The following is a 132449-nucleotide window of genomic DNA, read 5'->3' on the forward strand; positions in this document are numbered from 1 at the left end:
ACATGTGGTGACATTTCCAACACTTTCAAAGCATCGCTTTGTTAAAATGTGATTCTCCCTCCAAACTGCAGCGCATTACTCCGTGTTGATTTGACTCGTTTAACCAGGAGCACACAAAAACGCAGCCAAGAAACACTGTAACTGGGTCACTAGAATTCCCTTTGAAGGTGCCTCAACTCTAAAGCAGCTCAACCTGACTCTGAATACTTGAGAGCAAAAAAACACAGGAACTGTGTGAGTAATGCATCACATATTGCATGTGTTTTATTCTATGGCACGAGGCTGTTTGGGTTAGTTTGATTCTTTTTTTCCTCATCTTAAGGTCAAACTCATTAAAAACAACAACAACAACAAGGACAAGCAGCTATTTCCAGCTCTTCTCTTTCTTCTTGCTCACCGTCCAGCACCCTCCTGGATCTCCCCATAGTCCTGACCTGAGCTCTCTTTCACCCCCATCCCTCTGTCTGAGCGACCCCCTTGGTGAGTCATGACGATGACGTCGTTTCCTTTGTGTATTTGTGCAGCTGGGCCGGTCTGGGTTGGGCTCCGCTGGACTGTAGACCTCAGTGCTCTTTAGCGAAAAACAGTGTTTTAAAGACACCTTGTTCCAACTATCACCTAGAAAGGATGAATGAATGAGTGCCTTCAGGAATAAGTAGCAGACATGTGACCAATCCCGTGAGAGGGGATTCCAGTTTTGCATGATCAGCAGCTTAAAATGGAAGAATTCTTGTAAATGCCGCATCGCTTCCCAAATAAAATGATCTTATTAGGATCCGCTTTCACGAGCTGAAGCGAAATAAATCAAACCGAAAAGTCAACGAGACAATTTCCCCCCATCTACGACAATACTCGACAAACCGAGCTGCATGAAGCGTTGCTGTTCCTCCTCTTCTGCGTAGATTGGCGGGAACATTCACGTGCATCTTCTCAGAACTTCAGCTTCACAAGTACCACGACTACTTCCTCAACTAATCACTACTACAACCAGAACTACTCCTTCCACAGAGGACTCCAGGTGTGATGAGGCTCCCCGATGAAAACAAGACCACGTTGTGTAATCCTTTGCCTCATTGTCTTTGAGCTCATTTCCTGCTCTCTTTCTGGAGCTCCCTCTCTCCGTGTGCCGCAGTCAATTTGGCTCAAAGCTTTTACAAAAGTGTATTTCTCAGCGCTTTCGCTGCCCTATCTCCCTAAATCTTAATGGCTTTTGTCACACTGTGGGACCGCTCGCTGTAAGCTCCACAGAGGAATCATGGCCGACCTTGGCTGCACACAGCATGTTACAACAGGTAGCGTCAAACAAAACAATACGCTACACTGGTGATTCCTGTAAAATACCTAATTAACCAACAGTCTGCCGTCCATCTCATTAAACACAGACAGGCCGCAGACATTTCTCTCACTCACAGTTTCATTAAAGTGAAGGGACGTAATCTGAGCCGACTGATATCCATCCTGATCATTGGAGGACAAATGTGAGACAGTGCAGAAGGAAAACAAAAGGGGATTATAACATGGAAAATGATTAGAAATATAACTATTAGACCAGCTACTGCTGGCAAAACATGCCCCGACAATACTCTTATAAAACAAACCTGATTCTCAGACTAACATGAGACTGAATAACTCGTCCAGACTCCCCATCTTTTACAGCGTGGGCCTGCCTGGGTTTATAAATAGCGGTTGAAGCACCTTGTGCCACTCTGCAGCCCTGATGTTAAAGACGACCTGGCAGAAAGCCGCCGGCTAAACCAATCAGACACGGCCAGCTGTGCCACAGGCAGGAGCCATGGTTACCTGGCTGCCACGAAAAACTGGGATCAACGATGGATGAGGTGTGATTAAAAAAACAGGGAACAAAAACACACACATACATAAACATGCATGCAGACCCGGGTCTACAGGGGTGAGTATCGCCACAACAGGAGGGCAAAGCATCTGGGATTCAACTGTTTTTTCAGAGAAAGAGGGAAAAGGGCCTCATCAGCTTAAATGGCGAGTAATCATTAAAGACGGGGAACACGTCCACAGTGGAAATGACCCTCAGAGTTTTACAGGCTGGGAGTAAAGATGTTCGTAAAGCTCACAAATAGGCATGTAATCAGAAAGCCAGTTCACTAATGAATGCCATCAGTTTCTTAACCATCCATGAAAGATGTTGTGGTCCATGCGGGACAAAGAGATCTGTAACTTTTTACCACAAATGTTAGAAGTCACTAACAGCGTTTTCATATTCTGCACGCTCTGAAAACTTTTTCTGAACAAATCCGCTGATAAATAAATAAATACGAGCATGAAGAAGAAAGATAAAACGATGCAATCTGTATTGAGGATCTTTAATAATTCAACCAGAGCCCATATGGAGTTCAAACACCAGAGTCGGGACCGTTTATCGCCGTAAATCAAGAAAACCACGCGACAACAAAAACACCATCATGCTGGAATCTTCATAGATGTTCAGCCAAGATGATTTTTTTTCATCAACCCAGCTGCTAAAATCAGTCAATCAGGAACACTTTGAGTCACTTTAGAGTGCGTGGATCTTTCATGGAAGCTGTGTTTTTGAAAAAACAGTCAAAATCCACAAGCCCTGTCCTCTGTGTCGTGTTAGGACGAGACTCCCAGGAGAGGCCCGGGAGAGAAAATGGAAAGGAGAAGGGAGAGGGATGGAGATGGAGAGAAAAGAGGGCGTAAAGGGATAGAGTGAGTGGTCTAAGAGCAAAGGATGGAGGAAGAGGAGAGTAGGTGTTTCTGTGAGTGTGTATGTGTGTGTGTGTGTGTTTGTCCTGGCTTATAGACAGCAGGCCCAGTAAATCAAGGCCCTATGCTCTTCTCCCCCAGTTGCACTTAGCTAATGAAAAGCATCACTACGCTACCTCGACCGCGACCCCACTTAGAGCCAAGAAGTGGGAGCAGGAGGGAAGTGAAAGGGAGGGAGGGAGGGAGGGAGGGAGGGCACTCTCTCAAAGGCACTGCTCTTTCATTCTGCACAGGGACGACACATGGACACAAATTAGTCCTGGCACATGTAACCAATCACAAAACATGGAGTCAGTCCCGCACGTACACCTAAAGACGTAAACATGAACTCCAGTTCTTTGTTTCGACAGTCAAGTGTAGAAACCACTGAATGTGTCATCTATGAGCATCGGAGAGCGAGGAGATTAGGATGGCCGACGTTTACGTGAATTTCCACTTCAAAATATGCTGAATAAATTGGCTAGCTGGTGAACAGAGTGGAGCATTTAGCAGCTAAAATAGCAGATATTTCTACAGCGGGTTGGTGGAGACCAAAACGTTCTGCAGGATGCGAAGGGAATTGTTTGCTCGCTTGCTCTGTGTCGGGTGATGTTATGTCAATGTTGTGTTTACAGCTTGTTTCTGCTGCCTCCAAGTGGCCAAAAAGATCAGTTAAAGATCAGTTAAATACAAGACTTTGTCGCAGTTGTTCTTGGATATTACCGTTGTTTTCTGTGGACACAAATCTGCTTTGATCACCACAGCCGAGCATATTATACTAAAACTCTTAATATAACGGTATATGTTTGAAGTCTGGACTTCCTGCTTCTGCCAGGTGCATTTTGAGCTGCTACATCTGGTCCCAGACACTCAAAACTACATTCACGCTCTCTAACACACACACACACACACACACACCAACACAAACTTCACCACGTCCAGCTTCATTCCCACATGTTCGGCCAACAAGCCTCCTCTAATGTAAAGCTGCACATGTGGTTCTATTCATAGCTCAGTTTGAGTCTTTCTGCATGAATTGGAAGAATGGTTTGAAAACACAAAGATGTACAGTATCATTTTGCATAATGATGTAATTTCACGCAAGCCCTGTAGTCCAATAATCGCTCACTCAGAGTGTCCCCCGATGTGCAATAACCATCTGCAAGGTACAATAATGAAATAAATACAGCCCTTTAGAGATTAAAACCAGAAGTTGAAGACATTTTTGACTTTAACTTTGTTGTTGTTCTGTATGTTTAGCGGAAGGATCACATGTCCTTCTCTGTGGCACAAAACATACTTCTTTAAAAGAAAACACGGGAAATGAATCAAGTAAAGATGTGAGCTCTTTATTCCTCTCTTTATTGGCTGCAGGCTGCAGTAAATATTCTCACTGTCCTGTTAAGGCCGTCCGACGTAAGATAGATGCCGCGTGAGAGAGAAAGTGAGTGAGTGAGGTGAGTTGTTGAGCGACTACCTGGCTGACGGACGAGGTGAATGAACAGAACGTCAAAGAGCGCCAAAACGTTGGATGACATGACTCAATGAAGTCAAGCATGAAGTACAGGCCCCATAGAAACTAACAGGCCAGGCCGCCCCCCCCCCCCCCCGAGATGAAACAGCAGAGCCACACCTGCTTTCAATTTCCACCAAATTGAAATCCTGGCAGGCACAATGGGCGCCTTTGTGAGAACGGGAAACAAGACGGACAATGAGGACCGTGGATGATATTTGTAATATTTGTTTCCTATTCTGCTGTAGAGAGCAGTGAACACACGAACAATAAGGTGGACATCTAACTGCTTTAAGGGGGAAGAAACTCGGTACGATGTACGACTCTCAAGAGGCAGCTTTACTTTTCCCTCAATGCAAATCTTTTCACTCTCATCTTTTAAACTCCACAGCCCCAGTTTGTAACGCAGCCTCATCCACAGGTTGAGCTGAGAAAGTTATTTTCTCACACCGGTCCACAGCTTTCATCACCACCTGAGCAGTAATCCGAGAGAGAAGTAATCTCATCTGTATGTGTAAAACCGTTGAAAAGTGTGTCAGACTCCGCGTCACCTCGCTGTAAACTCTGCTCTCATTGGCAGCCTGCGCTCTTGAACTCGCTCTGAATCAGTGATCTCAGGCACACAGATGGCAAATCAAAACGGCTCAAATTAGCATCGCGGCTAAGATCGGCCTGCAAGACGCTTTAGACGAAGAACGCACTGCCAAGTCTTGTTTTCTATCGACGACTTTGCTCAGCACAAAAATCAGCGGTTCCTAAAAAATGTCAAGGACCCTTAAATTAAAAAATGTAAAGCCGTGCAGGTTGATTGAGGTGTTGTCCTCGCCATCTTTAGAGGAGATGGGAAAATAACAGAGCGGAGAGTGAAATCTCTTATTTTATAAGCCCCGAGAGGCCTTTCTCACGATTATGAGTACATCAGTGATTAAGTGCCCATAATCATAGGAAAGCATGTCGAGCCGGCTGTTACTGGATAATCCATAGGCACGGGTTTGTAAAGCTTTCTCTGAAATAGTGAAAAGTATAAGAATACGGTCTTTTAGATGAAATAGACACTAGCTCAACTCAAAAGAAGCTAGAAATATGTCTCACATCATTGACATCTTTTTCAATTTGAAGGCACTGATAACACACAGTTCTTCCCTTGTGTGCGTCCATACTTCATTGGAGTATGGATCCGCGTTCAACAACACAGATATGAGCTCAGGATGTTTTATTTATGGAGCTGAATACAGCTGATCCCAGTGGACGGACATGTAGGCCGGTAGCCAGATTGTAGTAGAAACCGTGTGTGTGTGTGTGTGTGTGTGTGTATCTATGACTACCTCCCTGCTTATGTGTGGGTGTGACATTATACGAATGCAACAAATAAACCCACATACATTGGAGTGTGTACGTGAGGGCGCAGCCGTGATACTGTTTGCGCGAGCGTGCGATATGATCAATACCAGGTGCAGACAGAGAGACACGAAGATCAATGAGCTGTGATCATGAAGTCCGAGCTGCTTATGATCATTAGCCGGCTGCTAATGAACTTAGAACGCCGTGTTTGCTAATGAGCTCTCCTCTCCTTGAGTCCATCTCTGGGAAAAAAAGAAAAGAAAGAGAACACGCACAGAACGGAACGGAGATGAAGCTTTGAAAGGTTGGTGGATGCAGTTATTTTTAACTGCATCCAATGTCAACCTATGACTAAAAGCATACATTTCTTTTATGTTTGAGTCGTCGACAGATAGATCTGCTGAAGGTGGGCAGAGATCCAGACTCGGGGATGAGGATGTGGGGGCCGAGTAGTGCACGGTGCCCAGGGGGAAGTCTGTCAAAGCTGGGTCGCGGGCCGGCTGGTGGCGGCCCGAGGCCTGGAGGGAGCCGCCCGGTCCCATCGCATATAAATCACCTGGTCACGGATATACGCAGAGCATTGTTTAGCCAGAGTGGCGGCTTACACTCTCTGAGGACGGTCTGAGTCTCAAGGATACAGTACCGCACGCCGTGCATGTATATAGACACGTGCACAAATGCAGCGGTTAGAAAACGAGCGCATGGAGGGTTGGAGGGCTCTCTGGCTGCGGACAGTCAGCCTGTGTGGCAGCCGAACAGCTCATGAGGTCCCATCGGAGGTCTGAGTGCAGTTTCATGTCATTTGGAGGTGGACTTCATGATCAAAACCACAAATATCATTCATATTATTATTACATGCTGTACAAGCTTTTTTTTTATCTCCTATTTTTCTCCAAACCAACTGGATAACATTAGAAAAAAAGCTAGAATAGAGTGTGGGCAGCGCTAACCGCTGAAGGTGCCTGATGAAGCCTCGTGAGAGTACTTGACCCTTTATACTGGCCAGTGCTTCAAAAATAGCTAATTAATTGGGATTTATAATCAAGTGAAACGATGTTCTCTAATGTTTTTTTTTTACATCTATCACTATTACTGGAATAGATGTTCTCCTCACTCAACGATAGCCAATCAGCAGGCCGGGCTAGCTCTTATTAGCGGAAGGAGATTCCTAATACGCGCCAGGCCACATTCATACTGAGGTGACACACAGAGAGGCGTGGCAGGCAGCAGCGGCCCAATCAAAGCCCGATTGATTTTCGGAGCTCTCTGGGGATTCTGTTCAGTCAATAAGGGACTCTGTTAGACGACTGAAGACATGATGGACCTATACATCGTGACTTACAGTCTTTCAGCTGCCTTGTACTGCAGATGTATCGTCTCTGAGCAGCCTGGAAGCCTTTGCAGACTCATGACGGTGTACATATTGTTGTTATATATATATATATATGCTCTAAAAATGACGGTTTGGGCCTTTAACTATCAAAGTGACCTTTACAAAAACTGTAATGTAACTTACTTGCACTACACACGCTTGCCTTAGTATTTTACAGTGAAGAGAGGCAGCGAATGTGAAATAGAGAGTAGTTGGCGTCAGTGAACATCTGTAGTCAAACTTGTGACACTGCAGAACCCCCAGAACCCCCCCGACGTTATCCCGGAGCGCCCCGACTGCACTCGGGTAAACACCGGCAGGAATCATATCGCCTGCGCTGTGTCAAACAGCGCTTGTTGTTATTCATAGCGGCGCTGCTTAGCATATTGTAGAGCGGTAATGAGCTCACAGAAGTATTCGGCCAGCGCTGGAGGAACTAGCCTGCATTTGTGGCTGTTTCTGTCAGCATGTCAAATCTAATATTCCCTCTCTGTGTGTGAGGGGGGGGGGGATACATTATTAATAGCATGTATTTGAGGAGCTTTCTTAGAACCCGCTTCTCGCACGTCACTCAGCCTCTCCTCCTCTTCCTCTCTCCGCTGATGTCACGCCCCACAACACTCATGTCTTTCCCCCCTCGTTCCCTCTTCAGCGTTCGTCTCCTTTTGTTGTCGATCTGAAGGGTGATCATGTTGGATTGGAGGCCTTGCATCTGGACAACTCAATGTCTCACTTTGCATATGAACTGCGTGGGCGCTTTTCCTCCGCCCTGCCTCTTTCCCCTTGTATCTGAATGGCCCTCTCCCCCACTGCAAGCTACAGAAAAGTAGGGCAGATGCCTCATTTCACACTTGGGTGCGATCATTACACACTGTGTATACATTATACAACAAAAAAAAAGCAATAAATCCACCTACTTTCCCAATGAAGACGGTGTTGCACTGCAGCTAGGAGCATTAAAAAGGTAGGTAATGTAAGCGGAAATGTGTTAACATACAAAAACCCACATATTTCTTACTCTAATATGTGATTCTGTGGCTGGATTTGGCATTTCACATGTATAAGAAGAAGTGTTCCTCAAGCACAAAAAGACATCGCAGGCTGAAACGCTAAATGTGTGTTCCTCTGCAAGAAAAAGATCTTATGTCCATAGTCCACACGCATCCTCACGCATGTCCAGAGGTGTGGTGGCGTGCTTGACTTTTTCTGTCTTTTTTTTTGTTTAGCCAAGATGCTGCGTGGAAAGCCCCCAGTTCCTGACACACTCAGTCAGTCCCAGATAGCAGGAGAAGCGAGCGGCAGCAGATTAAATTATACAGGAGAAACCAGAAATAGCTCCATCGCCGAGGCCGCGTGGACCCAACGCAAGAACGCGCCGATGCGAGTAGCCACAGAGCAGTCAACTAGATTAGTCCTGCAAGGATCACGGAACGGAGTCAGCTACTGTAGATGCACCGGCCATGCTCTCACGTACAGCAAACGTGAACCTGACCTCTAGTGACCAAAGGATGAAGGATGTCAGTGGAGAAATCTAATCTCCAGCTTTGGCTCGGACGACGTTAGACCGGAGTAAACTTTGCACATTTTGAACCCGACAAAAACAAGTAATTTTCCAAACTTTCGAACACCTACAGAAGCAACAGTGGTGCTGCTGTGTAGTTGCTTCAAAAAGGAACCACTGGCCATGAACTGCTCACCTCTCTACACTTCCACACATAAACATAACCGCCCACTTGACAACACATGGAAGGTCATTTAGAGCATTTGATCAAATGTGGGCAGGAGAAAATCCACTGGGTTATCCATAAATGTGACTAATGCAGCTTTGGTTACACCTCTCTCACGCCTATTGAGAAACACAACCTGCTTCTTTGGACTGCATCCAAAATACAGCACCTTTTGTCGCCTCTCTGAAAATCGACACCTCATTCCATGATGACCTTTAGCTGATCGCCGCGACCCGCCCACTGTACGTCCCAAGTATGTGATTCCTTACCCAAAACATGCAGGAGAGGCAAACCCAGGTCCTGGCCCTCCCTGCCAGGGCGGAGGGCAGAGACAGAGAGACGGAGGGCATCCTGAAAAAGTGGCTCTCCGGGATCAGGACAGAAATCCACGGTATTCCCAGAAATTCCCGGCGGTTCCACGCAGGCTCCGGCGACACAGATCCATGCCAGACGTGCACACGGTGCACAGAGGGTGGGGAAGGGAACGCTCTCGTTTTCTCTCTCGGATGGACTCAGTCAGTCTCCCGCATCCGAGCTCCCTCCGTCTCTAGCTTGCTCTCTCTCTCTCTCTCTCTCCCTCTCTCGTGCTCCTTCACTTCAGCCCTCCTCCCTGTCCCTCTTGAAGTGTGGTAACTTTATTCCTTGGAGGAAAGGGGGGAGGTGAGTCTTTATTTTTCTCCCTCCCAAAAACTCCCCTCTCCTCAAATGATCCTTGTTACCCCCTCCTTACCCTTCTCTCTATTTTACACACACACACACACACACACACACATACACTATTCATTGACCACCGTCCACCCCCTTGCCTTCCTCGCACTGCATACCTCACCTCTCTTCCCCTCTGTGAGCATGCTCGCTCATGTCTGCGCTAATGTCACTTCAATTTTTCATCGGCAAACCCCTTCTTGCTTCCAGGTCTCTCCGCTCTTCCTCCAGCAATATTTGCAGGACTCGACAGCTGCCGTGACGCAGCCGAGCGGCCGGACAAACAATGAGAATGTAACAGGTTCTCTCAGCAGAAGCCGCGGGGAAACTATTAGAGAATATATCTGAGCTCATCACTGTGGTATACATATGTTGCATATACAGATGCACAGGCAGTCTCATTAAAAGAAAGGCCATATACACAATTATGACCATATGGTAAGGCATGCATTACTCTTCTTGCAGTAACTTCTTCTTCTTCATTTGAAAACCCATAAGAAACACTTAACGATTGCAGTCAAGCCCGAGATGACACACCCCTGATGACATCATCAGAGTTACTTTCTCAGACTTTATAAAGCTCTCTACAGTGTCACAGAAGATTATAAAAAGGTAAATAAATTGATGAAAACACTTTTTTAAACCTTGCACGTATCTGTATGTGTTTTGCATCGTCCCAGGTCCGTTGTGTGTGCAAGTGCAAAATACTTCACATGCCATGTATGCATGCAAACGTGCTCGAGCACATGTGCATGTATACATCTATATCCAGCACAGCTCTGAATCAACATTATATCAGCGGTGCGGGCACATTACATCACTCCACAGTCAGATCCATAAAGGGCTAAGAGCCAATTCATTTTGAGAAAACACCCTCTATTGATCCCTGCTGCACTCCATCACTTCCACTGGAACAGTTACCTCAATCCATAGGCTAACCTGACACATAATCTGTGTGTGTGTGTGTGTCTGTCTCCCTCCATGTGTACTCATATCAACATAATGTCAGCAAAGAGCACTGTGTGGACGCATTGGGGAACTGGTTGTGTTGCAGCATTCCTGAACTGGTTTTCAAATGGACTTGGTGGCTGTGTTCGACGCATGGCAGCCACTTTCTCCCTGCAGCCAACTGGTCTAAACTGGGTTGCTAGCAGCCTCTAGTGGCCTCCAACCAACCCTCAGACAGTGTCTGCAGATGGGTAAAAGCAAGCTTTTATAAATATACAACTCGTGCATGCATCTCGTGTTTTCTTCTGTCTGGATGCAGCCAGAATACTCGTTTACTACCTGCAAAAAGCATTGATTTTGGGTCTGCTATTGGGAGTGGTGTATTTTCTGAGTACAACATTTTTGCACAGTGAGGTCAGGTTCTTATTCCCTTATTCCCAATGCAACATGCCAGAACTCACTGAAAACACACAGCCAGGGAGGCACAAGCACACACTTACACTTTGTTTCCCACAGAATTGTACTCACGGAAAAGGGACTTTCGACCATCACGGGACAGTAAAACTCCCCATTAAAGGCCTGACTAATGATCTTAGCAGCCCTCTATGTATTTCAAGGTTGGGGGAACTTTGCTATACATGTACATACGCTGACAGTGTGATACTTGATCACCAGCTCCACCAACACAAAAACGCCCAAGGTGTTGAAATATCATGGTTGTGCTAGATATACTGCTCAAACAAAAACTGTGATGGAAGAGAAGAAAAAAAATAATTCCACATTGACTCTGCAGTCTCCTCCTCTGTCGCCGGAGAATCCATCACATTAAAGCTTTAATGCTAAAATAACAAAGCATCCATCATGCTGAACGCCGGCCCAGAATACAGCGAGCCATTCGGGGAAGAAGTGTGCAATTCTCTGGGTGCGGTACCTGCACACAGCTCGCCACAGCCGGACGGCATTACTCAAGGTAAGTTGGGAGCGTGTGATAAATACCACGAGCAATGAATGAGGTTTTCATGCATATGCTGGAGAGGCAATCTAGAGGGAGAGAATAAGGAGCTATTCAGCGGACAGGTTTCCCGTCACAGTCTTCTCTTTTGGCTGTCTGCAGTACTGCCTGATGTGAATTTACTGCCCTGGGGGACATTAGTTAAATGAATAGGGAGGCAAGTAAACATAAAATACTGGAGGAGAGCAGAGGAGAGGAGAGGAAACAACGGGTGAAACACCAACAGGCACCAGATGAAATAGAAGGAAAGGAACATAGAGAGGAGGTGAATTCAAATAAAAGAAAAGAAACTGAGGGAAAAGAGAGGATGGAGACAAGGAGAGGAGAGGAGAGGAGAAAACAAAGGAAAGAGAGGAGGACAGGGGATGAAAGGACACGAGAGGAAATTAAATGGAAGAAAAGGAACAGAACACAAAAGAAGACAAGAGACGAGACGGGAGGAAAGAGGACAGAGGCAAGAAAGGAAAAGAAATTGGAGAGAGGAGACGACAGGATATGAGGATAGTACCACAGTAGTGTCACCATAGTAACACACTTGGAGAAAACCTCCACCTCCCTCATCTCTTCCATACAAAACCGCCACACACACACACACACACACACACACACACACACACACACACACACACACACACACACACACCGACAGTATTCCGAGCCCGTCTCCCGTTGAAACCCGGCCCCATCATGTGTGCGTGTGTGTGTGTGTGTGTGTGTGTGTGTGTGTGTGTGTGTGTGTGTGTGTGTGTGTGTGTGTGTGTGTGTGTGTGTGTGTGTGTTGGGGGGGGGGGGGGGGGGGGAGACTGTGTGAGCCGCGTTGCCATGGAAACTGAACACCTCACAGCGGCCCTCGGGGGGGAAGACACAGAGCCTTACCTCTCCACTTTCACCTCCCCGTCGGTCACGTGATCAGCTGGAGCGCTGCCGCCGGAGCGACAGACCGAACGGTCGTCTTGTAAACGGCAAGAAGTGTCCTAAAATCCCTCGTTCCAGATGCAAGAGATGTACAAGATGTGTTGACGATGATCTTATGTGTACTGACAACTACATAGCGCTGGGAAACGTACATACTGTGCATCTTGTTCCAAGTACACACTGTATCATTGTTAGAAAGATTCATATCTGTGCCAGATTATCGATGCAAAGACTCTCTGAAGTAATATCTGAGCGCATGTTAAGTCGTAATAAACATGTTTTCTTTGTAATATCAAGCCTTTTTGCCCGTAGAAACCAATTTCTTTCAGGAATTGTTGTATGAAAGAAGAAAAGCCTGTTGCTACACTGGAATCAAGACAATAGAGTTTTGGAAAATACCTTAAATGTATTCAGTTTGACTGAAATATTCTTAGAAAATAACAATCTCAGGACTCAAATACAGACAACAACTTGATCTTTGCAGCTTTTTTTAGTATAGGGAGCTACATGAATGTTCCAAGTTCAAAGGAACAAATGTATACCATATATATACCTTAACAAGGGTACATCCCTGGTGACAAGTCCCATTTTACGGTGTAGGCACAAGAGTAGAAGATGTGCCTGAGCTTCCTCTCTAACATCTCTCCCTCTCGCTTCCTTTACAGCCTCGGTTCATTAATAGTTTTTATATGAGTGTTTCCAAGAGGGAGGAAAAATCAAACAAAAGGAAATCCTCTTTCTAGATTGAAGGGAGAAAAAAAAGCCAACGCTGAGAGGACGGGCTGAGCAAGAGCTGTGACTGAACGAACATAATGGGTTGGGGATTCATTGCATAGGGTCGAGGAGATATATAATGAGTGTGTGTGTGTGTGCGCGTGTGTCTGCAAAGGCACTAACAAGCTCCACACACATTTACAACACGCATACGAGAGAGTGCGACAAGGGGAGTGTGGTGGGATTGAGCGCGGGTGTAGAGATAAGGAGCTGCGGCAATGGGGCGGGGGGGGGGTGGTGGTGGGGGGTGGGTTTGCTGCTGGTGTTGGTGCTGCCGGGGAGGGTGTTGGGGCTTGGAGAGAGACGGGCGGCTGCAGCAGCACTGCACGCCACGGCGTCACCGCAAGCAGAAAAAAATCCATTCATTACCAGACTAGCCCAAAACGCTTCGCACATACGCAGCGAGCACGCAGTCGAGGGAGAGTTGCAGCAATGCAACACTCAAGTTTCAAACCTTTTTTGACCGAAAACCTACGTTCAGGAGCGGTGAGGATGAAAGGCAATGAGGGCACGTGAAAGTCCCGAAAGGTGTCTTTACTGAGGGCGCAGCGCATTAAGCTGATTTGGTCAGTGTTTCCTGCCGTAGGACAATTGTTCTAGAGATGCTCATGGTGTTTAGAAACATGAAAAATCATCCCACCCATCCCCATTCATCAGAGGATGACCTCGGGTATTGTTTCTGGTGTCCCTTCATGTGTGTAAGTGCCTGCGTGAGAGGATATGGTGCCATTTCGTTTGTTACACATGATTGACTATCTGCTAGAGAAGAGCACCAAAAAAAAGCAACGATTGCGCTCCATGTTTTGCTAATAACATTGGCTCCCGGGGAAGCAGACAAAGAAGCCGAGCGTGCGTTCGGCTGATACCATTCAAGGAACTCCGTTTGGCCTTTCTTGCTCATACACATGTGCCATGCGACCATCGGAATATGGCGCAGGGGATGAAAGACTCGCAGCCCTCATCAAAAACAAACAAATACAGCATGACGTGCGGCGGCGGGAGATGGATGGGGAGAATCGAGAGCTCTTTCAGGGGATTACGCAAACCCCCCAATAATGGTGCATTACAATTCTGCAGCTCCGAAGGCAAGGTGACCCTATGTATCAGGAGCAACATTTGTTCCAGGTTTGGTTGCTGCGAGTGCCCGGCTCTAGTGGCACGTCCAAAATGTGATCTTCATGGTTCCCCACCGTCTTCTATCTGGAGCGGCTGCCTGGAGACCACTTGGAGATGTAACACTGACCTTGAATCAGCACTTAGAGGGACACCAACCAGTCTGCCAGAGCTCATGGTCCATGACCAGCTGCCAAGCTCCTTTTCACAGCTACGTCACTTGGTGGTTTAGGCAAAAACCGACTGGATGCATGTAATGGATGAGTGGTGTGACTCCGAGCAAGGCCCAGCCCGACGTGTATTTCATGCAGGATGAGAATTCCAGACATACGTTTTGGCATTTATTGTGGGAGAAAGTCATCTGCGTGCGTTGACGTGAGACATGAGAGACGACATGTGCAGAACTCGTCATCTTAAGTCCACTGAATCCCCGGCTCAGTGTCCCATTCCCCCCCCCCCCCCCCCCCCCCCTCCCCACTCCGTGAAGTCTTACCTTGTCTCGCTTGGCCCCCCGCAGAGGAAAGAAGCAGGCGAAGAGGAACTTGCCCCAGCTGATGACAGCGGCCAGGCACCAGTTGAGGCGAGCCATGCCTGCGTCCGTCCCGTCTCGTCTGCCAGCCTCTTATCTCCCCCCCCTCGGTGCCCGGGATAGGATCCTGCAACCTCCCCCCCCCTCCACCCCCCAGTAAAAAGAACGATGTCAAGCGAAAAAAAAAAGACCCCGCAGCGTCAGGAGACCCTCTTGTCCTACTCCTGGGAGCAGAAATGAATTGAAAACCTTCCTGCAAGTCGGACGACGACAGGGGATGTATTTTCCTTTCAGGTTATTTTTTTGGCAATTTTGGCTACCTGTCTGGCTATGTGTCTGCAATTCCAATTTGAGGGGGAACAAGGGGGGGCCGGTGTGAAGCTGCTGGCGTCCCACAAATGGACTAGACCTTTGGACGGTCTAGGGGGGACCCAATAGCATCAAGAGCCCTAAAACTGCCCTCCTGTCTTTGCATCCATCGGTCTTCCTCTCTCTGTGGTCTCTTCTGTCTCCACAGCCCGGGTCTGAGATGAGTCAGTCCTCAAAGTGTGATGAGCACCGTCGGCTGCATAATGCGAAGAGCCAGTCGCTGATCGACGACACTGTTACACATACGCACGCTGGCATGCCCACACTCCCTGTCTCTCACTCACACACACACACACATTCACGCACATGTACGCTCGCCTGCAAAAAAAAGAAAGGGAAAAGAAAGCCCCGCTGTCCTGGCACATACATCCACAGGCAGAAGAGCCCCCCTCTCTGGTCACACGGCTCTCCCCTCCAGGCTCAGGATCCCCGGTGCTTCGCGCTCACACACTCCGCTTACACACACTCGTCTCTCTCGCTCTCTTGTCTCTCCTGCTCTGTGCTGCTCTCTCACACATACACACATGCACTGATGCTGCAGCACTTACTCAGCCAGCGCGGGAGGAGGGGAGCAAAGGAGTGAGGTGGGGGTGGGGGGGGGGGAGAAAAGGAGAAATGACTGGGAACAGAACGGTTGGAGAGAAGAAGAAAAAGATGGAAAACAGAAAGGGTTTCTGCTGAGAACGACAGATTGAGTGTATGCACCCAGTGTTTTTGTATTTCAGAGTTGAAGCCGGTGGAGACGGGCGATGTGCGTGTGAACGAAAAGTGCGCATCAAGTAGTGATCGCTGGTCGAGGTGGAGGAGGTGGAGGAGCAACGGAACGGGCTGAAAGAGTGAATGGAGGAGTCAAGATGGACGGATGAGAGACATCAGGAGAGGAGAATGACAACAAAAAAAGGGGGGGGGGGGGGAAGCAGCGAGTCGCAGAAGGAGGGGGAGACTGTGTTTGAGAATATTGAGCAGAGAATACTGGTGAACACACACACACACACACTCACACTCATACACCAGCATGCGCAACATACGCACACAAGCGGACACGCAGCAGCCGTCACGGTGCAAGGCGGATACAAGGCAGGCACGGGGGTGAGATGATTGTAGTGTGCGTGGAGAATTGGGTCGAAAGGGAGAGACGGAGGGAGGAGAGAAAGAAAGGATAGAGGGTGACAGGAGAGGAGAGGAGCGGGGTGTTGAATCATTGTGTCTTGGGTGATTATTTCCCTCACACACACACACACACACACGCACACACACACGCACACACTACTGCAGGTGGTGCACAGGCTCGTTCACTGTGCTGCAGTCTCTCTACGCTTCAGTGGGAGCACATTTTCACTGCAGAACGCTTTTCTCTGCTATAACCCCCCCCCCCCCTCTCCCCTCCCTACACCCACCTCCTCCTCAATCCCCCAACCCCAACCCCTCCCACCATGCACACCACCGCCACACCAACGCAATCACAACACATCAAAGCAATGAGCGAGGGAGATAAAGTGTAGAGAGGATGCTGTTCTGTCAACCACAGCTAGCTTAGCCTGAGGGGGGGGGGGGGGGGGGGGGGGGGGGGGGGGGGACATAACACAAATTGTTTGGTCGAATGGAAATACGTTGGCAATAATAATAAAACACAAAACAAATCTTTTTAACAGAGAGCTGCTCCCATCAGAGCTGCTTGCTCTTCGTACAATCATGTGGAGTGAAATCTGCATTCAGTGCACATGTCGGTGTATGAACACAGTGCGCCATCTATCCAACGTGTTCCCGCATGAGACCGACTCAATGGCTCCATTGGTGAAAAAGCATTTCAAGCATTTGCAGGTATTCAGAACAAAATGCATTTAATACAATTCATCTACTGAATGCATGAATAAATTAAATATCATACGCATGAGTTGCTTGAGCAAGGCAGCTTCCCCTGAGTAGCTAAGGACTGAGTTAAAGGAATTAAAAAAGAATAGACAGGTGTTTAATAAAGCATTACTGTCAGTATGTGATGAGCCTCCAATCTATATAATGTTGGACGTTTCCGACAAGACCGACATCAGCTGTTCGCAAACAACACGACTGGTCACAACGTGGGCCAGGAGTCAGCGAGCGAGCGGAGAAAGGACCGAGGAAGACACCCGACACCAGAGAGGACCACGGGGACAGAAATGTACGACCACCTGTTGTCGCGACATCGGGAGGGATCCCATTCATGCAACAGATGTGGAGTATAGATCAACATAAAGTCACAGCACGGACGATCAGGATGACAAGGTACGCACGCCGTGCTTTTAGAATAGCGTTATAGCGATTCCTACAGACACCAGAAGGCCTTAATTGTCAGCAATCCTTAAGGCTGCATTGCATTCTGGTCTACTGAGGCCACTGTTGGGAGGAAAAACGGAAATATCTGTCTTTACCAAAATGGTCGACGTACGTCAGTGTGATGTTGATGCAAAATGGCAGCTCTATAGAAAGAATCCCCCGCTGTCTGATGGACCGACACCAAACCCTGACATATATCCTGGAAGAAAGAAAAAGCGACGTCACATCACACGTCTATAAATGGCTACTTTTCTGCAAGAAAAATTGGCCACCAAAAGGCAAATGGCCGCAGAAACAGGTGACATTTATATAAAAGTTTGTCGTAAAATTAAATTAAACTGGGAAGGTATTTTGTTGACAGTATAGTCGGGTCCATTTTCATCAGTGATATTGACGGAAGGAATGCGTTTTTGTGCTGCACAGTTTTCTACAGCAGTGTGTTCTGTACATCTCAGTGTGAGACTGGGCTTGTGTCCCACTCTCTTGGCAACGCGCTGACCTTTCTCATTAGGCATAAGCAACTTGCATAATCACTGCTGACTTCTATTGACTGGCCTGTCACGCTGCCTATCCGTTTGACTGGAAACCCCGTGAAAAAGTGGCGGCTGCCAAAAAAAAAACTAAAAACGTCTCCCTCGATGACTTTCCCCCCTGTCATGTGCAGCAGGATCCGAATCTATCATCTTTCACCGAGTGCACAAAAACAGACACAACGTTGGCTTTTTCTTTATCCTCTATTGCACCACAGGCTTTCCAGCAACACTGTCAATATTTATCGAACGTTGGCTGTTTTTGCCTTCTGTCCAAATATATGCACAGTTTGAAATGAGATCCTGTCCCTTAATATTGTTTAATGCTGAACTTAATGAGGACCCTTCCTCCCGGTCTACAGCCGCACCTGCACACACACACACACACACACACACACACATCTTCGGCGGTTTCATTTGCTCAGAGCAAGGTTATGTGAATTTTTCATCGCGTGCAAACACAATCTGAGGAAAGCTAATTTGAGTTAATGCTTTTCAAGATTGTAATGAATGTTTCATTAAACCTCTTGTTGATTCAAAAGGAGGCATCAACACATTACTTCCCACTTTGATGAGAATACACACACACACACACACACACATGTGAAGACTCTGTTTCACCTGACCATCTGATACAATATGTTTGTATGCGTGTCTATTTGTGGTGTTTGCTGTGGATCCTGTTAACTCTATGCTAAGCTAAGCTATGCTGCCGACGGCTACATACTACATACAGACGGTAAGTGTGCCCCTTCCAGGTCTGTCCCACACATAATCAAAATAATTATTAAAAGCAGCTCACCGCCACAGTGCGCAGGCTCGCAGCGATGCCGTACGACGCTCAGACGGAGGCCGTCTGGTCGCGGCTGTGATTGACAGCTGGACAGCCTGCTGTACGGCCCTGCAAGAGACACAGAAGGAGGTGCAGAGTTAAGTTTTCTGCGCCAGCATCCCATTCACATTCAGAGCACAGGGTGTGCACTGTACTGAGCAGACAGCAGATTAGGTCCCATCACACACCTCATCATTCACTAACACGCAGGCTCATCTGCCTTCCACTCCTCTCCCACTCGCCCCTTATATTCCCTTCTTTTTCACTTTCTCTTCGACATCCCTTTTTGCCCTTTTCTCATTTTATTAGTATTAGCCTCGCTCTTTACAGCAGAGAGACACCGCTTTGTCTCTGTGCCCTCTTCTCCCCTGCACCGTCGACCCAGAACAGATCCAAACTCAACTTATTTGAGACAACATACCAATCCAGAAACCTCAAGATCGTTGAGCATCAATCATTTTTAAGACTAAATTAAAGTACATGCATGGGACATCAGCACACAAGCATCCCATGCACTTGCACTGCAGGCGTGCCAGCCCCTACTCAAGGGTGCAGGGTGCCATACATAATACATAATGATACATAATAATGACGACACCTCGTTGTTTCAGAAATGTCCCTCTTCATCACATCTAACCCGAGAGAAAGCACTGCAGAGACAGAGGTGACCCTGATGGCCTGTGATCAATGAGTCAGTCTATTAAGTGAAGGTGCTTTGATCAGTGATTCTCAATGACACTGGATTCAGTGATCTCCAAATGGTTCAGTATTTTAACCGTCTGAAGCGAAATGTTATAATCCTAATCCTTATTATTTATTCAAATAATTAGCGCTCAAGAATGAAAGAGAAAGGTTTTGGTAAAGATGTTTTTTCACGGCTCTCATAAGGAGTCCATCTCTGCGCGGGGAAACACCTCCGGGGTGACAGGTTCATCTTTAGCGGGAGCACATGATGTGCAGGGACAGGGAAGCTCCTGGATGCGCTTAAGAGTGTAGTTCTATGAGCGGTGACACTTCCGGGGCCTGCTGCCAAGGGAAACTCAGTTATCCAGTGATGTCTGCTCCCCTCAACACACACACACACACACACACGGCGGCTTCCAACCTTTCCTCCGACCCCAAGGGAGAAGAAAAGACAGGAGGGAAGAGGTGATGACGGTGCTATTGACAGAGGAGTGGATCTACACTCTCTCTGGACATTAGCGACAGCATGATCAATTTGCGCTCACTTTTATTTACAACATTTCAAGGTGTAGTTTAAAGGACAACTCCGGATTAGGGTGACGTTTTAGTCGTTTGGAGAGAGTAATTGAGGTTTGGGAACATTGGAAACAAATTCCCAGATTAGTTTGTTTATTTTTTGGCTAACCTGGGTGTCTGTTTCAAATCTGCCTGCTCGTCTTATGGCTCATGTTTCTTGTCTCCTTCAAGGATGTCGCTGTGGTCTGAGATCTCTGATTCACGTTACAGGACTCGCACGGATGAGTAGCACGCCTGCGCAAGGGCTGTTTTAGATAGTACGCTTTTTCTGTTATTAAACGCAGACCCTTCACTTCAATACATCAAGACTTTTCCCCCCCTTTTTGGATTCACCGTGGAGGCATGAGGGAAAAACCACGTTTCCTTCCCAACCCAGGGTGTGAAATTGACGTCCAAATAGTCATTCTGGGGGTGAAGTATACCTTTAATTATGCAAATGTCAGTTTAATTTGCAAAATGTGTCACTGGTCAAGAGCCACAGGTAGGAACAGCAGTTTTATTTTAAAAACTATTCTCATTGACACATTTTTTTTTTTAAAATCGCGATCATTCTTGTGCTTTGACATATAGTCATTACCAAGAGCTCCATGTGTTGTCTGTCTCACAGTCTGGATGAGGACAGCCGATCTGGGTTCAGCCGCAGCAGGCAGAAGGTAATCAGTGATGTAAATGCCCCTGATAAGCTGCAATCAGGTATCAGCCAGACGACAGCGGCGTAATGCAACTCAACGGCACCGTTATCAGCAATCAGCTGCAGTCCGAGGCCAAATTAGAATCGACCCCTGACTCTCCACTCTGTTCCTTTAAATCATTCGCAGCGTGCAGCTTTCACCGTCTCCAGTCACGAGCAAGAGGGAACGGTTGATTCTTCTTTTGTTGGCCGAACAAGAACTGAAATACAGACGGCACAGTGAGATACTTTAAACTCAACAGTGCTGTTAAAAATCACAAATGGGACACATATTTGTTTAGCTTCTTCACAGTTAGATTCATACTGCTTTGAAACCGACTCCGCTGCTTCAAATCACGCTGCGTATGAAGGAAGTTACCGCTCTTATCGACAAAGCTGCCCTTCGGCCACCTCACAACGCAAGAACAGAGCACTGAAATGAGCATAATAAAGCAAAAATAACGCAAACATTTTTATGAAATCTAATTCATTGTCCTCTTTTTGGTCGTCACAGGATGCATGCTTGGAACACTGCAGCAGGATTGTTCATTTGGGACAAGCTCAGAAAGAGCCTGAGGGAAGCCCCCCCCCCCCTCCCCCCCCCCTCCCCCTTATGTCCGAACATCCAGCTATAGCTCAAGTCCTGCTGCTGCCTTGGCTGTTTTCCAGTAAGGTTTGTGGCATGCTTTTAGCCCCGCTAATGTAGCTACCTATGTAGGTTAAAGACCCCCTCGTGGTCGACAAAACACACCAGAGCCGGGGGGAGACATCTCAAGGTGAACATAGTGTTCAGATCATACACTCTCGCTTCAGGAGGTGGCGGCAGCAATAAATAGGACAGGGACAACAACGGCAGAGAGACGTATTTCAGCTGTGATTGATTTACTCTGAGTGGCACGGCACAAATAAAAAAAAAAATGAGCAGTGACAAATAGTCCAAGAAAGAAAGCATATTGGGTGTTCTCCAAAGAGATCATTTATTTATATAAAGCAAAAAAAGGCTTAAATTAGATCACTTATTGCGACTGGTCTGGCACCCTGTGTGCATCTCACTCACAAGAATGTCTACAAATATCTGTGAGCACATGCAGGAAAGTGCATCCTGACAGATGGGACCTTTTCCGGTTAAACTCCCGGTCCCGTCTGCCGTGCTTAGGAATTTGTAGACCCCTTAATTCCTTAAATGAGCCAAGAAATCGATAGGACGACTACGGACCCTTACTTAGTCTAATTATACACATTCATCACCGATCACAGCCTTGGATTTGAACGCTGACTGCTGAGACTTTGTTGAACTGTAAGACAAAGTGACAGTCCGACTACAATCCAGTTCATCCGTAAACTAAGACTCGGCGATGTGATGTCAGGATAGAAACAATTTGCAAGATGAGAGAAAACAACCATGAAACGAAAGGGAGAGGATGAAGCCGAGTAGAAGACGGGTGTCTTCTGGATAATCACACAACATTTCAGATCGTGTGAGACCAGGCAGAGCAGAACAACACATTCCTTCACACACTTAAAGCCGTTCACGAGAAAGTGCTTTAATCCCAGCAATTACTGTGCAGCGGAAAGATGCGAAGATCTGTCTGCACCAATCTGGAGCCGATTTATTGGGCTTTAGAGGCGAAAATCGACAATGTGATCCGTGACAGTAGAACTCTTGCTAATACCTCGTCTCTGTGGTTGTGTTGTGTCTCTTTGAGGTCATTTTGTGTCTCTTTGAGGTCATTTTGTGTCTCTTAGTCGTTACTTTGAGTCTCTTCCTCTTTGGTTTGTGTCTCTTCGAGTCACATTTTGTAGGCGAAGGACAGTTGGGCCCCTGGGCCTGTGCACAGGAGGCCCATTCAGTAATCCATCCACGGTACTGACACAAAAAAAAGCATTCAAGCTTGTGCACGACACAATAACGATTTGAAAGCCAAGGTGCTGCCTCACGTTTTTCCTCAAATGTGTCCTTTGTCTGGACACACAGACCCTGAATTTGTTTCGACAGCAAGTTCACTGTGGCCTTGAATGTGAAAGAGCAATACGCTGTAAACATGAGCGGAAGAGGACGCACTGGATATGGCCGGTGCTAAACTGTCACAATGAGTAACATTAAATTCACATAGTGACACTGAAGTCGGCCTGCTTCCTACGCAAATAAGAACATTCGGGAAATGGACAGAGAAGAGACGAGCAAAGGCAAAACACTTCCCACTTGTCAGGCATCGGAGCAGTTCCCTTCCTCCTAAATCTCCTTATCTCTGCTGAAAGGCAGAGAGAAGGGGGAGAGGGACAAACGGGAGAGGACAGACCGAGCAGAGCAGACAGAGAAACAGAGACAGCAACACAGAGAGAGGAGGGAGCGGGACAAATTAACAGCAGAGACCGGAGGTGGATGAAGTGAGACGACTACGAGGAAAGAGGGACGCCGAAATGGTCACGGTGAAGGAGAAAATGTCCATGTTGTTACCTTGTTATTGTCCCTGGGTGCTGCTCCACTAAGTGCCAAAACTGCTGTACGGCACAGAAGAGGTCTCCGCCGCGTTAGGCTCCAAATAAATAGTCTATTTCTCTTTCAAGGCATCGTTTCAATCTGCAAAGATTTGTGAAAGAGAACACAGGCGTTTGTTGTAGAGGCCGCAATCAACTTATATCGTCGTCACCTGCTGGTCAGCAAAGAGCAGGGGAACACGAAACACCACAAGATGGCAATCACAGGACTCCAAAAACAAAGAAACACCATTTAAACATCGTGATGAACGTTCATTTTGGCTGAAATAACATGGGAATGCAAATCCAGGCTGGTAAAAATATCACTATTGACACATAATGCATCCACCTATTGAGTTCCTTTTCATACATTTTAGGATCAAACAAAGTTACCAGCTTTTCTTAGTTGAACCATAATGTTGGTTTTGAGTTCTACCGACTGTTAGACTGTAACACAGGGTGTACATTTAGCACAGAACTATGTAGGTCAGGTAAGAAGGGAAAAGGCCAGATTCTCCTCCGTCCCTCTTCTGGCAAACCTGCCGCCTTTCGTGGACGGAAAACGTCGACCACATATTGTCAGAGGCATTTCCAGGAACACAGCGAGAGACGCAGAGACCTTTACTCTCCTCCAGAGCCACGGCCACGAGAGGCAGTGAGCAATGTGTCCCTCCTGAGGGAATTATGGGAAATGAACCGTTCTAAAGGCCGAGTATATCCAACGGGACACGACTTCAGGCATCGCTGCCAAAGTGTCACAACACGGGCAGGCCACAAAACACTGACACGCACAAACAAAGATGCTGCAAAAACACACACACAAGGAGCGTTCAAGCTGCAGTCGTACAGGCTGCAAAACAAGGCTTCGTTGCTCAAGAGCTGACGAGGAAACACACGGAAACACACGGCTGTAAACATCGTGCATCAAAGCCAGCTGACACTCAGCTGACCAGACCGCTGATGTTTCCCGGTGACGGCTCCTCTCCCCTGCCTTTGCCTGGTGCCGGTGCACTGTTGCCATGGGAGATGTTTATGTAAGCCATGCCTAATCCTGTTAACTGTTACTGCGGCTGCCGAGCAGTTTCGGCAATGCTGCACTGCAAAAAAAATAAATAAAGAATGTCTATCTTAAGTCCCTCCATTGAGTGCTGAGTTTTATTTTTGCCGTGAAACAAGTGGAACTGGGGAAAGGGATCATTTTTGGGCTTTGATTGGGGAGAAGAGAGCGAGGTAGGAGACAGAGCGACTGCATTCACATTCACATGTTGGAGTGCTGAAGCTATATTCAATAAATATACTGTACGTTGTGGCCAAGGTTAATGGAAAAATCTCTTTTTTCTGTTCAAACTGTTCACTAACTGAGATCACCGTGTAAAAAAAGACATTTCTAAAACTATTGACCTACGGTTCTGATGATTCACGGCCATCTTTATGTGGAGACAATGAGAAGAGTCAAGGAAAGCGATGCAGCATCCTCATCTCATTTCCTACAGTAGAGCTGTAACTAAAAATCAGGACGACCTAAAGCATCATGGACTATAAACCCCCACCGCCCCGTCTTATCTTCAACCTTCACCGCTGTCGTAAAAACATAACCTTTCAATGTTTTTATATGATTGCCCTTCAACAATAGGAGCGTTATTTAGGTGTTCCACCATCTTCTGCAGGAAAGGAACGGCAAAAGGGAGAAGTCTAAGCCTAATTATCCCGATTAAAAAGCAGGGAGCACGAACGAGTCGTACAAAAGAGGATTATGCAGACATGAAAGAGGAGAGAGCGGGAGAGGAAGCGGAGCGACAGAGAAATGGGAGAGCTCATGTAGAAGCCGACGTGGCTGATGAGAAGTCACATATATGCAGTCTGCATGCCTCACAAAGGAGATTGAACAGGGAACCTATGCATCGCTGGGCTCCTCCCCCCCTCCCCCCGTTCTCTCCACTCTCTTTTGCTCCATTAGCTTTATTAGTATCAGTCTCTTGGCTGAGGAATCAGGCTATTGTACAGTTACTTGATCATGAAGGTCAACAAACGATCCATTGGGGGTTTGATTCTGTCCTGCAGTGAGTATTAAGGTTTCCCCAAAGCCACTGGTGGCCCCTACCGAGGGGCCGCAGCTCTCAGCTACACCCAGTGCTATAAATATATCTTGTAAAATACAAATAAAATAAATTAACGGCAAAAATGATCTATAGTGATGCATTCAGGCTGAGGTGGATTGTTAGGCATCGGTCGTATTCGATGGATTGTCATGAAGGACTTTCATCTTACACCACCAGCACCAAACTAATGACGTTTCATTTAGCTTCGGCTGCATATACAGTAGTGTTATTATCTAAAATGTTTGCACGCTAACACGCTAAACTAACATTATACCCGCTAAACGCTCGCAGAATACAGAATGGAAAATACTTTATCGTCCACTTTTTGCGCGCAAAATTTGCTATTAAAAAGAAAAGACGTCATGTATGTCACGCGCCAAAAACAGCAGCTCCTACACTTCCCATAATGCAACATGATAGTCTTTTGCTCGAGCCTCCCTACCTGATAAATGCAGAACCTACAATCCAACCATTTCACATGCATGGACCTCTCCGTGAGGATTAAACTGATCTTGATAAGCTAACTCTGAGGACTGCCCCTTTAACCTCTCTCTCTCACACACACACGCTCACACACACATCGCTCCCCTCGCTCCCCCCCCCCCCCCACCTCCCGTTTCTGCTGTGTGGCAGCACTGCACAGCAACCGGGCTTGTAGCCCATTAAACACAGTTTTGTTCTACTCAGCGCGTCATCATCACTCTGATGCATCTGCTGATCGCGCCGCACAGAGGAACATTAAAACACAAGCTCCGCCGGTCACCAGGGGACCACGGGGGCCCCGGCCTCATCACGAGCCTCGCGAACCTCCTCCCTTAACCCTTACACTAACCCCCAAAAACACAACACCATCAGTGCACGGTGTACTGCAACTACACATGCCACGGGCCGGAGAACACTGCGTGGCTGCATATTGAACGCTCTGCACCATAAAAAGCAAAACTCAGGACAAAATCTCATCTGAATGCCTTCAGCTTGCGGGACACAAAAAAAAAAACGTTTCTTTTTTTGCTGTGCAAATGAAAACGTGTACGTGGATTAACAGTTTTGTGTTTTTGATGAGAGCTATTACAAAAAGGACCGTTGACTCCTAACAGCCAGCGCAGCAGCTCAGTCATGTGTGACGTTTTTCAATCGCAGAGGTCCATGTAGCATCAGGACTACACGCGCTATGCATCACCCCGTGTCCTGCACCTACAAGTGTGATGGCGAAGCCTGCAGCAGTGAGGAGAAACCTACTCCCATTTAAAGGCCAAAGTGCATTTGACCCTCTTTGAATCAAGTTGGCTAATCTGCCAAATGTCTGGTTTAACACTGACAGACTGGCTGTCCTGGTATTTCTCCCTGATGCCAGGAGCCAGGGGTGCACAACAAGGTTTAAATCGTACACCGCGCTCATTAGAGGAGCGACGAACCAGCAGCAGTCGACCACTATTTTTGTGCCAGCTCAGCAGTAGCAACAGTGGGGCGGCGAAGTTGAGATGGAAGCCGTGCCATGAAACGGTAGGAGCTTATATCAGAGGCCCATGGACATGCAGCAAAGTTAATAGCTACACATCTTTATTTTGACTTCTTTAAATTAGCGATCAAGATGATTAGATGACGTGCACCAGCGTCATTTTGTGTGCTACACCTTTTCAGCACATTAGCTGTAAATTCGACCAATATCGTGCAAAAACAAAGTTAGAAGAGCATCTGAAGCATTGAGCTCTTAGGCCCAGCTTAGAAAAAACAAACCAAACGCGAAAGGGCCTTGAAATTGATAGAGTCGCTAAAACATGTGGCAGAGATGGGCAAAAATACATCAAAATGTATTTTGATACAAAATACAAAATACCCCCAAATAAATGATTACAACAAAATACAAAATACTGGTGCCAGAAAATGTAACAAAATACATGTATTTTGTATTTAAAATATAGGAAATACTTTTTTCTGGATTTTCCGTTCTCTCACAATGTGGTATAGCAGAGCATTCAGGTTTATATAATGTACATAAAGCTCTGGTGAACCCCACAAACAGGAAGAACAGTCACAGAATGTCAGTGTAACTTAGCAAAGCTATTGAAAGACAACTTGATTATGTATATATATATATTTGTATTAATGGGACTTAACAGCCCATAAACTTTGGCTTTGTATCAACAAGAACATATTCATCACATATGACATACAAGCTCCCAATCTCCCTCTTCCTATAGCTAGCTACTCAACTGATAAGCTAACTTGCTAAACACTGGCTATGCACTAGCCTAGACCACATGCTAGCGTCATTAGCATGTTAGCATCGATGGCTAGCTTGATATTATAACCATCACCATGTTTATACAATAGGCTATGTAGCCAGACCCAGACATGAATTATACATCAAGCTAGTTGACATCTGTCACACTCAGATACAATATTTACCTTGGCAGACAATCCGTTGAACTTGAAGATCTGAAGACTGAACTCAGTGAACTGTTTTTTGATTCGTGGAGAAAGTATTTTGAGTATTTTAAATACAAAATTACTCCACTCTGAAGTATTTTCTTACAAATTACGTTCGACTTTTAATCGGCCCTATCAAATACAAATTACAAAATACTCAAAAGTATTTGAAATACGTATTTCAAATACAAGTAATAGAAATACTGCCCATCTCTGACATGTGGACCATGTTCCTCGAAACTGGTGAATTATAAGACGAGCCAAAAACAACTTATGAGGAAAGTGCAGTCTTGATATCGGTGAATACGGGATTTGTGGTTCCACTGTAATATGAACGTGACAAAGCACCTGCAAATCAATTTTCAGCGCCACCTTGCCCGACTCTTCTCTCTCTGGGTGATACATGACAGTTTGAAGATAAATTTCCATCTGAAACTAAAAGCATTTAACACTCAAAACACAAGCAGCTTTGATGTAAATGGCATTAAACAAAGCTGTCATTGTACGCAGTGACACACCAAGTGAGAATCGTGGTGGAGCCTTTTTTCAGAGCAGCACGGAAGCCAAACGTGTTACATCCTCCCAGACTCATTTCATTATAAGTGCCGTTTATTTTCCCATTCATCTCCCACAAAGGGAACTTTTCTGTTGGGAGATGCGTTCGTGGTGAATCCACTCGGGACAATTCTGCGGTGCAGAGTGCAACGCTTTAAAAGGGAAAGAAAACAGGTGATTTGATTAGATTGGATCGTGATTTTAGGACTACAGCAGCTACTGATGTGTTCACATGAATCCCACTTTGTCAGCCGTCATATTCGAAGCTGCTATAAATATTTCCTTTCATTATTTTTGATCAGCGTGACATTGAAAGACATCCCGTTTTTATTAAAAGGCAAATATTGCCCTGATATTATTTGATCTAACTCTAATCACTCTGACTCTAGAGTAGCTGAGTGTGAATCGTATCCCTATGTGAGAGTCTTGCGATATGTATAGCGGTATGTTTTGTAATCTAATCAGTATATGTGCTTTCCTATGCATTATTGAGGTGAAATAAATATTTATGATACAGTCGTGGTGGCACAGTTTTGCCTTTTGCTACTTGAAGAAATCATGCACATTCAGTATGACCCACATACTGCAGGAAAGGTCTCACTGTCTAATATGCACCTCTCACCTTCTATCGCTCTTCATGCGTGGACAAAAAACGCAGATATGCACGCGCAAAATACGCACACATTCTGCGGCGTCGGTTTCTGTGCGTTTCAGGCCTATATACCGGAGGGTTTGACGTTGTACAGTTGAAGAGTGTGTGATATGAGGAGTGACCTGAGTGTGCGGAGGGTAAACGGAGTGACTCCCCGGGGGGGCAGCTTGTTCTCTCCAGCCCTCTTTTAGAGTTCAGACAAGTCCCACGATGCTGGGAGATTAATGAAGCTGCACTGACACTGTGATCCCTCCAGGATACACACACACACACACACACACACACACACACAGTCACAGGCGTACATGCACACACACTATCCATTTCACCGCATGACAGTTTTCATGTACCTGGATTGAGCTTTACACGATTCAGGTACACACTGAAGGTGGTACACACGCTCGACAAATATTCTCACAAACAGACCTGCACTCAAGTACGTCAAGTAAGTACGTTTTTTTTTATGGCACCTTGCTTGTCATTTCAGCGTTATGTTGTGAATAATGCTCAGGGATTCATCATCTTCAGGATTTGAGTCTTCATCAGATGAAACAGGCCTGCGGTGTGTCCATCTCCATCCTCCACTCGGGCAGTGATACACAGCAAGCTGCACCAGAGCTCGGGGAGAGTGGAGAGGATGTCGCATTAACACACGGACTAATCTCACACCTGCAGTCCGGCCGGTCGTCTTACATACTGCAGCACCGCCTCCCTGTGGTCACTGATGGGTACTGCGATGCTGCGGCTGATGATTTTGGGCCAACACTTCTACTATGAGTGCATTTGACATATCAGCACATGCAGGTGTGGCTGACGACAGGTGGGATTGCAGTGACACTTTTGTGAATTTAGTGTAACATCTTCTGTGTTTTTTTCAACAAAAGAAAAAGACTTTCGAGGTGCCACGGTGTTAAAGATATATTTTGCAGTTACAGTCAGCAAATAAAAGTGTATCCCTCACATAAAAGTGAAATCTCACGGTCAGAAAGATGAGAAATACATTTGCTGTAGATGCAAAAAGGACACAGCCAAGAAACACAAGAAGAAATGCCAGGAAAGTCCCAGGAAAGACAGCTGGACATTCCATCCACATGTTGGTCCCAGTCGTCTGTAGTTGTCATGTTGGATGAATTAGACAGAGAGCTGTTTGAGGGATTCGAATGCACAGTTTTCCCACTCATCCTTGAGCACAGAATACTTGTCTTTGTCTGATTGAGTAAGGGTCTTGAACAGGATATATATATATATATATGCACAAATGATAGATATGCCACAAATGCATCAGAGGTTACCGGGAGACTGGAGAGATGAAAAGGTTGTACTCACTCAAGGCCGTGTTCTGCTGCTCACACTAAAGACGACGGTCCCGTACAAAAACTAAAAAATATATACTTTTATATATGTTGTTTGTATCACATCTTCTACAGATTTCATCCATTCGTTAAAATAGAAGAAGTATGCGATCCATAAAAATAAAAAAGCAGTTTCTATATTCCTGTTGGCAAATTACCTGGCAACTACACGGTGGACAGTCAAGTCAATCTGTTCTAGTAAGCACTTAACAGTGGAATTGAATAAAGGGTAAAAATGTAAATGCACAACTGCCAGGCACTCTGAAAAGGTAACCTTTGAAACGTCTGTATACATATTTATAAGCAGTCAGTATAGGTACATACAGGCTACCCTTCTCCCATCAACCTTCACCAATTGGCCTCAACACTTTCGACGTCTACGCCACCTTCCTGTCGCTTGGACCCCGTCTCGACCAGGCTGCTCGAAGACATTTTAATGACTGCCCTTCTTCACCTACGTAACGTTTAAAAAAATCAGACACATGCTGTCTCAAAGCGATGCAGGAAAACGTGTTGATGCATTTGTTACATTCCTGCACTTCCTTATTATCAGGCTGCTCTAATAAGTCTCTTAAATCTCCCCCGATTGATCCGGAACGCTGCTGCACGTGTACGAACAAAAAGCTAAGAAAAGAGATCACATAACTCCCGTATTAGCTTCTCTGCACTGGCTCCTTGTAAAAATCACAAATTGAATCTAAAATCCTTCTCCTCACCGACAAAAGCCCTAATTAGACATGCGCCGTCATATCTTAAGGAGCTTCCTAGGATACGCTGAGCTGCTCGCTCCTCTTCTGCTACTCTAATTATATGAATCATTTATGTCATACGCATTACACATGCACTTCTGTCCATCCTGGGAGCGGGATCCCTCCTCTGTTGCTCTCCCACAGGTCTCTTCCTCTTATTTATTTTTCTCCCCATTAAAGGTTTTTTTTGTTTCCTGGTCTGATGTGAGGGTCCTGGGACAGAGGATGCTGTACAGATTGTAAAGTCATTTATATTTGTATGTGTTCGTACCTGAATCCACCCGATATGAAATTTCTAAAACATGACTAAGCAAAGAATAGATATCTAGCAGCACGGCCCTGTGAAGGTGAACGAAACACAAACCACCACGACATGTCTCCCACCCGAGCAGCTCCGACTTTAAACAGCGACTGAAATTTATTTGAATTAAATAAAGTCTTGTACATTTCACAGCTATAGGGGCCTACATAGTAAGCAAAACAAAGTCTACTCTTTGTCCATGTGCAGAACTACACCACAGGGTAGTTGAAGACAGTCCGTCGTTGTGTGAATAAAAGGTGGGGGGGGGGGGGGGGCGGCTGGTGGAGCGACGAGGGGGCCGGAGCCGGGGGAAGAGACTCCTCGAGAGAAAAGAAAAATCCGTCCCGCGTGACTTCAGGCGGCATTTTCATGCTGATTCCTTCCAAAGTTACACATCCAATGATTAATAGAAAGTTACAGTCTGCAAAATATTTCACCATATCATCATGCGTTAACGGCAGATAGCTGAGGTTCTTTGTAATCAACACACAGAGACTGGATTCATTATACTTTAGCGATATTGTAGGTAAACTTCTTTTGTCCCCCCCCCTTCCCCCCGTTATTTAACATTTGGTAATGGAACTTTTTAAGTGACTGATATTATCGTGATCTACTTTGGAAATGTCTCTTGTCGAATGCTGTTCTGACTTCCTCGATGTGGCGTTCCCCGTCCTGGAGCGTCGCTCTCAGCACCGCCGCGGACTTACGACAGCACGGCGTGGGAGTTCTTGATGCCGGCCATGTTGTCGACACTGACAGACCTCTTCATGGTGGACTTGCACAGGTCCTTGTACTTGTCCTCGCACAGCCGGGAGATGGCCTGCAGACAAAACCCAGAACCAGGAAAACTGTTACTACCTCACCAACACAAACAAGGAGAGATGTTTTTTCACATCTGGTGTTGAATGCAGCGTACTCGCCTCCAGTTTCTGGGCCCGCTTGTTGCTCAGCGGCTCCAGAGGGAAACTGAGGTTGTTGTCGTCCGCCAGCGAGCGCAGGTCAAAGTAATACTTGGCGTAGACGCTTCCTGGGACGTTGATGTTGAACTGGAGCAGCTCCAGGAAGTGACGCTCCATCTCGTTCCTGCAAGGGGGGGGGAACAAATCCGGTTCAACATATTGGGCTGCGACACGTTTACTCGGTTGGTTTTAGCTCAATGAACAGTACGGTACGACACTCACATGTCCTCCACTGTCATTTCTTTGAGGATCTGGCAGTAGTCCACGTTCCACACAGCCTGGTCATCCCACACCTTGGAGGCCAGCAGGATAGCACCGAGGACAATCCGCTTCCAGTTACAAGGACAGATGTCCATCTCGGCGTACGTCAACAGCCTTTCCAGGTATACCTGACAACCCAAACGTCGGTTTTAGGACACACACACACACACACACACACACACACACACACACACACAAGAGGGTCTCAACCCGTTGTTGTGAACTTACCAGCGTGACGATGGCGCACTCGGCCGTGAGCTGCGCCGAGCTGAAGAGCGTCCGTATGAAGCGGTAGATGAGTTTGTGTTCTGGGTCGACCACGGAGTAGTCATCTGGAACCTTATCTCTCTGTCGGGCAGAAAGGGGGGGGGGGGGGTCGTCACCGTTAAGGAATCGGCACTGAGCGGACAGTAAACGCGGTTCCTTCGTGCAGCGAGACGCCTAAAACTCACCGACAGAGGGTGCTTCTGCTCATCGAAGATGTCCACCGAGCGGTTTGAATCTCTGCAGGAGCAGAACATTAAGGAGCCGGCGTTAAACTCACCACTTAAAGATTTACATTTACTGACAGAATGGGACATTATGTGTGTTGGCTCAGGGGCCTCCTTAAGCAGTGCCAATGACCAAATTAATCCTGGCTATTATGCCAATAAAGGTTTAAAACTGACCCTAATTATTAGTTTCTTTCCTACGTAAATCCCCAAAGTACTAAACACAAGAACAACAGTTTAACAACAACCTGTCTGAGGTCAAATCAACAACATTGCAACCTGTTTCCTACCTGTTTTTGATGTGATAGTATATGGCCAATGTGACGCTGGAACAAAGAGAAACCGACACAGAAGATGTGATTTTGCACCAAGCAAGAGCTCCTATGTTGCGTTATCGTGACCATGGCCTGCTAAAGAAGAAGCCACTCACCATTTGATGGTGCTCTTGAGGTTGGGTTGGCTGACCGTGCTGTCGTCGAGGAATATCGTTGAGCAGGAGCTGTACTTTTTGGTCAGGAGCCCCGGAGACATCTGCTACAAAGAGACGATAATGCACATTGTGTTAAATAGAACATTTATGGATCCAGTTTGTTTGTGTGCGAGGGTGCATCTTTGCCACTTACATGATTCAAGTAGTTGCTTTTCCTTTTCTCACGCACTGAAATGGGGCGAGAGAGGGAAAGAGTTTTAGGAGATTCAGAGAGAAATAAAAAAGCATCTTTATCAGAGAAACACTGACCGTCTGTCTGCGACTTGTTGAGGAAGAGGGTGCTGGCCCTGGGGTGGTCTGATGGGTTGGACTCTTGGGCCAGTTCTGTAATATGCAAAAAGGGGGGCGGAGGATTTTTAGAGGAGTGCATTATTATTATCCATATTATTATGGAGACTCTTGGGTCATATATATGGGTGCACAGAATGTGTTTGACCCTAGAGTCTCCATAATGTTTCCTCACGCACCGTCTGGGAGCTCCCTGTCGCTGATGTGCTGCAGGTAGGTCCCGGTGTCCTCGCTCACGTCCTCCGCGGTGGTGATGGGACACTCGTCCAGCTCCACCTCCCTCCTCCTGTGGATCTTGGGACTCTCGCCGGGAGAGATGCAGCAAGACACCGAACCTCCCATTGTTGTTGACCTACAACAGTCCTGCTGCAGCCATAAAACTAATGACAACACCGGGGACAACTTAATAGCACCAAAGTAAATGCGGATCCGCCTGCTTCTGCTTTCAGATGCTCTTGAGAGTAGAGTGTGATCTATGCAATGACAGCCAACTGGGTGTCTGCGGTATGTGCAGGACAGCTGACATATTCAGGGCGTGTGCGCAGCATAGCACTCGTGCACGAAAAATGCGAATAACACGCGTCGGGCTGAATACGTCTGCACGGTGAATATCTGATATCAACTCCTTTCACGGAACAAGAGGCTAACAATACGATGTCACGAGCTCCTCTAGCTCCCTCCACGCTAGCTTCCGCACCTCAATCCATTCTTGGCTTTTCGGCAGCATGGCTCAGTCCATTTCCACTGCGGTTGAAGTCTTTTGTCACAATTAAAAAGGCTCTCGTGCAAATTCCCGAACCGGAAACAACTCTGCGTGCAACTAAGGACGCGCAAAGGTAGCGAGTATTGGATTTATACTCAGATAGCCGACGCTAGCTCTCATATCGTCGCATTTACGGTAGACACGTCTTGGATGTCAAATCCACCGAAGAAGTTAAGTTCAGAGGTAATTTCCGGTTGTTGCTTTTCAAAATAAAGGTCATCATTGTGGATTTCTATGGCGTTGTAACGAACACAGTAGAATGTCTAGTGCAATTATGTATTATTACAATAATGTAAATAGATAAACACATATCTACATTACGACCAATAGAAAACATGATTAGTAATACAAATCTGAAAATTAAATTAAACTGCAACTTTTCACCTTGAATTTATGCAAATTAAAATAAAAAAAAGATGATCACAGATGACACATATGGTATTTAATACTAAACAATTACGGAAAATTGTGGGAATAAAATCACAATTCTGAGAAACAAAATCAAAGTAGCAACAAAGAAATCTGTATTTTCTGACTTTATTAGTTTTTTCTGTAATTGTTTTATAGTTTAAACTTTATTTCATCCTCATGCAAGGGGGTGAGATACTTTTAACAGAGATACATTATTTATTTGATACATAATAGTTCATTTCTCTGCTTTTATTTTGAGTACAGGAACGCAAATTAACCGGAAGCTCTGCTGCTGCTATGTGTTGTGGATTACAGATCTGGTGGGCTTCATCTGCAGGTACCGCCCCCTCAATTATAAAGAAAACATAGACGTTGAGGACAACCTTCTTAGGCCACGCCCATTATGGAACCACACGTTCCTATTGGTCACCTTTGAGCTAAGCTGTTACATAATTGGATGAAACTGCTCAGTGATGTGTCAAGAGTGTACAAACAGTTACATGTTACTCTTCGTGAATAACATATCAGATATTAACAAAGTTGGTTTGACTCTTCGAAATGGCATTACTGACGATACCTATAACGTCATTCTGCCTAATTAAAACTTGGTGTGGGGAGTCCTTTATAGTCCTTTTGTGGGTTCGATCCCCGGCTCGACGCGTCCTTGCTGTCATAAAACATGAATGACAAAAGAAATGTAATGTTACTTGTTAATCTGCAACCTATATAGCTACCGGTATCAGGTACAGGTCAATTATACATACAGGTATCTTGAAACAGAGATTTTGTGAAGGCTAAATGACGTTGCAGATATCAGTAATAAAGAATATATTATATCGTTGACGCCATTGGGCATGCGTAGTCACGGTGGCCGAGAGGTTAAGGCGTTGGACTCGAAATCCAATGGGGTTTCCCCGCACAGGTTCGAATCCTGTTCGTGACGTGTTTTTGTTTCGCTTTACGTGGTAAGTATTTATTCTTCTGACGACGTGGCACCAATGTATGTTTTGTATTATGTGTTTTAAGATTCGTATATGGATCACAGACCGTTTTATAATTACTCTAAGCACCCCAAATCCCAGATAAGACCACCACGTATAATATAGGCTTCCCAATTTACTTTAACTTCTAGATATTCAAATATATTTATTTATCAAATAACTGCATTTATTTCACAATACTTTGCAATGTGCATGTTCATGTGTGAATACAGAAAAAATTAATGACTGGACACTTTTGTTTGTTGTTTTTATTTTAATTAACTTGCACTGTAACCATATCTAACAACCCGAGGAGTCAATGTTTAGGCCTCATACTTTGTTAGTGAGAATAAGATTGTCATAGATTGACAGTAACATACAATGTACATATGGCCCAGATAACACACATACTGCTTTAATGCACACCAACATTCGCTTTCCAAATATTGACTCTACAAAATAAATACACAATGAATAAATATGTCAACGCTCCATGTCAGACACGTTGAATGACAAGGATGCGTTCAGTAACACTCCATCCCTAAATCTAACTGAGCAGTGGTGCAACACTTCCCTGTGCTTTGCATCTTCCTTTTATAGTAGCAGTGATTATCAAAGCCAAGCGCACAACGACTGCATTGGTGTGTTTGCAGAGAAGTTTCCTTGAACACGACAAACCTCTCTGATCAGCATGCTGATCTCGTGTCCTCCTGTTCTCTACCTCCGGCCTGCGAGTACACGTTTCCACCACGTAGAGGTAGGGTGTTGCAGTAAATATCGTCCTCCGGTCATTTTGTGACCCGTGCTTTAGCTCCCTGGTAACTTGCTTCTTCATGCTCAGGAGGTCTCTCTCCTCACAGCGGGAGGTGAAAGGTGTCGCGTTCTCCCTTTTCGTGCTTCAGTAGCGCCCCCTGTGGTTCGTCCGGGACATGGTGAGCGGCAGAGACACGGAGGAGAGGGAGGAGACCTCCCAGTAGAGGGAGCGGGAGAGGAAGAGCTGGTAGAGGACCACCACGGAGATGGACTGGCAGAGGATCACACCGACAGTCACCACCTAGGGAGGAGGAGAGAGAGAGAGAGAGATAAACCAGAAAGTAAAAACTGAAATATTGAAGAATAAAGATAACTTTTCGCGGTCGAACCTTCTCTCTCTGGTGGTCGTTGAAGACGGTCGACAGGAGGAAGAGGACGGGATGACAGAGGAACCACAGGAAGCATCCCTGCAGAGGACACAAGGAAACAAGGAAGACCGCGTGACCACCCGGAGAACAGTGAGGCTGAGGATCAGCGTGATCTGTTGATCGGTACCTTGGCGAAGCAGAGGTAGAAGTCTCTCTTCAGGGTGCTCCTCTCGGTGGAGATGATCTGGTAGAGGACGGATGCCAGCAGCAGGGCCAGGCCCACCTTCAGAGCGATGAGGAGGAGGCCCGCAACACTCTGCTGGCCGTGGTAGCTGTGGTGTTGGCTCTCTGATTCAGAGTACTGCTCCCACAGCAGCAACGCTCCCTAAAACAAGGACAGCTTCACTCTCAAAAGCTCTGCCGATGACGTATTTATGTCAAAACCACATGTAGGTAAAATCAACCCTACCTGTACGACGCCTCCACCAACAGCGACGGCGGTTGAAGCCGGAGTCTGCTCCCACTGCAGAGGTCTGGACTGAGGCTTCCTGCCGCGGCTCAGAGTCCAGCCCACACACAGGCTCAGCAGCATGTACAGCATGGACACCTGGGACACCATATCCCAGACTGCACGGGGAAACAGGAAATGGAAAAGAACGGGGACAATTATAAGACAACTGCGTTAACAAAATACGAGCTTAAAAAGCATTTATAAATAGACATGAGACGTATTTAAGAGAGAGGAACATACACTCTGCCAGTCTGCCCATCAGAGGAATACCAGTCCCATCTCTGGAATACCTGTAAAACACATTAGTACATTAGTTAAATTATAAACTCTTTGGTTGAACTGAATATAGACTGTGTGGACTCCACCTGGCCAAGTGGATGTAGCTGCAGAGAGCGGAGCAGCCCTGTAAGGCCAGCGCCGTGGTCAGCACTTTGAGGACCGTGTGCATGGGACCCCCTTTCCTCAGAGCGTGGTACACAGGCTTGCAGTAGATACAGCAGGCTATGAAGTAGACCAGCAGCAGCAGGAAGTAGAAGCTGTGGAGACCTGGGAGCGAGACAACACAGCGAGTCGCATTTTGTCCCACATGAATGATGCAGATCACTCAGGACCAATCCCGACATCTTCCAAACAAAAGGTAGAACCATTACGCACTTTCAACCACTTCAATATTTAACAACTTTGTATTAGCACCACACACACATGAAGCAGTGGATGTGGACGACTGTGTGTAGAACTCTCAATTCAAGCGGATTTGGGATACTTTGTTGCATTAATAATGAAATATGAGATCTCTGACCTGCCTCCTCTGCGCTGAAGTGCTCCAGAGGATTTCCAGCCGAGTCGGGGTTGAGCATCAAGAGAGTAAAACTGAGATCAGCGTGGCGAGGAATCACTGCACCTCCCTGGACACACGCACAGGAAACAGAAGAAGAAGAAAATGAAAGTGCCTCAGGTTTAGTGTCCATGTATGTGAAGGCGGGGATAAAGATGGTGTTACCTGACATGTGTATCTGTCAGCGTACAGGGCCAGCCAGGTCGTAGGAGAGGACCGACGAGGGATCGACTGGTTGTGCTCGTCTTCGTGGAGAGAAACTGAGGACAGGAGGATAAACACGGTGAGAGTGTGGAGGAATCACAACACGTCCCTCGGTGTTTCGTGAACGCTGGTTCTTACTGGTGAGTTGGGCTTTGGCGAGCCTCTCGGGGCAGCTGAGGTTGTCCAGGTCCGAGTCCATGTCCTGATACAGCAGCAATCTGGACTCCTTCTCCGTAGCCAGAGCGGAGTTGTCCAGCCTGCACACCAACAGACCGGCATCACCTACAGAGGGACAGAAACGGGACGTGGGTCAGCATTTCAACACTTTAAAAAAACATCCTGCAGTAGGTATCCAGAGCCAGACACACCAGGCCAATGAGGCCTGTAGCTGACCTCTGACCTCACTCTTGACACATAAAAAAACAAAGTGTCCTGCAGCAAGAAAGTCCCACAAAATAAGAGCATGCTTAAAAACACAATAACAACTCGGATACTGCAGGAACAAGTTAAGTGGAACAAAGAAAGATGATTAAAAGTTAACCATCAGTCCGTGCAGATGTTTTATGTGCATCGTTACATCTGCATCTTGAACGTTACCTTGGTACATGAATTTAGTGATGAACTGGCCATTCTGCTGTCTCGCGGCTTCGCTCTTAAAAAGTCCCGTCACACTTTTCCCAAAAGCCTCCGAACTGAGCAGCACTACGACCACGAGTGTGGCTAATGCACGCGACATTTTAACGTTAACGACAAAATAAACGTCAGCTATTGAATTCAATGAAGCCACGAAGCCAGAAGTGAAACAGCTGCATGAAGCTACCCAGGATGAGACCGGAAATTGGTTTCTGCACAAAGAATAAAAGCTCTATTCGTCTCACTTTGTGGAATATTAGAAAAATAAAAACAATATATGATGTGGAGTGATATAAAAGAAAACATGGACCAATTTGTGGGAATTTAATATAAATTAGGGGTAAGATTAAGGATAAAATGGGGTGTAATAATTGCAAAATAATAGCAGTGTATTTCCTGATCGTACGCTTTGTAGTTTAGTATATGTCCGGTTTTAACCAGTAATACGTTAATTGTAATCAAAACTACGTTACCCTTCGAAAAACACCTTATTTTAATTTTGACCAAAACGTTAATTAAAGTACTTTTATTTTGAAAATATTTTCCAACCGTTGCATATCCATTGTAACTCACTTAACACTGTTTGATTGATTTGCAATTCACCCAATCAAACAGCGCATATTTCTCTTCGTCAGATAGGACAACCAATCACAGTGTAGAAACTAGTCCGGACCCGTAAAATATCCCGCCCCCTTTTCAACGTGTCAACACTGCCGTAAAACGACCAGTGACTGTCGCAAATCACACAACGCATCTAGTGTACTAAGGCAAATAGTGAAACTTCTCCGCTTCCTGTTAGCTAGCAGGCGCGATAACGAATTGTGAAAACGATTAATATGTCGTTATTATGTCTGTAGGAGACCGTAATATGAATATGAAAGATGGACTTCAACAGGACTGTTCTGGTGACTGGAGGCTCTGGATTCATGTGAGTTTATTTATGCATATTATACCATTACATTCATATTACTGGAGCATTAACATATGCAGCAGTTTCATGTAGAACAAATGATGGTTATATTATACAAGACATTGTATTTAAAATTACGTATAATAGGTACGTTCCTATTATCAGCAGTGTGTAGCACTTGCAATGTGTGTGTTATTAAGTATATTTCTTCTGTAGCTGTCAAATAAAAGGACAGCTTTTGCCAATTAGGAGGTAATTAAAACACTCAATCACAGTATAAGTACACCTCTTAAGTACAGTATTTGATTTCTCTCTCCAGTGGCTCCCATCTTGTGTGTTCGCTGGTCTGCAGACACCCTGACTGGAGGATTATAAACCTGGATAACGTGAGTCTTCACACTGTCCTTGAGTGGACACATAGCTGCACATATTTCAGTGTGTGTGTGTGTGTGTGTGTGTGTGTGTATACACTGTAGCATTTCTCTGTCTGATCTCCTCCAGCTGGATTACTGCTGCAGCCCCAGGAGTCTGGAGAGTGTTGAAGACAGAGCAAACTACACTTTCATCAGGGTGAGCCGTCCGTGTGATCACACTAGAGATGCTCGTGTGTACAGTGACATAAACGCAAATCTCCTTTCTTCAACAGGGAGATGTGTGTAACTCGCAGCTGGTGAATCACATTTTCAACACAGAACACATCGACGTGATCTTTCACCTTGCGGCCAAAACGCACGTCGGTGAGCAGCAGCCGATCAAACTGAGGCTCCACTCGTCTAAACATTGTACAGTCGCGTTAATAAGCTTTTTTACTTCTGCTTCCCTCGCTCAGAGTCGTCGTTTGAAACCCCGTCTGTTTTCCAGCGGGTCAACGTTGACGGGACCAGAGCTTTACTGGGAGCCGCCCATCAGGCCCGACACCGGCCTCAGCGCTTCATCTACGTCAGCACTGACGAGGTGTACGGAGCCAGTCTGGACCAGGTCAGTGGGCCGATTGATGTGTGGACCTGATGGTTTTTGAGTCATTTTAGGGACCAGAACACTTATATGTCTGCAGGTGTTTGATGAGAGCAGTCCACTGAGGCCCTCCAACCCGTATTCTGCCACGAAAGCAGCTGCAGAGTACCTGGTCCGATCCTACTGGGACAAATATAAGGTACGCTCACGCTTTCGGGCTTTGTGGTGGCCAACAAGCAGACACATTAATCCAGTTCCTGTATGTGAAATACTGCTCTGTGTATTTATTACTCAGTTTCCCATCATCATCACGAGGAGCAACAACATCTACGGGCCCAGACAGTTCACAGAGAAGGTACGGCACCTTCAGCGGTAATGATCTTCTCTGCCTCTCACTGACATTTTAAAACCAGCAGGTCCTCTCGGTCTTCCAGGTCATTCCGAGGTTTCTCACCCTCTTGCAAACGAACAGGAAATGGTAGGTTTGTTTGAACTTTATTTTGAAAAGGTTTCACTGAGAAAACCAGAAAAGCTAAAAACCCAGTTGATCTCGTTTCATATCTGCCAAAGCACCGTCCAGGGAACCCTCCCTCAATCGCGCCATTTCCTGTTTGTCGATGACGCCGTTAGCGCCTTCCTGCTGGTTCTGGAGAAAGGCATCGTGGGAGAAATCTACAACGTGGGAACAAGCTGTGAGATTCCCATCGTGGAACTGGCCAGGGAACTCGTTAAGATGGTGGGAACTGTTCTGCTCATTCAAACATATAGCAGGAGGTAGCAAAATGTTCAGGAAACTCATGAGCGTCTCGTTTCTTTAGGTCAAGAACGTGCCGGACTCCGAGGTGAACGATTGGCTGGAGTTTGTGCCCGACAGGCGAGTAAACGAGTGCTGTTCGACGGGTCGAACATTGGTTCCGTGAGTCGATCGGGACGGTGATCTAATTGACGTCTGCTCCCGTAGGCCGCGCGTTGACCTGCGCTACCCAATCACATGTGAGAAGCTGCAGCAGCTGGGCTGGAGAGAGGAGGTGTCCTGGGCTGAAGGCATCAGACGGACCGGTACAGACACACACACACACACACACATATGGCCAGTACATTGAAGCCCTAATCCACATAAGGTGCACCACGTGCATGTTTTAGCCTGAACGGTTTTAGTAAACAGAAGCAGATTAAGTTCACATGATGGTTCCCTCTCAACAAGACAAACTCAATAACTTCTGTGTTCTGCGTCTTTTAGTCAAATGGTACCAAGACCACCCAGACTTCTGGTCCAACGCGAGATAGGACCGAGACCAGATCAGCAGCCGGCTGGAACAAGACGCCAGCGCTGTGTCTCACTGGTGACAGGCCTTCAACCAAAGCGAAGATTTAACTGGAAACGATGCACTTTATAATATCACTGATTCAGCTGATGTGGCATTTCTTTCCTTCCCAGTTCAACTTGAGCATGTCGCTCTTAAATCCAATGACCAAATATTATATTAGCGAGGTTACTCGTGGCAGAGGAGGGAACTGTCAAATCATCTCAATCATTTGTTTTATACACGTTTTTCTTAGAATTCTGTATTCAACTGCAATAAACTTGATTATTTAATAACTTACGGTGCTTTTCATTTAAAATCCGACACTTTTAAAAAGACAAACACACGGTTTACATTTGCAAATCCAAACCTTTATTTGTGGTAAAATCAGAATAGATGCACAGTTTCTTTTTTTTTTTTTTTCTTCGTGCAGTGCTCCTCTTCGTGCACATCTGCTAAACTAATACATAAAGCAAATACTAACTAGCAGGCTGGAGGTGCTGCGTGTTCACACCGAGGGGGGTCTGGCCAGTCAGCAGTGGAGACAACACTTTATCTCACTTCAATTCAGTCACTGAACACAACTACATAAGAACCCTCTAAAGTTTAGTGAATCGAAAGTAAAAGAAAGCTGCGTTTGTTTGGTGTCCCCACTTTGTTTCCCAGAATGCCTTTGGTCAAAAACATTGCATTCTGGTCCGTTACAGGACATCGGATGTGTCCCTGTATATCATGTTCTGTGGATCAGCTACAGGTGGCGATAAAAACATGTAAAAGATCACCTGGATGGACGTCATCAGGTGATCTTTCTCCCCCCCCCCCCCCCCCACATTTCTGATTGGCCAGAAGCTCCCACACATGAGCATCAAACACACGGGCGCCTGAAAATATGCAAATCACAACAACATAGCAATAGAACCACAGTTAATTCTGTGTTATGAAGACTTTAAAGATCACCACTTGCCAGACATTCACAACAAGGGTATTAACGGGAAGGAAAAGTGTAAAGACTCAAAATGAACAAAACAAAACAAACACATCTGACTTGGAGAGAATCTGGACACTTGTTTTTTGTACTGCATGTTGTTTTCTTTACAAAATGGTCTTTGATCATAACGTTTTGTTAATTTTATTTTTAATCCAAACCTTGGCATATATGGTGGTATTGTCTCAAATTTTGTCTGCCAATTAAAAATGGCTGTTTATGGTTTTTCTTTATTTGCAATGGAAACCTGTCGCACCAACAGGTTTATGGATCCGATACTGAGTCCAATGTGACTTTAAAGGTAACCCGTGTAGGACCTTTCTCCTTATATGTCAGACGCGTCACCTGTAACAAGCTGTCAGGGCTTCATAAAGGATCCTCTTATATGGTACCTTTTTAAAACTAAATGTTTCTACTGATGAGGACGAGAGCTTTCAGAGGAATTCGGGGTCCATGATTGCTTGGACTTTGAGTTTAAACTGTCGGGTCAAGAAGATGTTTACGCGGCACGCGTTGCTTTGTCTTGGGCTTAAACGGAGACTTGGTATTTGGGGGATTTCTGACAGACATGATTTGAAGGTTTCGGCACCGGTGACAGACTTTTGGGATGTTTTGCGGCGACACATTTTAGGAGAAATCCCTACACGTTGCGTCTTTAACATTAAAAAGCTCACACTACCCCAGAAAAATAGAAATTTTCACTCATACCAATGACATTCAACATTCAAGTGCCAGTGTTTTTGTTTACTGTCTTTTGGTCAAGTCACTTTGTAAAATATCAACTTTTGTATTAGGCTTATAAAAATAAATATTTCTCAAAAATGCTTGATAAATTACACAAACTAGCAGCGAAAGTAGACTCGAGAACTCTGTGTGCAAACAGCTGATTCCTACGTTTGCTGTGTACTACAACTCCACCTGGTCCCAAAAAAAAAAAAGAAAACGGTTTCATATCTGGAAGAACCTTTCTATACAACACACACACACACACTCTCTCTCTCGCACTCTCTCTCTCACACACACACGCACACACACACACACCAACTGTGGAGAAACCTCTCTTTTTGACCTGGCTGCGCTACACTTCAAACACTCACTCCTTCACACCTCTGAGGTTTTTGAAGTACTCGTACTACAGAAGACTTTAGTTGAACAACCGAAGTACTCTATCTGTGAAACTGGATGGGATTCCTACGACAGAGGGGCCCTGCAGGCCGCAGCAATGGGAGCATAGCACCAGTAATTGTTCACCGACAATCAGAGCACTCCTGCTGGAAAGCCAGTCACCGCCACGGTCACGCTGTGAGCGGTGGAACCAACGACCACCTCCGATCAGGGCTGGGTATCACCCTTCAACTTAAGGCATCAAAAAAGGGTTTAAAAATATTAAAAAGCCAAAAAAAAAGTGCTGAATTTCTAAATGAGTAAATAAACTGAGCCTTGGTCCAAACAAATGTTGCATTTAAGCTCATTTGCTGCAGAAGGCGACGATAAACTTAAAGACACAGGCTGTACACGGCACAGCTAAATGCTAACTTCTGCACGATGCTCCACACAGAAATGGTTCATGCGTTAGAATACCCAGCCCTGACCAACACCCTCCACTCTCAAGCCAACCAGCGATTCAGCCACTTCAAGGCATCGTGCACACGTCACACTTTCTGCTCTAATCCCAACGGCCCGAAAACCAAAAAACGCACGCAGAGAATCTCGTTGACAGCAAAGTAATTGATCTATTGCACGTACTGCAGGAGCGGTGGGATGGGTGGGGGGTGGGGGTGGGTGGGGGCACAGTGGTAGTTACGTGTTGCTCAAAACACAGTTCAATGGTAATTACAGCCGACAGATATGATCCGCCTGCCTTAGAAAAAGACCTAAATACATTGCATATATATACGTGCGTACTCTGAACACTACTTGACGGAGAGGTGAACTGAAGCGTCACCTTCCACGTCGCCCTTCTGTGTAACTCACAAACTCCCATCAGCAACTAACAACCAGCCATTCATCACACCTCCGTCACTGGTCCTTCATTTGTCCTCCGTTACTCTACCTGGAGTGGCTGCTAGAAGGCAACGTCTACAACCAGATTCATTCAAGCGGCTTCGACTCTCACTGTCCTTCCTAAAAAATAACGTACGCCTTCGAATTTAGGCAGCGAGAACAGCATACTTAGCGTCATCACTAAAACACAAAGACTGCACTAGCTGCTTGATAAGCTTCTGGTCGGCAACAGCCGTGGATTCAAGTAACAAATGCTGACAACGTCTCCTCTCACGCGACGGTTTCGGTCAGGCATTAAAACTGTGTTATTCAGTCAATATCTAAAGGTGGACTCCGAGTTTTGTAACAAAATCAGAGCTTCAGCTTGGCATTCGTCTGCCTGTGGAGATCCGTCTCCTCCGTCTCGGAGGTTTAAAACTGGACAGTTAAGAAACAGCTGCCATCAACACGGCCGATTAAGAAAACGCCTACATGTTAAGGTTTTTTAAAAAAAAGTAACTTTAGGAGTTGATGTGTTGAGTTGTAAACTAAGCAAATCCTTCATATTTGATTGTCATATGCAATGTTATCTTCAACTTATTGTCCCGTCGCTGGTTTCTAGCTTCCTGCTGGTTGCTCCTCCTCACTGACCAGCTACAGCTCCCTTCAACCACTAAGTTTCGGGGAGCAGTCGGACACGGTGGAGTTTTCAGTCTTGCTTCTAACATTGCATCCTATGACAACTGGACGTGAAAGTGGCCCCTCCTATGAAGGTGAACCAGGTTTAGTGAGAGATAGTAAAGCACGGTCTGCTTGAGTCCTCCAGCATCACTCAGCCTGAGACTCTTCAAAAACATTACGTAAATGCCAAATAGTTTCTCGACCTGAACACCGCCTCTTATTAAAAAAAAAAGAAATCATAGATGACGGGAAAAATCAGAGTTGTAACATAACTAAAGCCTGCTGTAGAATTGTATCTATTTGCTTGGCATTTTTTAACTCCTTGACCAAAAAACAACAACACTTGCATATGTTTTATAGTCTTGGTCCGGCCTTGTCATTTTGTCAAAGCCAGTGGGCAATTTGAGGGAATCTGCCTCGGTAACAACAGGTGAATCATTTCCCATTATCGGTTTCGTGTAAATAATATCTCTGAAAGAATAATTCAGTTCAAATTGCCCACTGAGCTGAGGTCACCAGACACCGCCTGGTCCAACGTGATTTTCTACACAACAAGCGCCGTTTCACTTGTAATTCACATTCTTTCTCACTGGAGATTCTTCTCTTTTTCCTGTTTTAAGAAGAGTTTAACTATTTACATTTAATCTATATTTTCACTTCAAAGTTATTTCATGTAAAAAAACAAAAGAAAAAAAACAACTAATTAAGACCCTGATGGAAATTAACAATCTTCCCCACCAGGTAGCAGCAGAGCACTTTTTGGTTTATTCTGCTGCTCGTTAACACAGTGTGGGGGGGGGGGGGGGGGGGGGATATACAGTGGCGTTCCTTTTTAAAACGTTCAATCAGGGATGGAACATGGACGTCTTGTTTCGACAGCAGAGTGGAGCTAAACCAGCGTGTTCACCGGTCCCGTAGCCGACCGTGCTCGGTGTCTTTTACTCGCATCAGCCGGGGACAGGACGCGGAGGAGGCTCTGCTGTGAAACGGGGTCGGGCTGGATTACTTTGATCCCCGACCTCAACAGATCTTAAGGACCTAACAAATAAACTGGAATGACTTATTTTAGAGAAGACTCTTCATGTAACTCTCCAGGATAGAGTGAGCGAGAAATTTTTGAACTCTTTTTCAGCCTTTTTTTTTTTTTTTTTAGTCGTGTATCCCCTTTTTTATTTTTTTTTGGCAAACAAGGGTTTTCAATGTTTCGTGGTGGAAGCGGAGCCCGTTTCCCAAAAGCATGGTGGCGCTAAAGAGCCAGCTGAGCAGCCACACGGTTCCATTTCATAACGGTTGTTTTCAGCAGCAGCTGTGTGGTATTTCATAGCATAGATAACGTCTATTGTAACGGTAAAAATGACTTCTTTCTGACGTACGTTACGAGGAGCGAATCTCTATTTCACAACCTCACGTCTGAAGGGTGAGAGAAGTAACATGACTGCTGCTGCACAACGAGGCCAACTTCTCTCTCTCTGCAGCTGACGCAACGTGACCCAACGATTAGCGACAAGATGCCTTTGAGAAACCTCAAACTCAAGCTCAAACCAGAGCTGCAGATGTGACATATAGGTCAATAAGTAGGACTCGGTTTCCCAAAAGCAGAAAACCACTGTCGTTTTTCTCTGCTCGCCGGATCGTAACGCAAAGAAGTCACAAGACAACGGTCGTGTTAGTCACTCTGGATGAGGGTTTATCAGAAGAATCTAGAAACATGGTTACAGTGGTGCTTTGCTTTTGGGAATCAGCTCATCAGAGACCTGACGAATTTGAACTCCAATAGACAGACAAGGAATTGTTTTGAGTTTCCTCATCCCGGTTTGTTTAGTTTTTTTTTGCCAAGGTTTGATTTAGTTCAAGCCTAGTTTGTTTCCTTCCAAATATAAATAAAGAAAAACATGTTTAAACCCATACATGACATTAAATACATATTGTTTTTGTCACAGTTGGCTAATACCTGTAGCCACTCACCTATTATGGCAATTAAAACAACGGAAATAAGAGACAAAGTTCTAATTCTTAAAGGCACAGTACAGAAACAAATGATCCTCCATTATGTTTTGTTTCAAACAAAGAAAATGCTGTTTGCTAGCATCGTTGCTAATGGGCGACAGCGTCTGCTGGCGTCCCACCGGCTGGGTGTCTCAGTTTGTCCAGCCCCTTGTCCCTCCTTCCCTCGTCTCGGTGAGACATCTTTCTCAGATCTCGGGAAATCAAGACTTCATCATGTTTTAAAAAAAGGTGAAAAATAACTAAAACATTTTCTGTTTCTGTGGCTGCTTTTAAGTATCTATCATGTGGATGTAGGAGCCTTCAGCCAGCTCCCGTTTTGGAATTTGTATGCAGACATATCTCGCTCAGATTTGACATCTTGCCTATCTCTGCGCTCTATTTTAGAAAAGTTTTTGGCCGGCGATTTACAACATGGCCATGCATTACATACAAAGATGACATGTGAAGGTACACAGGACGCCTGGCTGGCTTTGGGTGAATGCAGACAAAAACACAATGAAGCCAAAACTCATATCTAAAGTGGAAAAAAAAAACGGGTTTCCCCCTGCTCTTCTACAGCTGGACTAACTCACTGTAAATATTAAACGTCCATAATCTTAGGGGGTTAAAGTAACACCTAGTTCTTTAAGTCAATTGGTTATTTTTCTTCAAGCACTTGCCACAAAGGATAGTTCAACATGTCCTCACTGACACTAAAAGATGATGCTAGTGTTGAAAAGTAACCAACTAAAACTGAAGTATCCCTTTATAATGTGGCCTATTGGAAGAGGTGACATCTACCAGAAATTAAGAGGGAAAAGATGGGGGACGTAAAGACGAAGGTGGAGATGGAGAGAACGAGAAAAGGAATAGAATTAAAAGATCTGAGTGCATAGGGATGGAAAGAGGGCTATATAAATGAGTATAAATAGTTAATAACATGCACGTGGGTTCTCGGGGGTTAATGAAGGGGAGAAGGTGGATGGGGTGCAGACAACAGTGTGGAGAAAGGAAGGAGGATGAGTGAGAAGAGAGAGGGATGAGTAAAGGGAGGAGGGAGGAACCTAGTTGCCCCACCAGTCGACTTGAGAGTGCGAGTAGTTTCCTCCGTAGCCGTCGCTGGTGTAGAAGTTACCGAAACTACCTGCGAGGGAGGAAACGGGAGAAAATGAACCAAAAGAAACAAGAAACTTCATGTTGAGCTGCAGCTGTTTATCCCGGACGCTCACCTCCTCCGAACCCGCGGGTTCCTCCGTGTGCTGCCTGGTTGCGACCTCCGCGTCCTCCGAACCCTCCGGCAGTTCCTCCGGCGGCCGTCTGGCGATAATCACGTGCTCCAAAACCACCAGAGAACCTGGTGGCAAAATCAAATACACCGTGAGCTTCACTGCGTTTGGACGAAAGGTAATCAATGAAGAGGAGACGGTGTTGTACCTCTTAGAGCGTCCTCTGTTGGTGGTCTTATGCTGGTGTTCATAGGCCAGGCTCTCGAGCCATGAGGGAACTTCCTGTTTGGCCTCTACCAGGATGTCCAGCAGGTCTTTAGTGATGTTCCCGTTTTTATCGTTGAAGAACGATGTGGCCAGTCCTACAGGTACAAAGTAATAGACGCGGTAAATCACAATGTTTGGTGGAGCGAGGGTCAAAAACGCCTCATAACACTGACTAACTTTAGCTGTCGTCTTACCCAGGTTGCCGACTCGGCCTGTACGTCCAATACGGTGGACATACTCCTCGATGTCACTGGGCAGGTCAAAGTTAATCACATGTTTCACATTGGAGATGTCCAGACCGCGAGCTGCTACCTGAATTGTACAAAGAAAAGAAGAAAAGTCACTCAAACACAGTGATGCTATTATCTTGAATGCTAAGGACAGCATCTTTCTAATATTTGCTGCCACGTACGTGTGATAGCAAGTTTAACAATATCCATGAAGAACTGTTATCAGTGTGTTTCATTGTTACTGACCGCCGTGGCCACCAGAATGGGGCATTTTCCTGATCTGAACTGGCTCAGGGCCTCCTCTCGGTCTCTCTGGGAGCGGTCGCCGTGGATGCTGGTGCAGGCGTAGCCCTCCCGGTACAGGAAGTCCTCCAAGGCGTCGGCGCCTTTCTTGGTCTCCACGAATACCAGGGTCAACGAGTCCTTCCCTGATAAGCCGAGAGAAAAGACGCGCGAGGTTAATCGTGAAAAAGGTTTGTGGATAATCGCCGGATTTATAACACAGGCGCTGATTTAAACTAAGCAGCTGCAGAGTTTTTCTCTTTTAAAACCTTTTGAATACTGAAAAGAAGAAAAGTCAGGGGGTAAACTTCACACTGGTCGTTTGTTGACGAGGTATCTTTCTCTCAACCTAAGAGATAAAGACGCCACATCACATTCATTTCATGGTGTGGATCTGACTGGTAGCTAATAGATTGTGGTACCATGGGAGAGCCACCACTTAAGTCTTATACTCAAAACATGGATGTCAGCTTTCAAGAAGCTTTGTGACATCTTGATTTGATGCGACACAATCCTGTATATCAAGAGATTTGTATCCACAAGTCAGAATAAATAACATCTGTTTTCCTGCAGCTGGCAAACTAAACTAAATAGCTTCGTCAAAGTGTAACATTTGAGAGGAAATTCACCATTTTACTGTGATTCATTCATTTGCAATGAAGAACAAAAAGAGCTGCAGGTACAGAATATTATGTTGCATCACACTGACGATGAATAAATGCATAAATCAGCTACTCCTTCAGCCCTGCTGTGATACAGACATCTTGACAACATGCACTCAAATTAGCTTAAAATGTTCACGTCACATGTTTCGATGGAGAGAACAGTGCAACAGGCAGCAGGGAGTGCAGTGTGGAGAAAAATTATAATTACAAGAAACAATAGCTGACAGGATCAGCAGCACTGTGTTGTGACTTTGAGCCGTTGATGGAAAGAGTTTGGTCATCGCTCCGGTGAACTTTACTTTCTGATTATGAAGTGAACGGGCTTTGGCCCACACTTGTATCCCCTCGTTAGCGGTGGAGACTACAACATAACCAGACTCTCTCCATCAAGGCTTTGGGTCCGACATGAAGACACCACAGCGACATAACTGCACGTAAAGATGCCACGGAAAAAAACAAAAACTCGACAACTAAGGAAAAAAAGAATAAAGTACAACAAGCATGTTTGATTTAAGGCTGAGCAAACTCGACCCATGAAATGGTACACAGAACCAAAAAATAACGGAATAAACAAAAGGAGTCTCCATCCACAGAGAAGAACATCAAAGGGCAAGCAAAAGTATTTTAAATGTGAAATGACAATTACAAGTTTTCTCATTGAGGATCTTACCAGGTTTCTCTATGTTGTCTCCAGTATTGTCCTGTACCTCGCTGGGGATGACTTAGGATAAAACCACACCAAACCACCAACATGTCAACTGCACTCAAATCAGCAGCAGAAAACCAACTCTGTATGTTTGATGTTCCTGATGTACCCGAAGGTATGCGTCACAGGAATGTATCGGCTGAGATGGGAGGACGACAATATGATAATGGCAAAAGGATCGGGGAAATAAAACCGCATTGTGTGTGTGTGTGTGTGTGTGTGTTAGCAGTAGCTCTAACCCGGTGTTTATGGTTTGTGTGTCGTCGTTCTGCGGTGTTGGGACACATCTGAAGGCAATGAGCCGTTACCGTTATGCGACGGTCTCACCTGTAGCACTGAGCAGGTCCAGGAGGAAGGACCTCTTGTCGCTCTCCTCCACCCACACAACTTTCTGAGTGATGTTCTCTGAGGTGGAACCCACTCGGCCCACCGCCAGGAAGATGTACTCCTCCAGGAAATCCCTGGCCAGGATCTGGAAGTGGAGCAGAAAATGTGCTTATGAATACATTTTCAGCACTTCGGGTGCCTCTGACATTGATGCTTTACTACAGCACACGTACCTGGATCTCTTTTGGAAAGGTTGCGCTGAACATCATGGTTTGTCGGATGCCTTTGTGCGGCATGGTGTCCTGTTCAACGATGCGTCTTATCTGGGGTTCGAATCCCATGTCCAACATACGATCGGCCTCATCCAGGACCAGGTAGCTGAAGATACGAGGGCACAGAGGAAGAGGAGGAGGTCGTAATCTTTAAAATAAACCTAAAACTGGAACGTGATCATATAAAATGTATCTCATTCCAGAAGACGAGTGATGGAAAATGAACCAGTCCATGTCTTACTTGCAGTAGTCCAGTCCAATCTTGCCCCGCTCCATCATGTCCACCAGTCTTCCAGGTGTGGCCACCAGCAGGTGGCATCCTCTCTCCAGATCCCGTATCTGCTGGCCAATGTCGGCTCCTCCGTACACCACGCAGGGACGCACTCTGGAGCGGTAGGAAAACTACAGACAAAGACGAGAAGAAAAAGGTTGAAGAAACGCATCGAGAGACGTTGGTCCAGATGTTATGCTGCTGTGATTGCATACCTTCCTGGCTTCATCGTATATCTGCAGCGCCAGCTCTCTGGTTGGAGCCAACACCAGTGAGATGGGGTAGTGCTTACGACGCCCATACTTCCCATTGTCCTGAAATGACAACACAACATCTCAATTAATAAAGTCAAGGCGTACTAGGCCAGTAGACCCCTACCCGAGAGGAGGTCATTTGTCCCTACCTGTCCAGATGCTTTAGCTGCGTTGAGAGCTTCTCCCGGTCCATCGCTGTAAATCTGGCTGAGAATCGGCAGCAGGAACGCCGCAGTCTTCCCAGAACCTACGGACACAAAGCCCACCTCATCCATCTCCCCGTGCATTCAGGATCATTTCAAGAATCTAACTGAAAAAGGATGTACAGTGTGTGTGTGTGTGTGTCCTACCTGTCTGTGCGCAGGCCATGAGGTCTCGCTTTGACTTGACAATAGGAATGGCATATTTCTGGACTGGGGTCGGTCTGGTGTAGCGACTCAGAGCAATGTTACCCATGACAATCTCCCCCATGTCCACATCTTGGAACTACAGAGCACGAAATAAATACACATTCACAAAAAAGCAGCGGGTATATAGTGTAATATTGTTGGATCTCTAGTTAACAGCAGCTTACGCTCTCGATGTGGTGAGGGCAGTTCTGTCCTGTGGCCTCAACAGGAATGTCATCGTACTTCTCAAAGTTAATCCCAGTGTTGCTGCCGGCGAACAATTCACTAGAGAGGATCACAAAAAAGTAATTATTATCACCATCAACGAATCAGACCAACAGGACAAAACCCTGAAAAATACAACACAGACTCACTTTTCAAGGCGTTCGTTACGTGGTACTGGTTTGGACCAGTCTCCCTCCTCCCTGGACTCCTCCACCCAGCGGCTGTTTCCTCCTCCTCCTCCACCACCACCACCGAATCCACCGTGCTCAAACCTGAGCACAACACACAGACGATGTATCACTAGAGGTTCACGTGTCGCTTTCGTGTTGAACACGGTCGCCTCAACCGGAAGTTGTTTCAGGTGCAGTGACAGAAGTTATTCGGCCTCATCTCCTCACCTCCCTCTGTTAGCATTGCCTCTGTCATTGAAGAACGCAGACTTCCCACGGTTGTTGCCAAAACTGTTATAGGCGTCTTTGGCAGTGTTCCAGCCGCCAGCATCTGGACAATGAATACATATAGTATTGTTAGAACAGTATTAAACAGGGTGTGGGGGAAAACTACAGCTCGTCTTTGGACCGATTCGTGCAGTAAAAATCAAACCCCCACCTTTATTTTCGTAGCCACCAAAAGCCATGGGCTGCTGTGCTGGGTTGATGGGGTTGAAGGCTCCGCCCCTGTTCCCGCGGTACCCGCCTCCGACGCCGCCCCGGCCCCGATCCATGCGAGGCGGCGGGCCGCGGTTGAACGAGTTGCCGGCGGGCATGCGGTTATCGTGGTAGCCGTTGACAAAGTTGTTGCGCCCCCCGTCCCAACCGTCTGCAGAGGGAGAAAGGGACAATTTAAAAATATGTATTTAAATTATCTTACAATCCAAGAACATCGGATTATTACTCATCAATGCAGATTAGATATAGAGAGAGAGAGAGAGAGAGAGACATCTACAGCAGCAATTATGGTACAGGTAAAAACAATAGAGTAAAAATCTTAAATATCAAATGCACAATAAGAACAACAGATTACTTAATAACTCTTCACTTCACCGAGGAGATAAACCAGAAAACGTACTGATAAGCGGTGCTTAAGGAGGAACAACATGTACAGTAATGAAAACACAACAAAATGCAAATGTGCGATTAGTTGAAGTTCAGAGAGGAACTCACAGTTGGCTGCGGGTGCTATGGTGTAGCCACCCTGTCGACCAGCAGCGAAGGCATTTCCTGATGGACAGGAGCACAGTGTTTCAGTTGTGATTTATATCTGGAAACAAATGCAGTTAATAAGAAGGTACCCCGTGGAGTTTTTGACCCCCACGTAGGAAAGTGGCTGCTAGCTAGCTAGCATGGACGTAAACAATGCAAGATATTCAGATTAAATCGGTTTGCAATTGTTTTAGGGGGAAGGAAATGGACTTGAAAAGATTCACACAATGTATTTTGGTGACCAAAACTAAATGTAAACATAACTTTTTAGTTTGTTTACTAGAAAACCTCCAACATTCAAGATAGGAACCATGGAAATCTAATATATATTTCCTAGATTTTCTTGTGTCAGTGACACATTTAAACTAAATTGGAGGTTTATAATTGTTGAAAAGGGAAAATATTCCTGTGGCTGCTGTCCTGTCCTTCCCGGTGTATTCTCTGTGGAGTACTTCCTTGTTTGCGGCCTTATTGCTGTAGTTTATTACGTGTGCAGGTAAAATGATCAGGTGTGCGAGTGTCTAGAGAAAATGTGAAGTTCTGGCTGCTGCTTACGGTTCGGGCCTCCACCTTGTCCGTCTGCCGCACTCAAGTCTAGGACAGCGAGCTGGAGAAACACACACAAATAGTCAGAAAAACAACATTATCTAGCCTTGTTATACATGTTAGGAGTCAAGAGAAGGATTATTTTTGCAGCAGGTGACACGAAAACCTGCTTCCTACTTCAAAACGAAAGCAAACAATGTTTTTTTTAGACCATCCATCAGAATAAGCAATGTGACAGAGAGACACCCTGAGAGTCAGTCTTGGGGGTAGGATGCTTTTCTGCAGCAACATTCAACTCAGCTAATAAGAGGGATTGATTTCTCCATAAAAACCTTTATTTACACTGCAGCATTTGCTGCATCCTAGCTGAAGAAAACTAAATGTTTTTGTTTAAATGTTTGTTCAACATTGTGATGATTAGATCTTCCCAAAATATCTCTTGCGAACATGCAGTACATCCTACTGTCTGACCAGTCAGACACGGCTAACGTTAGACTACGTTGCTAGTGACGCAGACGAAATGAGCCTTTTTTGAAGCGGGACGCAGTCGAGACGAACTATGCAATGATGTGCAAGACAGTGGGCTAAAACGGTCAAAACACCGTATTGTTTGTGTGTCGCTAAACCTCCATTTTATTATTGTACCAAGCTGCAAGAACAAACGCAGTGACGATAACTAGTCGATGGGTGCGTTTCATATGGTTACACGGGACAGCCAACGGAACCACTCGGGCGTAATTGGTCGTTTATCTCCACCAGTTACAGCTTTCATATATTATTTTTGCTAACTCTTGATGTAGCAAACGTAGCTACAAACCAACATATCAAAAAGGCGGAAGAACCAAAATGCTTTCCAGGTCGTACGGTTCGTTCCCACTCGTGGTCATATACGGGTGTGAAAATGAAGCGCACCCAGCGTTAGCTTAGCACGTTAGCATCTCGTTAGCGGTTAGCTTTTAGGCTACAGCCGGTAAGCTAACATATAAACCGGCGGTTATAACACATTTCACCAACTGACGCTGCAACACACGTTAAACTAACAACTCACGCGACTTACCTGCTGCTCGAGACCGTGGACATTCTCGACGGCCACGTGACTCATAACTATAGAATATGGAGGAAAAATGTTGTCGTTGAAAAAAGGACCTCTTTGTTAGCCGGGTTTGATGTGTTATGTCTCCTTTCCCTCTGTCTTGTTTCTGTATTTACGACAGCTGACAGTTATCTCATTGGTTTAACAGCTTCGTTAAATGCTAATCTTGAATTTTACGTTATGATAAATTCCTGTATTTTAGCTACAAGGATGGTACTTAATGCAAACTCAGCTGATGTCGGTTTGCTCTTTAGCTGAAGCTGAGACGAAGCCGTCATGCACTAGTTAAGCCAGCTCGAATACAAAGGAAAGTATATCCGGTAGGGCGCCAAAATAAAAGTCAACAAACACGAGTCAATGTAAAATGTTATGTATGTGACAAATATAACTCCAACTGCATAATAAAATTAGTATTTTGCTAAACCAGTCAGAAAAAAAAATGTACGTTATGTTATGTTTACTAGTTGCTAGTTTTGTTGTTTGTATGCGTTTAAAACTCGTAAAGGCGAGGGAATTTTAAGGGATATCTATAAATAACTAGTACATATAGTCATATCTTAACAGTCTTAATCATATCTTGCACATTTCACATAGGGTCATTGTTTTCTATTACCAGGTAACACGTCCTTCAAATAACATTTAAAAATAAAATGAAACTTCCTTACTTCCGGCTCGCCGCTTGCTAACACTCTCTAACTTGACCGACGCATCGGAAATGTTGTTAATCCAGATATCGCGTGACTTTAATCATAGTTTGTCGCGATATCGCCACTACAGCAACGTAGTCTTTCTATTTTCACTTGCCTCTACATTTGTTTTCAAGACTTTTTTTTTTTTTTTTTTTACATATTGATGATAAATAAATAATTGATATGGGAATTCCTATATTGTGTATTGTATTACAAGCTCCATTCAAATTACTTTATATTTAACATACATACATTGTCGATGTATAAATATATATACCATTAAAGCTTTTAATATGACTTTGAACGGCCTTTCTGGCTGTGATATCCACATTTTAGGACGTTGCCACTGATGCTTTGCCTTTAATTTAGCTTTGCCAGCATAATTATTTTGTTGTCTAGCTTTTGATTTGTACTTTAAGTTGCTGTTATTTGTTGCCTTCTTTTCCATTGGTTTCGGTTGATGTCGGTCATGTGTAATAACTGCAGTTGCTGCCTGGTTAGGTGTGCTTTCCCCTTACTAACTCACGGTGGTGGTATTTCAGTGCAACATCACTTTTTATTCTTTGCTTGCCCTGTTGTGTTTTGGTGTCTGAGCATACGGGTGTTTTGCTGCCCTGGTTCTTCATTCTTTGGCCTACGTCCGCTTGTGATTTTAATTTGTTCACTTGCTCTCTCGTCATAGGATTCATAACAGATGAACTGAACGTGTGGGGTATTTATGAATGGAAACTCCCTGTTCATGTCAGGATCTCAGCCCTGTCAGTGGTTGTCGTTGGGTTTGGAAAAAGGCTTCCCACTTGTGGTGGAAACGAATAACAGTTTCCACTCTGTTGCTTTGCCCTCAGTTTTATGTTTTATATTTCAATTCATTTACTAAACAAATTCTCAGAACCAGTTCAAAGATCTCACGTGTTCGGCATAGGGCCATTGCACATTGAACAGTTTCTTCTTCATGAATATTCAGAAGATAAATACAGATGAACGCTGCAATCATGTTTGAGTGTCTGTCCACTCTCATTGAACTTTTTTATATTTTAAGAGTTTTCTCATCTCGATTATTTCTCACCGGGAGGTTAAAAAGATTATTTTCCACCACAATTATAAATGAACATTTCCTGAACACAGCTCCGCTCTGCAGCAGCCCGATCTGTTCGATTAGGAACTTGCAGACGCCAAAGAAAAAAAAAGATATGTGCGGTATGTGTCTACCCGGTGATTTTCCACTTCAAGTCTGTAACTTTCCACTGCGGCAGAGGTCGTTAATATCATCTTAACTGACAAGAGTTGAGTGTTGGCATGTTGTGCTGCCGTTTACTGCTTCACGATGACTGATGTGTCATCGTGAGTCCTTGCCGAAGTTGTTTTCTTCTAAAACTTCTTGTGCTGCATTTTATTGTAGCTCGTATAGAGATTTCCAGTGAACAACTAACAGCAATACATGCAGCTGCATGGGTGCAACTTCCAAAATATGTCTTAGAAATCGCATGAATCAGCACTAAATATAGGAGGTATTGCATTATTCATAGTAATCTCACAGATAAGTGTTTATAACATGGCCACTGATAGTCATATAATAACATCAATGCACTCTGAGCTACTATATGGGAATAATAATGCACATTTTCTGCAGTTATGAGCAGTCTCTCATAAAGATTGCAAAAGTTTAAAGACTACGTTACTGCGTTCAGATGTGTTGTTAAACACCAACGCCTTTTTGTTGATTACTAAAGCCCTGCGCATGCTTCTCTGGGAAAGAGAAATAGAAAAGACAGCATTGATAGGAAGTTAACATTTGTATTTTGGAAAAGTTTAATCAAAGAAAACCAGCTTCACAAACTGGGGGCATAACGGTCACAATGACAATGCTCACATGCTGATGTTTAGCTAAGCCGGTATAAAATGAATCACTTTCACCGCTTTAGTTCAGCGTGTTAGCCTGCTAAAGGATTCATCCTCTGGAGAACAATGAATGTTTGTCCCAAACGTTGTTCCAATCCGTCTTGTAGATGTCTGTTGCGTTTGTACGGATGATGGCAAGAATTGTCAGTGGACCAGAATGACCGGTTTGGTATTTTTTCCGTTGAGAGAACTGCGGGATTAATGATGTGAAGTTCAGCAGGGATTTCTTTGGTGTTATGCGGGAAGGGGACGAAATATTACACCATACAAGCATCAGTTAACAGTTAACATTACAGCCAATGAGGAAAGAACTTATTCAAAGCCCTGAAATCCAATGGTGAATGTTAATAACTACCACCACCATAGCGAGCCGTACCGCCACCAAACATTTGCAACAATCTCCTAAAAGGCAGAGATGTGTGGACCTCTGTACTGTTGACCTGGTTCCCGATAGTCCCCTGTAAAAAGAGGAATACTTTATTTAATTCAGTGGAACTTAAAACGCAATATTATCTGCAGTATAAAGACTATGTGTCTCCTAAAAGGGTGTTCGTACGCCTAAAACAAAGCACTGTGCTGCATCGATTTCTGTAACTTTCAAACTCACCGTCTAACTGAAGGATAGCTTACCTGCAGACCATTCCAGCTTGTAGTTTATGCACAAACGTGTCCCACTGCTTGGAATTAAAAAGGAGCCTATATGGAGAAATAGATGAAGAGAAAGATGCCGACAGAGCAGATCACCACCAGAGCTGTGTTCAGGAGGATTTTGGTTCGAGGAGGTTCATGGAGAAGCTCATCCACAATCTTTTCCTGTTCCTGGACTGTGATGACCTGAGCTTCGGTCGGCTTCTCCTTGAAGCCACAGAGACACACCAAAGCCTTCATACACCTCCCACCCTCCGCTCGTCCATCTCCTCCTCCAAGGCATCCTCCTTCTTCCTCCTTCCCAACCCTCAGTCCTCTCCCTTCTCCCTCGTCTACCGTTTTAAGGTCAGAAATCGGTGAGTGAATTGTGAGGCGCATTTCTACGCCACTGGCTTCGATAGCATGATTGTTGCTTGGTTGGGCATTTTTATGATCGTCATGTTTTAATCCCTTCCTCTTGTTTAACCCCCACAGTGTGGTGCTTCTGACTTGTTCTTTACTGGGCGGAGGGGTGCAGAGACTCACAACTACGGTCACCAAAGCAGACGTCCAAAACAAGATGGCTGCCACATACATGAAATGAACATCTTTGATGAAAGATGGCCGCTCATCGGGCTGGTCGCAGCGAGGCTCGCGGTAAACCAACGCCAAAATCAGACGCGCCACTCCGAGGACAAACCCCACCAACCCGCCCCAAAAGGCCCCCGTCTCATTGCAGCGATGCCACAGCACGGCAAGCAGGAAGATCGCAGCTACGGGTGGAGTCAGGTAGTCGGTTACTTCTTGGATGTAGTAGAACATCTGGCCTCCCTGCATCTCGATGATGACCGGCACCCAGGCGATGCTGGCGATCACCATAAAAACCACAAACAACCTGCCGACCATCACCAGCTCCCTGGATGACACCTGCTTTCGCAGCATCTTGTAAATGTCCAACGTGAATATGGTGCTCGCGGAGTTGAAGATGGAGTCCAGGTCGCTCATCAGGGCTGCGATTATGACAGCCATCATCAGGCCGCGGAGGCCGACGGGCATCACGGACATGACGAGCCGCGGGTAAGCCACGTTGCTGCAGCCGGTCTCGGAGCCGCACACCTCCAGGCAGTGCTCTGGGCTGATGCACGCCAACTCATCAGCAAAGAAGATCCTGGAAATCATCCCTGTAATCGTCATGATGCATGAATCAGTTATCCAATCAGCACCAATCCTTAAAATGTGAGTCGCTTCAAAAGCAATGAATGGCTCTACCTGGGATGACGATGATGAACATGGGGAGGATTTTCAGAAAGCCAGCCATGATGGTAGAACCTTTGGCATGGGCAATGTTCTTCGCTGCCAAAACCCGCTGAACTATCACTTGATCTGTGCACCAGTACCTGCAACAAAAAGGGAGGACGTTAACGCTTAGTCATTTCGAAAACATTACAGCAAGGCCCTGAAGCAGTTAGGAAGACAGTTAGACGATTACCAAATAGAGGCAGGAGTCTGGCCCAGTAGGAAACCGGGCCAAGGCAGGTCTGGATCTGTCGGGCCTCGAAGCAACTTCAGAGCATTTGGCTTCGGGTGGAGGTGGAGGTGGCAGGATTCAGAATACGTCAGGTTGGGTGAAGACAGCAAGATGGCGGTGATGTTTGGAGAAGCCTGCATGTACTTGGTCCACACCCCTTAAAAATGACAGTTTAGCAAAAGGTATAGCATGCAGATGAAATTGCAGTTTGATGTATTATGGGTTTAACTTCATTGCATAAAGGAAATCAATAGAGACCTTCGAGTCCTCCCACTTTGTAGAGGCTGATGACGGTGAGGCAGAGTGCTCCGGCGATCATGAGGAAAGCCTGCACCGTGTCCGTGTAGATGACAGCAACCAGGCCTCCAGTGACTGTCAGCAAAGCCGTCATGGTGATGAGGATGATGATGGACAGATAGAGGTTCCACCCCAAGGATTCCTGAATGAACAAGGCCCCGGCATAGAGGTCTACGGACAGCTTGGTGAAGATGTACAGGATGAGAGACAACGCCGCAAAATACACTTTCAGCCGGTTCCCGCCGAACCGCTTGGACAGGTACTCCGGCATGGTGTAGACTCCACACTGAATATACACGGGGATAAATAACCAGCCCAACAGCTGGAGCAGCAATAGAGCGTTTAATTCCCACGCAGCCACGCTGAACCCGCTAGCAGCACCCGATCCTGCAAGTCCAATGAAATGCTCGCTCCCTATGTTGCTGACGAACAGAGACGCTCCCACAGCCGCCCAATTCATGGAGCGGCCGGCGAGGAAGTAGCCGCTCACTGTGCCCTGATTGGCTTTCCGCATGGCAAAGAAACCGATCACCAGCACCAGGATGAAGTAGATTACTACGACGATGATGTCCAGCACTTCCATGGTGGCGGCGGCAGCCATGTTCGAGCACTTGTGTAGCTCTTTAACAGCACAGAACTAACTAACTGCTGCGTTTTCTTTTTGAAGACTAGCACTGTTTTGTCCAGGTGCAATATCTTAATATCTAGTTATGACCTTAAATATAAAATGTCAGTGCAAAAGCACTCACATTTCCACTAATTCACAGGCTCATGACATACAGTCATCTGCACCTTGTCATATATACTGTATAAAGCAGGCAGCAAGCAGAAGTCTGAGATAAATGCTCCTTGTTCCTCTGTAGTGACCCTCAGATGTGGGAATCAGTGCTGGCTGCCTGCAAACATGTCGGTGCATTATCGCTGGGTCTCATGCTCATCTGGATCCTGCAACAAACACAAATGTACAAACTAAATTCTTCTTAAAAAAGTTAGTTGCCTTAGTAGACACAAACTGGTGAAATGGAAACAATTGAGAATAAGAGTGTTGTGATAACTGTAGAAGTGGGGCATCCCATCCCAGCTGCTCTCTGGTAACTTGGTTGTCTCATGGTAGTATGAGGGTCCTGCATCGGGGCCGGTGTTTGTGTTTGTTGCTGAGCACAGCGTGCCGGTCTTTATAGGACAGCTGGGGTCGACCGCATGAATGCTACAAGTCTTTGGAAAATCTCACACAGCGTCATTCGCTTTATTTTGGCCCAGTGCAGGCAGCAGGAAAATATTTCAACGGGATTCTCTATGCTCTCTCAACCTTAGGGTTTCAATGCAAAACGTGGAATTTGAATGCATTTTAATTTTTCTACCTGTTTTGTCTAAATGTAATAAATGTCCTTTTGCCATAAGCATATTCTTAGAACATATTTATAGTTCAATTGTGTGTTTTTTATTTTTTAATTGGGATTCATCTAGTATTCTTATACTTCAAATGAACTTTTTGTGGCACTGAAAGTATCATATAAAGTTTGTGTAGTTTTTGTGTGTTTTATGCAAAATATGACAAAATACATGGCTGCTGTGCTTTATGCAAGTTATTTAACGGCAACTGAGAATATAATCAACCGTTTCCAATACTATTTCTATTCTTACTTATATAAAAAGTATGTGTTTGTATTTACAATGTTATCACTAATTCTGAATCATAAATCAAATAGTCGGCTCTATGTTGCGTTTTCAAATGTATTTTTTCAGCTTCTTAGGATATTTATTTGTCATTTCCTATATTACTCAAATATTCAACAGCAGTGACAAGAGTTGCACACACACATGAGACACAGCTGTTAGTCATTAAATACTGCGTGTCACAAAAACTGGCCCGTTTCAATGTCTATCTTTAACATGAGACTCACCTGCCGAGCGGCTGATCTCCTCCGTGTCGTCTCGTTAGTCTCTGCAGAGTTGTGGGTGATTTGAGTCCCGGACTGATTGGAGACCGGCAGGGTCCTCAGGCTATTAAGAGGGGCGGGATCCTCCGCCCACCGCAGGGTTAACACCGCCCGGGTGGAGGCGGAAAAACACGCAGAGGAGGAGGATGATGATCAGGTGAACGTACCTGCTGTTTACGGAATCTAATTTACTGAATCAAATTCAATTATTTGTGCACAAAAACATAATAATATGAACAATAGGGTGATGGCAGCACATGGATTTATTTTTGTGTCTAGGATTTACTATGAAAACACAACATCAACTAAAAACAATAAATACCTTAAAACGTTTCACAGCATGATTGTTAAATGTGGATTAAACGGAGAGCATGGCTCCTCCAAGTTCCAACGGTATAACAACATCTTTTGTTTTACTATCTCTTTATTTTATTCAGTATCATGTCTTCAGTTCATTCAGTGCAACAGTTAGACGTATCGCTTCAAAGTAAACACTTATAACACATATTTATACTCAACAAATATAGCTAAAAGGAGTCTTCATCACTTCTTCTGTTACTCTTCCACGTGTTTTCGTTATAGTTTGAACACATGGATTGCTGATTAAACCAAAAGATCAGGCATTTTCCCAATCAGGTAATGCATGGCTTGTTGGACCTCGCGCACACTGTTACTTGTTAACTCAACTGCCATGAGAACGTGGTCGCTGCATGACTATGTATGTGTTCCTGCATGTGTTTGACTGCAAAGTCATACTTTCTGCACACACTCACCATGATTTTGCACTTCTCATCACCTTGTGTGAACCTGAGTTGGAGGACTTCTGACGGGTCACAACCTGGAGGTGAAGTCACAACCGACTGATTTACATCTGTTTTGACCATGTTTTGACCATGTTTTGACCATTACATCTGTTCACCATCACATATTTACCACGTCACTTTGTGCCTTTTCTCTATTTCTAGAGACATGTCAGCATGAATGTCTTAAAGCTGCCTTTGTTAGTCTCAGGTGCTATGAATGTATTAAATGTCCATGCTTTGTGTTTTTCAGCATATACTTAAAAGGTGCAAGATCTGACATTGGGAGCATTTCGATTGCCTCTCAACGGCTCTCAACATGTCGACGGCGAGCTGTCGACTCATAGCTAACGGGGCTACTAGCGCAAACTACTATATCTTTACATAAACAATCATTTTTTTTGCTGCTATATTAATGCTCTAAATGTCAAATACAGCAAAACGTTTAGAGAATATTGCTGCTGTTGCTCTATTCAACCACGAGGCGGTGCTAACGGGCTGCAATCAAAGCAGCAGCATGGAGGCAAAAAGCATTTGAAGCACTCGCCATGTATTGGAAGGCCACTGTCCTTCATGGTGGCAAAGTGACAGCATCATACTGTTTTTTTTTTCAGAGTCTGGATGTTTCTAAGTGGCATGAAGTCACAACAGTAACATGTTCAAAATGATCCACTACTCATTGCAATCCAGAGGGGCACCTCAGAAAACAAAGCAGAAAGAAAAGACGTCTTCTAACAGTGAAGGAGCTCATCTGAAGGCATTTCTGATCAGACGATGGGGGAACTGACTTTATGTTCAAACTGTATAATATCACAGCACCAGCTCCCTTTCTATCAAGAGACAATGTGGTGCAGATAGCTGTTGTAACAGTGTGAAGTAATGCTGAAGGCACATTGCTTCTACTCAGACGGAGAGTCTTCTGATCTGGAGGAGTTGAGGCGCGTCGATGTCTTCAAAGCATTCTCCAATCTCACTGCAAGTCAAACATGTTTTGCATTCAGTGTTTTAAAAAGCAGTGTTTCGAATATTTCAATGTATTCTTTTTCTATATGATGATATGTATCATGTGCTTCTGATTACAGCGATTTCTACCATTATCTAATGACAAATGTCTTGATTTAAATGTTTTTATTGCATATATCTATTTGATTTTCTCTTTTTATTCAGTTTCTTTACAGTTTGTATTTGAACTGTCTTATCGGTCACCCCAAAAACACTTTGAATGACCGTCTGCAGTGGATCTTGAATCCATGTCAGGAAGGAGGATTGAAGCAGTTTTGATTCTTACAAAGACACTTTAAGCTGTGCAGAACAAGTCAGACCTCAGCTTCTTATTACTGCGGAACAAAATGCTGTTTAAAGTCTTAAACTGTGGATGGCGCCACTCTTCCACTGGACAAACAGCACCTCCATCTGTCTCCTCTGGTCTCCTGTTTTATTCATTTAAAGAGCTGAAACGTCTCTTCTATCAATCAACTTCTATGTGCTAAACTGACAGCCTCACATTACGCGTGTTGCAACAGAGCAGTCCTGTTGTACTGTAGATTATTTACTTTTTTGAATGTATGGACATTATGACCAGATTTAATGTAGCTTCTTTTCCTCTCTGGTCCTCTTGGCTCTAAAAGGTTTTTCTGCTCTCCCACGTCCCTTCAAACTTAAGAATCTCTCTTCACAAAGACTACGAAAGAGAAGCGCGGCTCTTTTCTTCACCCATCAAATATTAATAGACCATTTTTGTGGTGAAATACCGACTGCAAATTTCAAGAACCCACACTGTCAATCAAACATACACAAACGGGTATCCCTACTGAGGGAAACCAAAACATCAGATTAAAGGCGTTCTTTTTACAGACTATATTTAATCTCATCCCTCAGCGTGCCCGTGAGTCTACCACAGCTGATTGACAGGCGGAGACCAAGTGAACACGGCTTTAAAACACCATTTAGCAGAGTTTATGTTGCAGAGTGAAGCGTTCCTCTTCGCCACCCAACACTGGATTTTCAATTGGTTTGTCCATCACTTGCTTTGTTGTTGCACTTCGTTCCGATTACATGATGCACTTTACGATATAAATGTTTAATCAAACATATGTATACAACGCACAGAGCGCATGAGGGGAAGCCCTGGTGCCACTTTGCCAGATTTGGATGAAGGTATTTCCCTGCAGCGTAGAGACGAAGGAGGTAGGAGGAGGAGGAGGAGGAGCAGAGGGAAGAGGAGAAGGAGGCTGCTATTCTTCTAACCCAAACAGTGCTGAATCTCCCAGAGTTGCTGCCGATGGCAGATGGTGGAAGGAAGCAAAGGCAGATGGAAAAATCACTTCCAACATGTTTATCATCGTCAAGAAGTGTGTACCGTGTGTGTGTGTGTGTGTGTGTGTGAGAGGAGGGATGATTCCCCCGGGGTTAATGAGAAATGTGACTGAGTTTTGAGGAACACTAAAAGTCCCGCTGGTGTGAGAGAGAGGCTATACATCGTGATGATTATGGATTCAATTGTTTGCATGTATTTTTTGTACACAGAGTGATTTATACAAAAGCTATGCTACGTATTTGTTGTTGTGTGTTTCATGCACCTGAATAACGTTTATGTACAATATTTCATGAGCAAATTGTAGGAGAGATAAACTATATTAAATCATAACATCAGCTAAATATTTATCACACTCAATATTTCTGCAAAATGCTCACTGAATGTAACGGTAGACGGTAGAAATTGTAGTCTGACAAAAGGGAAATCTTGCAAAATAAACCGCAAATATCAATATAATTCTCCATAAAATCAAGTTGGGAGCAACTTTAACATATCGTCCTGAACTGCTGAAATTGTAATCCACATGTACAGTCTGACGTTGCCACAGGCAATACATCACAGCTGTAGCTATGGTGAAATGTGTGTGTGACGGCCGAGGGGCGGCTGAGAAACTTGAGAACCACACATGACTTTGTGACCTCTGCAAACACACCGCTGACAGGATGAAGCACATGGTCTGCTCACTGAGTGTGTGTGTGTGTGTGTGTGTGTGTGTGTGTGTGTGTGTGTGTGTGTGTGTGTGTGTGTGGCAGGGAGAGTGAAATCAAGAGTGGAGGCTTCGATTGTTATAGTTATTTTCGTCACAATTCATACTTCTTCTCAGAATCAGAATCAGCTTTATTGGCCCTAAGGCCCCTAGTATTAGTAGTTATAGCATTTGTAGTAGTAGTAGTTACAGTAATAGTAGTAGCAGTTGTAGTAGTAGTATTAGAAGTGGTAGTTGTACTATAAATATTATTAGTTGTAAAAGTACTAGTAGTAGTAGTAGAAGTGGTATTTGTAGTAGTAGTTAGTAGTTGTAGTAGTAGAAGTGGTAGTTGTAGTAGTAGTAGTAGTAGAAGTGGCAGTTGTAGTAGTAGTAGTAGTAGAAGTGGTATTTGTAGTAGTAGTAGTTAGTAGTTGTAGTAGTTGTAGCAGTAGAAGTGGTAGTTGTAGTAGTAGTTGTAGTAGAAGTGGTAGTTGTAGTAGAAGTATTATTATTATTAGTAGTTGTAGTAGAAGTAGCATCAGTAGTCGTAGTAATAGCTGTAGTAGTGGAAGTTGTAGTTGTAGTAGTGGAAGTATTATTAGTAGTTGTAGTAGAAGTAGTAGCATCAGTAGTCGTAGTGATAGCTGTAGTAGTGGTCGTAGTAGTTGAAATAACAGTAGTATTAGTAAGAAGTCATAACGAAGTCAAATCTGCACACGTTGACATGGAACACATGTTTTTTAGAGTCAGTGTGACTTACTCTGAAGATTTCACAGCCGCAAGTAAACCTCCACAAATCCACTTACAAATAATAGAACAAAGTTCAGAGTCCCCGGCTCTTTAAGAACATACCTGAAAAGCTCCAAATAAGGATTGCTCTGGAACCAGCGGTTAGACTTCAGGTCTCATCAACAAAGCGGAAAGAACAGTCTTCAAATTGTTTATGGTCATAACAACCCTGATTCAGAGTAAATATTTAGCCGAGCGCAGCTGAAGCTCATCTCAGCGCAGTGAATAAAGATGATAGGGAGGCTCTTTAAAGATTGTGTCCAAGGACAGCTCCAGTTTGTTCATCATTTGCATCAATTATAACGTTGTGCAGAGATCTGGGAGCACAAAAAGCGTCAAGAACAAGATCATCTGAAAGCACTTTATTTGGACGAACTGTCAGTTAGCAAGATTGTTAGCTTAGCTTTCCCTCTTTAATTAAACTCTTGGTTGAATGAAATGATCCTGAGAATAAACATGTGGCTGGGCTTTAGGACTGGAGGGAGGTGAATCCTGACAAAAACTTATGAGTTTGTTGACATTTGGGAGATACTTTTATAAACATTTTTAAAAATAGTGACATTGAAGAGACACCGGAAGCGCGAGGCTACGGTGAAGGACATCATCTGTGCTATACGGTCCTTATTGTTTGTGTATTTTAATTTCACGTTTGCTCCTTTTTATGTTTAAATACCTTTTTTAGTTATGTGTATTTTATTATTTTAATTTGTATTGACATAAATGCCATATGTCCTGATTTGGGGAGAGAGCGAGAAGCTTCAATCGGACCTCTCTCTCTCTTCTGCCTCAACTTCTTCCATTTCTTGGTTGTTTCTCCCTCCTTTTAAACAAGGACATCTTATTGTCTAGGGTGGACATCTGATCCTCCCTCACACACACACACACACACACACACACACACACACACACTCCTAAACATGCTGACACCAAACGCTAGCTCAGCTTTTTTATCAGAGAGAGAGCAATTGACGGCTGAATGAGGAGGAATAAACCCCATCATCCTCTCTCTTTCTTTGTTTTTCTATCCTTGAAGTAACAACCGATGCAGTCACAGCTCTTATGTAACTTGTGTGTGTGTGTGTGTGTGTGTGTGTGTGTGTGTGTGTGTGCGCTTACATGTATTTAACTTGGAAACAGTTCTTGAGGGGCATTGTGAGTCATTGAAAGCAGATTATAAAACCATTCGAATGAGAGCGTAAAGCTTCCGGCGTTGGTCACACGCCTATTTGAAGATGAGATGTTGTACTCTCGAGTTGAAAACAAATTTCCACTCCGAGCTGTAAATTTATGGAACACAAAGATTTCCAAAGTCAAAATGTTCCCATCGGGCCAGAGTCAAGAAGACGTCTCATTCATTTAGCCGATGTTTTACGTCAACAAGTGCATTATAGCTCCACAAGAAACAGGAAGTGGAAGGGCATCCCTCGTGTTAAATGCAACAAATACAAACGTTTTTCTGTTACAAATGGAATTTAGTTGAAAATATAGTTAATAAGAAATGTGCTGGAGGCTGTGGCTCACATCCAGTCAGTAACCGACAGGCAACAAGGATTTCACCATCTTTTCCTAAACGAACACTTCAACACACAATGTGGCGATTTAACCATAAAAAAAAGCTTTGTGAGCAAATGAAATAAAAAAAAAAAAAACTCATTCAGTTTCTAAATCAATAACATTTCTACACTGCAGGGCTCCATCCTCTACTGGAAACACATTCTGTTGTAGTAAGAGGTTTTTTTTTTTTAATGAGTCAATAGCTCAAATATATGGATGATAATTTCACCCAGGAGGAAAATTAATAGAGAGAACGGAACATTAACATAAAACAGTTAATGAGTATTTTTCGCTCTTCTACCAGAGATATTAAGGGCATAATTGAATGTTTCACAGAAATCAGAAAAGGGAATTTTTGATTATTGAAATTAAACATTAATATCAGAAGATGGCAATTTGGCAACATCACAAGGAAATAAAAAAGTTTAAACATTTTCATGTTCATGTTACAGTCTGCAGATCGGTTTCTTTCTCTTCGGCAACACCTGTGGGAATAATCAGCAACTGCAGCGGTGTTTTTGGGGCTCACTTTAACAAAGAATCAGGTGACTATGTGTGATGTGAAGGTATTTTTACAATCAGTGAAGGCAGACAGACACAGAACCATGCACGGTGGTTTGGAGGGTTAATCCAGTAAGTCCCGGTTCAGACAGTCAGACCATCTGAGTGATGAAGGGCAGTCAGCTGCTGAATGCAGAGCGCCCGACCTCAGTCACCCTGAATGTGTGTGGACTCATATAACCTCACGGCTGCATGTTATAACCATAGAGTAACGGCCTATTGCTGTGTCTCTATCCCCGTACATACACTTGATACCCTAAATCTTGGAAACTTAGATGTATGCAAAACAAAACAAATGCTAAAAGTTAAATAAAAACACCCAACATGATGAACTCTGGCTCCTGCTGCAAACATGCGTTATTATTCATGAACCGGATCGATTCTTCCACAGCTTCAACGGCAGCTTCCTCTCCGTGACACACATATCGTCTCCACTATAAAACACAAAGGAGCTAATGTGGAACACTTTCACATCAGTGCATCGTTCATCCGTATCAGAGACATTAGTGGAAACACAGAACGTGAACTGCAGTAACTTTAAACAAATGAAACCATCATTGAGAATCATTGACTCCAGCTCCGCCAGACTTCAGGAATAAGACACTATATTTACTTTATCATCACAGAATTAGCGTAACTGCTAAATATAAACTGATATAAGAGCCCTGAGGTGGCTCCAGTGTTTAGCGTGTAAATATTTTAAGATTACATGGTACCTATTCGTAAACAAATGTGAGTTTAATGACGTTATAATAAACTACCATATACAGCAAACCTGGAACGGGATAGCATTCGAGTGTGACTCACATTTTTAATAGGAATACTTACGAGAGACATAAAACTAGCATTCGGCGTCTGAATGATTCATATCCAGTGAAATGCTGCGGATAAGCGTCCAGGTCTCCGAGCATCCCTGAAGTCTCGGTCATGTTTAGAGCGTGTCCTCTGGGCATTCAGGCACTTGGTGAAAATGTAGTGGACTTCCATCTGCTAACAGTATAAGCCTACAGCAGTTACTGCCCCGGGCCTTTGCTGTAAATACAGCTGTTACAAAGAGTGATCTAAGAGCGTTTAGTATAATAAACCACAGAAAGCAGCTGGAGGAAGAGTCTTATTCCAAAGGAGACATTTCACGCTCGCCTATGTGCTCTTTGCACCTCCAGACCTGCAGGAAGTGACCACGGTGGGAATAAGCACCATCGCAGTCATCGTGAGGATCAGACACGACAGGAGAACCACATTACAAGTCGTTTGAAATCAATCCACGTCGGTTTGGGTTAAGATTGTTCGGATTGAGCACACAATAAAAATTGTGGATGCATAAATCTGCTCCTTCGTTTGAGCTGTAGCCATGGGCGGTGCTGGTGCTGTGTCGGAGGAGGAGACGACCCAGGATGACAGGAGAGAGCACAGTGAGGGAAGGAGGCCTTCTAAACCTGAGGCACAGTTTGACTTCTATTCTGAAGCGGAGGACCCAAAAGAAAGAAATTCTCCAAGATGCTGCCCTTGATCACTTGCAGCCAGCAGATCACCGCACAGTGTTTCTATCAAGTTTATTTTTAAAAAACGAGATAGTTTCAAGCTTTGCGTTTTTACACTCAGCTTCTAGTTTTGTGTATTGTTAACCGCGCTATCATGCCAAATATTGGATGTCTTGCCTTTACATTTTTTAGGAGTTCCAGATGATTAATCCTAAAACTCGTGTCCTCCCCTGACCGGTCTTGACACTGGGTCAGGTAGCGTCTATTTTGCACTTTTCTGCATGCAAAATGACAGAAAAGCTGCACTGCTTAAAACGGCCAAATGTATCACAGAGCTTTGAAAGGATCAGAAAACACAAGCGAGGGGCTGCAAACTCATGATGCTGGTCTGCAGGTTCTGAGTTGCTTGCCAATATCTGGTTTGTCAGAGGAGAAAGTCAACTTTTTATGAAGCCGTCTTTGGCTCTTCACATATGGGCGAAAATGATGCGTGTTCACATGATGCAGGTCGGATGTCACAGATGAAAAGATCAACAACTTGCAAACATTAATTGGACAACTGAAGACTGTAATCGATCCCATATTTTTGCAAATTTACAAATTTACAAACACGAAATGTTGCAGCTTGTAAGTATCCATCGATTGATCTCTTTCTATTTGAGGATCAGATTCAGCCACGACTGAGCGGAGCATGAAAGAAGTTGTTGAGAGAATCAAACTCTCCGCGGGGAAGAGGTTAATGTAAGTTGGCCCCAGGCTGGATAGGAGCGTCCACAGAGCATCATTACAGCCTGAATAATGAAGGGTCAGCATGATAATGATGGGATCTGACACTCTGTGTGTATAATACATGAACACAGAGCTCTGTGAGGTGCAAACTGGAGCGGATGAAGGAAGTGGCCGAGCAGCATTCAGCGGAGGATAAAATTGTATTAAAAGGGTTGCTTTTTTTCCCTCCTTTTGTTCTTTGCAGGAAAATAAATAAATATATACATTTAATAAAGTGAATTTGTTTAATTGTAGGTAATAGTTTAGTTTATTATCTTGAACATTTAAAATGTATTCAAACTAAAAATAAGTGCATTTGGTTAGATATCATTTTGATGTACTTTCAGCATTCACTTTGATATATATTTTGATATTTGACATCTTATTTTTTTCAGTTGCAGAAGTTAAAACATTGCATCATTTAAGACAAAATCCTCAAAGACAACTGTAAGCTTCTAGATAAAAACATCTCTGTTCAAGCCCTATTTTGACAAAAAAAACAACAACACTTGAATGATTTCAGCTGAATGCACTTGCATGTATAAATCATATTTACAGTTGTGCCCTCATGAGCCGGGGGTGCGAGTAGTGAGTGTAATGACGTGCAGGATTTAATGGTTGGTGATTGTGTTTCTGCTCACCCTCCTCGCCACTCCCTCACTCGGGGTTAACGTGACCGTGAAGTGCAGCTCGCGTTGCACCTTCAAAAGATGACTCGACCCACGTCTTGTCCCCGCTGTCCGGAGCAGCAGACCTGTGTCACACAAGGCCTACGCATCACATTTGACCCGTTTTGTTTTCGAGTCCTTCAGCGGACGCCATTGTGCCACAGCTCGCAGCCGCCGCGCCCCTCGACTCATCACTGCTGCAGCCGCAGCCATGGTAACATGCCGTAACACATGGGGCATCTCCACACACATTTTTTGCACAAATAAATTAGCGAGCCCTGCAGCGCTCTCAGATGCTCACACTCCTGTCACGTGCAACCACAGTGTTCGCAGCGATTGATAGCAGTGTGTGAGCCGCTGGGCCAGAGATAGTGTTGCTTTTATCACTTTTATCACAGCATTAGTCTCTTAACTCACACGTTGCAGGTTGTGCTCGCTCAGCAGCGAGACAAAGTAAAAGTTACTGTTCATTTTGTTATGCATTTAGTGAAGTTTTGGCTTTTCTTGTGAGCAATGCACAATTGTATTTGAGTCGGTGTTTCAGGAGGTTATATGTCGGTTAACTGGCCGCTCTGTGGAGGCACAGCGCACGAGTGCAGCAGATTCATAGAGGTCAACCTCTATGAATCGCTGCAGAGGATCCAATAAAGACCGGAATCTCCTGTGAAACGATCTCGGTTGAGTCCGACTTGTGAGCCCTTGAAAGTGATCGAGGGTTACAAGGTCGAGTCGAGTTTCACGAGGACGTTTACAAGTCAGCAAACTGACACGGCCGCTTCATCTTCAGATCCCTTGATCTGAAAAAACCGGAGCGACGGGCTCATATCGTGAAATAACTCCGGGAACTCAAGATGACTAAAAACACGAACTCAACAGTGTTGAAAGCGTGAAAAAGGCAGATCGGGGGGGGGGGGGGGGGGGGGGGGGCGACGTCATCGTCTGCAGCTAACGACACTCGCAGCGTCTTCACGGCTTCAAACGACTTCAAACACGGACATGTCGCAGCCATTCTGACTTCCCTTATCCCTTTTTTTGCTTTAATGCTCCCTCGTGGCGCATTAACTCAGATCCCTGCAGCCTCAGAATTACAGCTATGATGTCAATACACATTGTTAGTGATTAGTGTGTGTGTGTGGAGTCCTCATCGTCACCATTTCTGCATATTTTAAGGGCTGTGAAAACACAATTTTCGACAACTGAGTCCGCAGGGCCTAAATCAAACATGGCGCCTTCTAGTATTAGTGTAAGTCTACCAATGAGAGTTATATGTCAGGGATAAATGCTTACACTTCAACACATCAGTGCTAATAATACACCAACATCACGCATTCATTACACAGTTGCAAAAGACAATAACGTGGAGTCATACCTACAGTGCCAGTCATCCGTGTATACTTGGAGGCGTTTACATTGCGTGGATGTGTGCCCGCTGCAGAGCTGGAGCGCTGCCATGTTTAAGACACGGCGCCGTACAAGGACAAGTCGTGCAGCAGGACCAGGCCGTCTGCAGGGTGGCACCGCTGCAGGTGGAGTAACGAAGGCCCAACGATGTTACCGTGCTATGCTAAATGTTGGTTGTGCAACCTCCGCCCCTTCCACAGGTAGTTTATATTTACCTACAGAGCAAGGTTTTATCAAATGTTGCCGTTTCCATACAGCTTTTCTAACGCAATATTTAAAATTGTGCATGTGGAAACAAGCGGCCGCATGGATCCGGGATCTATTATTTTAGTCTGATCTGAATGAACTATTTACACACTAAAAGGTTTCTTCTTGTGAGGAGTCTGAAGGTTTCTCATTAGGAGCTAATACGACCGAGGGCTCGTATGCATCATTTCAGAACAGTGACTGGGCCTCATCTGATTTGTAATAAAAGCACATTCCTGGTCCTGCAGGTCGGTCTAACCGTTCGTCCTTCCCCGCGCGTTCCCCTCTTAATGTGTCCGTGTTTGAATGTTTTATAAATCAACCGAGCGAAAGTCTACAGGACATGAAAGGGGCTCTGAAACTGATCTGAAGTATCTGTGAGAGCGAGAGAGAATGAAAGCACACGAGAGACTTATGGAGAAGTGAGGTCAAATATCTTCTTCCTAATAATAAATCACACACACTGCGCCCCCCCCCCCCCCCCCCCCCCCCCCTCTCCTCCCATTTCATATACAATCTCTCTCTCTCTCTCTCTCTCTCCATCCCCCACCCATGTGTTGACATAGTTTCCATGGTGAGGGGAAGGTGTTGACGCGTCGTCGCTGCATTCCTGCGAACACACACACACACACACACACACACGCACACACTCTGAGGGGGGTTAGTCCTGAGCTATAGTAATGCCAGTGTAGAAATACTCTGTCACTAACGTTAATAACACATTAATGTGTGCATCAATATGCTGCTGGGTAGATTGTGATTTTCAACCTCCAATAATAATACATCAGAATGTATAAGTTGATTATATTTGTTATTATTAATCTAAACAAAGGAGTAAAAAGTACAATATTTGCCTCTGAATTGTTGAGTGGAATCAGAACAAAATAGAAACGCTCAATACCTCAAAGTTGTACTTACAGTACTTTAATAAAGTAAAGGGAGTAGTTTCCTGGCTCTAAATATTTAGGGACCCGGTGTTGGATTACTGTTTGTTTTGGGCCCTTTTTTTTTTTACAGCAAGAACTGATGAAGTGTTGATGCAATGAACTCAGGCCTGCAAAACAGAAACATGATATACGTCTACCGGTGCTGAACTCTCATCGTTTATACGTTTAGTTACACCGGAAATAGCTCGATAAGAGCCAGACCAGACACACACACCTTATGAAAGCGTGGCTCCTTGTGCCTCGGAGCCACAGTGAAGCATTGTGGGTAAACCGAGGCTACCGGTCAGAGCCAGAGCGGATGGTGCGGAAACACCTGTGGGGGGGGTTCAGGAAGAAATGAGCGTCGGTGTGAGAAAGAACAGCGACAGATTCACCGCGGCAGAGTTGGAAGTTAATTGAAGTGGACCTCCTGCTGCCGGTGACGAGTGACTCGGCCACATGGACCCCGTCAGTGAGATCTCACCTCGGGCCGATGGCGCTGCTCTGTCAAGCCCGATTTTAAAGCAACCTGCTCCGTTTTCCCCAAAGGAAATACTGGAATCAATTCAAATGAATATGTATTATTCAAAGTAGCATATCGTGATGGAGAGAAGACATTTGTCAGAAGGTTTTTGGGAGTTGAATCCTGCAGGAAACTCATTTTAATCCTCACCTGTGGGAAGCCAGTGAGGGATCATGCAATCGTAGGTGCAGTAATGACCCCGTTCTCTCCTAATCCTGCCAGCTTTATGAAAATTGGATTGGTTTTTTGGATGAAAATCGAATCATTTGCATTTTCTTTTCCTTTTTTTGGAGCGTTGGCACATCAGGAGACAAATGGGTTTAATAAACTGCTTGTAGCCAATCCAAGTATTTATTTTGGGCGAGAAAAACACACCAAACTACGGCGTTTAAACGTGCGAGAAGCAGACGGCAGACTGGTGCGATGGAGCCGAGGATGTTGGCTGTTTGGAGCTGCTGTAAACATCGGCGTTGATTACAATGAATATGAGAAAACGTGTCGCCTCTGGTACACTCTGGGGACAAACAGGCTGCTTGCCTCTTCTCCTTGCGCTGCTAAATTTTTCCGTCTGAAATTCCTTTGTTATGTGGAGCAACCCTCAAGCTGAGACAAGTCGGAGCCGACGGCCAACGCCACGAAATGTGTCATCTTCGACGCAGCAGGGGTGAAGGGTGGCAAACAGGAAATATCCCGCGCTGTTGTTTTTTTTAATCACACGCACAACCACCGAGTCAATTAAGGAAGACAATGGTGTGACGAGGCCACGAACGCACACACGCACAGAGACGAGGAAACTGGGTCAAATGGACCCTGAGAGAGAGAGAACGAGTTAGAGAAGCCACAGACCCGAGCCAGTCGACACCGGATCTTTCTCTTCTCTCATCTTGTGGAGATGAGAGAAGAGAGAGTGATGGAGGGATGTTTAAGAGGTGTAAAAGAATCAAAACCCAAGAGAGCGACCGAGGTTTCGACTCATCTGCATTTCTAATGAAGAGTGAAAGAGAGAAGAGTGTGGCGACGGGGAGCGAAAGAGAATCATAGAAGAAGAGATGGAGAGAGAGAGAGAGTGGTGACAAACAGAGAGAAAGACTATAAACAGACAGAAAATAAATCCCTTAAGACGAACAAGGGGATGGGTGACAGTATTAAAGACATGGAGGGGAAGAGGAAGAGATATAGCTGCGGTCCAATGTCGAATTAGAAAACATTTATTCTGATAGAAGTTTTTGAAGTTGTTTGCAAGCATAGGAAAACCTGATTGATGGCTTGCCCAGAGACGGAGAAGAAAAACCAAATTGGCCCACATTTGTCACAAGTCGCACTGCAAGAACTCTGATCACGACCACATCAGATCAGAAAAAAATATGAATTCAGCAGCAACATTTTCAACAGAAAGAGGGCAAATGTGGGCGAGCCAGGGCCACGACGAAATATCTACCGGAGTTATTCAGACGATGACTTCAGCAGCAGAAACGCGTGAAACCAAACACGCAAATGTTGCTTTGGCTGAAGCCACTATAGGCTAATCACTGAGTGATAATAATCAGAGCGGTTGCTGCTCTGTGGGTTGAACTTCATTCAACTGAAAACATTGAAGAGATCACATTGCAGGAAGAATTCAAACAGTATATCCTTGGAATGGTTTTGTGTACATATTTGGTTTAAAATGTAAAAGTGTTCTGCAGCGATAGCACCCGCTGCATTTAATTACTTTACTAAAGCTCCTTTCCCACTGGACAAAAAACCCACTAACACCTGGCTTGTGTCTTCAGTGGTAAAGGTTAAAATCTGCATTCATTCCTCTGCTGTAGTGGTATTTATTTATTAACTCCAGCTCTGATCGGCAGTCTCTAAATCTCTGCTGCAAGTAATTCTTAAGATTTCCGCTTATTGGTACAATATCAACATCTCATCGCCAGAAAAACACAATTAAAATCAGAACCAGTGAATTCATACATCTTACAAATCTATTTATTAAAAAAAACAAACATCATGATTCATCATACTGGTTGGGACAAAATGCCAAAAACAAAAAAAAGGACACTGGAGGAAGCTTTGCAGTGGCATGTTCAGTGGTCTCGATGCTACGTGTGCGTCGTTTCCTGTTAAGAGCATTTGGTTCGGAGCCCTGTCGTTCACCTGTGTGCTCCGGCACGGTGAACGTGTGTTCATGGTAGTGCCGAAACCCACCTGGAATACCGTGGAGTGGGTTTTATGGAGACGTATTGGACGTTCAATCGAGGCAAAACACACAACGATATTTCTACAGAGTGGCTTTTGCTTTAATCATAGCAGGACGGCCACGTGTGTTAGCCGAGAGTCAGAGATCTTCATGGACTCGGGCCTTGTGTTCTGATTGGATAATAAGTTAAAAGGTTCTAAGAGGCGACATCGTTCGTTTGTAACATCCGATCAGAAAACACCCGTTTTACGTCCCGAGTGCAGCTTTACGCGCGCTGTGACCTGACTACAGCCTGATATTGCTCATGAAGTTCGGATCGCTGCTTAAAATGCCTACAAACTATTAAAAAAACAAACAAAAAAGGCCTCTTCATGCCCAGTCAGGGGAGGAGGAAACGCAGCCTGGCACATCGTCTCCCAAACAGGTCTGTTTGGATCCCGCTGGGTTTGCACAGAAACGTGTTGTTGCTGGAACTGTGAGAGTGCGTTCACACAGCAGCCAACGTGACACAACGATTCATCCATTTGCTGCAGAAACCACAGAAACTCCCAAAAAAAGATGTCAGCTGGTGATGTTTTTGTTTTAAGGAACACAATCTGACATTTCTTGGGAACCGCTTTATTCCCGGCTAGAGCTTCGCGAAACCAAAAAGTGACAACAAAAGGATTTACCAAAAAAAACACTCATTGAAGTCATGAAGAACGGTTCAACGTTTTGGAAAATAAGCTCATTTGCTTCTTGTTTTAGAGTTCGATAAGAAGATCGAGCTCATGTCTGTGCGTCTAGTCAGAACATGGTTAGCTTAGCTTAGCATAAAGACTGGAAGAGGAGTGTTTTCATTCACTTTTGACAGAGCTAGGCTAGCTGTTTCCCCCCCACTTCCAGTCGTTATGCTAAGCTAGGCTAACCACATCCTGAGTGTAGCTTCATACTTAATGCAGACAGTTGTTAGCCTTGTTAAACCTATTTGCCAAAAACGTTTAAAAACTGAGAAACATGATTTTCCTGTTAAAAAACGTGGAAGTCATGTCGCTCACGGGTTTTAAAAAACGAGACGTTAATGTCATAAAAACGTGACCCGGGGAAAAAGGCTCGTGTTGCTCATGAAAGACGTCAGTCTGTCGTCATAAAACAGTACATGCAACTCTTTGTCTCACATACTGCAGCACAGCACTCACACCGACACACACACACACACACACACACACGAGACTCTGGTAAAATAACAGCAGGATACATTTCTGAATATCTAGAAAAGAAGAGTGCTTGCTGTCACCACTTTGAGTGGCTGTTCAAGTGTTGATCCGGCGATAGCAACCAAGCACACCTCGGTTAGTTCAAACATTGGCACCACGTAGAGTATATCTCACACACACAAACACACTGACTGCATATCTCCTTTGTAAAGCTTAAAAATGTCATTTTAAAATCTCTTAATTTGCAAAAAACTAGAGCTGAGAATAAATCTTGTCCCGTAGGTAAGGAAGGAATACTCTGGGGTGGTAATGCGATACCACTTTTCGTTTTCTGGGACTTCAGCGGCCCGTACGAACTCAGGCGTTCACTCCACGACAGAGATAAGGCTCAGGCTGCTGGTTTAACGGGGATGCGTTGGCGGTGCAGATGCTTCGCCTCTCCAACCCCGAACCAAACCCCCCCCTTTGAATTCTCCGTGCTTCCTGATAAAAACGAAAACGCGGCGGGGTTACGCTGGCGTGCCCTTCGTCTGGTTGTTCTTTGCACGGAGCGCTTGGCATCGGAAGAAAACAAAAAGTAGTCCATCCATGTGTTATCCCTAGTGGTTACAGAGGCAGCAGATCTGTTGAGTGGTCCTTTATTCCCAAGCGGCAGTGATGTCTCAGAAGCCTCCTGTTGCTCAAAAATTAAACTCCTCGGAGCTTAACGTAGTGCTATGGTTTTAGTTATTATTTCAACGGATCTTCATAGAAATTGAAGTCCCATTGGTGCTTGTAAAAAAAAAATCCCCTGCTCCTCCACTGCAGAGCTGAGGAAACCCTGCGACTGACGAGTCAGGCTGCAGTTTTTTTTTTATTCCCAACGTCCGTCGCACGGAAACAACTGGGTGTCCCAGAAATCGTCTATGGGCGTGTGTCTGCCGTGTGCCTGGTGTTTCCTGTGAGCGCTGCAGTGGGTGGGAGCGGGGGAAAGTGTTTGTCAGTCCATCTCCAGGTCCATCAGATTGTTGCGCGAGCGCGGAGTGTGGGTGGTGTTGCGGCAGCAGCACTGGGCGCAAACCAGACCCAGGACCAGAGAGAAGAGGCCCACACCTGGGGGGGGGGGGGGGGCACGGGACAAGGTTAACAACGGAGGGGACACCATATTACCTACACCACTAGTTCCTCTACTGATGCTACTTTACACGTTCTTATTTTGTTTGTTAAATCCGAAACCGTGACGTAAAAAAAACGTCAATTTGTGGTTTCAGGAGAATCGATATTAGAGGCCATTACAGCGCCGGGACGACTCCGACACCAACTACAGCGGCCTCTAAAACCGTCCTTAAGAATAGCAACTAGGGACGTCCCCAGCGCTTGTACAGTGCCAGTTCAGGCATCTTTTATTGATCGTTATTGGCTATTTGAAGACTAAACAAATTCAGGTTCTTGTCTTTATTTAATTCCTCTGTGCACCGACAGTGCCAGCTGTCAGACATGCGTCCTAAATAAGCGCGAGCGCAGCACCGTCAGCTCGTCTATCGGCGTCAGTGAGCCAAAAAAAACCCATCTTCTGTGACATTTGGCTGTTGGCTGGAAGCTGCATTTAAACTTTTCGGTCGTCTAACTCGACATTTCGTAAAATATACATGAAACGCAGGATGGTTACCTATTGAGGCTGCGACTCCGTATAAGAGAGGCAGCTTCAGGGACTCCCACACTGCAGAGGGACAGAGAAAGACAGATTGTTTAAGAGGAGCAGATCACGCAACAACTGATATTAGTTCCGTTGTAAAAACGAGTCCGTTATCTCACCGGCGAACCGGACTGTAAGGAAGATTCGAGATGACGTCAGCTCTCCGGCTTGAGTCCAGGCTCCCGTGGAGGCCGACAGGTACCAGGGCGTGGCGACGCAGTGATACTCCCCACTGTCACTGGAGAACCACAGACACACACACACACACACACAGTAAGCGGCGTGTTCGCTGAACGACCCCGCCGTCCCCGTTTACCCACGGCGCACACGCTCACCTGTCCTGAGTGCCGTGGATGTTCAGCGTGTAGGTGTGCGTGTCTTTGCGCTCCGCCGAAACGTCGCTGGACGAGTTGCGAGCGTCTTTCCTCACGACGCCGAAGCGGTCGACGCTGGCCAGCTGGGTCGTCGTCTCTCCGCCGCGCAGCCTGGTGAAAAACCAACGCACCTCGTACGCCAGGTCGTCTGAGAGAGAGAGAGAGGGAGAGAGAGAGAGGGAGAGAGGGATTGTTGCTTTCAACCAATTTCCAAAGCTTAAAAGTGTCAGTAGTTTGCTTGAACGTATCGTTATGAAATAAATACTGATTGCACAATGTGACAGCTATGGGACACCATCAGCGTTTAGATTGGCCATTGCACACACATTTGCATAAAGCTTAGTAGTTGTGTCGGTGGCAGCGAGGGAGCGACGCCGAGCTGTCGGCTGGAGAGAATGAGCCACTAAATTTGACGCGAGCAGTGAGATCTGAGGAAAAGGGAAAGCGATACCGTCGTGTTTGCAACAACAACACCACTTATAAAACTACTCTAGCGCAAAGCTAGGAGTGGATTAAGACGTCACAAATCGGCTCGGCATCAGCACCACCACGAAAGGAGAACCGCCTCGGTTAAAAAAGCGAACATTAAAAGACACATTTCCCCTTTTAATGTTGCATGACATCACTTCCTTAATGCAATGCAGGGTAAACCACCGGGCGGTTAGTCATGGAGAGGAGCGCAGCTTCATTTGACGGAGCAGTTAGAGAGCGAGAGGCACGACTGATGAAAGGGTTGTGATAACAACTCGGTTGGACTTTTCAGTTGCTCCCACATGTGCGGGATGACATCACCGCTGAAGAGGCGAAAAGTCTTTAAGTCACGATTTACACATTTCCTTTTGCCTGCAGTTAGTGTCGTTTCACAGGGAATGGTTTGTGCTGCATTGTGACGTTTTGTAACGCGACTCTACCTCCAGTATTTACAGAGACGCGTAGAGAGCGTTATCTTTGGATGTTCAGTACAATGCAGCCTCAAGTCCTCTACGATGGCTGTGACGATAACACACCGCTGCTGCTGTTCCTCCTCCAATCGAAGAAGATGGACATGTGACAGATGAAGGAGGATAGTGATGACAAAAGAAAGAAAACAGGGACAAGGGGGAAATTGTGATAATAGATGTAATCTTTGGAAAGGGGGAGAGCGAGCTAATTATTTCCAAGAGCAAGACGGAGAGGGAGAGGGAGAGGGAGAGAGAGAGAGAGAGAGAGAGAGCGAGAGAGAGAGCGAGAGAGAGGGAGCGGGAGAGACAGACAGAAGCACAAACTAGTCATTAGTCTGTCAGGGAGAGAGGGACTATTAGCACTGTACCTCCTACACACACACACACACACACACACACACACACACACACACACACACACACACACACACACACACACACACACACACACACACACACACACACACACACACACACACACACACACACACACACACACACACACACACACACACACACACACACACACACTAAAAACCCCATGCAGCCTGAGTCATCCTCTGACATTTACGAGACAAATAGAGGATACAGATGAAAATAATAAAGAGAACGACAACGCGGAGAAAAAAAGAAAAAAAAGAAAAGACAAACGATGAGGAAAAACAATTATGGCAAAAAAAATATATAATAAATAAAAAGGAAAGAATGAGAGATGGAGACATGAGGAAGAAGAGAGTATAATGAAGAGGGGAGAGGAGTGAACTCACCCACAGCAGAGTAATGAATCACATCTCAATTTCTCTCTTCCCTAATGGTTTTAATATTCAAGTGCTACATCATTAAAAACCAGTAGTAGCACGAGCAGCAGCGGCAGCAATAACGCCGGCCTTGGTTTCACTTCAGTGTCCCGAGGTCTCTTTATATTGATCTTTATCGGAAAACTTTGTCCGGACTCGAGAGACAGAGATCCTCCTGCCTGCTGGCCCCACGACCGGTAGGCTGTCACTCAAAATGTTCTTTTTTTTTTAGCACATTATTTCCTTATTATGTGCACTGTAACATGTCCATTTAGTAAATAAAATGTACTTTTAATGATAGTATTGTCTGCTGCATGGTTTATTATGAATGTTGAGTTTAAAGCTTCAAAGCAAGATTTCACATGCGACAACGAGGGAGGCAGTTGGTCTCGTACTAAAGTCTAGAGCTGCAACGATCAATCGATTTAGTTCTAGATTCATATTCCGTCGACCAAACGGTGTCGTAAACATCATAAAAAGGAACCGACTTCCTGCTTCTACCGTGTGCAAAGTGTTCCTGTGCATTGAGGGATTATGAGCCACATTTGAGGTGCTCTCTCCGTCAGTTTCACCTCTAAATAAAGCCGATTATCTTCAACTGTTGGCTTGTTTACCACCTGCTCTCGTCGCAGTGCCACGCTCACAGTTATCAGAACTGAAAGAGCATAAATTACACGTTTTTCCATTGTTAGTAACTTTTGTATTTTGATTTTATTTGTTTAAAAGCAGGTAAAAAATAACTCATTGTGAGCGCGACACATTTAAATATATTTGCTTCTGATGACAGGCTGTATGACAACTATTCTAATGCCTTATATAATCACCGGCTATATTCTTATATAATCACATCATTTAAAATCTGCCGAGCTGACAGTCAAGAGAGATGCGCTTCTCCGACGTTCCCGATAACACGCAGGTTAGTGTCTGACATCGCCGTTAATGATCAAAGGCGCGTTTTGCATAATTCTGCAGGACTGACGCGTGAACTCCGGCTGCTTGTTTTCGGAGACGACACCCATACTTCGAGGAACGGAGCTATAATTAGACACTCTCTGCTTTCTCACAGTTAGCTTTCCACCCGTTACTTTCTTTGTTCTTGACGGCGGAGAGAGGACGGAGACGGAAGGGGATTTGAAAATACTTAGTGACTTGAGGAGGATTATTTTGTTTATCGCGGAGCCAGAAATCAACAGCGAGGGGCCCTCAGCAGTGCCAGCACATCTTTGGAGAGCTCGTAGTATCGCCCCCCCCCTCCTCATGGGAGGTGCTGCTGGAGGAGTATCTGATCCCCCACCAGCCGGCTGACAAACAGCCTCTTGCCCACAGCTGTTCCTCTGCTCAACGCGGACCATACGGACCTCTCACCCCCCCCTCCTCTATATGAACTCTCTGACTCCTTCATAAGCTGACTATTTCCACAATTCATGTGCATGCAAACAGAATATTTAAAAAATGGCCCCTTCGCCGGTCCCCGGTGGAGGCGGAGCCTGCTGGTCCTGGCCTTAGAGCGAGGGGGCACGGGCCGCGTCAGGATGTGAGGATAAACAAAGCTGCAGGAGGATGAAGATGCATGTAATATCACCAGACTTCTAGACCACGTTTGGTGGAACGGCACAGCTCCGGTGACGTTCCACGAGCAGGAAAACAGTCAAAGTTCTCGGTGGGTGTAATGAGCCGAGCAGTCGCACCTTCACAACTTTGTTAGCTTCATTACTAGTCGCACTGTTTGAGCTTCAATAAGCAGGGAGGGAGGAAGACCCTGGTGGTCGGGACGGCTGAGGAGGAGCTACAGTACATCTCTAATAGAATATCTGGCTCCTGTCTGGGCTAATAAAACTAAAATGGCTGTCTGTGGAAATGAAGACAGTCTGATTGGATTTCTCTGGATTAATCCCTTGAGGAGAGTCCAGGACGTACAACTGCCTGAAACACACACACACACGCGCACACACACACGACTGACAATTACCAGCAGAGCTTCTAATGAAACTGTGTGTGTTCTCTGCTCCATAAAGCAGGACAGCCCTGGTAGAGTGGAATACTAAACACTATAAAAACACTATTTAGCCTCACAGAAACAAAGTCGCTGGGAAGCAAAGTCCCCGTCTGACTCGCTGAATGCTTAATAAGACCTCCAGCAAATGAGTGCAAATTTCATTTGATATTCGCCGTGTTTAACACGCAGACGCATTCGGAATACACAACGCGTTGCACCGACGCGGGTCGCATTAGTTCAAATGTCGTTTCCAGTGTGGAATTAAAGGATCTCTCTCTAATATCTATGGATTAAAAACTACAGCAACACCATCTTTAACTTGTAAGCCTTTAATGCTCAGCAATTCATTGCCTCTTCTTAATGTATCGATTACTCCCGAAGCGTTCGACTAGAAAACAAGTCGCATACACGTCTACACGTCTAACGCACAAGGTTTCAAACGGCTGAACATCAAACTGCCGTTTATATTTTGAAATATTTGGCGCCTAAATCAATCGACGCCTGTCCTTGGACCTTGTGACACACGTGTGGTTTCTCCTGTTCAACGTCCCCATTGACGTCGACTGTAAACCTAAAACAGAAGAAAACTTCTGGTAAAAAAAAAAAAAGAAAAACTGCAGAAATCGGCCATTTTGGAGGATTCCTTTAGAGCTGCATGTTCGCTCCCATTCCCGTTTAACTGGAAGACCTAATGGAGTGAAAATGATGGCACCGCTCTGCTGTTTCGCGCAACATTTTCAATTTGTGTTTTACCGTCCTTTCCTCTCTTCCAGCTCCCTCTTTTATGTTTGGATCGCCACCATTTGCTCCAGTTCTTTTTACCATAAACGTCCAGAGTGAGACGCCGTCTGATGTTTTCAGCCGAGACTCTTGTTTCGCTTCTGCTGAGCAGCAGAAATGAAGTGTTAGTCATCTCAGAGGCCACTGAACACTAGAAAGACTCGTTTTTGACATCAGATGAATAAATAGTGAGAGAACAGAACCGAAACGTAAATAGCATGAAAGCTAAAGGGAAGTTTGTGCCTCATCTGCATTTCTAACCGTTCACAACTCAACTCCCGTTGTTATTAAAGCTGCTTTATAGACTGGGGACACTGGTGGCTCCAACTGGAACCATTTTAAAGTAAGTTCACCAGAAAACAACGGTTAATGGAGTGAGAATCATTTCGTCTTTCTGCTCTCATCCCCTCACCAGTGTCCATCCTCTCCGTTCAACAGCTCTTCCCCATTCTTCCTCTCCTCTCTTCAGGAAACTTTGCATGCTGTTTCCGAGCCACTCTTCCTCCATTTGCTGCCTCTTCTATTCACTCTCTTCCACTCTCGCTCACTTTAACAATCTGTTTAGCTCCCTCCACTTCTCCCCTATTCACTCCCACCTTCTCTCTCTCTCTCTCCCTCTCGACGCCTTTTCTTCCTCTACCTCGTTCTGTCTCCCCAGCCGGCTAACGGAGCGTGAGATTGGCTAATTAACGGCTGCCTGTCGGCCCTGCAAAGACAGCTGGGTAATTTGGTGCGAGTAGAGAGGGAGTGAGGGAGGAGAGGAGGACATGAGGAGCCAAAAGAGGAGAGAAGGATGTGTCATTAAACTTACCACAGAGCTATTTTTAAATATGGTTCAGGTTGCCAGGTGTTAAAAAATCCCTTCACTAAAACTGGTTCTGCACTCATTAAAATGCATGGATGCTAATTGCAGCCATTACTGAAAGACGTACTTACAGGTGAGAAAGCATGTCTGAAAAAAAAAAAAAAAGGATTGAACAAGGTCCATACAAGAAAAATGTCAGCTGACAGACGACGTTCAGCTTCAAGCCAATCGGGTAAAGCAGCGATATCGTCCCTTTGGAGTCGCGTTTAGGTGCTAAATGCTCCTGAAAGCAAACTGAATATCTCAGGTTTCTAACGTGTTCACCCACCTTTCATTTAGAGTTCCAAGTACATATATAACAAACATTACATCATTACATAAGAGCACACTGATACTGAATAGTTTTAAACATATTCTCAGGATTACAGATTGTCATTTGTGAACACAAAGGTTTGGTTTACTTGATTAGTCCCTTTAAAAACAACTTAAATCTAGATTCAATCATGGCGATAGACTGTGTGCCTTATTTTCCTGGCATAAAGGGAGTGTCTGTGTGTGAACCAGTGAAGTACAAAGCTTTATTTTCTCCGAGGAGGATCAGAGGAGCGTGCAGTTATTCTAACAAAAGAATTCTCAGCAGAAAGAGAAAAAAAAAAACGGAAATATGCAGAAAAAAAACCCAAACTGTCACGGTTTCAGTGCTTCAAAAAGTAGAGGAAAATATCTCTAACGGTGATGTCATCTCACTACCACTGATTTCAAAAGTATGCAGCATTTCACAAGCGCACGCCGCCACGACATGCCGGTCATTCCGCCGGTGATGGATGCCGTGTGTCCGCGCGCTGCAGCACGCCGAGATAACGCGCCAAAGAGCCAGACGGACACAAAGCACGCCGATACAGTATCTGTGGTTGTAGAATCAGCACAAACCTGACTGCAGTGATCACAAACTGGGGAACCAGTCCTCACTAAAATGAGATGGATCTGACATCGTTGTGCACATTCAATGCTGCTCTCAAACCTCCAGACAGGAAGTGATGAAAGAGGCGACTGAAGTCTGAAAGTGAATAGCAAAGCCACTGATCACGACTGAAGCTCCGCGCCGGATTACCTACCAGCTATCGTCTGGAGGAGTCGACGAGTGAAACCGATAAGTGCAGCTTAAACGAAAACAAGAAGAAGAAGTCTCGACAAGCTATGATGATGATCGAGACCAACAGAAACTCTGAAGAGCAGGCGGTCTACACGACACAGAGTAGTTGTAGGAGAGGTTGTAAACATGCAAGTAGTTCAAGATATGTGGCATGTGGATTAACCCGATGACCCAAAGTCCAACCGCCCTATCTGCAGGCCTTGCTGCTGGGGGGGGTGGGGGGGGGGGGGGGTGGGGTGGTACACAGGTCTCAAACACACAGAGTGTAGTATTTTCCTGAGGGTAGTCAACAGCTTCACTAATAAAAGGTAAATGGACTGCATTTATACGGCGCCGTTCTACCTCACAGGACAAAGCGCTTTACAACTTGCTTCACACTCACACACACACACACACACACCTCCTGAGCCACAGATCATAAAGAAGAGGCGGCACAGTGAACATGTACACTAACTGATGAAGAAATAATGAGGGACGTTTCGTGTGCGTCTCACCGTGCCCATCATAAAAACAAGCTCCAACAGGAGAGTTGTTCTCAGGCATCCCTCAGGAATGTGTGTCTCACACACACACTTGTTGTTGCTCACCCTTCTGAGTAAAAGCCTGAAGTTCCCTTCCCTTCTTATTGTGTCAGAACAATGAGCTGTAACCGGTGAGCTGGTAACTAATCAACCAATCATTTCCTAAACAACACACACACATGCGCTATGACACAGCTCATATTACTCAACTGGAACTGCTGGAATCCAAACACCAGTACGCCGTCACACCCTGAAGAAATACCGTGTTGGTGTGCGTGCCTGTGAGTAAGAACACCTGAGGAAGTGGAGGTTTGGTCATTGACCAAAACTGAGCGCCACGCCTTTGTGGGCAAATGTCACTCGATACCCGTTGGCTAATTGGTCCCATGACGGTAACGTTTTACACGTGTGTGTGTGTGGTTCACACTCGTGATGCCGGCAGTTACTTTCTCTGCCCCGGGTTACTCGGTCACTAAAGGGCTTCACAAATCTGTCGGTGCTGGCAGCTAAAGTTACGGAAGTAATATCTAGTGTAAGACAAAAACTATCAAAAACACATCAAGAGAATCACCGAGAACATGAGCGCTGTAGTTTATTTTGATCCCACACACACACACAAACCATCCTGCTGCTGGAAACACTCACTAGAGCACCAAATGTGTATTAATCCACAGCAGAAAATAGTCCCCGACGGATGCGGTTTACCTTGAGGAAACAGCCTAATAAAGAGGCTGAAAAGATGAAACTACATGTTTTTAAAAAAAAAGGGACACGTCACCCAAAATACACACCTGCGTCTCTGGCCTTGCATTTCGTGTCAATGCTTCTGCGGATGGTTTTATACACCCGTCTCCAAAAGAACTGTTTGAAAAATTCAGAACGCAGTGTGCTTGTTCTGAAGCACCGGCCTCACTGGGGACACTTTAAAAGAGACTTTCTTCAAAGGTAGTCCCGATGACAACTGTTCACAGTGAGATCTATGCAACCAGGACACTTTTGTCCGTAAAGAAGCATCGCTACAGAACCTCTATGCATCCTACACCAGTCCTCTCCTCCCTCCCTTCCTTCCTTCCTTCCTTCCCATCGCGAACACGTCCATGCGTAACTTCCCCATCAGCGGTGATGCTGAGGGGGAATTTCTTCCCATGGTGCAGCTGTCTGCGAGAGCTCGCTCCGCGCACCACCCTCCCACCAATCCCTGCAGCGCTCCACCGCTGCGAAACAACACTTGTGTTAATGTATGGGCATACATTGCATGCATGCTGCACAGACGTTCCCTGTCAGGCAGGTGCAAAGAAACACGAGAGGAAGCTGTATGTTTGCAAAATAATTCCCAAACACACACAAGAGGTCTGTAACGTGTTTAACCTGCTCACTGCGAGGACGTAATATAGAAAACACATGTTGGGCCGTAAAGAAAGATGCACAGAGAGGAGGAGGCGGCGTGGGAGGGATGGTGACAGATGGGCAGGGGGAGGTGGGTGAGCCGCGCATGACGTCATGTGAGAAGTTAAAGGGTACGGAGTGATGAGGAAGAGGAGGGAGGACAGGAGACGGATGGATGTTGAGAGGGAGGAAAGGAAAGGAGGCGGTGGGACAGAAGAAGAAACAGTTGTGGGTTGCAGATGGTTAGTTTGTTAAGAAGGGAAAGAGCGATGGAGGCTTCTCCACAAATAATACATTAAAATCAGTGGTTGAGCATGGCCGAGTACATTTATTATATTTGTACTACTTTGATGTACTTCACCATTCTTATTCTTTTATTATTCAGTACTGTGAGCATCACAGCGCGGCGTGTCACACTCTGTCTACTCTCGTTCGCAATGCGGGACATGAGGCGTAAACTCTAAAAACACATTCATCTGCACCTTTATTCCTGCTCAATCATATATAGAACGTGTTAAGAAATATATGCATGGGGATATACGTGTATGGGAACTGACAAAACACTTAAAATTTGAGTTTTATTGCAGTGCACTAGTTAGACTTGAGCCCTGTCCAAAAATTCAGTTATAATTGCGTTCGGATGTGACACCGTGGTGTTGTTCTCATAAGCCAACAGCAAAGATAGAATGTTATTACAGTCTACAGCACGAGAAGTAACCAGACAAGAGAAAGTGGAAGAATTTAGAGGGCTGTGTTTATGCATGTTTATGTGTTAATAAGAGCGAGAGTCGGCGAGAGTCTATTTCATCTTTACAACCAATTGAAATGCAGGAGGCACATCGTTCTTATTAGCGGTGCCGTTGACAGGTTGGCAGGTGAAGAACGCACACAAAGAGTGTGTGTGCGAGTGTTTCTTAAAATACTCAGGAGAAAGAACAAAAACACAGAAACAGCAGCTGATAGTGATTCATGAGTGCGTGTGTGTGTGTGTGTTCTACCTGTGTGTGCGCCAGTCTTCGGGGACGATCCGGAGACGCTGAGCGAACACTCCATCTTGGCCGTCTCCCACGGATAGACGATGGAGGTGTCCGATCGGAGGGCGACGGCGAAGGACGGGCCTGCAACACCAAACACATCGGCTCCAATAAGACGGCAAAACATCAGAGGAGCTCAACTCGGATCACACGGATTCACTTAGACGGTTTTTCAACCCTGCAGATACTAGAACTCATTCAGGGTCCCCGAGGAACGACGGTGGCTGTGAGATTTTGGATTATTAGAATATGAAAAGGCACGAGGACACCAGCGTTCTCTGGTTGTTTGGCCTTTTCTACAACAGGACGTAACTCCCGGCTTAGCGTTTGAGACTGTGACGCACAGATTCATTCATGTTCAGGCGTGACAGCTGCAGTCATGTTGTGGGGTTTTCGCCGCGTGGACACTTTCAAGTCGTCTCTGCGAACACTTCGGGCTCGTTCTGACAGTTCTCCCCGAGAGTGCTGCATTACTCCGCTGTCATGTGTAAACAACCCACTGTATAATACATGCACAAACACCATGCGGAGGGGTATAAAACATATTCCCTGGGTGTCGGCACTGGTGAGCTGTAAGGGAGTCTTAAATCCAACAGGAGCCTCAAAATGATCTACACAAGCATGGTAATGAGATATTATATATATATATATATATATATATATATATATATATATATATATATATATATATATATATATATATATATATATATATATTCATTCTTTATCAGCAGCATATTTAGCAGCTCATTTATGTCTTTTGCTGAGGGAACCTGCAACAACATTTGGTTTTATGGGGACATCGCGTCCTTTTCTGCACGTCTTCGCGACAAACTAACGCCCTAAACGTCGACGCTTCGTCGCCTTTGAAACGGCTCAGAATGACTTCAGAGGCCACTCTGAAGATAAATCAGGAGTTCTCTTTCGTGTTTAGTCGCTGGCTAAAATATTTACCCACCAGTTTCAGCACCGAGATGGGAAAACGTCAGGCTGTTTTAAACAAGTATAACCGAATTATGTAAACCACTTATTTGGAAGCAAAAACAAAAAAAAAGGAGAACGAGCCCCAAACAATTAGAGTAAAGTGCCTCAGGTTATGTGGTTTCTGTGGAGTCTCCAGGTCTCAGTGGTAAAGTTGGAGATTAAAGAATAACCCACAGGAATGAACTATAAAAATCAGATTCAGCTTGTAAAAACACAGAATTTCCCTTCTTCGCAAATGTGGAATTGTAGGAAACGGCAGATTTAAAGCCGTAAAGTGCAACTTAAGAAGAAGCATATTGGTAAATCTTCACACTAGCCTTACTGTGGTCACACGATTACATGTTCTTCCTCTTGCCACTCAGTATTTATGTTCCTCCTCTTGCCACTCCATATTTATGTTTCCATCCGTCCACTGAAATCACTTAAAACACTGAATCATTTAAGACTAAACGTGCTGGTGAGACTTTGGATCTCCATATACGGCGTAGAGAAGATCCCTGCACGGGCAGGAACGCCATGACACGTCTGAAACATTCAAGACACAGCTGGAACCTTGGGAGGCTCGCCAGTTGGTGGATGTGATCTCACACACACACACACACACACACACACAGAACTTCCGCCCCCTAAGGTAACTATCAGGGGTTCTTGGAAACGTCTCAGCTTGAAGCATGAGCACTGTCAGTGTGTGCGTGTGTTGCCCTGTGTGGGATCAACTCAAAACGTTCGAGTTGGATACACACACTTGCACAATTGAAAGATTACACACACACACACACACACACACACACACACATACACTCACGCACACACTCACGCAGGCAGAGAAAGAAAAGGAAAGCAGCGGTGCAGCTCTCTGCAGATGGCTGATTGGCCAAAGGGCTTCACTTTGAAGACGTCCCAGAGAGAGGGAGGGAGGGAGGCAGGGAGACAGTGGGGGTGAGAGAGTGAAAAGGATGGCAGAGAGAACGGGGGAGGAAAAATCGGGAAGTGATAGAGAGAGGAAGTAATGCTCAAGGGCTGCTGCCCTCCCCAGGGAAGGATAGAAGATAGTCCATCTTTCTTTTCTCTCTTCGCTCCGACAGTTTTTTTTTTTTTTCTCCTCCTACAAACCTCATTCAGATGGTTGAAAACACTGCAGCTCTTCTATCAAACATGCAGAACAAAGTGATGTGTGGGGAGGAACCAGCAACCACAACCAGTTCAGCTCAATATAGACTGGACTTCTGAGGCCGAAATATTTGAGATTAAAAACACAAATATTCTTTTGGTTTAGTTTGATGCGTGTTTGTGTTACTACCTGCTTGATATTTTGTTCAGACTTTTATTGTGAAGCACTAACTTTTGTTTTGAAAGGTAAGTTCCTGCATTCCTGCAATATTCCCTCTTCTTTCTCTTCCTCCTCCTTCTCTTTCGCCTCCTTTTCTTCCTCAGCATCTTTGCTCCTACCATCCTTTTGTTTCCTCCCTCTCTTTCCTTCCCTCACTTCTTCCCCTTTGCCTCTCTACCCCCCGTACCATTTCTCGTCACCTTTTCATCTCCTCCTCAGCCCACTTCACCACCTCCTTTGCTTTGTCTTCCTCCTTGTCGCCTCCCTCTTCCTCCTCCTCCTCCTCCTCCTCCTCCTCCTTCTCCTCCTCTCCTTTCAGACGCTCCCGTTCCTCCTCCCGTCTCCCACTTCCCAGTCAGATCAAAGAAAGTTAAGTAGGCCAGTGGCTGTGGTGGGCGTCAAAGGGCTCAAGGTGTGTGTGTGTGCGCGCGCGTTTCTTTATTTTTGTACATTATTAGATAATTTATGTTGGTTATCATTAACACTGCGTTAACACAACTGCTTACATATTTCTATCTTTCGACAGGTTCTCTTCCAGGAACTTGGAGTTTTTTCCTCCATCTGTTCAGATTGTTATGAAAGTTAAATTATTGATGAATCTTACTGGTGTTAGAAAGTATTTCCCCAAAACGTGGCTGACTGTACACAGCCTGGTTGTAGCATATTTTACTAAATGAGAAAAGATTTAGGAACAAGTAAGAGAAACCTTACGTATTACAAAGAGGAAGGAGGAAGTATTTAAGACAAGTGAACACATAACACACATATTGACTCACCATTTTCCTGAAAGTCGATCTTGACTTTGTTGGACTCTGCGTTGGCGGCTTTGGTCCAAGCTTGCCCCGCCTGCTGTTTGGTCCAGGCGGTGATGTCACACCAGTAGAAACCTCGGTCGGACAGCTGGACGCCCGCCAGGCGAAACCGAAACTCTACCGGGCCAGACTTCGTCAGAACCAGGCCGTCTCTGAGTCGACAGAGAGAGAGAGAGACGCATTTCAAAATAAAACTCCACTGAACGGTCCACACGTGTTGATGTGTAAGTATAAAAGGTCTACCTCCTGTTGGGGTCTGTGGCTCCTCCGTGCTGCAGGACGTTGTCGGGGCTGAGGGTCATGATGGTTCTCACGCTGCCCTCCAGGCTGTCCTGTGATTGGATGAGCACCGAGTAGCCCGCCTCCCCGAGGTTCCCGGTGGCCACGGTGCAGCTCATCTCAAAGGTAGCCCCGCCCACCGAGGCTTCACGGACGCGCTTGGCCACGACGTTCAGAGTGGGACCTGAAGATGAGACCGATCAAATCAACTTTAGGACATCACTCAGCCCGCCAGAGAGTCCCAGGGGGGGAAATCCCCAACAGGAAGTGACAACATGAACGTCTGATTCAAAGCAGACACAGCAATGCGGTTACATCATGGCTCAATTAGCTAAATTGAGGGCACCAAGCTCAGCAAGTGGGACTTAAAAAGAGAGGACGTGTGTGTGAGAGAGACACAAGAGGTCTGTTGTTGTGTTGGAAATGACATGTAGACATGAGAGCGTATTCATGAAACTCAAACAGCAGGGTTACTGTGACCGGCTGGCCCCCAGTGTGAGAGTTTTCTTAGTCATGAATGTGAGTTAACGGTTCGGAATTTCTCCCGAAAAGTAGCTCATTAAATCTCAGAATACGACCTGGAGTAAATGTCGATTTCCCCGTAGATTTGATTTTCTGTGCCGAATGTTTTTTCGTCTGCATCACAAGTTTAATCTGAAGTAACCTTTACGGGTAATGTGTTCGGGAGATTAAACAGAATTTAGTGCCCGGACTCTATTCAATGATATAGTCCACCAAACACAACAGATGAGGGCGCATAAATGAAGTTTCCTCACGTTTGGTATCCCACCGCACGGCCAGCTGCGAGCTCCGGTACTCGGCGGCGTTCACCATGTCGCCCTGGCTGTTAACGCTCCAGGCTGACACGCTGCACGCGTACTGGCCCATGTCGATGTCCTGCAGACGGCGAAAACAAGGGATCAACGTTAGAAATGATACCACAGACATCAACGTAGCTCTTTTCTGACGGTCATTAACGTTCACCTGAGTGCGGAGGAACAGGAGCTTGAACGTGTCGGGCTGGACTCTGGTCAGAGTCACCGCGCCGCTCTTCAGCCGGTCGGAGTACATCGCTTCCGGCAGAAGGTTGCCGCGGCCGTCCAGGGAGCCGATGGGATGCGAGGCCTGAGGATCGCTGCCTGTACCTGCAGGGGAGATCGGACATCGAACGCATTGAGAGGTGGCTGTTTCCAGTCTTTTACAGGCCCGTTAAAGAGATTTTGTTCTGAGATTAAAAAGAGGTACCAGGAAGGGTGGTGTGCTCCCAGGTGACACCCAGTCGGCCTCCCAGGGGTAGATGGGTAATGTTGGTCACGTGACACGCCAGCTCCGTGGGGTCGGCCGTCATCTGGGGGCTGAGGACGGCTTCCAGGGCCACCGTGAAGCTCGGTTCTGGGGAGGAAAACAAAAGAATCTTTCAAGCCGCTCCGATTACAGCTGCAAAGTATCGCCGCCAGTTATTAGAGCAACACAATCCCGACGAGGAGGGACGAGCAGGCTGCAAACACCACGGCTGAATGAGACTCTTGTCACTACCAGCAAACACACCTAAAACTGAACACAAGGCCGAAAGAATGTCACAAAAGCCCAACCCCAAAACCTTTGTGAGGCCAAACAGCTGCTGCTGAAAAGAGTATTGTACCGCCAAAGGGAAACCGCCTCATGGCTCGGCTTTCTCCGGGCTGGTTCGACCCTGTCAGACCAGCACATAGCACATTTTTTATTATCCCCGTCGTCGGTATCACTGGGGCTGAAATTAATACGAGTTTCAAGCACCCCGGTGATTGGACAACAACTCAAACCTAATAATATATCGAGTTACAGCGCCGCGCGGCCTCTGGAGAAATGATTCCCGTCCCCAGCGGGGCGTTTCTCTCATCAGTCGCCGTCGGGGTTTTGTCATTTTACAACCGCCATGAATCTCCAGACGAATGCAAAGAGAGTCCCGTTCTTTTTGTGGTTCGGTCCTAAGCCGAGTGAAAGAGCCAGGCAACCAGAAATAGACCTGAAATAACACTGTTTACTGTGTGAGATGAGGTGTGTGTGTCACAGTGTGTGTGTGAGGCAGGTCCTCTCAGTCAGACATCCAGATTGCACCTTTACGACTCAACGAGCAGGAAACACACAAAGATTTCCACCGGCCGGACTGTGAGATATCCACCACACACACACACACACACACACACACACACACACACACACACACACACACACACACACACACACACACACACACACACACACACACACACACACACACACACTATAAATACCAGCACATACGTAAGAGCGTGTCCGGGTGTGTGTTTGGCAAAGGACGGGGGTTTGAGTGATGTCATTTGGACGTCATACACACACACACACACACACAAACTCATGCACCGTCACCATCTGTTGTAACACACACACACACACACACTTTAATCGAAGTGAACGTGTGAAGTTTTTCTGCCAACTAGCAACGCGCCTCTCTCTCTGAAATGTTGCCTTATTTAGTGAAGCAACTCGTCACCAGCGCAGCACCAGCATGCTACAGCCTCACATGATGTGTTGTGTTGTGATTGAAGACTAAAGATGATTAGGATTCAATACTCCTCTACATCTGAAATTATTCTGATGTTGCAGTTGTTGTTTCCAGCCTTTAAAAATCAACAACACATCCCACTGATGTCAGGGTTGTTTCAAAAAAGGTTAATCCTCCAGAGCTGCTGGCAGCTGGTGTCTGTTTACATGCAGTGTACTGTACATGCAGAGCAGAGGGAGACGGCGCTACATGAGGGTGAAAGTCAGCGGTTTGATTGGTTGTTTCAAACAAAAAGGAATTGTTAAAGCACACATCAAGTAGGAATACCACGCTGTTGCTGAAGAAATCTTCACTTAGGGGAAAAAAAAAAAAAGTTAAAAAGTCAGCGATGCCGCCGACCTCGTGTCATGTCCTCTGAACCGAGTCGGACTCGTGTGGCCGTCCCGTTCTCTGTGGGGGTTTAGTCTTAGCTTTAGAAAGAAGAAAAGGCTCCATTAGTGTGCGGCTCGCGGAGGCAGAGTGAGGAGAAAAATCGGTCAATGTCAACAACACAACAAACCGCTTTCATCTGCATCGCAACCGTGTGTTCATGTTAAGGCTCTCGGTTAGTTTGTACGGAACGTAGCGGCGACATTCTGCCCGATATCTCATCCATTATGCTTCTAAGAGCGAAAGCACGTCTACGCTTCCATTGGTGAATTTAATCTACCATGGATCGATTTTTTTTTTCTCAAATTAATAAACGATTAAATTGTCGGCACCGCCGCCGAGCGTGTCCCGGAAACAGAAGACATGCTGGACTCTCTGCCAAAACAACCAGAGGCATGCGAGACTCTGGTTTCACCGGAGTGTGCAGGCGCACGTGTGTGTGTGTGTGTGTCAGGAAAACCAGATACGAATAAGCCACTCCCTCAACTGTCAACTCTCTGTGCGTCTCCCAGCACGGAGGGGAAGCACACGTACGTTTCACATCGCAGATTACAGCTAAAAAAAAAAACAAGGTGTAATCAGATTACTGTTACTACACAAGCCCAATAACTTCACGTTATTACTAGAGGCGTTGCAATGAAATCACTATCGTTTTACAGGGTTTCATGCAGATGTTTAAAAAGCCAGAATGTATGCTACGTATAGATATGAGTGTATGAAGGCTGAATAATAAATACTTCTGAAATAATAGATGAGGAAGTGTGAAAACGGTGGGTTGTGGTGAGTGAGGGTGGAAGCTCTCCATCAGTATTTAGCGTCATAAAAAGGCACAGACTGGAGCTCCATACAGCCGGTGGCGACGCACAGCCTCCTTAATTCAGCCGCTTTATATTTCACCGAGCGGCTGGAGAGCTGCAGGAAAGCGTCTTAAAGTGTGTCCCCGAGGGGAGAAAGTGTCTCCATCAGTCAATCCTGTGTGAATTAAAGTTAGCATGACGGCGTTACATCTCGAAGGATGCTTATGTCGAAAACAGCTTCCCCTTTTTTAATTATCGAGTAAAAAAATAGTATAATTGCTGCTGCCTCTACTGATAGAGTGCCTTTCTAACTCATGGATCGACAACTCAAACTGGAGATTGTAATTCATCGTCTTTGGACCTGAAGGGACACATCTGGTGAGGCTCCCAGACTCCACAAACGTGCTGTCGTCCCTAAAGAACGGCAGCACGGCAGGCAAAGCTTTGAGATGCTGCAGAAATCTGAACTGTAGGGTTTAAACCGAGTAATCAAACCATCGATACAAGGTAATTGTGAGCAATAAGCTCATATCTATACAATATTTATATGCAGACATTCTCATGCAGACCGTATATATTATTCATTAATATTCCGATCAGCTGTGAAAAATATGAACGAGCATGAAATACAAGCAGGGCTTTAGTGGCTCAGCTGACACAACAACACGCACACAGGGGAAGTGTCGCCAAGGGTGAGAGGAATTACACATTATTTAACTGTGTGTGTGCGTGTGCGTGTGTGTTTTCCTGCCATGGGGAGCTCCAAAACAAGTTCTCCTTCTCTTGTTGTGCTTCCTGGTAGGCTGTGCTTGCAGCAAAGCATCGTGGGAAGAGTGGGCAACCTCAAGGCCACACATCAATAGAATAGGAACGGACTGGTTGACAACACACACACACACAGACAGAGACACACAAAGTTTAAGCTCATACTCAAGAGGACTGAGGATGAAGTATATGAGCTGTAGTCAATTAGAAGCGTTGCTCTCATGGTGTGTGTGTGTGTGTGTGTGTGTGTGTGTGTGTGTGTGTGTGTGTGTGTGTGTGTGTGTGTGTGTGTGTGTGTGTGTGTGTGTGTGTGTGTGTGTGTGTCGGCAGTAAGCAGGAATGTATACCCTCAGGCAAAAATGTAGGAGTTCCACCAGCGAGAACAGCCTCATACCCTCAGTATGTGGGACACAAAAACACACACACACACACACACACACACACACACACACACACACACACACACACACACACACACACACACACACACACACACACACACGGTGTATGTGTGTGCAGCATTTACACTCTGGAAAAAGCCTTCAACAAGCCTAGTTTCACTCTCACACACACACACGCACACATAAGTAATCCATGTAAACACACACACACTATATGCTGTGGATCGCGCTCATTGATATTTCTGCTGTGCGCTCACGCTAGCGTCTCTGAAGCCCGGTGGACGTCTCTAAATGTAACGCGGCTCCGGAAGGCTTCGGGAATCTTCTGCGTGTCAACAAGAGCCGGCTGTTATTTTAACTAAGGGCTCCTGTTGCCATAAAGCCTTCGCAGCACTACAACCACAAAACACTGTTGTAGTTTTCTGATGGTTCATGACAAGCCGCGGCGTCACGTTTGAGTTTTTGAGAAGGTTGAGAGCGCTGGACAGAAAGAAAGAAACCCAATAGATCAGCTCTCTCAGGTGACTGAGAAACATCTGCTTCCTGTGACAAATAAAACCAGAATAAAACCCTCATATTACACTGACATACTGCCCTGTATATACTGTGCATAATCAGTTTAGTTGCACTATACTAGTCAGATGTAGGAGAATGCATGTGTGTGTATAGATATGCATAAATGTTCTGTGTGTGTGTGTGTGTGTGTGTGTGTGTAGCGGGAAGGAGCCACCCCTTTGATGTAAAACGACAAATATAGTTCACCTTGAATGCTATTTAAGAACCTCCAGAAACACTGAAGGGAGAGGAAGCACCGAGCAGCCGAGTCACGAACGTGCGAGACGAGGAAGTGAGAGCAAAGCCACGAAAAAAAACACAGCGAGGAGATGCGTGGATGTGATAACAGTCTGGAAGTCGAGAGTCCTGCTCGGATTAAAGCCTGCGGGAGACGTTTTCATGTTATTAGGGGGAATAAATCACCGCTGCAACATGTTGCGTCCTTTAAAATACCTGGAAGAGTGTAACGGATCTAAAGTAGGAGAGAAGATAAGGATTTATGGGCGAATGACACTTAAAAGCCCAATAAATATTTAAATTAGTCATATTTCTAGTTTGACGTCAGCACCGTGTGGCGGCCGTCCGTTCCGAGCTCGTTAGAGGGAACAAACCGGCGAGGGGTCTTTGAACTGAACTCACGATGTTACTGCCAAGAGAACAACAAAGCAAACTCATTAGAAGTCTTTAATTCTCTACGACAAACACGACATGTTGTTCTGCAGACTCTATAAGTTACGTATGCATGCGGTATGTGTTTAATGTCCAGTCTATAGAACACAAATGTAAGTTATTGCCACTTCCTTCAAAATAAAATGACACTTGAGCTCACATGAAACTTTCAGCGAGTCAGTCTGCCAAAACACAAGCTGTCGCCGAACGGAGGGAACTTATGTAACCAAGCGTTGAAGTCCATTTCAGTCATCTCATTCGGGAGTTTGTCAGAAATCCAACTGCTGTGACGCCGTCTCTAATGACGCGGCCAAATCCAGTGTGTGTGTGTGTGTGTGTGTGTTACTTGCTGAACTGCTTCTAAAATGATAAGACCGTAATATCGGATGCTCCTCAAACTTCACTTCCTCACTCGTCGCGTGATCTACGCTAACACAAATAGCATCGTCTGGCTGACTTTTAAAAGCAGCAGACGTGACGCAAAAGACGTCGCTTTCCCAGGATCTATATCAAGGAGCTTCCTGTTTTAACCGTTTTTAAGAACAGAAGTTGTGGTTTGTCACATGACATCAGTTACTAGAGGCGGTGTGTCCTTCTTATACGAAAGGTGTGAATGAGCATCCTAAATCAACATTATATGGAGGAAAAGAAAGACATTTAATTCCATTACTAACGCTTCACCTTGCGAGCCAACTACGTTCCCCAACATGATGTAAAAATCTAAAAAAAAAGGCAGAGAAAGAGGAAGGAGACGAGCCAGACAGACAGAGAAACCACCCACCATGCCAGTAATTGATTGCTGTGTCGACTGTGTTTGACACCACTTCTCAGGATCAGAGCATATCACACACACACACACACACACACACCCAGAGGTAGCAGAGTGCAGGACAGGCATGACTAATCAATCGTCCTCGCAGCAGGAGTCGACAGCTGACAGGATTAAAGAGTTTCCCCTCCAGACTCCAGACTCATATGTGGCACCGCTACACATCCGCAAACCGTGATATCACGCACACCGTCCCTCACATGTGCTTTGTCCAAATGCTCCACTGTGCTGGACAATCAGAAGTGTCCCCCAAACACGCACGTCTTCTACTAAAGAAAGAAAACCCCCTGTAATGTCAAGAAACGACAAAGAGAAGTAGGAAGAAACACTCACCGGTCTGCGCCACCTTCACCGTCACCGGGCTGGAGGTTTTCTCAGCCGCCATGTGCCACCTCCCGCCTCCTCCCGAGCTCCTTCCTCCCTTCTCGACGAAGGCTCGGACGCGGCAGGCGTACGCCCCGGCGTCCTCCCCGCTCACCCCCCTCACCGCCAGCCGGTACTCTCTGGCGTCCGTCCGCTCCAGGCTGGCCTCCGCTCGCTTCCCGTGCGCGCCGCCCGAGGACGCGTTGTAGATCACCACGCCGCTGCGCTCCATGGTGACGACGTCGCGGCCGTCGGCCAGCCAGGCCACCTCCAGGGCGAGGGCGGGCAGGTTGTCGGCCGCGACGGCGCAGAGGAGGGTCAGCGTCTCGCCGGGGGAGAGGAGCAGAGGCGCGGAGGAGGGAGAGGAGGATGAAGCCTTCACACTGAGGGACTGACCTAGAGAGGAGAGGACGGAGGATCGGTCACTTCATCCTTATGGGTACAAAATAAGTAAATAATCCCGATAGAAACACTGAATTATTCTGCAACAATAAGCCGATAATGAAGAACTCTTCAGCTCCGTTTACAGTCGGACATAAAAGGTCAACCTGTCCGTCAGACGCAGAGAGAGAACGTAAAGTAAACCTAATCTATAAATGTCAGAGTCAGTTTGTTTTCCCAAGCATCCTCTCGGCTGCGATGCCGATGAAGAACGTTTCTATTAAACACGGGCGGATCAGGGGGTTCGGACGAGGTCTCCTGTGACAACGTAGGCAGCGGTGTGTGGGGAAGAGCCTCTGTATGGTGTCTGGAAGAGGACAAAAGACACAAAAGCCAACTCTGTTTGACTTTTCTCATCCTCTTTACTCAAGTCGGTAAGTCAATATGAAGTGGCTGGCACACAATGGACCTGAGACCTCTGTGTGTGTCGCTCATCTCTGGTTTCATTACAAACCACTGGGTGTTACTCCCGCACTTAAAAGAGGATACGGTGGCACCAGAAAGATGTAAGATACGGTGACCAGAGCAACCGCGATGAATGAGAGGGGAGGAGGAGGGAGGAGGGGGGAGGGGGGAGTGTAAGGGGGGCCTCTCTGAGGACAGAGTGAGACAGACAGACAGAGACAGTGAGGGTCACGAGCCTCCTGGGACAGAGCGAGGCAGCGAGAGGAAAAAGTCTCACAGAGGAGAGGATGCCATTAAAATAAAAGACAGCCACACAAGAGAGAGGGAACTCTCCCACGTCCTCCCTCTCTCTCCCCCCCCTCTCTCGCCCCCTCCACACGGGAAGCTGTGATCAAGAACCAAGAGACTTGAGGATTATCCATCGCTCCCTTTAGAGTAACTATCTACAGCTTCTCATCACCGCAGGCATAATTACTGCTCAGGATGCGCGGGGAACCTTTTAATGCCAAGTTTATGTTGCACAGGATCACTTGCACTTAGCACGTGTGACCCGTAGGGTTTTGTAAACTGTGTGCAGAATTAGCTCACGTCTGTTCGCTCACATTTGAGTTATGACTCAAAAGGAAGCAAAGTACGGATCTCGACACTAAATACGCTTCAGGTCTCTCTTTCCATTTGAAGAGCGTCTGATGTAGAACACCCTGTGGGGTTTAAGTGCGCTTTAGAAGCCCGGACTTACTCGTTTACTTCCTTTTTCAGTTACTCCACCAGCTTTAATGAAGTCCACAACCCCCGGTCCAAAAACTCATAAGAGTCGTGATTTCCTCTCTCTTACCTGTCGGAGTAACGGCAACAGTTCCCATCTCTCTCTTGCTCGTCACGATCTGTACCCACTTCCCTCCGTCCTCGTGCGTCCACTCCGTGCCGTTGCATTCGTAAATCCCTTCGTCGGACGTCGTCACTTTGGAAATCACCAACTCGAACAGCCCGTTCCTCCCGGGAACCAATCGGATGCCTCCGTCGGCGTAGCGCCGGGCGTACTTCGCCCCCGTCACCACGTCGCCCTGGGGGCCGAAGGCCAAGATCTCCTCCGACGTCGCCCCCCTCTTCACCGACCAGGCGACGGACAGGTAGGTGGGGAGGGTGAGCTCCCGGGTGACGTTGCAGGAGAGCGTGAGGTCACTTCCTTCTGGGACCGCTGGGGGCGGGGTCAAGGGGGAGACCCTGAGGGTGTTGGGGATGACTGACAGGGGGAAAGAAGCAAGACAAACATTTTAGGGAGACATGGATGACCCCGACAGGAGAAGGTCGCTGACACAAGAAACTGCAAGCTCTCAACACACAGTAAAGGCTTTATTCTAGGAAGTAAAAGCAGTTTAGTGCAGGTTAGTTTGATTTTAACTGAGGTTACAAGTTGGTTGAATCCACTTCTGGTCAAGCCTTTTTGGAGTTTAGTGTACAACAAACCTCTTGCTCATTAAAAATGGGTGTTTGCGTTGTTTTTTTCTATTCTTCTTTGGTGTAACTTGCACAGAGCTCGGTGGATAATCAGCAGCGTATTTGCATTTCCTCGTCTGTTACTGGAGGCATATTCTGAGCTGAGCGCAAGAAGATCTTGTTTACCGCAATAATCAGTTTAAACCAATTTCCAGTGTTTGTGAAAACCAGCAAAAAACAAAAAGCAACGACGACGGCAGCACAATCAAGGTAAGCAATGCCTTTAATCCCCCGGCAGCACGGCGCTGACGGGGGGGTAACACTCAGTATGCAGACAGGAAATGAGCCTCTGATTAAAAACAGACACGTTAACATGGAAGTGCATGTACCTCGAACACAACATAACTTCAATGTCACCCAGACTCAACCATTCAAATGCAGGTCTTCATCAGGGAGGAGTGACAGAATCATGAATAACGATGACTCACTATTGCTTTAAATACGAGTCAGATTCCGGTTACACTTTAAAGTACGATTAGGTCGAGTTAAACACACAACCGGCTCCAGATAAGGCCGTCGATGTGAACACCGTCCAGAGGAGTGTTCACAAAAGGGCTGAGGACTCGCCCGCTCAATGAAAAGGTTCCCGCTTGCTTCCAGGAAGTGCTTTGCTGCTAAATGTGACATTCCAGAGCCTGAGCAGGTCTTAACAGAGCAGATTCTTTGTTTCCTTACTTGTTATGACACATCGAGGAGGCCGACGAGTCTTAAAGAAGAGGAGCTCGGATGGTTTGTCTGACTTTAGGTGAGATATTTAAATCAACACTGTAACGTAAGCATGGCTCTAAACTCTTCCCCAGCATGAAGTTTCGTCCCAATAGACCCGATCATTTCTTGTTGAAAGCTAATTCTGGTGTCACAAATGAATCCAAGAAGAAGCAGATGGCTGGGAATGAGCACGAAGCTGTGCATTATGGGAATTACACTCATGCCATATTCACGTCCAGGGGGGAGAGAGCGGATTTTTAAGCGTTCAGAGAGAAAAGAAAGACCCTGTGGTGGATTTAAGCCTGTTGACCACTTCGGATAAAAGAACAGGGACATCGTCTTCCTCAAGCCATAAAGCGTGGACGCTAGCGGGACAGAGCCGGACACCGCCGCCGCTCGCAGTGGAAGCAGAGAGTACACACCGGCGCTGTGTGCTGCAGTGAGGAGAGCGCCTATGGCGGATAACGAAGGCAGTGCGAATAATCTGCGTTTTGCTCCATCAATTAAAATTAGCCCGAGAGGAGTTTTTCAAACCCTCAGCGACCTGTACTCTACTTGTTTCTTACATAACCAAACAGCCTCAGTGGGGCGATGGGAGCAGTGTGTGTGTGTGTGTGTGTGTGTGTGTGTGTGTCTGGACTGGTAAAGAACTTGTAGCAACAAATCCGACTTGTCATCTCTGTTAACGAGTATATTCGCACACAAACACTCTCCGTACAGCACAAAAAAACAAACTGCTCGCTAATACGTGCGCTCTACATATGTGCGACGCGCGAGCTCCTGTCGCACCATAAACAGAGCCGCCGAGTTAATTCAAGGTCTAAATTTAACAAGGTGTCTGGGGAGCCGTGCCGGGGAGCAGCCGAACATGATGGTGCATTATGGAGCTAACTAACCTGCTGCTGTCAGACGATCCCTCTTTGGGACTGAGTCTCTCAGATGTGGGGAGTTCACGGCATTAAATGCTCCTGAAACACTTCTTATGTGTCTTTTTTTTTTGTATGGATTATCATTTTTAAGCGCGCTGGGGGTTCGGGTTTGGTTTAACAGTGGATTCGAATCAACAGAGTCGCCAAAAAACTCAATTAAATTCAAAGGAAAATGCTGAACGCGGGGTTTTTTCCTCTTTCTGTGTCAGAAAATAGTCCAAATTAAAATAAAAGCTGTACACAGCGAGGTCTGAAGAGACTAACGTAACTAGAACACGGTTTCTGGACAGACACTGAAATGTCAAGCTGACCCTTCAACAGAGCGACGAAGTGCTGCATCTGATCTTCCTCACATCAGTCGTGTAACATCTCATCCTTATTGATTCGATGGATGGCGACTGTAACGAGCGTTTCCACTCATTATGGACATTTTAACGCCGTGTAATTTTAACATTCGTCCCCGTGGAGAGCATTTAGATTCTTCTCTTCGCCTTTGTGTTTCTTCCCGGTTACTCGTTTGACAAAAGCCAAGTCCTCCCACCTGACGTCTGCTCCGCCACCACGAGGGTGTCGAGGTGTGTGCACGAAAAGCCAAAATCATGAGGCAGTAATTGTCTAAAACCAGTGGCAGCGAGCGAGCGAGCGAGGATATATACATGGTCAGTAGAGCATCAGTAAGTCATGGAGGATAGCTGTTAAATGAACCATTGCAGCCAGCTAGCTTCACACACACACACAGAGAGCTCTCCCATACCGGTGAGTTGGACCCGGGCCTCGTAGATGCCGCTGATGACGGAGTCGGTGCTCGGCGTCGTACACCAGTAGAAGCCGGCGTCCAGCGACTTCGCCTCCGCTATCTTCAGCTCCACCTCGTCGTCCCGCAGGCGCTCCATCGCGATGTCGCCGGACGCCACGCGCTGGGTGAGCGACGCGTGGGAGTAGCGGTTGTCGAAGGTGGAGATGATCTTCATCCTCACCAAGCCGTTCGCCTCCTTGGACATCAGCCACTCGAAATCCTGCCGGACAGAGCGGGACAGACCTTTACCGGGGAGGACATTCACGCTCACCAGAGGGTGAACACTTTTAACGTTACACGCTTTCTAAACTTCAAAGAGAATAAATCAAAAAGCAAGTGGTCCGATTTCCTTTTGATGCATGTTTAATACAACAGGTTTGAGTACGGCCTCACTATTTCATGATCCACTTGGAGCTCCCTCCAGGTTCTTTAAAACAGAATATTAAAACACGACAAAGTCACGTGACAATTAAACTGCTCTAATTGCAAGGGATTCTGGGAGGTTGAGAAACCTTGAGTGGTGCTACGAACACAGCAAAGGAACGTTGTTTTTTTAAAGAATTAAACTATATGTGATGAAATCTCTTGGAGCACAACGTCTTCATGTAGTTCTGTGCTTTGTGGATGAAATACTGTACAACCCTCACATTTAAAACTCGTGACGTGACTCACCTGCTCACGAGGTCCGCCGTAATCACTGACGTCACACCGGATGGACACCGGCTGACCCTCCACCCGGATCAACGGACCGGGGGACACCGTCACCACCCGGGCCGAGCACCCACCTTCAGGGGCGGAGAGAAAGTAAACGCATTAAAGTGATCAATGCAACTCATCGGGAACTTTTAGGGTCTTAACTTCAGAAAGCCAACCCCCCTCTTGATCATTATTGTGAAGGCTGAGACCAATCAATGAAGTGTAGAACAACCAGTGTTACAGAAATATCATTTATAGCAGGAATAGGCTGCAATATTATGTGTATTCACCATTATAAGCAACCCTGATGACCAACAGCAGAGCTAGTTTGGTCTTTAAAATGTCAGAAAATGGTGGAAAATGTTCCCAAAAAGGCCAAAGATATTCAGTTAACTGTCACAGGAAAGAGTTTCTGTTTCAACATGACCACAACAGACACACAGAACCTGTAGCAGCTTGCGTAGAGCTGAACAGTATTGACGATGACTGCGCTAATATCCACGTATTTCTGCACACAGTCATCAAATTGTTTGGCAAGAAAACACCGACCGCTGGTTGAGTCAGCAGAATGTCCTACAGGCTGGAAACCAGCGACAGCGAGAGATCGAGGTCTATACGTGAAATAAAAGCGACAAATTCGGTTTTGTTGGTCGTATATTTAGTGCAGTTTAGTTACATTGGATCGAGCCACCTGCTCCACATTCACTCCTCCATTAAAAAGTGAAGCATGTAGCAACACAGCCGAGTCGGACGCTCTGCTTCCTGGTTGGTGGAATCTGGCCGCTCTCGGCTTAACGTGCAGAATTTAATAGGAACGTGTTAATAGTCACTGCGGGAAAACAAATGTCTTCCTTTCTTAGTCCTTTTCACAGAAAGCTGGATCAGCTCTAGTTGAGAAGAAGTGCTTCATAAACAGGTCCTGTGCTTGTATGGTCCATCAATACTTGAGAGTCCATCAATACTTGAGTTTTTGGCAGTCGGCCTGGTGTTATGTGTGCGAGAGCCTGCTGAGTGCGAGCTTTTTTTTCTTCTCTTCTTTCTGCTGCTTTAGTAAGAAACAAGTCACGATGAAATACGCAGCACAGAAAACACACCGTTTCACTCTCTGACAATCATTAACTCCCTATCTTCATTATTGCAACAGCAAAAATAATGAGTCACGGAACACTTGTCTGGGATATGACGTCAAACAAGTAAGACACTTTAAAATGTCACCATGAGGGGTTGTCAAAAGAGGAAGATGTCTGCCGTGCCTTATCACAAAATGACCGTCATATACAATATACCTGTGTGTGTGTGTGTGTGTGTGTGTGTGTGTGTGTGTGTGTGTGTGAGAGATAAGGCCATACATCACTAAAATAGATAAGAAGAGAGTTTCCTTGGCCAGGTGCTGAGACTTATGGTTTTCTAACTCAATTTCCAGCCTGCCTGTCTCTCCTGGAGGGAATACTGCACAGCCAGCAGAGCCTGAAGACACCCAGAAAGTTTAATAATCAAGTCAGGAATCTGGAGTTTGCACATTTTTATGTCACAGTGGCACGGACGGGCATGTGTAGGGCGCCCTGCCATTACGTTTTTTGTTTTTTTCTGATGAGAAGATTGACACCAGCTTCGCGTCTGTGCAGTAAATACGGCGCAAACGCCTGGAGGCGGTTAGCTTAGCTTAGCATAAAGACTGGAAACAAGGGGAAACAGCTAGCACGTGAGGGACCGGAGCACCAGCTGGAGGCAAAGAGGGAACTTCTAGTTTTTCCTGATTAAACACCTAAACACCTCTGTGTTTGTTTTGTCAATATGAAGCGCCAGCCAGAGGACGGTTAGCTTCGCTTAGCATAAAGACTGGAAACAAGGGGAAACAGCTAGCCTGGCCTCGCCATCCGGAAACTTGGACGTACCGCGGAAACGGCCAAGTTTAAATTCCTTTAAAGAGGTTGTGTTTGCTTGACTGACAGATATCTTGACCAATCACAGTCAGCCATGGTGGCCGCCGCCTGCTTGTCCCAATCCGTCATTGGGTTGTGTCTTTTAAAGATCAACTTTAAGGATTATTCAGCTACATTATCTACCTTTTTCCCCCTCAGCATCTGTCCCAAAACCCCCCAAACTGTACAGGCTAATGCCGGGTGTCAGCTGACAGTACACACATTTGTGGTAATATTTCCACATAAACAAATGGCGGCAGCAGATGCCGGAGGTCAGAGATCAGGTTAGCAATGACTCCAGTTGAACAGAGGGAAGTGATTTGTGCACTATGGTGACTTTACCATCTGCAGCGTAACACACACACACACACGAATACAGCACAGAAACACACACCACAGGAGTGCTGGCGACATTTGATCATCTTATGCTGCACTAATTTAAGCCGAGGCCCTCTCACACACTCACACACACACACACACACACACGAGCCTCTATGGCATTCACTGTTCTGCTCACACACACACATGGCCACTTCAGTATCGTGTAAAGCCATGTTTTAGTCTGGTTCGGGTTCGTCCCTGTGGTGGAAACCAGTCCTGTGACTAAGCAGCACTGGCCCCTTTGCTTCAAAACCAGTCGGATAATTAGTCCGCCTGGTTTGACTCACAAGGCAAATAAGGCTAATAATGATGGCCAGCACAGTTTGACTTCCATGCAGGCTAATGGGGACTAATGGGACCTTGTCAAAGCTGGTCACCCCAATGCTGGATGATACATGGATGTACAGTTGTGTAATGAGAGGCTGAGCAGGGCTGAGACTGATGGGAGGGAACACATTCAACTTGGGACTATTTTCTCTCCTTGATATTGCGTCTGTAAGCATTATTTCCCCACAACAGAACCACCACACACTGTTTTACAGTCTCCATCCTCATGATGGTGTTTAATTCAACCTGAGGCTCGAGATTACTTCATTGCATCAGCTAAAAACTCAACTGTATAGCAGTTTCAACAGTGACAATGTGTGTAATCCAGAACCTCACAGGGAGACTATCGTGCCAAACCCCTGTTTAAAAACACCCCAATTAAGCGTTTTAGCATGACGTCACATGCAAGACATGTCCGACAACATATTTTATTTATTTTTCTCAATGTCTTGGATTCAAACTCCAATTCGGCGTGATCACACACACCAAGCAACCCATATTAATCACTTACATTTGAACTTTTCCTAACCTGTTCGCTTGTTGCACCCCCCTGAACTTCTTCCATGTGGATGGCAGCAGATAGCAGCGTGAACCAGTTTAAAAAGGTGTATTTTATTTAAATTAAGTGCTGCTCGAGGGATAGGATTCGTGCCGAATTGATTATTGGATGGTATAGACACGAGAAATACTTTAAATTATCTTATTTTTGCATGCACGTTCGCTGACAAACAAGTAAACGTTAAATTGAGAGATTTCTAAAGGGGGTTCAACATTTGCTTCTGCTTGAATGCCGACACGTATCTAAGTTAATTAGCTATTAACAGCAAAGAAACGTTTCTTACCGAGCGTTAACAGACCGAAGACGAGTGTGAGGACACAGTTATCCATTTTCATTCTTCTCTTGAACCCTCTTTTCTGCTTAATTTCCCCCCGTTTTCTTTGTCCTGTGCTGGGGGGGTAACACCACCAGTCCGCTGTCGGTCAATCCAATAAAACTCTTCAGATGCGAGTGAGTCAGTCCGCACCGCACACCGGGCGGAGCCGCAGAGCGAAAGAAACGGCGTGCACACGCGAGTGCCTCCTAAAACGGTGTCGAAATCCCGACGGGGGTGTTTACATGATTCACACACTGCTGCCACTGGACCGGTTTAACGGGTGCACGAGGGCGAGATTGATAACGAGAGAGAGAGAGAGAGAGAGCGGCCGGAAGTTAGGTGTCTGGCTGGAGGAGGAGGAGGAGGAGGAGGAGGAGAAGGAGGGAGGTCCCAGGTGGAGAGAGAGAGAGAGAGAGAGATTCCCATATCAATCTGTCTCAAGGTTTATGGTGCAGATATTAGTCTTTATTACATGTCAGTGTTGACCCCTCTGGTGTGATGGATTCCTCCCGGATAGAGTTTAAATCACTGCTTCTTGTTTATTGATCCATTTAGCGGTTTAGGAGTTGCCTTTAAACTGGTGTGAAACCATATTTCACACCAGTTTGCACCATTTATCCCGCAGGATTTAAAGGCTGACACACGCCTGCACCCAGTCACAGTCCAGAGGTGTGTTTGCACAGACCCACCGTGCAGGCCAAGGGTTAAAACAGCTCCTGTGAGACATTTGACTGTCCTATTTTTAAAATGTGTGTGTGTGTGTGTGTGTGTGGCAGAGAGGAATCAAGTGTGCATCCTGTATGTGGTCTCAATTCTGTTCCTCACACATCTGTTCAAACTGACACACACACACACACACACACACACACACACACACACTGGACACTTTGCTATCTTACTGCCCTACTTTCCTATCAGTCATTAACCAGGTTGGGGATTCTTGGCACCCGGATCTGGTTTTAATGCACACTAATGTGAACTGTAGCATTAGTAGCAGTAATGCTTGTAGTTGCAGTCGTATGAATGACTTGAGTCTAAACTTTATTTAGTTCCTCACAGAAACACAATAAAGTGGATTATAGTTTAGTTGTGAATGGGAAAGTTATTTAAGAGTATTTCACTTTTTAGAAGTTGGATGAGACTATTCTGCAAAGTTTGGTGCATTTGAATGCTTTTCAAAAAGGTAACATGCGCATTAAACTGAGTTCCATGTTCATTTGTGTTCTCTTTCAGCATTTGCGTTCATAATTTGAGTCACAAAGTAGTTGTCAAGGTTGTGTGAACTATGACAAAGTGGGATTAAACCATTTAAAGTGCCGACATGATGCCCTTTAATAGGAAACATGGACCTGTAGCGCCACCTTCTGGCATCAGAAGAGAAACAACATTGACAGTTCAGATTTAGGAAATAGGTCTATATATATATATATATATATATATATATATATATATATATATATATATATATATATGTCATGTACACATCTGGCTGAAGTCTATGAATACATTAATACAATATGAATGGAATCTTTAAAGGTTTGAATATGATCTTCTTGGACTCGTGTTTTTTAGATATTCTAAAGGAGGTTTGGGGGTTGGAGAACTTGTAATAACTTGTAAAGGAAGACATAACTGAAGAGACAGAAAGTCATACATATACATACAATATGTAGAAGCTGCACGGAAGCTGATTAGACAACAGATCCCAAATGTCCCCTGCTCGGACCTGAGTACGTGAAGCTGCAGCACCATCTAGTGGACACAACGAGTCAGTGCAGACTTGCGGTTTTCTTTCGCATCCTCGGCATGCCGGCTTATGGCTGATGTTTCTAAAGTTTCTTCCCATGAACAGTACAAATTAAAATAATGCTGTGTTAAATGCAACCAATAAAGATTTAGAGGAAAAAACTGAAGAACTTAACACTACTGCAGGATTATACAAAACCATAGATAATGGAATTAATTAGGTGGATAAAGAGCACATTACAGAAAGGACACATAGAAGTAGAATAAAATAAGATAATGATAGAGCTCACTAACATATTGTACATTAGTATTACTAGTCAGGGTGATAATGTTATTCCCTGTGCTTTGTATAACTCAGAATACATTTACGGGTGGTTTGTTGTTGGTTGAATGGATGGATAAAATCACTTTAGAGTAGCTGCAAACACGTCCTTGATCATTTTCTGTTGCCATAAAAGAAACTGCAAGTACAGGAAAACCTCCGGTACACACACACACACACACACACACACACACACACCAGATACTCATCTTGCACTCGGCGGTAGCTCGGCACAAACAGCTAACACACATAAAACCACAAACACATTTTCAGCAAAAAGACACAGGATATGCGAAACACACACACACACTCTCCCTCTGCATGCATTGCTCTGAGCATTCTGAAAAACAGCGAGCTGCAGAGGTGACAATGACCGAAGTGTGAAATATTATTTTGCTGGAACAGATCATTTATTTCAATGCAAACAGTTTAAAATGTACATTTTTTTTGCATTAAAAGCAGATACTTTGATGAATACAATGCAAAGCCTTTGGTATTGCTGTTCAACAGATAAATATGAATACATGATATGGTTCCTTGTATGTTTTCTGCATATAAACACATGAATAAATTACATTTATTCACATTATGATTAGGTGAACCTGACTGTCCTGTCATGGGCCAAAACTGCAGTTTCCAAAAATAAAGCATTAAAGATTTCATAGTTTGTCGGGTGAAGAAAATGTGACCTGTCTCTGGTAATAAATTCTGTCTTTTATTCACTAATTCACACACAAATACAAAGAAAAAGAGATAGCGAAGAACTGCATACAAATGTACATAAAAGAGTTTGTGTAAAATCCATTAAAAGGCTGCAGAGAAAATATGTGGCTCTTATAATAGAAACCTTTCAAATGACGTTCTTCTGTGCAGTCTGTCTGGAAAGAAAGTAGCGGTTTATGTGAGACGCCGAATAAATAAACTTTCTGTCGAGTTAGATGAGTGGATACACGAGGGCCAATCAGAGGCCACTCAAAATCATGGCGTGCATCTTTAAACCTCATGTTAATACTCCATTAATTCACACATCCTCCTGAGAAGATGATTGATATGTTATCTGACATAAACATGTCAAGAGTAAAGAACATGACCATGTTAGAGGAGAGCAGAACAAAGAGGAGGTATCTCTTCTTAGAAAGTTATATTTTTTGGGGTCTGAAAGTGAATATTAAACAAGGTAACACTTATTCTGATGAAGTCATGATGCTTAACGCCGAGGCATGAAGGAGTAAAGTGTCTCTGATCTGCATCTTCTGTTTGAGTCCGAATGAATTCATTAAAAACATCACGAGAGGAGTAAAGAAAACATCGAAAATGAAGAGAAATAAGAAAAGCAGGTGAACCCAGAGCTCCAACACTCACATGGTGTCACACTCTTTGTGCTTTGGGCGCTTTCTTTATTATCTTCCTGGGCTGAGGAAGAGGAGGTGGCTGCTCTTCATCAATGTTGCCAGGCGGTCTGGGGGCCTGAGGGGGGAAAAGGGAGAAGGAGGAGAGCGTCAGATCGGACGCCACACTGACGTTTCGGGCAAGAGCTCCTCACCGGGACCTCCTCCTACCTGTGCAGGCCTCCGGGGGCTGGGCTGAGGGTGGGCGATGGGCTGGTCGGGGTTCCTGGGACGCTGCTGTTTGGAGCGCTGCTGGCGGGGACCGGTGTGGCCGGCCGGCTGCTGGTGGGAGTGATGATGGTGATGGTGATCTTGAGGATCGTTGTGTTGATGGTGTTTGTGCTGGTCGTTGGTCCACGCCAACCGAAGCTCTCCTTCTTCTGCCGGGTGAGAAAATAAACACCGATGGCGGGTCAGACCTGATGGTTTACATTTATCTTTCTTCAATCATAATATAAATAACACACATTTATTATCTAACAATAAATAAAAACCTCACCCTTCAGTTGCAAGCTTTTCCTCCGCTTGGTGCGGACGCAGCAAACAATAACGACGATAATCAGCAACAGAACGACGCCTGATGAGGATGAACAATGAATTTTAAAAAGGTACCGTGAGGGACTTTGAAGTGGTTATGAAACTCAGTTGCATCAAGCAGACGTACCTCCTCCGGCGCCCACAAAAATCCACGTGTTAATTCCGAGTAGTGTTTCAGGGAAGAAGAAGAAGAAGGAATCTAGAGAGGGAGAGAAGAGGTGAAGAGACACATTGATTCTGGCTATTTCACTGGTTTTGTTTGATGGGTGAATGGGCTGAAAGCAACACATAACCTGCATGACATCCGCTCATTCATTATGTCTAATACTTACCTTCAATGCAGCTTTGTTTAACAGCTTCACTGATCAGAAAGCTGACGCTGTTGGAAACCTTGCAGCTGAAGGAATCTGTTTTCACCTGCTCGGCCCGTCTTGTCAGAGTCGGACTGGTCTCCTTTTCCAACTCCTTGTTGTTCTGAAGCCACTTAATCTCGAGATCCTGGGTCTGCTGGGGGAAGAACAGTGTCACCAACGGATGGATTGGAAGGTTTTCATGAGAATATGTAACGGAGGAGAACCTGGCGGGAAACTCTGCGTTTCATTGTAATAAATCAGACGTCTTTAAGGTGTGCTCATGAGAGGAAAGTAGGCCACAGACCATCTCTACAAACACATCCTCAGCAACCTCTCTTCTCACCGTCGCTTGAACCTTGCAGGTGAACGTGACATCTTGGAGTTTCATGCATGTAGCCTTCACCACAGGCATCGGGACACGGTCTGAGTGGAGTAGATCGGACTTAGAGGTGTGCTCATTATGCAAAAACACACGTATCATTTCTGAGGATGTAGCCGCCTCTGATGCATCACAACTCACTTGAAGACAACAATAATACAAAATAAGCTACTTATAGTTCATGTGCACGAATATTTAGTTGTAACCTACCTATTACACATAAATGTTTGACGTCAAAAGGCCCTTTATTTTTTCCATCTTTATCAAGAACTTCGGGGCCGTAACTCCCAGTGTTGTTCTTGATCACATTTGTCAGCTTCAGGGATCCGTCTTCAGAAATGAGGTTCTTATTCCCTTCAAGAAATAAGCCATTTTTTCGATCTAAGATAGTTGTGCCGTTGTGCTTCCATCTCAGTCTGTATGACTTGTCCACAGCGGAGGGTATCAGCACCGTAAAGTTTGCGCCTGTTGCAACGTTAAGGCACTTTTCCTTTGAATCTTTGGAACAGAAAGAAAGAAAGGAGAAGAAACAGAGAATCAGAGGGTGAACTTAGCAAGTTCATGACAACTGATACTGTGATATTAGTTCAGTTGTTCCACATAACTAATGCAAGACTGTTCTTTTCAGATGAACCCACATCCTGAGTGCGTGGTGCCACTGCCAACCACCAACATCCCACCACCTCGTGCTTCTTTTGGCTGTTCGAGAACAAAAGAGGCAGCTCTGACGTCCAGGCCACCTGGTAGGAGTTGAGATATTTTACGGGGTAAAAAAGAAAGAACTTTGACCGGCTGCTGGTGCTGGATGAAAAGTCAGGGGGGGGGGGCCATCAAAGTCGGTGGGATTCATCCTCTGGGGACCACGCATGTGTGTGCCTTTGACAATTACAATAACAGCATATTTTATGTCAAAAATACAAAGTTGATGGACTCACAGTATGTCCAAACAACCGTTTGTCATTAGTGCGAATTGTCTTTTATTGACGTTTCAAGTCAATTAGAATAAAGTTCTTTATGTATGTTAGATGCTGATTATTGCTCCTTTGGATTTATACTTATTTATTCGTTTTTCAGTCATGTATTTATTTCTCACAGGTGTCAGAACAATTGGCCACATCACACTCTGGTGTGTGCGCTCCCTCCACGCTGTGCGTACGGGAAATATGAAACCGAGCAAAGCATATGAAATGAAACTCTCGCTTCACCTCGTCACAAAGTCTGCAGAGTGCACTGGAGATGGACGATGTGTGTGTGTGTGTGTGTGTGAGTGTGTGAGTGTGTGTTGTGTCCTGTTGTCCTTAAAAAGTCCCGCACAGGAAAAGACGCTCCCATATGTGACCCGTTTAGTGTCCAAACTTTATTTCTACGAGTTAAAGATGAAGATCAGATGAGTTTGGCTGCAATTCTGATTAATTAATATTAAGGTCATATGACAGGAAATGAATGGTTACATGCGTCACCATGTGATGAGGAAACATGTCAATATGTTCCCTTATGACTAAAAAAAAACAACCATTTGGTGGTTTTCTTTGGAGCACACATTTGAGTCACTAGTCAAGAAAGTCTTCATTTCAGCGGCAGTTAAATAATCCACCGTAAGACGTTTCTCTGCTGCCTCCTCTTAAAGATAACAGCCCGATCTAACGATTAGATATCACAAACTGCTTTAATGTAACACGACTTTAAGGTCCCATCATCCTGGGATGATGGGATTCTGCACCTCTCAGTCAGTTTCTTGGACTCAATCACGTTTCTGTATTGTGCGACTGCTGCTTCTGTAGATCACTTCTACCTTTGCTTTGCGTCGCTTCCTGTTCGTCCCCTGCAAACCTCATGTCAGACCGACGTTACCGCATCTGCTCGATGATTTATTTCTCTCTTGACTTGTGTTCGTTCGGCCGATGGAACGCACTCGTATGTGAACGCAATCTTTTCATATCATAGATGTGTCAGATCCTCAGCAGGAGTCGAACCCTCGACCCGGCCCCGTATCAGCGGCTTGAGCCAGTTTTGTGCCGCGGCGATAAATGAACTTCTTAATTTACTGATTTAGAAAACATATGGAACTAATATATTTAGTTTTCAAGCATTTCTGTTGATATAATCGTCACATTTAAAGGATTAGTCCAGTGTTACCAGATGTTTTAGGCCATTTATTGTATATTTACCATTAACGGAAATCAGTTTCTTCTTATTTTTAATCTGTTTTTCAACCTGAAATCTGATGTTATTTTAGCTTTTACAATCATGTGTTTAGCTGAACATTTATTAAATGCTTTTTTATTGAAATGCAATGATAAAAAAAACAATAGCTGAGTAGTTATTTTACAGTTTCAGCATTTTAGACAACTACAGATCATTCAGCAACTCTCAACGTGAATGAAATACTGTACTGAAATAAATCTAAATGTTTAAAATAAATCTAAATGTTTCAAATAAATCTAAATGTTTCAAATAAATCTAAATGTTTCAAATAAATCTAAATGTTTCAAATAAATCTAAATGTTTCAAATAAATCTAAATGTTTCAAATAAATATAAATGTTTCAAATAAATATAAATGTTTCAAATAAATATAAATGTTTGCTTTGGAAAAGAAGCATTCATACATTTTTGTTTGCTGAAAACACGTTAAGGAAACTCACTCAACTCAGACTCGAGTGAAAGATTAGAAAAGTAGAAAAGTTGACCCGAGAGTTCAAACATGATTCATTTTCTTTGAAAAAAATGTTTTGCTTTTAAAGATCTTGTGAAAATAAATGTTAAGAATCAGAACGGTGACAGGAAGTGCGTTTGAACTCTGCTACTAAAGGAGATCTTATGAAACGTATCCTGCTTTAATATTCAGATTGAAATCCTTAAAATGCTCCCATCATAACGTCTCCCTATACTGAGCCAGGAGTGTGTGTGTGTGTGTGTGTGTGTGTGTGTGGTTTCATTGTGCCGTACCTGTGGAGGAGATGGCGGAGCAGCAGAGCAGGAGCAGAGAGATGGCGGAGACAGCAGCCATCTTCATCACCATCCTCATCGTACAGAAAAGAAAGAACAGCCACTTTCCATTATCAAGGTTATTTCCTGTCAGAGCAGCGACATCACCTCCTTTAAGTGTGTGTGTGTCGGCATACCTCCATATATGTGTGTGTGTGTGTGTGTTTATGGTTTCTAAAGGAAGTGATCCAAGGGGCCTGATCTATTTCATTGTCTTAGAACAAAGTGAGCAAAATGTCCTATTTAGAGAGCTTTACTGCGTCAGTGACTAAAAATATAACCGTGCTCTCCAGTTAAAGATCATCAGCTGATCTCGACACAAAACACCAAACAATTACATTGTTAGGTGACAAAAAAAACAGCACAAATTGGCATCAGTTGGAAACCACTTCCTTTTGTATTTTTAAAGTCTGGGGTTAGAAGTTAAAGTGACTGCATTTGTTTTCTCACCACTTTCCATCCCTCCGTTTCTTGTCGTTTCCGAAAGCTTTAGGGAAAGAAAAGTTTTGACGTTTAGAATTAAAACTTCTTTGACAAGTTAGGTCAGTGCTCATCTCAGAAGAACACATTTGCTGTTTGTTTTGGCTGAAAAGTTGCATCATCATCAACGGCAACACTCGGTGAATCGTCCCGAAATGAGCTCATAAAAGTTTTTAACGTCTTTGATTCACTAACGACAAAACTGTTGCACATGCACATAACAATATAATGCTGATCAATCCGTACCGTAGGCTAAAAAAAACAACAGATTTGTACTTGCGTTTTGGAAGTGAGAAAGGCCTGACTGGTGAAATAAAAGACTATAAACTGGGAAGCGAGATTCCTCTTCTGTGTCGTGATTTACTGCTGTAGCTTCAGTTCACACACGCAGGAACAGAGAAACTCACCGAGGCTCTGATTGTCATTCCTGAGGTCTCACTTCCTCCTGCAGCTTTATTCTTCTTTTGGTTTTGGATTCGGACCTTGAGCTTCTTCCTGCTTGACCTGTGGGTGTGTGAGTTTGTATGCATGCATATATATATATATATATATATATGTATATATATATATGAGCATGTATACATCTGTACGAACAGTTCAAATCTGGGGTTTGACCAATATAGTCCCTTCTTTTATTCTGCAACACACGATGGACTAAGTCTGTAATCCTTTCAAAATAAATCACATTTCTGGTGCTATTTGTGGCCGGCATTTGTTATCAGTTACGACTATTAAACACATCTCGCTCCTCCACTCTCCGGCTTCCATCTCAGCGTTTGCATCACGCAGAAGCATTTTGAATCCAGACTCTAGTCTCTCCTTCTGTGGTCCTGCTCTGCTGCACTTTTCTCAATTAAAAACGCACAGTGACGCTCTGTTGGCCACAGGGCGGCGCCACCGTGCTACACCAGCATGTGTGGTTCACGATGACACAACTCAACCCCACAAATGAAACATCAGTTTAAATGTCCAAATACGAATATGTACGTCGGCAGCCGCGTGAACTAAAGTACAATTGTGTTGCCTAAAGGGTATTTGTATTATTTAGTATTATATAAATGGATTATAATGAAATACTTTGACCCTATTATAGTGACAGATGTTAACAGCAACGACTGGAAGGTTTAGATGGAAGCAGCTTCTGGTTTCCTTTGGTCCGAGCTCAGTCTGTGTAGACTGGATGGCATCCGTGCTTCATCTGAACAGACAGTACAAAGGGGGACACAGGTAGTCCCGAGTCCAGATCAGATGTTGTGGTGGAGGGAGTCAGGCGGTCTGCAGATGACCCTCTTCTGTTAAATGGGCCTTTATAAATAGAGCAGTTATTTTTCCACTGCTCTCATCCAACTCGCCTGTGTATCAGAGATACGTCAGCTTCCAATCACAGTCCTCCGCGTTAACCTCCACGACCAATCGGACGACTTCCTCATCGCATCAGAATGCCCTCAATAACTGAAGCCGGTCGGATATTTGAAGGAGACTTCGTCCAAAACAAAGTGATGTGATGAGTGAACTTTCAAATATAGTTACGTTACAGTGTTTATCAAGTAAATAAATACGTTTAGGATAAAAGGAAAGAGATACTCCCACTGTCTGCTCTCTTCTATCTTACAGGCAAACATTAAAGTACTAAAGAACTCTCCGTATAAATGAATTAAATCTGATTTACTCGCTGTTGATGACCTTCACTACTGCCTGCTGTAGTCTCCTTTGTGAGTCTGTCTATAGCCTCGATGTAACAACACAATATTGATGACACAATGGAAAGAACGCCAACTGTGCTCCAACGACGGCCAGCGATAACGTTTAGTTATGCATTTAGCACCTACGACGTACCTCCTGGAACAATGTCACTGTTCACTCACACTGTTTGTCCAGTACGGTTCTGTAAATGTCAAACGTCTGAGGTTTTTCTTTACTTTTAGGAAGCTAATATTCAGAGTTTTCAGTGTTTGTTGAGGGATAACAAACATGGACTCAACAGAATCCTGTATTTTGTTCACATCGTATCTCTGATCGAGGCCCCAGTAGATTTGGGTTTCTATTTTCAGAGGAATGAAAAGTGTGTCCAAAACTCCATGTGCACTGGATTTATGTTATTTTTAGACGCCGAGTGTCCGGAGGCATTCCGTATCGGAGCGATTGTTGCCGGGTATCTCTGGGGAACGCCGTCGTTTTAGACGTTCAAGGAGGCCCGGTTGGTTTTACGTGGCTTTATTGGAGGCGTATGACTACACATGCCTGGATTAGAGTTTACAACAGTAGCCGCTATTGTGGTCCTTAAGCAGGAGGCGTTAGCAGTCATTTGAGATTCAGCATCAGGTGTGGTGGATTTAAAATGACACGGGGAGGCAAGCTGCTGCGGATTTGTTGCGTTTCATATTTGGCGGGTTGGGTGCGCTTGATTTATGTTAGCTCGACAGATGAGGCGTGCAGGCTTTGTGGATTATTCCAGGAGATGTTAAAGGTGGATGCTTCAGTGCTGCATGTCTTGATATTAGATCAGAATGACTGCTTTAAAGGGGTTAGGGTGGTGGACTTAGATTTGTGTTATTTTATATTGGCAGCAGACTTCCTTTCGGGTTTTTCGTGGGACTTTTGATCCCTGAGGAGGAAACTCTTTCTCACTTCCTGAGCAGCTTCCCAGCAGCATGTCCTCAGCAGGCTGGATGCAGAGCGTTATGGGATTAAGTCTGAATGTCTCCGGGATGTAACATTCAACTTCTCCAACACTGTGCGAGCTTGGACTCTGTGAAAAATCCCGTCTCAAACCACCCAGAGCTCGTAGAATCTAAAACCGATTTCAGATCAATACTTTTGGCTGCAAAACAGGTTTTAGAGTCACACGTAAGGCCAAACCCATCAGTGTGCAAAACCCCTTCATCACAACAAGAACGAGCTCTTCCTCATGCGAATACTTGACTGTCAATGTCATTTATAGGAGGCAACACCTTTGTGTTACCACAGAACTCATCTGTAGAACTCGTTAAAACCAGATTATGGTGTATGTGGTCTGTGTTTCAACCACATGTTCAGCTCATTCAACTCTTAATTATCCGTTTTAACGAAGCTAAACCAGAGCTCGGTGTGTCATTTGCAGATTTTAAGGTATAAACTGTACATCATACGGTGTTTTTCCTTCATATTTAGCCCCCTGGGATGGAAAGGCTCTACGCCGTGTTGAATAAAACCAGTCCTTCACTGCCTTAAGGAACCTTTAACCCACCCGAGTCTCTAAATTAGATTTCTCTCAATTGAATCTTTGTGAAATTCTACTCGCAAACACTTTAACGTCGTTAGAGGGCGTTTCGGAGGAGGATTGTTTTTGGGGTTGTGCTTCAAAAAGCCCATATCAGATAAACCCTGCTCTTAGCCCGAGGCCTCTGGGGAGAAGCTAGTTCAGGGCTTCTCCACATAGCTGGCTATATCTGGAGAACAGAGAGAGAGAGAGAGAGAGAGAGAGAGAGAGAGAGAGAGAGAGAGAGAGAGAGAGAGAGAGAGAGAGAGAGAGAGAGAGAGAGAGAGAGAGAGAGAGAGAGAGAGAGAGAGAGAGAGAGAGAGAGAGGGAAAGGGAAGGAGAGAATGTGCGTGAAGCTGCCAACAGCAGCAGTAAGTCCTCCAGAGTAAACACAGCTGATGGGGTAAACCCCTCCTCACCCCTAAAGTGCCCTTTCTCTCCCTCGCTCTCTCTCTCATCGTCTATCTACGAGCTACAAGCAATATATATACGACGATTACATCAACAAAAACGACAAAGAGGGATTTAAAAGCATAATCAGCGCAGGTGTCGTCGGCTCTCGCGCAGCCCGATTAGAATGTAACACTATAGTTCCAGTTGGAGGATGAAAGGAGAGGAGGGTAGCTCAGGACATTTGTAAGTGAATATATCCTCAACGCTTCCTTCCGTCGAGTCACAGCCGACACGTAGAGCCAAACATTCCCAGTGTGTTTACGATATACGGCGGAGTAATGTGTGGCCAACTGTCTGTGACCCCGAGGCGGCATCGTTTAGTTCCTTCCGTGCATACAGCGTCATCGTATTTTAAAAACATCTGTGCAGTAATTTGGTGTTTAATAAGCCTTCACACTCTTCGTCTACTTGATTTTACTGTCCAAGCGGTACCTGAAGCAACTGAATACCCAATTCTCAAGTTTATCCCCGACAGGCCGGATCAGGGCTCCTGTAAATAGCAGATTATCTTCCTCTGAGCACACTTGACTTATGGCGACTCTAAAGGAGGCGACTCCGTTGTTAATCATGAGATTAGAGCCGAAACAGCAGCGGCGTTGACACGTCTGTGGTTTGATTCCCACTGTTAGATTTGAACTTGTCTTGAGCTTGGCCTGTGAGCAGTAAATGTCCCCACAGTGATGGAGAATAATCCTCCGGTGTGTGAACACGAGAACATGGCCAGAGGCAAGTCACGGGGGTTTTTGGGGGGTTTTTCATGCTCGTGGTCTTTACCTCTTTGTTCAGGAGAACAAATCTCCCTCTCTTGTGACAGCAGACACGCTTTTCTCCCGCCGTGGTTTTGTTCTCTCTCTCTCTCTCTCTCTCTCTCTCTCTGTCTCTCTCTCTCTCTCTCTCTCTCTCTCTGTCTCTCTCTCTCTCTCTGGTCTTCGGTCTCTCACCATGTAAGGCTGCAGAGCTGAACGGCTCCTGGGACAGAAAAAAAAGAAAACATGGTGGAACATTTTTTTAATAATTCAGCTGGAAATAAAAAGCGGTGTGTTTGCGTAGATAAAACTGGATCATTGAGACAACCAACAGTCCAGATATACTACACTACACATATATTTCTGACCATGTTGTCAGACAAAGTTGACCTATTTTCTTTGTAATAAAGGCCAACGTTAGGACTGTAACTACACTTAAGAGAAGACGTCATGCTGCCGTCCCTACAAATAATAGCAAACAGACCCACTGGCTCTGTTTGCTCCAGGGAATAGCTGAGAAAGAAGAACTTTTTTTAAAGGTACTGATACAGAACTCGTAAACACTGTAACGACCTCCAGAGGGATGAATCCTGACGAAATGTCACAACAGCAGACCTTTTGTTTATGGCATTGTATTTTTAACCGATCCGTCTTTCTCTTTGTCTTCCCCTCGGTAGATTTGACGTCTCGTCTCATCCCCCCCTTGCTAATAACTCATAATATTATTCTTCGTTGCCACTTCAAATGTTTATGAAGCGCATGGTCTGCTTGCTTTAATACCCTCGAGTGTCCTTCCCCAGCCTTCCCAGAGGGCCGAATCATCCGTTTCCTCTTATCTTAATAACAGTCGTCATGAAGGTGACGGACATATCTGCTCGTAGTCTATCTGTGTATCCGGCGGTGGAGAAGCAGCCTGCCCGGTACATGACACACGGCCTGTTTACATGCACACGCTCTCCTTTTAAGGCAGATGCAAAGCTTTCTGGGCCGCGGCAGGAGGGGTTATTTTTACTTTTTCCGGACTATATTTTTCATTTTTTAAAGGGCTTGTCTCTTTTGATTCCTCCCAAGCGGAGGATGCTGTCCAGGACTTCACGCACAAACTCTGGCAAAGACCCAGAATGAGTTGTTTAAACCCCAAAATATGCTTTAACCTATGTCCATAATATCAGTCGGTATGTCACAAGTCATATTTCATGTTGAAGGATGGCAGTAATGAGCAGATGGGATAAGCAGACTAGTTTTCATGGTTTCTGTGACACAGTAAATCGTTGCCAACAAGCAGACAAATCTATTATTTATTCTCCAAAGGCAGCAAAAATAAAAGATGTGTGGATGTTGTTACATTGGTGAATTAATACCTTTGCATTTAGAAAACAAGGCTATTATTTCAGGGTCCCAAAGGATCAATCCCCCAGACTCACGGCCTGCTCGGTCACGGCCAAGCTGTATATTTAGAGGCGCCATCAGCTGCTCGGTGCGTCCGTCAGCTGCCCGTCAGGACGATGGAGACAATAGGGTCGTCCAGCCACCACGTTTGATCGGAGGCCAGACTGCGAGCTCGCTCTGGAATGCCAACGCGGGTGAAGCCGTCCATCAGGCCGAGGAGGCAGGAAGCGCACAGAGCGGGACGAGCACGCTGCCTGATATAAACCGACATTTTAAATAAACAACAATATTAGACCTGCTTAGAGTTGAGCAATGCTTGATTTTTAGTGAGTTCGTTTCTGCGAAAAAGTGCCAAAAAAGAATCTGTTTAATACAGACGTACGATATCCGATAGTATTTGTGAATGAAATGTTAACAGATTCAAATTATTTATATAATTTGACATAATTACAAGTGCATTTAGACCTTCTATCGGACAACTTTTAGATTTTAGGATTTAAATGGGAATTCTTAAACTAAAGTGAGAAGAGTGGCGCAGCACATATAACTCACCAGACATGGTGTCCCCACTCTCTTTACACCGTTTCTAGGATGTCCTGCCTCTCTCTCTCTCTCTCTCTCTCTGCCTCTCTCTCTCTCTCTCTCTCTCTCTCTGTGTTTACAGCCTTGCAGAGCGCTGCATATCTGACATTTCTCTCTCAAACTCCAGCCGGCTCTGTCCTCATCTGAAAGGTAAGACCCAGCATCCTCCACAGAAACAGCTGCTCTTCGCTTTCATTTCTACAGTAGATGTGGAGATACTGACGATAAAATAACGCTGAGAATTCATCTGGACTAGAAGAGTCATTCTAAAGCATTAAGTGTTGTTATTTCTAGTGGATTAAATGACCATGACACTGCTTCTCGAGGAGCCCTGAAGGCTTCCTGAAGTTTCATTTATTAATCAGAGTGACTGTGAGGCTAACAGTATGTTATGTGTTAAGATACGCAGGCAAACTGTATGAATCCTGTCTTCTTATAAAAAAAAGTCATTGTTCACATAGAGTGTGGGGGGGACTGAACCTCCCAGAGGGATAAACACTCATCTCCACTTGGAACATTCCCATCCAAAGCACATGATGTGCTTTTAGAGATGTCATAGTTTAACTTTACAGGAGCCTGCGTTAACAAGATCATAATCATAAACTAATGTGTAATAATACTCCTCTCCTTAATCTTCTGTCACAACAATATCTTATCATATTTTAAATGATGAGCAGATGTGCGACGCGTGTATCTGTCTAACCTACTTTTTACTCCTCGATTATTTTCGAAGATGATGAGCCACAAGTTGCCAAAGACACCGCAGCTATTTTGAGAACAGAAAAGTGTTGATCTCGAGGAATTAGAGCAAGAGATGTCAAAAAAAAAAAGAGAGAGAAAAGAGACATTATTGGTGGATTGTGGAGATGCCTGGGTGTGTTTCCTGTCAACATTGAACTTCTCCTTTGTGGAAATGAGGATTACTTGCACGGTAGAAGATCGACAGCTCGTCTTCTGGCATGAAAGTGACTGACAGTCGGCACTCGGCACATAATGATGCGCAGACAAGCGGAGGATAGCGCGGAGCACCAGTCACTCACGTGTTGTCAGGCTTTGAGCTGCAGATTCACAACCTTAATGCCAAAGCGTCAAAGGTCAAAGTGCTGGCAGCACAAATGAAAGCTTTATTTATGACCTGATGTGTTGATTGATTCAGGGATTACTGATATGTTTCAGGTCCAGTATGAGCTGTTGTTACGATCGTTCAGCCACAGATGAAGTTCCTCTAATGGCCACTAGATGGTGGAAATTTCATCCGAAAATATTGATTATGCCAGGTTTTAAGCCCCAGTGTCTTTAGTTTGGTTCGTATATTACAGTGAAACAAAATACTTTAATCTTTTACAAGAACGATTTGAATTAATTTCCTTCGCATCTGATTGGACCGCTAAAAAGTGGAAAAGTGAAACCGTCCTACAGAGGAGAAAACAGGGATTTAATGGGGAATTTGGTGTAATAAATACTCTGATACTGACTTTTTTTTTACAAATAATTGGCATATAACAAGTGATAAATTAACACTTAACACAGGGACACAGGATTAGACTCAGTAGACAGATAGAAAGTCTCGAGAACACAAACATTCAGCGGCCGTCTTTCCTGAAGCTTCATTCCTAATAAAATTTACGTAATTATTTTCTTCCACCGAGACCAGGAATGTGTCGGCTTTATATATTCAATTCAAACTAAGCCTCTAAATGCAGGTAATTTAAGGCGACACTCTGTCCTACATGCACGGAGGCTGTGTACGTCTTCAGGGCTCAGAAATCAAACCTCAAAAAAGCTCCTGCTGTCAGACACTTCAGTCGGGTCAGAAGGTCTCAGAGCAGACTGACGCTCTTATGGAGGTATCTCATGGGGTATGAGGGTGTGTGTGTGTGTGTGTGTGTGTGTAAGGTGCTAACATGTCAAGTGATAAGTGGTGCCTCAGAGGAAGATTACGGGTGGCAGAAACAAAAGTGAAATGATAAAAATAGAAGTGTTGATTTGTCGGGCTGAAATGACTCCTGTTATCTGGTACACTGAAAGAGGAAATAGCAATCCAAAATGGCCACTTTGTTTACGGGACAAACCTCAGCACACAGGACACATCTACAACAACAGACATCTCTCATAACAAGGCTGCAGGAATCCAAAGCTGTCCGTGCGACGTTCTCCGCTTTTGTGTCACAATAAAACACAGCGGGACTTTTAATCTCTTAACCTTTTCCTTACTTTCTTGTGTTCCAGCAGCAGGTAGGAGACCAGAGAAGAGGCCTCTGTCTTTGTTGTGTCACCAGGACTGAACCGGTTTCAGGCCAGGCTGCCTCAAAACACCTGACCCGAGCTCGTCTCCAGGCCACCAGCTCCCTGAACCTCACCTTCCTCCCAAAAAAACCAGCGCTGACCAGCTCCGTCCCGGCTCCACTCGGCCCGAACAGGCCCCAGCAGCCTGACCCCCTCCCTCCCTCTCTCGTCTACCCAGCCGATCACAATCTAGCCGGCCCGCTTTTCTCCATGGAGCGCGTTCAGCACATGACCAAGTCGGCCATCCGCCGAGCCTCCATGATCGAGGTGAACCCGCAGGCCAAGAGGAACCTGCAGGAGCTGTTCGTCAACTTCACCCTCATCCTCATCTGCCTGCTGCTCATCTACATCATCGTCCTGCTGAGCAGCTGAGAGCAGCAGAGCCGGAGGGAGTCGGGTTTGGCTGAGATATGGGCTCTTTCTTTATTTCGTTGATACAGGTCGTATTTCTAATTAAGCAATAATAACATCCCCATATATCAGCCGAACCCTGCCTGACAACAGCTGAAAACAACAATGGTCTCTCAGATTTTTTCCATCAGAGCTGATCGGGGATCAGCTTTCTTTCTCTCTCTCTCTCTCTCGTATATATCTGCTCTGATCGTCTCCTGCTTCACTAACAATAGCTGCAATGTGCAAAATACTGAAGTATATCAATGCATCGCTGCTGTTTAATTTACATTTCCCATGAGCACAGTTGCTTCCTGCAGCAGATAAAGATGCTGAGAGCATCTTTAACCTTTAGGCAGCTTACCTGCAGGTGTGTCCGATGGGCTACATGCACATATAATGCACTATATGTATATGCAATGCTTTATTTGGGCTTCAGAGATTAATGTACATCTGTTATGAAGTGTGCAAAGAGCTGACCTGGCAGTTTATCAGAGGGACACTTTGCATGGTGTGATTTAACTTAATGACGTTTTCTGACTTTAAGCTGTTATTGACTAATGCTGACTTTTTTGTTTTTTGGTTAGTTACAGCACGTGCAATGTTTTGACAAGTTACCACATTTACATGTAATTTATCTTCACTATATTAGCCGTGGCTGAAAATGTAAAAAATGTAAACTGGTTTTGTTCTTCTATGTCTGTTTGGAAGATTGTACCACCTGACTTTAACTCTATGGAACAGAGAAATTGCATGTCAATGAAATTAAAGTGATTCTCCTGCTGCAAGTGTGGAAACGAGTTTTATTAAAGCAGCTTCAGAGGATAACTGACCAGTTTATATTTAATTTGATGAAACTAAAAATACAAGGTTAACGTCCTGGCTTCATTAATTCATATTGACTCACCAAGCTGCCTTGATTGGAGAAGAGATGACAAAAGAAAACTCCATAAAAGGCTCCAAAACTTCTCCAGCGGGCTGAATATCTTCTTCTTCTTGAGGTTTTCTTCATCAATTCAATATTAAAATGACAGTTCATTCATAAAACACGGTGTTACCTCAAAGTTTACAACAACACCACCGTGTTTCTAGAAAGTAGCAGCCGGTAAGTGTTAGCTTCCTCACAATTAGCAGAAATGTGATTGGTTAATTTGTCGGTAAAGGGAGCGCCAATCACAGAGCTCCCTGACATGTTTTTCTTTCTTACCTAGCAACTAGCCTTACCTTGGATTCTGATTGGTTATTTCTTTTCTTGCCTGTGCTCGAGTTTTATAAAAAATACCCATGAAATAAATCCTGAAATAAATAAATAAAGCAAAAAATAATAATTATTATAAATAATAATAATAATATAAAATGTCAATACACATTTATTTACTTTCAGGGACTTTTGTTTCATAATGCTACTTATATAAAAAAAATGTGGCATTATGAAATAAAAGTTACATTTATTTATGAATGTCCTCATTTATTTATTTTATTCACATATGCATTTATATTTATACATACATTTAGTTTAAAGGCATTTTATTTATTAATTAATTTATTATTGGCCATAGTATGGAATGCCATATCTTGACATTTTACAATTTGTGGTAAATATTTGTTCCAATACATATAAAATACCAGGTAAAACTCTGGTACTACAAATATATAATGACAGCATCTAAATTATTTAACTAGCTTATAATATTATATAAAAGCTTTATATATGTTTTCTTACGTTATCGCTCAACTTTATCTAAAAAAATGTGTACTTGATTTTTCATCAAATATAATAACTTCTACATTCTGGACAGCATATATAAGACTTATTTATATGAACAAAAGTTACCTTTCTGCCATTGCTAAGAAATCTTAATACCAGCACTATTTGCAAAATTTAAGGTGCATGAACACATTTATTTCTGCGTAAAACAGCATCAGACAAGGAGGTTCCTCATGCACACAACGCCAAAAGGAGCACACGAGAAGGCTTTATCTCACAATCATAATTTTACTGTTCCATAACATACAACAGAAATCATATAAATATAAATAAATATCCTTGTTGTTATAATTGTTATATATTTGTACTTCAAAATTGGCAAGACAGACATCATTAAATAATAAGTCAGATCACTTTCACATAAAAAAACAAACAAACCGACAATTCATGTTTTCATAAGTTGCAGTTTCAGTGGTTCATTGATGGTCAGCGGATGCCAATGTTAAAGGACTGATTCCATATGTTTGTGTTCATTTTGAAAGGTTACAACATTTCAAAAAGTATTCCGTGAACCTCGGGGTAACACGGGTCAAAGGTCACGTGATAGCAATGCCCGCAGTTCTGCTAATGACCACATGAAATGGCTTCAACGAAAACAGACGGATTACAAATGCATGAAATCAACCAATGGGCTCTGAGAAAATACATCAATTACAAACCAAACAGTACAGACATGTGAACGGGAACACTTACGTAAAAAAAACAGGTAAATAAATAAATATTTCACTTTTTTGCTATTTCATTACAGTGTTTTACATGTTTATTCGTTCATAGTACACAATCTCACCACAAAGTCTATTGAGGAGCTCTTATCAACATATCGGATGAAGATCATGTGATTAGAAAGCTCCAGAACAGCTACTGAAATGGACCTCGTGGTGATGTTGTTTCCTCAACTGCCGTTACAAAAATCAAGAATGAACCAACGTGGACGGGAAGTCCTTAAAGTGCGAAGAAGAAGAAGTGGAAATGTGTCGACGATGAACGTGTTTTACATTATTGCGAGCTGATTGAGACTTTTAAAGTTACTCGAGTTTGCCAATCCAGTAAACAGCTTGTCTGCTTGTATTGAATTCAAAGTTAAGAGCGTAGAGGAGCGGTTTAGTCGTATGTGTTCGTCTCGTCTTCTGCTTGACTCATTGATCCGTTATCGGTTACAATCTATGGCTGGGACCATTTCTCTGTGCCGCGTGTTGATGAATCCACGGCGCTGTCCGTGGTGCTGAAGTAGCAGATGGATCTGTAACTTTGCCCTTCTGTCGGGTTTCCCTCTGGATCTATAATAGTCTCTTAATTATCGTGTGTAAACAGACCAAATTCATCCCCCTCGTTAAAAATAATCACCAATATTCACAGTAAAGCATCGTCTATCTTACCGATCTCTTACCGACTTGGCAATAAAACGAGTGGAAGTCAAATGTGATGCGATTGTGAGAAAAATGCATTCATAAGAAAAAAGAAACTAAAGACTTCCGCATTGTCTGATGCAGATGTCGAAGCGTAAATGTCAATATATTAACATCGTTGTTTGGATAAATATAATCTTCACAGTGTGCGTGGAGGAATGAACCAACCGCGGCTCAGCGTCGGGACTCCGATCCCCAGAGAGGATACCGTCGTCTCTGTTTATTACACTTCAATATTTACACCTCAACCACTTTAATACGCTGCGTCAGTGGTGATGACATTCAGCGCAACTGGAGCTTCATTGTCACTGTGCTGCGTTCATGTCACGAAAGGTGTCATAACTTTCCCACATGGCACAAACACAGACGTGTCATCATTGTCTCACTTGGAGAAATAGGATCTCACACGCAGTCAGATGAGAATGTGGCTCTGGGTAAGATATAAATATATGTAAACATATATATTTTAGTATTTTTTTTAGAATATATTAAATTCTTTGTGTGCATCTGACATACTGTGTGATCCATGAACTCAAACAATGAAAGTACAAACACTTTCTGGACCATTATGACTGCTATGGAAGACGATCATCGATCGATGCTGTCGTGTAGCTTGATCCGTTTGTGTTGTTGTTGTTGTTGTTGTTGTTGATGAACGCGCCCCGGTGGCGTCAGCGTGAGAGGAAGACCTCGCGTCCCGCTCTTCGAGGAGTAATAAGCTCAGCCTCTTTCAGGCTGATGAGGACCATGCAGTTTGGAAACTGTACATTGTTACCAAATGGACTTCACGGACCTTCAAGTCCGGAGAATTACGCAGCACGAGAACTATGTAAACTTTCAAGTCAAGTAAAAAAAAAAAAAAGAACAACAGACGGTACACCCAAAAAAAAACAAAAAAAACACAACGTGAGGATTTCAAGTGAGTGACAGCAGCGTTATGGCGGTGGTTCTGTTTTCACATGCTCTAGGGCCTGCCCCACAGGCAGAGACACGAGCTGCTCCACCAAACACTCCTCGGCATTAAAAAAAGTTCCCCGTGTCGCTGACAGAACTCTCTCTCTCTCTCTCTCTCTCTGCGTGTCTCTCGTCCACTGGCATCACAAACAGACCGTAGAAAAACAGTAGCTTGTTACATTATAAATACTGGAATAATAAAAACACCAGGAGGCGCTTGATTCACTTCCTCTTGGTGTTTCCCCTCCTGGGCCTGTGGAGGTGTCTGGGAATGCAAATCAAGCGCCCCTTCAGCGAGTTCAGAGGTTTGAAAAGGACCTTCAAACATGAACTGTATGTACACGGTCAACGCACTGGGACAGCAAGCTAAAGTTACTCTTTTTTTTTGTTTTTTTTTGCTGGTGTCGTTATCACTGCTAGAGGCCAAAAAACCCAGAATCAACAGCTGGTTCTGTCCTTCTCGTCCTCAAAGACATGAATGCGTGTATATATATGTACACATGGAGACAACATGAGCGACTGAAGGCGAGCGTCAAAAGGCAGAAATCACTTTGTCCTCCTGGCTAAACTTTCAAAGCCCTTCCAGTCAGATTACAGCTTTGTAAGACACATGTTGATGTATTAAAATAAACAGAACTTATCTTATATGGAGCTGAAAACATTTCCTCCTAATATACAGTTACTTGTGTCACTCTTTGTACTCTCTGCAACTGTTGGCGACGTCTTTGTATGAGCTTAAGAAGCCGGAGAGGAGAGGGGAAGGATAATTCAGATCAATTACACTTTTCTATCAGTTATGACGA

At 44.9% G+C, this 132449-nt stretch overlaps 8 protein-coding genes across 10 annotated transcripts; 2 read left to right on the plus strand and 6 right to left on the minus strand.

Annotated features, from left to right (window-relative positions):
* Positions 1-31373: 31373 nt before the first annotated feature.
* On the minus strand, positions 31374-34655 carry LOC306715224 (cyclin-Y-like protein 1). Of its 3 annotated transcripts, none has more exons than XM_079185536.1 (10): positions 33950-34655; positions 33732-33806; positions 33616-33650; positions 33423-33523; positions 33283-33318; positions 32954-33005; positions 32730-32849; positions 32463-32629; positions 32202-32364; positions 31374-32101 (listed from the first exon to the last, which is right to left on the minus strand). In XM_079185536.1, the coding sequence occupies exons 1-10, from the start codon at positions 34110-34112 to the stop codon at positions 31985-31987; spliced, it is 1029 nt and encodes a 342-aa protein (XP_079041662.1). In that variant the 5' UTR covers positions 34113-34655; the 3' UTR covers positions 31374-31984. The 3 variants fall into 3 exon arrangements, with proteins under 3 accessions (XP_079041662.1, XP_079041661.1, XP_079041660.1); XM_079185535.1 differs by having other exon boundaries at positions 33423-33526; XM_079185534.1 differs by having other exon boundaries at positions 33616-33806.
* Positions 34656-36203: 1548 nt separating this feature from the next.
* On the minus strand, positions 36204-39331 carry gpr180 (G protein-coupled receptor 180; the record flags this gene model as incomplete). The annotated part of the gene is made up of 10 exons (XM_079185769.1): positions 36204-36978; positions 37067-37144; positions 37233-37430; positions 37515-37672; positions 37797-37846; positions 37922-38102; positions 38356-38461; positions 38557-38651; positions 38734-38877; positions 39193-39331. The coding sequence occupies 10 exons, from the start codon at positions 39329-39331 to the stop codon at positions 36823-36825; spliced, it is 1305 nt and encodes a 434-aa protein (XP_079041895.1). The 3' UTR covers positions 36204-36822.
* Positions 39332-39996: 665 nt separating this feature from the next.
* Positions 39997-42659, plus strand: tgds (TDP-glucose 4,6-dehydratase). The gene is made up of 12 exons (XM_079186057.1): positions 39997-40156; positions 40458-40524; positions 40640-40708; positions 40785-40875; positions 40968-41116; positions 41193-41291; positions 41388-41447; positions 41527-41570; positions 41663-41828; positions 41911-41966; positions 42054-42151; positions 42333-42659. Exons 1-12 carry the CDS (start codon positions 40110-40112, stop codon positions 42377-42379), a joined length of 993 nt encoding a protein of 330 aa, XP_079042183.1. The 5' UTR covers positions 39997-40109; the 3' UTR covers positions 42380-42659.
* Positions 42660-42800: 141 nt separating this feature from the next.
* On the minus strand, positions 42801-56253 carry LOC306715157 (ATP-dependent RNA helicase DDX3Y-like). Its single transcript, XM_079185430.1, has 18 exons — positions 55951-56253; positions 54903-54954; positions 54309-54365; positions 53755-53964; positions 53544-53646; positions 53295-53417; positions 53106-53205; positions 52882-53017; positions 52681-52778; positions 52493-52591; positions 52248-52408; positions 51968-52112; positions 51735-51879; positions 50001-50182; positions 49719-49836; positions 49466-49619; positions 49261-49385; positions 42801-49175 (listed from the first exon to the last, which is right to left on the minus strand). The coding sequence occupies exons 1-18, from the start codon at positions 55993-55995 to the stop codon at positions 49096-49098; spliced, it is 2133 nt and encodes a 710-aa protein (XP_079041556.1). The 5' UTR covers positions 55996-56253; the 3' UTR covers positions 42801-49095.
* A 2253-nt stretch (positions 56254-58506) lies between these two features.
* Positions 58507-62993, minus strand: LOC306715091 (sodium/myo-inositol cotransporter-like). The gene is made up of 6 exons (XM_079185322.1): positions 62931-62993; positions 60988-61971; positions 60691-60886; positions 60471-60598; positions 59205-60382; positions 58507-59032 (listed from the first exon to the last, which is right to left on the minus strand). Exons 2-5 carry the CDS (start codon positions 61625-61627, stop codon positions 59271-59273), a joined length of 2076 nt encoding a protein of 691 aa, XP_079041448.1. The 5' UTR covers positions 61628-61971; positions 62931-62993; the 3' UTR covers positions 58507-59032; positions 59205-59270.
* A 14503-nt stretch (positions 62994-77496) lies between these two features.
* Positions 77497-110470, minus strand: ptgfrnb (prostaglandin F2 receptor inhibitor b). Its single transcript, XM_079185854.1, has 15 exons — positions 110210-110470; positions 106714-106826; positions 106000-106261; positions 102947-103354; positions 101236-101661; positions 95179-95325; positions 94918-95072; positions 94710-94830; positions 93898-94117; positions 93619-93806; positions 90493-90612; positions 81077-81263; positions 80861-80979; positions 80715-80765; positions 77497-80158 (listed from the first exon to the last, which is right to left on the minus strand). Exons 1-15 carry the CDS (start codon positions 110259-110261, stop codon positions 80046-80048), a joined length of 2682 nt encoding a protein of 893 aa, XP_079041980.1. The 5' UTR covers positions 110262-110470; the 3' UTR covers positions 77497-80045.
* A 2241-nt stretch (positions 110471-112711) lies between these two features.
* Positions 112712-118021, minus strand: cd2 (CD2 molecule). Its single transcript, XM_079185846.1, has 8 exons — positions 117916-118021; positions 115178-115465; positions 114932-115011; positions 114568-114739; positions 114363-114434; positions 114198-114275; positions 113870-114078; positions 112712-113777 (listed from the first exon to the last, which is right to left on the minus strand). Exons 1-8 carry the CDS (start codon positions 117992-117994, stop codon positions 113679-113681), a joined length of 1077 nt encoding a protein of 358 aa, XP_079041972.1. The 5' UTR covers positions 117995-118021; the 3' UTR covers positions 112712-113678.
* A 9054-nt stretch (positions 118022-127075) lies between these two features.
* pln2 (phospholamban 2) lies at positions 127076-128301 on the plus strand. The gene has a single exon (XM_079185851.1). The coding sequence runs from the start codon at positions 127339-127341 to the stop codon at positions 127498-127500; it is 162 nt and encodes a 53-aa protein (XP_079041977.1). The 5' UTR covers positions 127076-127338; the 3' UTR covers positions 127501-128301.
* The last annotated feature ends 4148 nt before the right edge of the window (positions 128302-132449 follow it).

This window comes from Pholis gunnellus, assembly GCF_910591455.1.
Source record: "Pholis gunnellus genome assembly, chromosome: 24".
Lineage (NCBI taxonomy): Eukaryota > Metazoa > Chordata > Actinopteri > Perciformes > Pholidae > Pholis > Pholis gunnellus.

What these genes read in the sequence shown, in the direction of transcription:
- LOC306715224 (XM_079185534.1), bottom strand. Translation starts at nt 34,112, where the DNA reads ATGGGAGGTTCGGTGTCTTGCTGCATCTCTCCCGGCGAGAGTCCCAAG. An exon ending in CGACAGGGAGCTCCCAGACG is followed by an intron (nt 33,807 to 33,949) that starts GTGCGTGAGGAA and finishes TGCATATTACAG; the next exon opens with AACTGGCCCAAGAGTCCAAC. An exon ending in AGCAGAAGCACCCTCTGTCG is followed by an intron (nt 32,850 to 32,953) that starts GTGAGTTTTAGG and finishes TCTGCCCGACAG; the next exon opens with AGAGATAAGGTTCCAGATGA.
- tgds (XM_079186057.1), top strand. Translation starts at nt 40,110, where the DNA reads ATGGACTTCAACAGGACTGTTCTGGTGACTGGAGGCTCTGGATTCAT. An exon ending in CAAACTACACTTTCATCAGG is followed by an intron (nt 40,709 to 40,784) that starts GTGAGCCGTCCG and finishes TTTCTTCAACAG; the next exon opens with GGAGATGTGTGTAACTCGCA. An exon ending in TGAAGGCATCAGACGGACCG is followed by an intron (nt 42,152 to 42,332) that starts GTACAGACACAC and finishes TGCGTCTTTTAG; the next exon opens with TCAAATGGTACCAAGACCAC.
- LOC306715157 (XM_079185430.1), bottom strand. Translation starts at nt 55,995, where the DNA reads ATGAGTCACGTGGCCGTCGAGAATGTCCACGGTCTCGAGCAGCAG. An exon ending in TATACGATGAAGCCAGGAAG is followed by an intron (nt 52,409 to 52,492) that starts GTATGCAATCAC and finishes CTTTGTCTGTAG; the next exon opens with TTTTCCTACCGCTCCAGAGT. An exon ending in AACAGAGGACGCTCTAAGAG is followed by an intron (nt 49,386 to 49,465) that starts GTACAACACCGT and finishes TTTTGCCACCAG; the next exon opens with GTTCTCTGGTGGTTTTGGAG.
- LOC306715091 (XM_079185322.1), bottom strand. Translation starts at nt 61,627, where the DNA reads ATGGCTGCCGCCGCCACCATGGAAGTGCTGGACATCATCGTCGTAGTA. An exon ending in CAAAGTGGGAGGACTCGAAG is followed by an intron (nt 60,887 to 60,987) that starts GTCTCTATTGAT and finishes GTCATTTTTAAG; the next exon opens with GGGTGTGGACCAAGTACATG. An exon ending in CAGACTCCTGCCTCTATTTG is followed by an intron (nt 60,599 to 60,690) that starts GTAATCGTCTAA and finishes TTTTTGTTGCAG; the next exon opens with GTACTGGTGCACAGATCAAG.
- ptgfrnb (XM_079185854.1), bottom strand. Translation starts at nt 110,261, where the DNA reads ATGAAAATGGATAACTGTGTCCTCACACTCGTCTTCGGTCTGTTAACG. An exon ending in TCCTGTTCCTCCGCACTCAG is followed by an intron (nt 94,831 to 94,917) that starts GTGAACGTTAAT and finishes CGCCGTCTGCAG; the next exon opens with GACATCGACATGGGCCAGTA. An exon ending in GAAGACTGGCGCACACACAG is followed by an intron (nt 81,264 to 90,492) that starts GTAGAACACACA and finishes TCTCTCTCTCAG; the next exon opens with ACGACCTGGCGTACGAGGTG.
- cd2 (XM_079185846.1), bottom strand. Translation starts at nt 117,994, where the DNA reads ATGAGGATGGTGATGAAGATGGCTGCTGTCTCCGCCATCTCTCTGCTC. An exon ending in CTCCGCCATCTCCTCCACAG is followed by an intron (nt 115,466 to 117,915) that starts GTACGGCACAAT and finishes TCTGTTCCAAAG; the next exon opens with ATTCAAAGGAAAAGTGCCTT. An exon ending in TAAACAAAGCTGCATTGAAG is followed by an intron (nt 114,435 to 114,567) that starts GTAAGTATTAGA and finishes CTCCCTCTCTAG; the next exon opens with ATTCCTTCTTCTTCTTCTTC.
- pln2 (XM_079185851.1), top strand. Translation starts at nt 127,339, where the DNA reads ATGGAGCGCGTTCAGCACATGACCAAGTCGGCCATCCGCCGAGCCTCC.